At 43.9% G+C, this 121,896-nt stretch overlaps 5 protein-coding genes and 1 long non-coding RNA gene across 15 annotated transcripts; 4 read left to right on the top strand and 2 right to left on the bottom strand.

The window, feature by feature from the left end:
* Positions 1 to 16,716: 16,716 nt before the first annotated feature.
* On the top strand, positions 16,717 to 62,358 carry LOC149306326 (F-box/LRR-repeat protein 16-like). The gene is made up of 6 exons (XM_089540462.1): positions 16,717 to 17,322; positions 49,894 to 50,618; positions 52,907 to 53,415; positions 55,892 to 55,976; positions 56,252 to 56,315; positions 57,327 to 62,358. The coding sequence occupies exons 2-6, from the start codon at positions 49,908 to 49,910 to the stop codon at positions 57,473 to 57,475; spliced, it is 1,518 nt and encodes a 505-aa protein (XP_089396588.1). The 5' UTR covers positions 16,717 to 17,322; positions 49,894 to 49,907; the 3' UTR covers positions 57,476 to 62,358.
* On the bottom strand, positions 53,827 to 71,051 carry LOC149306327 (uncharacterized). 5 transcript variants are annotated; one of them, XR_016282498.1, is made up of 5 exons: positions 70,859 to 71,051; positions 66,648 to 68,037; positions 62,352 to 62,442; positions 61,496 to 61,623; positions 53,827 to 54,188 (listed from the first exon to the last, which is right to left on the bottom strand). It is a non-coding gene; the product is annotated as an uncharacterized LOC149306327 (long non-coding RNA). The 5 variants fall into 5 exon arrangements; XR_016282494.1 differs by having other exon boundaries at positions 53,827 to 54,192; positions 70,859 to 71,050; XR_016282495.1 differs by lacking the exon at positions 70,859 to 71,051 and adding an exon at positions 70,758 to 70,840 and having other exon boundaries at positions 53,827 to 54,192.
* On the top strand, positions 70,573 to 81,023 carry LOC149306328 (GATOR2 complex protein WDR24). Of its 2 annotated transcripts, none has more exons than XM_089540458.1 (10): positions 70,573 to 70,718; positions 72,619 to 73,493; positions 74,369 to 74,546; positions 74,810 to 75,491; positions 75,931 to 76,046; positions 77,056 to 77,177; positions 77,332 to 77,436; positions 77,519 to 77,856; positions 79,208 to 79,392; positions 80,458 to 81,023. In XM_089540458.1, exons 2-10 carry the CDS (start codon positions 73,013 to 73,015, stop codon positions 80,624 to 80,626), a joined length of 2,376 nt encoding a protein of 791 aa, XP_089396584.1. In that variant the 5' UTR covers positions 70,573 to 70,718; positions 72,619 to 73,012; the 3' UTR covers positions 80,627 to 81,023. The 2 variants fall into 2 exon arrangements, with proteins under 2 accessions (XP_089396584.1, XP_089396585.1); XM_089540459.1 differs by having other exon boundaries at positions 72,623 to 73,493.
* Positions 81,024 to 81,101: 78 nt separating this feature from the next.
* LOC149306329 (kelch-like protein 10) lies at positions 81,102 to 93,437 on the top strand. Of its 2 annotated transcripts, none has more exons than XM_089540461.1 (5): positions 81,102 to 81,199; positions 85,155 to 85,644; positions 87,028 to 87,645; positions 91,036 to 91,185; positions 92,554 to 93,437. In XM_089540461.1, exons 2-5 carry the CDS (start codon positions 85,225 to 85,227, stop codon positions 92,926 to 92,928), a joined length of 1,563 nt encoding a protein of 520 aa, XP_089396587.1. In that variant the 5' UTR covers positions 81,102 to 81,199; positions 85,155 to 85,224; the 3' UTR covers positions 92,929 to 93,437. The 2 variants fall into 2 exon arrangements, with proteins under 2 accessions (XP_089396587.1, XP_089396586.1); XM_089540460.1 differs by lacking the exon at positions 81,102 to 81,199 and adding an exon at positions 82,867 to 83,360.
* A 2,189-nt stretch (positions 93,438 to 95,626) lies between these two features.
* On the top strand, positions 95,627 to 106,097 carry LOC149306330 (jmjC domain-containing protein 8-like). Of its 3 annotated transcripts, none has more exons than XM_089540653.1 (9): positions 95,627 to 95,833; positions 97,173 to 97,265; positions 97,865 to 97,913; positions 99,457 to 99,553; positions 100,131 to 100,199; positions 100,658 to 100,777; positions 101,770 to 101,837; positions 102,355 to 102,489; positions 103,712 to 106,097. In XM_089540653.1, the coding sequence occupies exons 1-9, from the start codon at positions 95,742 to 95,744 to the stop codon at positions 103,790 to 103,792; spliced, it is 804 nt and encodes a 267-aa protein (XP_089396779.1). In that variant the 5' UTR covers positions 95,627 to 95,741; the 3' UTR covers positions 103,793 to 106,097. The 3 variants fall into 3 exon arrangements, with proteins under 3 accessions (XP_089396779.1, XP_089396780.1, XP_089396781.1); XM_089540654.1 differs by having other exon boundaries at positions 100,658 to 100,781; positions 103,712 to 103,793; XM_089540655.1 differs by lacking the exon at positions 100,658 to 100,777.
* An 806-nt stretch (positions 106,098 to 106,903) lies between these two features.
* Positions 106,904 to 120,459, bottom strand: LOC149306331 (E3 ubiquitin-protein ligase CHIP-like). Of its 2 annotated transcripts, none has more exons than XM_089540613.1 (7): positions 119,826 to 120,459; positions 115,087 to 115,285; positions 112,744 to 112,909; positions 112,016 to 112,136; positions 111,500 to 111,556; positions 110,704 to 110,820; positions 106,904 to 107,971 (listed from the first exon to the last, which is right to left on the bottom strand). In XM_089540613.1, exons 1-7 carry the CDS (start codon positions 120,087 to 120,089, stop codon positions 107,846 to 107,848), a joined length of 1,050 nt encoding a protein of 349 aa, XP_089396739.1. In that variant the 5' UTR covers positions 120,090 to 120,459; the 3' UTR covers positions 106,904 to 107,845. The 2 variants fall into 2 exon arrangements, with proteins under 2 accessions (XP_089396739.1, XP_089396740.1); XM_089540614.1 differs by having other exon boundaries at positions 112,046 to 112,136; positions 119,826 to 120,455.
* Positions 120,460 to 121,896: the final 1,437 nt, after the last annotated feature.

Consider the following 121,896-nt stretch of genomic DNA (forward strand, 5'->3'; position numbering starts at 1 on the left):
TTCGGCCTTCCCTCAATCCCGGTTGTGTTTGAACACACCACAATCCTCGGGTTTCAAAGGCAAGTACCAAAGTGAAGCCCAGATGTATCTGAGGAAGTAGACTTAAGTCTATGAAAGTTCGTGCTGCCAACTCCTTTCTTTCAGTTAGTCCCAAAAGTGCTACAAGATCTCTCTACAAAGTGAAGTACGGTTGGCCCTCCATATCTATGGATTTTTTTAATCCACGGATTCAACCATCCATGGTTTGAAAATCTTGGGGGGAAAACATATAAATTCCCTTGATTCTGTAAGAGAAACCATTTTACTAGGCCATCGAATTGAATGGGACTTGAGCATCCATGGATTTTAGTATTCACTTGGAGTCTTGGATCCAAACCCCAGCGGATACAGAGGGCCCACTGTAGTTCTTTTAGGCTGCAACTACGCTGCAGAATTAATGCGGTTTAACACTGCTTTAATTGCCATGCCTCAATGCTATGAAATCCATAGTTCATTGTGGTACCAGAGCTCTCCGACAGAGAAAAAAGTCATGCTAGATGCGAAGACTCTTTTAGGGAGGTCATGGGTATGAATTTGCAGGACTTAAGCAGAGCAGTGGAGGACAGGGAATCTTGGAGATGTCTCATCCACAGGGTTGCCATGAGTCGAGATCTACTCGACGGCGGCTCACAACAACAAACCCTGGCTCCTTTCAACCGGCCTTTCTCCCTGTCACTAGAAGCAGAAATAAACTGCTTGGCTTTGACATGGTGACAGGCTTGGGCTTATTCATCTCCAGCAAAGCATGGCCTAAACCTCCTACACATCTTTCTCCCCCGGCCCCTTCCACAACACCCAGCCCTTCCATGGAGTTGCCATGGAGAGGCGTTGTGCAAGCCGCACAAAGGCTCCATCTTTCCAGAAGCCGAAAGCGAGGTTGGCCAGCTTGGCCAGTGTGATGCAGCTGTGACCTGAGTGCACCCAGCCACTGCCAATTTGGCTCGCTTGGCCATTGGCTACTAAGCCTTTCCCCCCCACAAAGACATCAGGATGACCGAAAAGGTGGAAGGAAAAGATAGGATGTGTGGGAAGGATGGATAGGAAATGGGAGGGCAAAAGTGGCTACAGGTCAAAGGCTTCGAAGCCAAATCCTTCCCTTTTCCTAGGCTGTTAACTGGGTATGGGAGGAACCCTTCTGCTAGCCAAAGTCTCAGTACATCTTGGAAGTTTATCGCATACCTTTTTTTCACCATTATGGGAACATTATGGCCACGCGCAACTGGGAAAAAACAAATTTTATCGCACAGCAAATCATCCTCAAAAGGGTCCCATTCCGTCCCCCGGCGCAAAGCCATCCCCATTCAGTGCTGAGGAGTGCCATTTTCCTCGGTTGGAAGACTTCCGGCCAGAATATTTAACACACCTCAGCACTGAATGGGGATGGCTTGGTGCCGGGGGAAGGAATCTTTTGAAGACGATTTGCTGTATGATAAAATCCCTTTTTCCCGGTTGCGCATGGCCCCGAGAATCCCCTTCCAGTTCCCACACAAGGAAAAAAAGGTGTGTGATAAACTTCTTAGTCTCTTTCCCACTAGCTTTTAACTGCCCCTTAGGGTCACCATAAGTGACACACAACAACAAGACAATAAGGTAAATGCATACCTATGGCTTTGCCATCTATGCCCCTGCTTTTTTTCATCCTTTCTAATGAACAAGCTTTTGATGTACATATGTCAAAATAGCAATAATCTATAAGAACAGTGACCCTACTTCATATGGTGGAGGTTTCCTCCCCAAATTAGGAATGTATGCATCTGAGGTTAAGGTGAATGAGAACATAGTCTGAAGCCTCCAGCAGCCTCTTGGGGTTTTTTGACATATTTCTTTTTCAGCCTGAAACAAATGATCATGTAAGTAATAGGAAAAAGTATTGGTTGATCTACAAAACCTGTTTGTCCCATTTGTGGAAATGCAATAATGCAATAGAAGCAAACTTAAAGTGCCCTCTGATGGCCACAATGGAGAGTTACAAAACCCGTGAGAGTTAAAAATGGGGTTGTTATTAAGTGCTTTCAAGGGGTTTCTGACTTATGGACTGCATCCGCACTGCAGAAATAATCCAAATTGACGCCACTTTAACCTCCATGTCTCAGTGCTATGGAATTCTGGGTACTGTAATTGGAATTCTGGAATTCCTACCATTCTCAGAATACCAAAGCATTGAGCCATGGCAGTTAAAGTGGTGTCAAACCAGATTATTTCTGCAGTGCGGATGCAGCCATGGTGACCTTTTTGTAGGCAAGATTTATTCCAAGGAGATTTACCATTGGCTTCCTCTGAGGCTGAGAGAGTGTGACTTGCCCAAGATCACCTTCTAGATTTCCATGGCTGACCCTGGATTCCTAGTCCAACATTGAAACCAACACATAATAATAATAATAATAATAATAATAATAATAATAATAATACGCATTATAACTACAATTAAAGTAATGAACATTAGCTGTCCAGTGTGGTCTGAAAAATAAATATGGATACAGTATATTTTCCATAGAAAGGAGACTGTTTCATTAAATCTCTAATTGCCACCTTCCTGATCAAATTCATTTTCAATTAGTGCTTTGAAAATATTTTTTAAAGAGATGGGTGGTTGAATCACAGGTTTCTAACTTCGTTTTCTAGCTTTGCTTATTCTTTATGCCTTTCCCCACAATCAATGCTTAACAGATCTGAAACCTCAGTCTTTGATAAATCAATCAGCTATAGATTTCAGTTGATTAATCAGTGGGACTAATCAGTGTTGGCAGATTTTGATTAATGAGCTTGCAAATTAAAAATGGATTTGGTGCATTCCTAGAGGAACTTTGTTCTCATTCTGTGTTTCACTCTCTTACAAAACTACAGATCTCAAAATTCCAAAGCACTGAGCCGCAGCAGTTAAAGTGGTGTCAAACCGGATTATTTCTGCAGTGCGGAATGCAGCCAATGTCATGCACCAATCCCCAACTAAATGAGCAATTATCCTGATGCAGTTGCAATTTACCTGCCTTTTGTGATAAGAGTTTGAAGGTGGATTTGGGGGTTTTATTGGTTTTGTTATTGCCGTTTTGTATTTTTGTGTGTGGGGATCAGTCACTAATGGGATTTTTCAAATTCCTTCTGCATCTCCCTCCCTCTTCCAAAAAATAAAATAAACCTGCAGTGAAAAGCATTTGTCTTTTCTACATTAACAGATGTGACTACATAGAATCAGCAGAGGGCAGTAATACATCAAATATTGTAATATATATCAGGCGAGGAGATGCCATTTTCACCAGTTTTCTATTTTCATTTTCCAATTGACATGCGGTACAGTATTCCTTGAGAGCCAAGGTGACATAGTGGTTTGCGTGTTGGACTGCGACTCCAGAGACCAGGGTTCAAATCCTGGTTTGGTCGTGAAATTGACTGGGTGTCAATGGACAAGTCACACACTCTCAGCCTCAGGGGAAGGCAATGGCAAACCCACTCTTGCAAAACCATCTTGCAAAAAAACCCAAACCATGATAGGGCCTGCCATAAGTCATAAACGACCTGAAGGCACACAACAACAAGCAACAGTATTTCTTAACTGCTGAGCCTGCTCTGTCTTCCTTCTTTGTGTTTTTGGCATGTTTGTGTGTTTTGAAAGGGTCTGGGGTATTCCTTATTTCTGTAGTCTGGCAGCAGCCCGAGGCTGCATCTACATTGTGGAAATAATCCATCTTGACACCACTTTAACTGCCCTAGCACCATCCTACTGGACCCTGGGTTTAGTAGTTTGGTGAGGCAGGAAATCTTTGCAGAGAAGGTGAAAAGAAAACTACAGATCTCAGGATTTCATTGAATGGAGCTGCAGTCCTTGTAGAAATGTCAAACTGCATTGTTTATACAGTGCAGATGGATCCGTAGAATCCCAGAGTTGGAAAGGTTCTCAAAGACCATGTTGGTCTATAAACACACTGCAGAAATAATCCAGTTTGAGACCGCTTTAACTGCCCTGGCTCAAGGCTAGGGAATTCTGGGAAATGTAGTTTCGTAAGACATTGATCATCATTTGTGCAATTACTCTCCATTTTCATTTTATTTGCAGGATTTTTTAAATGGGCTTTAATCTCTCTTTAATGCCGAAATCAGCCCCAGTGTGATAAACTCCTATGACTCTGGAGACTAGGGTTCAATTCCCCATAGAAGCCTTTTGGGTGACTTTGGACAAGTCACACTTTTTAAGGTCATGGTCAGAAATGACTTGAAAGCACACCTGCACCATGTAAAAAGTGACATATAATATTGCTTGGCTCAAACCAAGTTCCCGGCTGAGAAAGTTCTCTCGCTGAAGCTCTCACTGATAACTTGGTGCAGCTGCTTCTTCGCCTCATCTCTGTTATCTTTGCCTCCCTCCCCATCCTTGTCGGTGGCAGCTCCTCTATAAATGGCAAATTCCCCTTTCGTGATGATCAGGAGGTATTTATGAACACGAGGCAAATGGATCTAATCTAGGCTTTCACCGCCCAAATGCTCGCTTCGCAGCCCCCAGGTGTGTAACGCACATTAACACATCCAATCTGTGCCCTGGCATACATGCAAAACAGCTCCTGCAGCGGGTAGCATTCTCAAATGCCTCGGGGAACCTGGCATCTCATGATCAGATGGCATGCCCAGCTTGCAGGCCTGGTGCAACATTTCGAGGACAAGGGGAACGGGGACTGTAAGCGGCAACGGGGGGCTGGTTTTTAACCCAATATTGGGAGTCTCAAATGAAGATTGCTCCTTCCACCCAAATCTAGATTTCAGAAATTATACTCATGTTACGGTTAGAGCTTGGAAAAGTTAAGTTTTGGGGATGACAACTCCCAAAATCCTGCAATGGCCATGTTGGCTGGAGGGCTCTAGGAGTTGTTTTCTAACTATCCTATCAATCCTCACATTTGTCCCTGCCAAATGGGGACATATACTGTAGTATATCAAGGTGATGCAATTGTTATTATTTTCAAGGCAACAAATTACTCTAGGGGATGTCATGATGGTTTTTCAAAGGGACTTTCAAAGCTTTATTTGTATGGATGCGATCTTTGTTATTCGATTGTATGTGTGTGTGTGTGTTTCTTCAAGCGTGCTGAATGAGAAATAATTGGAGAGGGCAAACATGTACTATGACAAACAGACATCTTTCACCACTTGAGGGAGCAGCTCTTCTAAAAGGTTACTAAAGAGATTGTCTAGGCAAACCAATGGGATCGTGATCATGCAAGGCTATGATGCCATCCTCCGAAGGCTGTTCAGGGTCACCGGGTAGGAATCTGGAATGAAGACTCCAGTGCCAAATCCTCCTCCAGCTCATCTTTTGCGTCAAGAGGTAGAGAGGTTGGGCCACCAGTAGCTCCCTGCTCCTGCTTCCATCCACCTAATGACTAATGCTTGCATATTCATAACACGCGTCACTGTGTCTTTGAGTCACAGCGCGCTCTGAATGAAATCGCACCCTTTCAATGAGGAGATAATGTTATTTTTCCATTTTTTCCCCCCTCCTAGGTTGGCGGTTCTTATAATAACCGTCTCCGTCAGAGAGATGTGCCATCTAATAGCTCTTCAATCCCCGGCTTTAAAAACAACATTAACAAAAGAATCATTGCAGAAAGAGCGGAAGAGTCAAGCTTCATCAAACACATCTCGTCTTTTGGCCCTAAAGATGTGCCACTTTGGCTGTCTCTTCTCGGCACCTTGAAAAGACAGGATGGAATTGATTTGGGTTCTCTGATGAATTGCCACCATTATTTTCATGTCTGCATCAACTCTCTGCTTAAGGTCCCTCTCCACTTGTGCTCAGACTGTATTCTAAGGGACAGTACATGCATCACTGCGGAAGAACAAATGTCGTTGTTGTGTGCCTTCAAGACCTGTGGCGACTCGAAAGTGAACCTATCAGGGGGTCTTCCTGGCAAGATCTGTTCAGATGGGGTTTGTCATTGCCATCTTCTGAGGCTGAGAGAGTGTGGCTTGCCCAAAGTCACCCAGTGGCTCCCATGGCCAACCGGGGATTCAAACCCTGGTCTCCAGAGTTGTAGTTCAGTGCTCAAACCTCTATTGAAAATGACAATAACATCCAAAATCCTCAAATCAGCGCTACCTTTCTCAGTGATCCCCAAACTCTGGTCCTCCAGGTGTTTTGGACTTCAGCTCCTGGAAGCCTGTTGGCCAATGGTCTGGGATTCTGGGAGCTGAAGTCCAAAACACTTGGAAGGTGGTCAGCGAGAGTCTGGGAATCACTGCTTCATTAGGTCAACCAAAATGCACAAAATACAGTGGGCCCTTGGTATCTGCTGGGGTTTGGTTCCAGGACCCCTCCATGGATATCAAAATCAGTGAATGCTCAAGTCCCATTATAGAGCCTGGCATTGTAAAATGGTGTCCCTACATAAAATAACAAAATCAACGTTGGCTTTTGGGAATTTATATATTTTTAGAATCTTTTCAAACTGTGAATAGTTGAATCTGCATATAAGGAATCCATGGATATGGAGGGCTGGCTGTACACATAATGCATTTTGGCTGGCCCAAGAGATTGTGGATTTTGGATGCCCATTTACTTTCCTGTACAGACAACACGGCTATCCCTGGAAATGTTTCCTATTGAAAATGTGAGCCCACATTCACTGAAAGCTTATTATTATTAGTCCTTCTACATACTTTTCCTGGCCCAAAGACCATAACTTAGGGTTAAAGACCGCTTACTTTATATGCAGACAGTCCTAGGTTCCAGTCCCAGGCATCACCAGTTATTGTTGGGCAAAATGTCCCTCTAAGATGTTATAAACTAATGATATGGCCGTAAATGGTGAGGAACACCAGGTGTCAACCCTTAGCTGTTAGTAATGTATATAACTAACAGGGTTGAAGAGAGGAGTTGGTATGGTGGATTGTAGCAGACAGTAGTCAGAGCTTCTGTTGTATATATATATATTTGTATATATTTTGCAACAGGAAGATCAAAGCCTCCAAGGATGTTGGAAGAAGTCATCGGTGGCTGTGCCTCGTGTCAGGTTGGTCAGTGCTTTATTGCCAAATACTGCATGCTGGGTTGTGCTTCTGCACTCTGCTGTGAGTTATTGTTGAGGTCAAGCACCTCTGTTTGGGCCTAGTTTGTGTTTGCTTTTGTCACTGCATACCTGCAGTACACAGAAGAGAGCCAACAGTTATATAAAGTTCACATAGAATTCAGAGAGATAGCTATGTTATATGCAAAGAGATCTACCAGAGAACTCTAGCGGTTCTCATCCTTCCTAATGCCTGGACTCTTTAATACAGTTCCTCATGTTGTTGTGACTCCCAACTATAAAATTGTGGTGTCTTAGTTCCTAAGACCATCAGAAAGGGTTGTTTGACCTCAAAAGGAGTTGTGACCCACAGGCTGAGAACCGCTGCTCTAATGCCTCACCAAACTGCAGTTGTCCCTCCACCTTTGTGGCTTTGACTTCTGCAGATTTCATTATTTGTGGGTTTGATTAGGAATCTCTAGGTCTTCCAGCGCAACCCTGCCAGACGTTGACCATAGAGTTGTGCTGAAGAACCTCGACGTTCCTAGAGAAAACACTTCTCTAGGCATTTGTAGGTCCTCCAGCATGGTTCTATGATCAACGTCTGGCAGAGGTTGAGCGCAGAGTTGCACTGGAGGACCTGGAGTACGAAACACCACAACAGCTAGTCATGACAAGTCTCTTTCATGGAGATTCCTAGAGACGTGTTCTCTCTAGTAAAAATAATAATGTGTTTTTATTTGGGGGTTTTCCACATTCACTAAGGTCCTTCACCCCTAAACCCAGAGAATGCAGAGGGACAGCTTTACAGAACCTAGGATTCTATAAGATGGACCCATAAGCAGTTGATGATGTACACAGCCAGCCCTCTATATCCATGCATTTTTTGATCCACAGATTCAAGCACTGTTTGAAAATATTTTAAGCAAACTTTCCTGTTGCTGTTTTATAGAATGGACCTTGTTTTACTATGGCATTGCATTTAGTGGGTCTTGAGCATCCACGGAGTTTGCAATTCATGGTGCGGTCCTGGAACTAAACCCCCAAAGGATACCAAGGGTCCACTGCATGCGTGAAAGAGACGTGACATAACTACCTTGTTGTGGCACTTCGCACTTCACATTTGGAGTACCTGGATGAGCTGTGTGTCATTTGCAGACTAGCTAAAAGCATAAACGATCCCACTGCTTTCCAGCAGAGTGTCGCTTTGTGTTGCAGCCAGTTCTGATCTTTACCGCCTCTGACATGCCAGCGCAATGTTTGACTGTAAGGCAAGAGAGACCTCTCATGTGCCGGCCTGTCTCCCACAGGCAGCTAGGATAGATGTTTATTTATATCCATCTCGCTTTCTATATATAAAGCAAGCGAGGGTGTTTCATAAATGAAAGAGAAAGAAAAGTTTCTAAAGGGTTCCGAAGGCTTGGCCATGGCCCACTTTTTGGGTAGGGTTTAAAGATACGGGGCTCATGATGCACTGAACAAAGGTCTGTGTTGGGGAGAAAAGGGCCTTTTGGAGCAGAGTGAACCCCAAAACTGATAAGTTTTCCTTCGGGAGGAAGAGGACTATCTTATTAATTGGTAGCATTTCTTTTCAGAGAGGTTCAAGTGTTGCACTCGGAGCGCATCTAAACTGTAGGAATAATGCAGTTTGGGGCCACTTTTGACTGCCGTGGCTTCATCCTACAGAGTCCTGGGGTTTGTAGTTTTGTGAGGCTCCAGCGTTCTTGGGCAGAGAAAGAAAACATGAGAAAGATATTTGGGGATAGATGTACTTAAAAGCGAGCCACGGCTTTCAATTTATGACTCGAAAGAACGAATGCCACCCCAAAGAGAAATACATAAATTATCCCTGGTTACAAATGAGCGTATAATATAGTTTGTGCAAAATGGAGCAAAGTAGTCCTTTATAATATGGAATTTGATTTATAGCTGAGGTTATTGATTTCTAATAAATTCAGTGTTAACATCATTAACATTAACTTTAGTTTCAATTTACTGTTCAGTGAGCGAGAGATGGTTCCTAGTTAATAACAAAGTTTGCCATAGCCTTCCGGTTTCAAAGCTCCTTTCGCGCTGCACAGTTACATCGCTGTGGTTCCACTTTAGCTGCCGTGGCTGTGTCCTATGGAATCCTGGGATTTGTAGTTCTGCGAGGTACTTAGGATTCACAGCTAGAAAGCCTTGTCATGCTCCCCTAAACAACAACACTAGACAACCTAAACAACCTCAAGCTGAGATTCTACGTATCCCACCCGAACTCAGGATTTTGTAGACTGGAGCCATGGCATTTAAAGCAGTATATAGTGTAGAGACCCAGGAGAAGTACTATGATATGTCGGATACTAGCAGTACCTCACACAGTACAATGATGGTTGCGTGTTTTGTTATGACTCCTGTTTGTTACCTTTGTTTGTGACGCTGGGCGTTTAAAAATGCGCCGTGAATGTGAGATCTCCTGTTCAGGTCTTGCAGATCCAAACCTGTGGCTTGCTTGATCAAGTTTATCCATCTGGAATGGGGCCTTCTTTTTCCATTGCCATAACCTAACACTTCCATTGATCATGTAGAAATGGGGTTTGGGCATCCAGGGAAAAGGAACAGGCCAAGTCACCAAGGGAATGTGAATAAAGCAAGTATAAAAAGTCCTAAGCGTGAGCGATTTTTTGCTCTCTGCAATGCTAGTTACATTTTTGCATGCCTTCCCAGATAGGCAGAATACACCCAGTTTTTCTGGAGGATGCTGGCGTCGTGCCACAGCTAATGCAGACGTTAAACATATTTGGTGGACTTGCCAAGCGGCTCGACAATATTGACACACCGCATTAGGACACATAAAAACAATTACAGAGTATGCGAAGTGAAAGAATCCGTTGCAAAATCTATAGAGAATGTAAGGCTAATGGCAGAGAGAAACTTCTCCGAGGCTGTTAATGGCCGAAACTGGATCTGGTCAAAGATGGGAAGGAAAGAAAATGCTGACCTTAGAGGAATGGATCAAGTGGAGTCATATATGTTCGGGTGGAAGAATGCAAACTAGGATCCGTTGGTAGATTTTGGGATGATTTTACAGAGGATCGACAAGGATTTGCGACTCCCAATAAAGTAACATTGCACTTTATAGGTTCATGTTATATATAGGGTCATTTGGAGTGCAAACGTTTCTTTCTTCCTTGCTATGGCATGTAAAGGAACTAGTTATCTTACTCTTAGCTCTGATCATTCAGTTGCTCATTACTTGTGAATACGACACAGAGAGTAATACAGTGGGCCCTTGGTATCTGCTGCAGTTTGGTTCCAAAATCCATGGATGCTCAAGTCCCATTAAATACAGCATAGTAAAATGGTGTGCCTTATATAAAATAGCTTTTTGGAATGTGTGTGTTATTAATAGGAAAATTAAACACACAAACTTACATATACACAACACACACAATAACCAAACCTGCAGGAGTAGCTATGTTGGCCATGTAATAAATTCAAATAAAAACCCACCAAACAGTGATCCCTATTATTGGCAAACCAAAATGCATCCAGGGAGCTTTGAAAGCTTACAACAAGTATATTGTGCATTTCACAATGTATATGTTGTGTGGATTCTAGAACAGATTAAGCCCAAACTCTCCAACATGGCATAGTAGTTTGAGTTTTGAACTAGGACTTTGGAGACCAGGGTTCAAATCCCTGCTCTGTCATGAAACTCACTGGGTGATCTTGGGCAAGTCATGCTCTCTCAGCCTCATAGGATGGCCATGGCAAACCTGAACATATCTTGCCAAGGAACCCCATGATCGGTTCATCCGGAGGACAATGCGCTTTTGTTGTGGATGGGAGAATTTATGGGTTATGATGTTTTACTTCATTTTAATGTTGTTTTAGTATGGTTAGCTGCTTCGATCTGCTTGGAGAGGTGGCTTATTATTATTATTATTATTATTATTATTATTATTATTACTGTATATACTCATGTATAAGTCTATCAATTTTAGTCAAAAAATTGACCCCAAAAACCTGGGTCGACTTATGCATGGGACAATGCAAGTACTGCACTTTAACTCATATATATATATATATATATATATATATATATATGGAACCATTCCTTTTTTCTGAATAGTGTGATAAAAGGCGAGAGCTTAGTCCATCCCTGGGAGGATCAAACAGTAGCATGGATCTCCTCTACTCTCTCATCCATCCAGCCTTTAATGTGAGCAGAAACAGTTATGCCTGCCAGAATTTCTTTGGCATCGTTCTCCTTGGCATCATCCTTTACATCCTTTGTCACGTGACCCTAGGTTTTACCCTCGACTTATCCATGGGTCATATCAAAATGCATCATTTTGGCCCCCAAACCTGCCCTTGACTTATATGAGGTCGACCTATAGTTGAGTATATAAAGTATTATTATCATCATCATCATCATCTTAGGGTTGCCATAAGTTGGAAATGATTTGAAGGCCCACCACCAGAATGATAACTCCCTGGAAGCCAGGATGACTAAACTGAGGTTGTTGTACTTTGGCCCCATCATGAGAAGGTATGAATCATTGCAAAAGGCAAGGATGCTGGGAAAGGCGGAGGGAGGTAGAAAGAGAGGAAGGCCGCATGCCAGATGGATAGACACTATTAGGGCAGTCATGGGCATGGATTTGCAGGAGCATTGGAGGACAGGAGGTCTTGGAGATGTCTCATCCGCAGGATCACCATGAGTTGACGTCGACTCAAGGGCAGCTAAGAACAACAACCCTGGCGTGAAGACCCCACTTGCTCAATGTGGGATTTTGCAAAAATGCATGAGTAAAGAGCAGACCCCAAATAATAAAACAAAACAAAAAGCTGGAGCATGCACGCTTTTCGCCTAACCAGCCTCTCCCCGCCCAGCAAAGCGCACTGCCTATTGATTTGCAGCAGGGCTAAAAATAACTTTAAATTCTCCATCCAGAGGGATGGGAGAGGGAGGGGGAAAATAATGCCTATATCCTATCGCTAGGACACCATGGTTACTCGGAGGCAGGCATTGCTAGGTGACACTGGTTGCCGTGGTGACAGCTGGGAGCCTGAGTCATCTGCAGTGCAGTCTATCTTGGGCCAAACAGGGATGGAGCTCCTGCAGGGAGATTCGCACCCGGCTCTGGTTGTGTTTCTTTCTGAGCAAGAGCTCAGAGGATGCTGGATTAGAGCCAAATGCAAATGGTGAAAGCCAATTGCCTGTCAAGATAAAATAAGCCTTAATGGCTGCATCTGCACTGCAGAATTAATGCAATTTGACACCGCTTCAATGGCCATGGCTATCAAACTGCTTTAATTCTGCAGTGCAGATGCAGCCAAGATCTGTCGGGTTGGCCTCAGATGACAATAGAGCTCTGTTTCTTAGCCTTGGCTATCATCCATCTATCATCTATCTATCCATCTATCATCTATCATCTATCCTTCCTTCCTTCCTTCCTTCCCTCCCTCCCTCCCTCCCTCCCTCCCTCCCTGAAGTGAAATTGAATAGTACTGAAATGTTGTAGTTGTGGTTGTTGTTGTGTGCCTTCAAGTCATTTGCCTTCTATGGCGGACCCTAAGGTCATGGGTTTTTCTTGGCAAAGTTTTGGCAAACTACAAATCCCAGGATCCCATAGCATGGAGCCATGGCAGTCGAAGTGAGGTCAAACTGCGTTAATTCTGCAATGTAGATGCCCCCTAAAATCCCTCATCATCATAACATTTCTATAACTAGCAATCTGGCTAGCAGGTGTTGAACTGACAATCCCCATCTCACTGCTGAGATAGATCTTTTTATTCAGGACATAGGGCAGGGCCTTTTTACCAGTGGCACCCAATTCTCCTTTAAAATGATCTCCTGCTCCTTTCCCTACTCTGTTTTAAGTGAATTGTACACACACACACAGAGAAATCTCTCTCCAAGTCTTTTATTAGGATTTTATATTGCTTTGCTGTTGGAATGTTTATGATATTTGTGCTATTTTTGAATGTACGTTTGGTCTGTTACAATGCCCTCTGTTGTTCACTGTGGGTCTGTTTATATTGTCATGAATAGTTGTCTACTTGGGCAATAAAACCAAAGCAGCTGTGCTCATCTAGCAGCGGAGAGGCTCCCATCTCTGAGAAAGTGTTAGAGAAACTATTTGAGGCAGCAACCTCAGCATGTCTATGCTCCATAGTTGCTATTTGCATGTTTTTCCTAAGAGAGGCCAACCCTTTCTAACTCTGGTGCAATTGCGTGATGCAAAACCTTTCTAACCCCAGTGCCACCAGGTGATGCCAACCCTTTCTGACCCTGGTAACACCAGGTGATGCCAACCCTTTCCATCCCTGATATCACCAGATGATGCCAACTCTTTCTAACCCTGGCACCACCAAGTGATGCTAACCCTTTCTAACCCTGGTACTACCGGGTGATGCCAACCCTTTCTAACCCTGGTGCCACCAGGTGATGCCAATCTTTGTACCCTGTTACCATTGGGTGATGCCAACCCTTTCTAATCCTGGTGCCACTGGTCAGTGCCAACCCTTCCTATCTGTACTGCCACCAGGTGATGCTAATCTTTGAACCCTGGTGCCACTGGGTAATGCCAACCCTTTCTATCACTGCTGACACTGGGTGATGCCAACCTTCTAATCCTGGTGCCACTGGGCAATGCCAACCCTTTCTATCTGTACTGCCACCAGGTGATGCCAATCTTTGAACCCTGGTGCCACTGGCTAATGCCAACCCTTTCTATCGCTGCTGCCACTGGGTGATGCCAACCTTCTAACCCTGGTGCCACTGTCACTCTGCCTGTGGTTGTATAGCCCCTTCCCCTCGAAATACCCCACCGGGGCGCGTGTGGCACATGTACGAAGGCCATGATGGAGCGGGTGCGAGAAGCCGTGTCATCTGTCGGGGAACACCGGAGCCTCCCTGCCACCAAAGACAAGGCAGCGAGGCAGAGGAAAGGTTCTTCCCAGCTGCCATTGGGATTGCATGGTCCCTGGAGCTTGGGATGTGAATGGCTGATGAAACACAGGCCTAGGCCTGCAGGGATGCTGTCTTCCTCCTTCGCCGCCTCCTGGATTATTTAAAAGGCAGGTCAGGTTTCTCAAGCTGGCAGGCGTGCAAAATGCTGAAGGGGGCTGCTTTGGTGGAAGGAGGTGAAGAAGAAGAGAGAGAGAGACTCCGGCTCTTAAAATAGAAGCAAGCCCTCCCTCTCTGCTTTGCTCTCCACTCTTCTTCATCTTCCCAAATATTAGCCTTTACTCTTCCTCTCTCCATCCTTTTTGCTTCCACTGGTTCAGCCACATCAAGATGCTTCCCTTTTTCAAAAATGTATTTTGCGTCGCCCTTTTTAGCATGCAGCGACTCAGCCGGATGGTGCGCATGGGCGTTCCAGTCGACGCATGGCAACCCCAGGAATTTCATGGGGTTTTCTCTAGCAAGGCATCCTCAGAGGTGGTTTGGCCGGGTCCTGCCTCTGAAACATAGGCTACAAGCAGCTGGCATTCTTGAGCAATCCTTCTGGGCTTGGGGAAGGGTCTTATTTTTGGACTGCCACTCCCAGAATCCCCCAGCCAGCTTGTCTTAACTGATGCCATGCATTTGTTAATTGTTGTTGTTCCCCGTCGTGATCCATGGGGAGAGGCGGGTAAGAAATAATAATAATAATAATAATAATAATAATAATAATAATAATAATAGTAATAATGCAACCTAGATTCATTCTGTGAAATGACTAGGGTGGATAAATAAATATATGGAGAAATATATATATCTTTCAGCCCTCCACTTTCAAACCATTCCTTCTCTTTTCTTTCTGATATCAGTAAATCAGCATTACACAATATACCCACTGATTCCCGCCACAAAATATCTTTTTGCAATTCAGCATACATTTTTGTGTTCCCGCTGTTGGAAGCGTTGCCAGGTTTTCAAAGTAAAGGACAGTCGAAGTTCATGATTTTGCAGCGCTGACCCTCAGGATGAAGATATTCACAAGTGTGTGTTCTAGCTATATACCAGACAAAATGTATTGATCTCACTTCACCTCGGCTGCATCTGCACTGCAGAAATAATGTGGTTTTGAGAACACTTTAAGTGCCGTGGCTCAATGCTATGGAGACCAGGAGGTGTCCTACCTTTCAGCCTTCTGTCCAGGAGGAAATCCATAACGTCCTCCATTTTGAGCATGGCTAGGAAACATTATATTTCTATGAATGTGTTCAATGCAGTTTTAAATCTGTACAGCATATTTTGCTGTTGAGTCTCTTCTGGCAGGTCATTCCACAATCTAAGGGCGGCTGATGAAAAAAGTCCTTTGGGTGACCATTGCCAACCTAATCCTGACTGAATGGAATAAATCGTGTCAACAAAACCCTACAACAGGATTGTGATAAATTGGAAGCTACCTGAAGGTATCTAACAAAGTAATAGGAGGTAGCACATACTACTTGCCCACAATGTGTCATGGTTGGTAGTGATGCCCATCATGGTAAAAACACAAATGGTTCATGTACGTAGATGTCTCTGGGTCTTCCCTTTTATTTCCAGGCATTTTCCCATGATGCCAAAGACTTATCTAGAAAAGGAGATATGCATTTTCTGTGGCGATAGGATTTTCTAGGCTACTTCACACTAATTTGCATGAAATTTTGGATCCTACCATTATTACCTGTTGTCTCCCCACAGAGAATGTACTTCAAAGAACTCACATTTTGAAAGTGCATATCTTCCTGACAAATATCGAGCTATTTATACACATGCACATATGCGCATATGCATATACACCTTCATTCAAAGTCCTCCCTGTATGCTTTGCTATTGCTAGAATGATACCTAGGGAGAGTTATAGAAGGAAAGCTGTTGCGTGTGCCTAAAGTGGCTGAGATGGGTAGCCAATGATGCAGATTTTGCTTTTAGTCCATTAGTATATTATTTTAGTGTTTTAGTATATTATAGTGTTGTGTTTAACTGTTTCGCTCTTGATGATATATTCTGATGTTTTGTCCTTTGGTGACAAGGGCGTTATAAATAAATGTTGTTGTTGTTGTTGTTATTGTTGCTGTTATTAATGCCAAATGCACCCAGGCCTGCAAAGGATCAGCAGGACTTGAAGGCGAGATTGGATTGAACCTCAAAAGTTACAACGTGTGGTAGAAACTTTGCCGCTGCTGGTAGTACCTTGGCCTTGCAAGTCTTTAGTTAGGATCGGAATGTAAATTGGTTTAAGTCCAGGCTGAACCCGCTTGTTGATTTGGCTATAAAAAGCCTCTCGACAGCCCTGTTATAAACCATACACGCTAATCCTCCATCCATCATCCTGGCTGCTTTTCTCTCTCCCTCTGGAAGGTTGCTTATGGACCCCATGCAATTCCTCTCTCCTTGCTTTCTCGGTGGCGCATACTGTCTATATATATGTGTGTGTGCATGCATCCCAACCCCCAAATTAAAAATAATCCCTGGCAAAAAATAATAATAAGGCAAGGCGGGGGGAAAGGGGGAGACCATCAGCTCCTGGTGTTTATCCGCACTGAATGGTTGTAATCTCTTTAGGATCTGAGGCTGGCGGAGGTAGGGGGAGCGGAGGCAAGATACGGGACTCACCGGCCTGCAGTCATGCATTATGGATAATAATGGCCGTGTCTCTTTAACTGGCTTGGCTCTACGACACTTGAGTGTACAAGCCAGCAAGCATGTGTGGATGTGTGTGTGTGTGCGAAGATAGGCAGGGAGGGAGGCACAGAGAGAGAGAGGGACCGAGAACCAGAGCCTGCATCTTTTATTTGCTGCTCTCAGGATAAGCATCCTCTTTGATGATTATTTTTTCTTGCACATTTTCCAAGGACAGCCTTTCCTCCTCTTCTGCAAAGCCATTCATCCTCTCCGGCTGGGATCCAGGGCTCCTCCGGCCTCCTTTCCAGAGTCTTCCTCAATTGATGCTTTATTTCTCAGAGCCACCGAACAGCAGCGGATGCTCTTGGTGTGCAATCTGGAGCAGGCGGACCAAAGAGCCGGAGAGCTGTGTGCGGCGCATGGGAGGGAAAGAGGAGGAGGAGAAAGGGGAAAAAATTTAGTATTGTTATTATTATTCTCCGGCTGAGATATTCCAAGGCTGGCATCAAGCTGGATTAGCAAACTGGGGAGCTCTGCGTGTGTCGGTGCGTGTGGCGCCTCCCCTGGTTCTGTTTACCCACCACATCAGGTATCCCTCCATCATTTCTGGCATCCCTCCATCTTTCAGATGCTCCTCTTGACATGAAAAGGCCGGCGGTGGGCACAGGAGGCATGGCATGAGCTAGGACAAGGTGGCTGGAGGTAAGCATGCTGGACATGTGGGTTTCATCCTTTCCAGTACAAAGATCCCCCACTCCATTTGCCTTTCTTCCCCAAAATCTCCATCCTTCTCCCCCAACACACACACACGCACCTGGGACCTTGCGCTCAGGTATTGATGCCTGTCGGAGGCATCCCACCCAGAGGGTTTTCTCGCATCTGCACCAAGGGAGGCTGAATGTGCTGTAATTACATCCCTTCTCAAGGAAGATCAGAGCATCGCCAAGCTGGTGTTACATAAGGACAAACCTCCTTGTCTCGCTGAACAGGGCTGGGTCTTTTTCTCTTGCTTTTGGGCTTTCTCCATCACACATTGCTTGGTAGGCTGGTGCTTGTTGTGTTTTTACATGGGGGAGCAAGCCAAAGGTCCCCCCACCCCCACCCCGCTCCTGTGTTTTTCCTCCTTCCTCCTTGTTTTGGTTTGCTGCATTGAATGGAAATTTTAGTGGCCAGGGAGTGAAGCTATCCAGTCGAGGGGGATGCGTTGTTGTCGTCCTATTTTAGAGGCGGCACTGCTGTGATACATGGGTTTTTTTAGGGGGATCTTTTGGTGATGCTACCTGATTCCCACCTGGGAAGGCCAAGAGGGACTTGAAATGTGTTGCCTGGTTGGAACAAAGATAGATCTTGAATTTGGAAAGGAGATGTGCCAGGTGAAAGGCAAATCTGCCCTTCACTGTTTGGATCTGGCATCTCTTGGATGGAGGGCCCTTGCCTGTGTAGTTTCTGTGCTTCTGTGCTGGATGAGGCCGCTCTCTCTGTGTCAAACCATTCTGGTTGTGGAGTCTTGTTTGTAGACCCTTCTTTGGCTGCAGTCTTAGGCCCACCGACTTGGGAGGTAGCATGGGTCGCTCCCAGCTTAGAAGTGGCCTGTGTCCGCTGGATGTTCCAGGCCTATCGTCATGATTTTGGGTTGCCAACTTTTTTTGCTAACCAGTCCCCTGTGCATTTCCTCCACTGCTACAATAACCTGGCATATAGGAATGTATGCCCAGCACAGAAATTGTGCAAAATGATCCAAAGAAGCCTCGCCTGTTTTGTTCTTGTAGAGTCAGGGTTGGGTGTTTTTGAAGTTGGCAACCTTATCATCAACACCACCCTCACCAAAAAAAGCATCCTTGATGTTTCTAGGATTAGTACATGTCAACAACCACAGAGGAAACAGGGCCAGTGTGTTTCAATAGGATGCTGGAGGGATATTTCTTTGGAAATGCAGTGGATTTTTTCCCCTGATGGAAACAGCAGAGCAGAACGGTGTTGTTTTGAAGACGTTTCCTCCGCAGGCTGTCAGTGGTTACTTCAGAGAGTAAAGATTGTGGCTAACCGGATGGAAGGCCCTCTGTTTACCATGAGATCTGCTTTTGCTTTGGTACTCTTTGTTGGTTTTCAGTTCTGCAGGCTCAAGCTTGCCAGGAACTTCCATACCATCCCTTTAAAGTAATTCTGGGACCATCAGGATGCTTAGCATCACCCTTAACAGGTGGGGTTGCCAACATTTTTACCAGTGTCTGCTCCTGTGTTTTTCCTAACAGCCGTATCAACATACATGAGCTAGCAAAGGAGTGAGTCTCCATGCCATGAAAATCTTCATCCAGCCACAAAAGGATTACGAACAGGCTGGATAAGTTGTTCCTGGTCAGTTGGCAACCCCACTGACTGTTAAGGATGCTCTGTATCTGTCCCAGATGCTGTGTTTTACAACTTGACTGTAGCCTACAAATGAATGGGGAGAAGCCTTCTCAAGGGTCATGTGTCAACCAACAATATTTCAGCATCCATTCAGCAACAAAAGATCCATCTGTAGCTGATGAAATAGGTCCTGTCATGGCAGTTTAGCTGCAATGTTTCCCAAGAGTAAGTGATACGATGAACAAATAGGTGATTATCTTCTTCGGTGCTTCACTTCTAAGTATGGATGGTCTTTGACTAGAAGCCATAGGTACTTTGTTTGTAATGTTATAACCTTATATCCAGATGTTTGGGAGCTGTTTGCAATGATTTTCAGTAGTAACCCAACAGAGAAGAAGACTTTTTGCACATGTTCAGAGAAACCTCTCATACCTATTTCTGTGTTCTGTCTTGGCATTAGAAATAAGTGCAAAGGATAAGACCACCTCCAGGTTCATAAATCTGAATAAGTTTTTTATTCTCCTATTGCAGATACAGTACAAGCTTTTCTTTTCCTCACAACCTTTCCTCTATCTCTTAGGGTGCATCTACACTATAAAAATGATGCAGTTTGACACCACTTAGCTCCATCCTACCACATCCTGTGATCTGTAGTTTTGTGAGTCACCAGCACTCTTTGGCAGAGGAGTCTAAAGACCTTGTAAAACTACAAATCCCTGGATTCCATAGGATGGAGCCTCAACTCTTAAAAGGGGTGTCAGACTCCATTATTCCTACAGGTTAGATGCACCCTTAGCTTCACAGACGGAAATTCATTCAAAACGATATGAGATCTTACTTAAGACCCAGGATAATAACGTGCCTAACATATGGACTAGCATTTTCCCAGCCTGCATCCCCAGATTTCAATGGACTCCAGTTCCCATCATCCCCCTCCAGCCTAGATTGCAGAGGATCAGAGTTTGTAGCAACATCTGGAAACTTATGGCTGGGGAAGTGTAGGCTAGGTTTTTATTCACTCAGTGCAACAACTGCCATGGCTCCATGCTATGGAATCCTGGGAGTTGCAGTTTGGTGAGACATTTAGTCTTCTCTGTCCGAGAGCTCTGGGGCCACAACAAACTATGAATCCCAAGGATTTGGAGCCAAGACAGTTAAAGCGGTGTCAAACTGCATTAATTCTGTAGTGTGGTGTGAGCCTCAAAGCAGGGAGTCAAGGAAGGGATTGCAAAAACAAGGCAGGTAATGGTACATATATGGTGATCCATTACCAGCTTCATACCTGGGTCACTACACAGTGAATACTTTTCTTGAGGATTACAAAGTGTGGTGCCATGGTTTTGATGTTTGACTTTGGAAGTCTGGGTTTCAGTCTCTTACTAAGGCCTGGAAAATGAATGGGTGACTTTGGGCAAGTTAACCTCAGTGGAAGATAATGGTAAATATTGGAATAAACCTGACCAAGCCTTTCTCATAAATCAGGGTTTATACGAAAGCACATAACAACAATATTACCATATGGATTGCAAGGTTCTGATATTTATGTTTAAATATCATTATATTAATATAATTGCCCCTCCAAATCTGTGGACTTGAGATCCATGGACTTAAAAATCTGCGGAGGGGCGACCGCCATTAACATCAATGGGGCGTGCGCTTATGGTGCGTGCTCCGCATGCATGTGCCCCATTCAGGCCTATGAGGCTTGAATGTACGCAAGTTTTGGAACTTGTGGAGGGGTCTAAAATGGATCCCTTGGGAGTTCCAAGGACCAACTGTAATTATATTATATTAAGTTAGCCATATTATATTATATTATATTATATTATATTATATTATATTATGGCCAACATACACTCACGTTTTGTAGTTTTGAAAGTGAATTTAAAGCAATGCACGCTATCAAAATGGTAGTCTGGGGCCCTGTGATGATCCATGGCTGTTGGTTCTTGCAGAGAAAGAAAAACCCAATTGCAACCAAAGGGCACAAATATGATCTTGGTTCTTGGCACACACTAAAGAGGGGAAAGTGCGGTTCTTCTATATCGCACATGGCTTAAGAAGCGTTGCATTATAGGGTTTTCATAAGAATTTTTTAATGCCAGCAGAACATGAGTTCACGAAATGCATTTAAAACTGCCCAAAGGGTATCTATCGGAACATAAGACCAGTTGGTGTCATGCCATGGTTTTAAAACTCCCATTTTCCTTGCCTGATTGGAGCAAAGGGACAATAAAATGGCTAACTTTCTGCAAGTGTTCTTTCTCTCTTAAGAGTTTCCTGCATTCACTCCATTCTCATACACCAATATGGAAAATATAATAGTCCCAACATGATTACAGCAAAACGGCGTATTTATTAGGCCTTGTTTAAGCCGAAGAGAGGCCTGATAGGTTAGAGAGTTTGATTTCTTTCTGTGAGCCACCTTTTGGGTCCCACTCTGGGAAAAGGTGGCCTATCAAATGGTTACTTTTAGGTCCTATAGAAATCAGCCAAATGTGTATTTTTCATTCAACATTGGTCTAGTTGGTATTTATGCCTTTTTTTAACATACCCAAGTCCATTTTGTGCGGCCTTTTGTGTTCATTTTTTCAAAAGGATGCATGGATAGATACGCGTTCTCGATGACCGATGCTCACTTTTAATAAATGTGTGTAGTAGTTTTTGTCCCCATATTTTTCAAATGTGTGGATATTATCGAACATTTTTTTCTTTTGTGTAATGCATCAGAAAGGTATGGCAGGCCGGTCACAACTTTGCGCTTGTTTCCATGTTTCATGGATTCAATGGAGGGTGGGAGAAGCTGGTTTAAATTGTCACAAGTGAAAGGAAATGGTGGGTCCTTGCGGTTAACATCCAGGAAGCTGTGTTTTTCTCCTTACATGACCTCAGCTGAGCCACCTAGGAGTTCGCGTTTTAATCTCTCAGGTTGAAAAGAATGCTTTTCAACATTTCGCAGATGGAAACCAAGACACGCATAACCAAGCAATACCCGCATGTGATCAAGACAGAAAAAGTTATTCATCATGAGGCATGGCACACAAAATAAGTGATGCTGCAGCGGTTTGCTTTTGCCTGACCCTCCTGGGAAAAGCAAGGTTCTTCCCCTCCTCGCCTCTATTCTCCCTTATGAGTCCCACTCCAGCTGTAACCACTAGCTACACTTGCTGTCTTATTAAGATTCTTATTAAGACTTAAATCTTGCTATTTGTGTCAAATAGACCCAAGGAATCAATGGGATTTACATAAATGTTGGCATTTGTTGCTGTGCGTCTTCAAGTCATTTCTGACTTATGGTGACCCTAAGGCAAACCTATTGAGGGGTTTTCTTGGCACGATTTATTCGAAGGAGGTTTGCCATTGCCTTCCCCTGAGGCTGAGAGAGTGTGACTTGCCCAGGGTCGTCCTGTGGGTTTCATGGCCAAACTGAGGATCGAACCCTGGTCTCCAGAGTCATACCTGGAGACTCAAACCACTATGCCATGCTGGCATATCTATGTTGGCACGCCTGCTTCTCAATGCTTCAGTGAGTCTGCTCTATTTGGAACTATGACATTTAAGACCTTCAGTACAAACCTAACAAACTCTCCCAGTATATGCTGGTTTAAGAGGTCGTCTTATGTATCCCTTTCTTTTACAACTTGCATCCATATAACTTGCATCCACCAAGATCTGTTTGGGGGGGGGGGGGCTTGCAATGAAAGTGAGCATGCAAGACAAAAACCCATAAAGTCTAAACACAGCATAAAGCTAGCAGCAGAGGAAACAAATACAATAAAAACTTTCAGCTGCTTCAGAAAAGTCACAGGCCTTAAAGCAGAGTAAATTAACCAGGAAAGAAATAGCGCTTAGGTTAATTCATTCCAAAGTTAATAAACCGAGAAATCAATAAATGCACAGATAAATATTAAATCCGCTCTCCCACTGCTTAAACTTCTTTTTTAGGGTGCTTTGCAAAATTTGTAGCAAGAGACAGCATGGTGCAGTGGTTTGAATGCTCGGTTAGGATTCCCTGGGTGATAAAGTCACACTCTCTCGGCCTCAAAACAAGGCAACGGCAAATCTCTCCTGAATGATCTTGCTGAGAAAAATCTCATGATGAATTCACCTTAGGGTTGCCATAATTCAGAAACAACCTGAAGGCACACGACGACGAAAAAAATGGTAGACGGTGGTGCGGGATTTGCACTGACTGCAATGCATTTTAAAACATACTGCTGTTTTCAGTTAACCTATTGGACAACTATCCCCTCCCCTATCTTAATTGAAAGAGGGAGAAAATGTGCTCCTCGGTTGCACTAAAACTCTCATCAGCCCTAGTCAGCGTAGCAATCCCATCAGTCTGGAGAACTACATTTTCTGATTCAATGAGAGGGGTGCATTTTCTCTGCAGTTCTTTGCTCTGGCAAAGCAGGCACTTGTGCCACAAGGTGTCATTAAAGGCCACTGGGAGGGCAGAGTACCATCGGTAAAGAGGATGTTCACTGAGCCACATCCTCAGCCTTGCTGCTTTTCAATGCAACAAGGCCACAAGGCAGCTCATATCTGTGTGTGTTTGCCTTAGGTATAAAATGGACCATTTAGTCACTTCTCTGCAGGTGCCCAGAAGGATGAGCAGCCTTTGGAGCTGGTTGACTCTTGCTTCTCAATATCAAGCTCCATTCAGGGTGTGCTGCCCATGTGTTGATGCCTCCTGATTTAGAATTGAACAGAATCATAAAGTTGGAAGAGACCCCAAAGGCTATCCAAGTGAACCCCATTCTGCCAGGCAGGAAGACAAAGCTCTCATAGGTCCATACAGTTGGAAGAGACCTCAAGGGCCATCCAGTCCAACCCCATGCAGCCATGCAGGAATCAAAGCACTCCTGACAGATGGCCATCCAGCCTCTGTTTAAAAACCTCCGTTGTAGGAGACTCCACCATTCTCCAAGGGAGCATCTTCCACTGTTGAACAGCTTTTACTGTCAGGAGGTTCTTCCTAATGTTTGGGTGGAATCTCTTTTCCTGTAGCTTGCATCCATTGCTTTGTGCCCTGGTTTCTGGAGCAGCAGCAAACAAACTTGCTCCATCCTCAATATGACACCCTTTCAAATATTGAAACCTGGCCATCATGTCACCTCTGAACCTTCTCTTCTCCAGGCTAAACGTCCCCAGTTCCCTAAGTCTCTCCTCATAAGGCATGGTTTCCAGACACTTCGTCATTTTGGTGGCCCTCCTCTGGACACGCTCCGGCTTCTCAACATCCTTTTTGAACTGTGATGCCCAGAACTCCATGTGTGGATAAATCCCCACTTGTGCATGTGACTACATATACACCCCAAGGGTTTTTACTACACTAGTAAAACAAATATCTGCACTGGGGTTTGTTTCCAAAAGCAAGCAAAAGCCAAACCAAAACTTCACTGTGCATACAGTGAACAGAGCAATTCAGGACCTTGGAGAGAGTTCCCTCCAGCAAGAAGCTGTGCTTAATTTGCACTGCAGGAATAATGCAATTGGACTCCACTTTAACTGGCATGGCTGAGTGCTATGGAATCCTGGGATTTGCAGTATTTTGTGGCATCAGCGCTCTCTGGCCAAGAAGGCTAAATACAGTGGGTCCTTGGTATCCGCTGGGGCTTGGTTCCAGGACTGTCTGTGGATACCGAAATCCGTGGATGCTCAGGTCCCATTACATGCAGAGCATAGTAAAACGGTACCCCTTGTATAAAATGGGGAAATCAACGTTTGCTTATTGGCCTTCGTATATTTTTAAAATACTCTCAAACTGTGGATGCTTGAATCCATAGATAAAAAGTCTGTGGATATGGAGGGCTCGCTGTAGCTCTCAAAACAACAAATCCTTGAATTGCATAGCACTGAGCTGAGCTTGATTCTGCCCAGAGAACATGAATACAGGACTCTTGCCCAGAAAATGGCATTTTCAGGGCAAAATACCCATACAAGTTTTATCATTATTATTTTTTTGTATATTTTGTGGGGTTTGGGGACTATTATTATTATTATTATTATTATTATTATTATTATTATTATGCTATATTTATACAGCGCTGTGGATTTGCACAATGAATGAGTCCCAAATTGCAAAGATTCTCACTACAGAGGATTCCTGGGATCGGCCTTTCAATCCATTGAAGTACAGTTGGCCCTCTCTTTACACAGGATCTCAATATCCACAGATGTTTTTTTTAATCCATGGATTTAAACATCCATGGCTCAAATATATATATATATATTTTCCAAAATGTTTGCCGTTTTATTTAAGCGAGGCCATGTTACTACACCATTGTATTTAATGGGGATTCAGCACCCATGGGTTTTGGTATCCTTTTGGCATTAAAGAGAGATTACAGCGCATTTTTAAAGCATCCCGCAAATAAAGCGAAAATGGTGAGTAACTGCGCAAATGATGATCACACGCAACGGCACAAAGAAAGTGATATCGGCAATGCGTTGTCGCTGAAATCCCGAAAGTAAAAAGATGTGTGTTAATGCTTCTTTGTGACCACTTTAATGGCGGGTTTTGTGTGACGCCGTGTGAAAGCGTTTCACGTAATTGTGCGGTTTTTGCAGAATATTCATGGGATAAGCTCCTACAACCTGACTATGGAGGTCCCATGTATGTTACCAAAAGGTCTATAGGGTTGGCAAGTTGTTGTTGTTGTTGTTGTTGTTGTTGTGTGCCTACAAATCATTTCTGAGTTATGATGAGCCAAAGGTGACCCTATAATGGGGTTTTCGGGGGCTGAGAGAGTGTGACTCGCCCAAGGTCACCCAAAGGGAAGTCGAAGGCTTTCATGTCCAGGATCCATAGTTTCTTGTGGGTTTTTCGGGCTATGTGGCCATGTTCTAGAAGAGTTTATTCCTGACGTTTTGATTTCCAGTGGCTTGTTTTAGGTGACAGTTCCCCAAATCCCTAACCTTTGGCCTTTCTGGCAGGGGTTCATGGCCACTATGGTTCAGCTGGAGGGTATTGGGATTCCGCCAAAGCTTCTCCTCCATCTTCTTCATGCTCTATTTGTTTACACTGCCACCGCCTCGATTCCCTTGATTTAGCTCCATGCGAACAGAACTGTCCAAAAATAGGTTATTGGCAGTTCAGAAGCAGCTGAGCAGCTGCAGTGTGTGGAAATGGCAGGTTGCAAACAGCATGGGGCTTTTGCATGCATGCGTATGCACCGACACTGAAGAACGGTGCCTTGGGGCTTCACACTGGGAATTTTGCTCAGGGAGACTCAGGAGAAGGGGTTGGATCCTAGAGATTCTCAGCCTTACACACTCATATTTTAAAAAATGACAACGCACACAAACACAGCATTCCCATAAGAGGGATATATACAAAGGGCAAAGTGGCTGAGGAGGGACTTGCACTCAAAGACAGAAACAACAAATTTGGAATCTGAATGTCTTGGTCTGCATCTGAACTGCAGACATGATGCTGTTTTGTCACCACTTTAAGCTGCCATGGCTCCATCCTCTGGGATCCTGGGATGTGTAGTTTGTTGTGGCACCAGAGCACTCTGACAGAGAAGGCTAAACATCTCACTGAGTTGTTTGCCAAGGTCCTATCAGGGAACTCCACCGTGCTGCAGAGGATTTGAGGGCTGCATCCACACTGCATAATTAAGGCAGTTTGACACCACTTTAACTGCCATGGCTCAGTGCTAGGGGATTCTGGCATTGGTAGCTGTTGTTGTTGTTGTTGTTGTTGTTGTGTGCCTTCAATTTGTTTCTGACTTGCGGCAACCCTAAGGCGAACCTAGCATGGTATGTTCTTTGCAAGTTTCATCAGCGGAGGTTTGCCATTGCCTTCCCCTGAGGCTGAGAGTATGTGACTTGCCCAAGGTTATCTAGTGGGCTTCATTTAGCCCTCTCTATCAGAGAGCTCTAGTGCCACAACAAGCTACAAATCCCAGGATCCCCTGGAAGGAAACCATGGCAGTTGAAATGGCATCAAACTGCATTATTTCTGCAGTGCAGGTGGTTCCTCCATGCTATTTAATAATAATAATAATAATAATAATAATAATAATAATAATAAGTTTTATTTTTAATCCCACTCTCCCCTAGGATCGAGGCGGGTTACAACAATAAAATACACAATAATATACATAAATTCATACAAAATAAAATTGCATAATCCCCTTAACCCAATGGTTAATGGTATGAGATGGCAAGCAACCCCACCATCTCACAAAGCAGGGGTCAGGGAACCCTCCAGTCGTCGTTGGACTGCAACTCCCATCAGCCCTCGCCCAAGCAACCACTCTTGAGTGCAACCAGGAATTGCAGCCCAACGCCATGTGCAAGCTTCACATTCCTGACATACGAGAGGGTTGTAGGCTGCGCTGGAAAAGAAACCATAGAGAGAAGTTGTACATTGCCCAGCTTTGTTAATGATGAACCCTGATGTCTGGGGTTGCACCAAGACTGACTTATGCATGGTCTTTATGATCTCAAGTCAGCCTGATGGAAAAGCAATACATTAAGTTCTTCAAAAGCAGCAGCCAGCCATTTGCAGTGGGAGAGGACTGAGGTTGCTTCTGCCGTTGTGGCCATGGCTCTGGAAAGATGTCAGCGAGGGTGAAAGCCAGGCCTCTGTACATAAAGACGCCTGCAGGGTGCTGACAGATAGCGTGTGCACTCTTGCGATAGAGTGGTCCCCATTAACCTCCAAAGGGCTCTTTTATTTGTGGAGGGAGTTCGGGTTCTGAGAGCTGGTGAATCCTTTATTCCATCGCTCCTTAGCAAGGGCTGGTTGGAGAATATACATCTGCAAAAAACATTTGCACTCTGCAGGATTCCTGATATAAAATGTCACGGCAGGGCATTTTAATCCCGCCGATACGTGGTTGAGAATAATGCAGTCTAGGATCCTCGGTGTCTATATTGGTTGTCATTGGCTCAGATCCTAAGTCACAGTTGTTGTTGCTGCCCTCAAGGCAACCTCAAGTCATGGAGACCCTGTGGATGAGACATCCCCAAGACCCTAAGACTCCCTAGAAGCTAAGACGACTAAATCAAGACTGTCATGCTTTGGCCATGTCATGAGAAGACATGACTCACTGGAAAAGATGGTCATGTTTAGTAAAGTGAAGGGTAGCAAGGAAAGAGGAAGATGCATTTCAGATGGATAGACTCGAATCAAAGAAGCAATGGCTGCTCTGAGTCTGTAAGGCCTAAGCAGGAGAGGGGTCTTGGAGATTTCCCATCCATAGGGTCACAAGAAGTCAAAGTCCTCTGGTGCATGACCCATACCCATACTTATAACGGATGTAAGTGTACTGCATATACTCATGTATAAGTCTAGAAATTTCAGTCAAAGAAATGACCCAAAAAACCAGAACTGACTCAATGTAAGTTCTTCTAGTGGGCCGAAGTCCTGGAACATTCTTCTTTCTTTTCTTACCAATGGCTTATTTGAATTTAAAATGCATTTCCCCCTTCCTTCCCATGCATAACATCCATATCTTTTTGGGATAGATCAGTAGCCATACCTATGCCTAAAAGCTGTTTAAAACGTTTAGAAATAAAATTAAAGATAAATGCTTGCATATTTTATGAGAAACATATATAAATTTAGAAGTGGTGGGTGGCTTCCGCATGCGGGTTGCTAGTCTGAGGAGCTCTAAAATAAGGAACGCATTATGAGACCAAGCGCACATGAATTGTTAAAGGGTACCAGAATATTAACTGTACTTGATTGGCATAATATACTGGCTTTGCATGTATTAAATATAAGTTGCAGTTTGCACTTAGTGTCATCTCACAAATCAATACATTTTGATAAATAAGGGACACTGCCATTTTAGGGAATCCCAGGGTTTGAAGCTTGGTGCAGCACTGGAGCGCTCTGAAAAATCCCAGGATTGCATGCAGCCATGCAATTTAAAGTGGAATCATTACACAAGAACTGCAAGCAGTCAGCCCTCTGTATCCACAGATTCTGCATCCACCGATTCACTCATCCTTGGGTTGAAAGTATTTCTCCCTCCCTTAAAAAGATCCAAAAAGCAATCCTTTATTTTGCCATTTTATATAACAGATACCATTTTACTGTTGTTGTTGTTGTTGTGTGGCTTCAAGTTGTTTCTGACTCATGGTGACCCTAAGGCGAACCTATCATGGGGTTTCCTTGGCAAGATTTGTTCAGAGGAGGTTTGCCATTGCCCTCCCCTGAGGCTGAGAGTATGTGACTTGCCCAAGGTCATCCAATAAGTTTCATGGCCGAGCTGGGAATCGAAACCCTGGTCCCCAGAGTCATAGTCTAATGCTCAAGCCACTACACATATAATGGGACCTGAGCATTCATGGATTTTGGTATCTGGAACTAAACCTCAGCGGATACCGAGGGTCCCTTGTAGAATGAAATGGCCCCTAGCCTAAAAGGCTCTAGGTGCACAAGTGACTATGCCTTTATCTTTCCCCTCCCAAAATTTGTTAGGAAACAACTTAGGAGGACCACATGTCCTCTTTTATGGAGGACAGCCCTGTTTTAATGATATATGAAGAAAATCATGGTAGGAATCTTACTGGCCTCTTATACAAGTGTATGTTCTTCTACTGAAGTGGCTGCATGTTGTTGTCCCTTGCAGAACAGCTACATTTGGTTCAAGATTGCAGAGCGATACTGGGCATGTAATGCATTAATGGGAGCCTGTGTGGCATAGTGGTTTGAGCATTGGACTAGGACTTTGGAGATCAGGGTTTGAATCCTAGCTCAGCCATGGAAACCCACTGGATGACCTTGGCCAAGTCACACTCTAAACCACAGAGGATGGCAACGGCAAATCTCTTCTGAAGAAATTTGCCTGATAGGTTCACCTTAGGATCGCCATAAGTTGGAAACGACTTGAAGGCACAACAACAACAACAACAACAATGCATTAATGCATCCTGCACCTTGCGTGTGGATTATATGCACATTTGGTTAGGCATTTGGTTGCATGTTGAGTGTCTTGGTTCAGATGCACAACATTCAGCGCAAAAGCTGCATAGCACAATGCTTGACTCTACATGCCAAGATTTACATGATTCTAGGATCTCAGCCCATATTAAACGTTGTATCTGCTTGTCTAAATTAGCACATGTGACTTTGTGTCAAACGGTGTTTTCTTTTGTCCCCTTTTTGGAGGATGATTTAGAAGTGGTCAGCCTAAACAAATCCAGCTGTCCATCCATAGAATCATAGAGTTGGAAGAGATGCCAAGGGCCATCCAGTCCAACCCCAGTCTGCCATGCAGGAACTCTCAATCAAAGCATCCTCTGTTTAAAGACTGTCAGGAAGTTCCTCCTAATATTGAGGTGGAATCCCTTTTCCTGTAGCTTGCATCCATTGTTCCGAGTCCTACTCTCTGGAGCTGCAGAAAACAAGTTTGCTCCATCCTCAATATGACATACCTTCAAATATTTAAAGAGAGCTATCATATCACCTCTGAACCTTCTCTTCTCCAGGCTAAGGCATGGTTTCCAAACCCATCACCATTTTGGTGGCCCTCCTTTGGACACAGTCCACTTTCTCAACATCCTTTTTGAATTGTGATGCCCGGAACTGTATGTGCAGATAAGTCCCCCTCTTGTGCATGCGACTTCAGATGCACCTTGCACCATGACAATATATCAGAATCGGATATGAGCTCCTGCTTTGTTCTCCAAACAGAATGCAACTGTGCATCCCAGACAGATACTTTGGGGCCAATCAAGCTGTCTATTGTGTGCGGCTGATTACTCGAATGGCGTCATAGCTTCATGTATGACACTTCCAATTACATCTTCATTCATATTTGAAAAGAGAAGTGATTGCCAGGGTTTGATGTTCATCTCCCTGCCAAAGAGATGTAGCTGTTTAGCTTGGGGAGGTGTTTGGAAAGAGGAGTCAGTCCCCCAGCTTCTCAAACACACAGTGCTCCTTATCATGGTTTTTCAGCAGTGTATGTGCGTTTATGTGTGCTTTCTTTGTTTTATCACAGCCCTGTTGTTCTGGCAAGGAAACCAATGACAGGTATTCTGAAATCTGTAAATGCTTTGCGTTTGCAGGTTGCATTGCCGAAGCTAAGAGGCGGTTTAACGGGGAGGGGAGAATTTGGTTTGCAAGAAGCGGTGTTCCCTCCTGCTCATTTTCAAAACTGTCCACATTTTGGCAAATGGAGAATGAGATTATTATTATACTTTATTTATATAGCGCTGATGCAAAGAGTCAATTAGAACAGGGGAATGTCTACACAGGCCATTTACATCAGTTTCGCCCCTGCTTTCTTGAGGCCTTGCATCTGAGCCTGGGAAAGATACCTTTTGGGACTGTTGTTGTTGTTGCTGTGTGCCTTCAAATCATTTCTGACTTATGGTAACCCTAAGGCAAACCTGTCACAGGGTTTTCTTGGCAAGATTTGCTCGGTGTGTGTGTGTGTGTGTGTGTGTGTGTGTGTTGCCATTGCTTTCCTATGAGGCTGAGAGAATGTGACTTGCCCCAAGGGCACCCACTGGGTTTCAATGGCCAAGTGAGGTTTTGAACACTGATCTCCAACACTCAAACCACTACATCCCTCTGGCTCTGTCACTCTCATAAGCTTCATTTAGAAGAGCCTTGAGTGATGGAAGTCTGCAGACATGTTAACTTCAGGAATTCACAGCTTGAATCCCCACTTGCGAAAGTTACTTTTGGGAAGGACTATTCCCAGAATGCCCTATGCCCCACCAAGCATGGGCATTGGCCAAGTGGGCATGCTGGCTGGAGGATCCTGGGAATTGGCAAGGCCTCAAGGGCTGCAGGACTGTTGCTGTGGGGATGGAGAATCCACTTTGGGCTTTATGACTGCAGCTCCTGGTCCTGCGCTGAGTTTTGCAGGATCTCTCCCTGTGAGGAACTCTACTGCGGAAAGATTTTCATCACGGTGGGTGACGGCTTGCAAAACTGATAGTGGATTCTCCACTCCTGCGGCAGAGGATCCACTTTCTGCCCTACCATGGTCACTAGCCTTGTATGTGATATATAAATTTCCAAAAGCAAACCTTGATTGTGCCATTTTATTTAAGGGACACCATTTTACTATGCCATTGCATTGAATGGGACTTGAACATCCATGGATTTTGGTATCCACAGGGGGGTCCTGCTGGAACCAAACCGCAGCGGATACCAGGGGCCCATAGTACAGAGAGTTTGTCAGACCAGAATTTGTGACTGGTTGTAAGTCTTGGGAGTTTCAGACCTCCCTCCTATCCCACCATCACCACTATCTTTTCATTGTGTCCTGGATTGATAGGAGGGAGAGAATGTGTGTCTGTATTCACTTACACTGCAACAACTGTGGTCTTTCCTCCCATCCCTCTGGCTCAGTGTGGCTCCAGCTAACACACTCTCACCTCTTTCTTCTAGACAGCTTTCCCTGGAGGTCTAGATTCATGGCCCATGCTGAGATCCATTATCTTATTTCTACGGTACTCTCTCTCTCTCTCTCTCTGTCCCCGAGAGGGACAAAAGCTATTCCAGGAATACAGGGCCAGTAGGAAATAATGGACATTGCATGGAAACAACTCCCCACCCCCTCTTGCTTTCTCTTTCACTGTCTTTCCCATCGTGATACAAACTGCATGCTCTTTGTTGAATATAGTCAGTAGGACAGGCTGTCTGGAGCCCAGTTCTCCACTGAAAGAAGACAGGGTTGGGGTGACCATCTTTAGGATATTTGGGGCTCAGCATGGATGCAAGATGGTTGAGGAGCAGGACAATGGCCAAACCTGGATCCTTGCAGGAGCAGACACCTCCGTTTTGTTATAGACCCCAGTGATAGCAGAAAGTAGACACACATACCCCTTTCACGCTGCACAGTTTCAGTGCAATACTCTGTTGTATTTGCCATTGTTCTCTCCAATGAAATTTTGGGATTTGCAGTTTAGGGGGTACTTAGTGTTCTCAGCCAGACAACTCCGGTGCCTCGCCAAACTACAGACACCAAGATTCCATAGGAAGCAGCCATGGCATTTCAAGTGGAATCATAGCCTGAGATTTGTACCATTTGAAAGGTGTCGATCACCAGGTCTTACACTATTGGGAAGTCGAAGGCTTTCATGGCCAACATCCATGGATTTTTGTGGGTTTGGGGGGCTCTGTGGCCATGTTCTAGAAGAGTTTATTCCTGACGTTTCACTGGCATCTGTGGCTGTTATCTTCATCTTTCTCTGAAGATGCCAGCCACAGATGCTGGTGAAACATCAGGAATAAACCCTTCTAGAACATGGCCACATAGCCCAAAAAACCCACAAAAACCTTACACTATTGTTTGGCATGCATTTTTGTTTTCCCATTATTTAACAACTGGAACAATAAGGCAGCTCATATGTCTTGGACCACCACAAATCCAAGCCGATTTGATCGCAATTGTCTACAGCCCTGACATCAAGGTTCGATTCCCCCCTCAAGCATAAAAACTCATTGGGTGACCTTGGGCAAGTCACACACTCTCAGCCTCAGGGGAAGGCAATGTTGTTGTTGTTGTTGTTGTTGTTTCTGTTGTTCTATGGACAATTGGTACTTAGGTTTGGGCTCTTTTTTTCCCAGTCATTTACTGTGCATAAGTAGGCAAAGTTATTTGTAACACACATAGGCCTGGGAAGATGTTGTATAGGCGCTCTACAGTTTTTCATCTTCTCCCTAGATTGCCGTGTCGCTGCAAAGAAATATTGTAGATTTTGTCCATTTAAAAGTGGATGCAATGCATCCCCACCCCAGAATAGATTTTTCCTTGCTGTTTCGATCCTTCAATTTGCGAAATAAGATTAGTCTATAAATAGCAACCAAAGAAAAACAGGCCTGGGGCTTTTCCTGAATGTATTTAATGGATTATGTGGAGGTAAGATGCTATTGTAATGGTGTCTGGCTGATGGAGCAACAAGAGCCCCTGACAATGGAGGAGAAGGACTTTCAAGGGAGATGAAGTGGTGCAAGGAACAAGGGCCCAGTTCATGAGGCTTTCCATATTCCTCAGGTCACTCTCCTCTGAACAAATCTTGCCAAGAAAACCTTGTGATAGCTTCGCCTTAGGGTCGCCATAAGTCAGAAACAACTTGATGGCACACAACAACAACAACAAGCATATAAATATGTGCTGTTGTTGTTAACCACCCTCGATTCAATCTTGACCCATGGCAACCGTGTGGATGAGACATCTCCAAGAACCCCTATCCTCCACTGCTCTGCTCAGGTCCTTAAATTCATACCTATGACCTCCTTTCCATCCATCTAGCATGCAGCCTTCCTCTCTTTCTACTTCCCTCTATCTTTCCCAGCATTATTGTCTTTTCCAATGATTTTTGCCTTTTCATGATGTATCCAAAGTACAACAGCCTCAGCTTTGTCATCTTGGCTTCCAGGGAGATTTCTGGCTTGATCTGCTCCAGGACCCATTTCTTTGTCTTTTTTGCCATCCATGGGATCCTCAATACCAGACCTGCACAACTTGGCAATAGGAAGGGGCCAACATTAAAATAGGTTAACTTCTTCAGGCCGCAGATAGGTTTTAATTAAATATTAATTACATAATTAATATTATTAAAATTAATTCCGTCCTCGTCTGCCTGGCCCTTTCCTCAAGAGAAAGCCAAGCAGTGGAGGAGCATTGCAAGTGTTCACCCATCCTCATTCTCCATCTTTCTTTCTCCTCAGGAGAAAGCCAAGCAGCGGAGGAGCCTTGTAGGACAAGCATTTGCCCATTCTCCTCCTCTGCTGTCCAGCCTCCTCCTCAGGAGAAAGCTGGATGGTGAAGGAGCCTTGCTTAGCAAGCATTTGCCTATCCTCCTCCTGCGCTGCCTGGCCTTCTCCTCAGGAGAAGGCCGAACAGCAGAGGAGCCTTGAAATCATTCCACATCCTTGCAGGCCACCCAAAATCCTCTGATGGGCCATATGCGGACCCCAGACCATACGCTGTGCAAGCCTGCTCAATACTCTTCTCTAGCATCACATCTCAAATGCATTAATTTTATAGTTTTTGGTGGTATTTTCCAGGCGGTGTGGCCATGTTCTAGAAGAGTTTCTTCCTGACGTTTCGCCAGCATTTGTGGCTGGCATCTGCAGAGAACACCCCACTCTCTTCCATGCCAGCATTCTCTAAAGATGCCAGTCACAGATGCTGGCGAAACGTCAGGAAGAAACTCTTTTAGAACAGGGCCACATAGCCCGAAAAACCCACAAAACACTATGGATGCCGGCCATGAAAGCCTTCGACTTCACATTGCATTTATTTTTTTCCTATCCATTTCCTTGACTGTCCAGCCCTCGCATCCATACACGGTAAAGTGAGGTGCAACAGAAGGAACCAGTGCCTTTTTGGGTTGTTGTTGTTGTTGTCCCCTGGCATATGTGTTCCAGGATCCTTTGCAACATAAAGAAACATCTCAATGCAGCCCAGCTGGCGGTAAGGCCCTAATGGAAGGAAGGCATGGCGAGGGATGAGATCATAGAGGCGCGCAAACATAGCCGCATGTTGCCTTTCCAGGAATGTGCCACGTTCCCAGCCTCCCAGTCGGTTCCAAGCACCTGAGAAGGTTCTTACCATTGAGACGGGTAATTCGTATCGATCTCCCAAAACTAAACAGCCCAAGCAGAGGTCAACTGGATGACATCAGCTTGCCGAGTGCTCATCCTCACCGTCGGTAAAAGGGATCCGAGGAGGTGCATTATTTATCAGAGGATGACTTTATCATTACCATATGCCTGGCATGGTTCAACACCCAAAGCCTGCTGAATGCTGAGCTGCGCAGCTAATTAAACCCCCAGGCGCCCAGCCAAAGGATTCAGTGAAGCCACTCTTTTTTCTCTGGCTTTTTCCTTTTTCTTTTCCTCTACTCGACAGTGTTATATATATTCCAAGGCTTCTCTTGCCTTGTGGGTTTGAAACAACCCCCTCCCTCCCCTCTTTCCTTTCCTTGAGAGCGACTTGAAGTGCTTGCATTAGCAAAAAAAGAAAAAAGGGAAAGGGAAAAGGAAAAAAGAAACACACACACAGCCTGAAATGCAGCCATGCAAAAGTTAACCCTTGGTATATTGCAAGCAGGGCTGTGTGCACCAGTCGGCAAATTTGGCACAATTGTACCAATTCCGTAAAATCGGCAAGTGCAGAGATCTTGTCGCACCTTTGGGACCAATGGAAAGAAAGACATTGGCAGTGTGAGCTTTCGTAGACTTCAGTCTACTTTCTCAGATGCATCCAAGGAAGTAGTCTACAGAGAGCTCATGTTGTCAACTTCTTTCGTTCAGTGAGGTCCAAAACACACTGCGGAAAGAATCCAGTTCAAGACCGCTTTAACTGCTCTGGCTCAGGGCTAGGGAACCCAGGGAATTGTAGTTGATAGTGGCACCAGAGCTCTCTGGCAGAGAAGGCTAAATGGCTCACAAAACTACAGATCTCAAAATTCCCTAGCATTGAGCCAGGGCAGTTAAAGCAGTCTCAAACTGGATTATTCCTGCAGTGTGTTTTGGATCCTATCTCAAGTTCTTAAATGGATTGACCAAAGCAAAGGTGAAGGACTTACAGCCCCTGGAAACTAATCTGGCCTGTGGAGGGTCTTGGTGGTTTTTTGTGGGTTTTTTCAGGCAATGTGACTGTGTTTTGGAAGAGTTTATTCCTGATGTTTCGCCAGCATCTATGGCTGGCATCTTCAGAGAATCAAACCCTGGTCTCAAGAGTTGTAGTCCAACACTCAAACCACTATGCAGTGCTGGCCCTCTAATGTTGTTGTTGTGTGCCTTCAAGTTGTATGATGACCCTAAGACGAACCTATCATGGGGCTTTCTTGGCAGGATTTGTCCAGAGGAGGTTTGCCATTGCCTTCCCCTGAGGCTGAAAGAGTGTGGCTTGCCCAATGTCACCCAGTGAGTTTGCATGTTTGAACCGGGATTCAAACCTTGGTCTCCAGAGTTGTAGTCCAATGCTCCAACTACTACGCCATGCTGGCTCTCTAATACTCTCCTTCATTGATCAGACATAAGAAGCAGGTAAATATTTGTGAAGAGTCTGGCTTCCCCATGTAGCTTTCGACACACTTGAGGAGTGGCAATGAGAGAGGATTTGCCTAGCAGCATTTGCCAAACACAGAGACAGCCGTTGTCACCGATGGTGGGTTTTTGTACTCAGGTCTCGAAATATCTTTCCGGTGTACAAATCAGGGATGGAGATTCCTCACATGAAATCTGCTTCTGTTAGGAAAGAGAAGGACAGAGAAACTGCAGAGAGTCGTGAGAGACGTAGGCCTGGCTTGGAAATATTGCAAGGAGAAACCAGTCTCTTTTGCATGCATAAAATAGAGCCACATCCTACTACCCCACCCCAGGATTGTGTGTGTGTGTGTGTGTGTGTGTGTGTATGTGCATTGCATTGTGCATTGAATTGCACAGGCAACTGGAAATATTTAGGTTCTTTACCTCCCAGACGGCATAAAAGCAGAGAGGAAAGTCGGAGAGTAAAATATGGTTCGGAATACCCCAGGGTCCTTTGAAAGCCAAAGAGCTTTTGTGTGCTTTGAAGAGAGGCAGCAGTTATTCCCACAGATCTTCTTTAGTTCATTTCTGTAGCCTCCAACCATTGAGAAAACAAGCTAAAATGGAGAGTGTGTGTGTTTGTGTGTGTATGTGTATGTATTCCCTCTAGTTTGCTGAACTATGCTCTCCATGGCACTGGAATGGCAGGTGAGTCTCTCTTGCTGAAATGTCATGCCACCACTTTCCCAAACTGAAAATCTATCACAAACGTCAGTGCAGCCTCCAAATGTGCTGGTCTACAAATCCCCCCAAAAGTGCTTCTTGGTTGGATTGGGTTCTAGAAAAGTGGCATGCAGGTGGCAGAGAAGGAATTTGCCAGCACCGATGATCTGCTAGTTGGAGAGGTTCCGCACTGTGGAAGTAATCCAGTTTGGCACCACTTTCGTTGCCACAGCTCAATGCTATGGAATTCTCTTAATGGGTAGCAAATGTATTCAAGAGGAATAGAAGAGAAGCATGTAAACTTAAACATATTAACGTATTAGCAAACATATTCAAGAGGAATAGAAGAGAAATATGTAAAGATGTAGAGAATATGTAAAGCATAGACATGTTCATATTTAAGATTTCTGTGCTGTAGAAGAAAGAACACCTCTCTTTTACATAACTTTATATCATTTAGGATTGTAATAAAAATATATGGTTGGAGATTGTTAGAAACTAAGTCGAGGTTAAGATGTTAAAGAGAAAATCAGTGTTTGAGCAACGAACTGTATGGAAGTTTACATGAAGAGATTTATTTGCTTTCAGTTTGTGTTACATTTTATTCTAATGAATGAATAGAAATAATGGAAAATGCTATGCAGTTCTAGGAATTGTCATCTGTTGTGGCACCAATTGACGGAGAAGGCTAAATGTCTCACAAAGGCCTGTTACAGACAGCCAAAATAAAGCTGCTTCGAGTCACAGTGGAGGTATGGTATTTCAATGATGCATGCGTCCTAAGAGTCCAGAAGCCACACCAAAGCCACGCTCCATGCATCATTGAAACACCATACCTCCACTGTGACTCGAAGCAGCTTTATTTTGGCTGTCTGTAACAGGCCAATATTAGCATCCCTAGAATCCCATAGCATTGAGCCATGGCACTTAACATGGCGTCAAACTGGATCTTTTCTGCAGTGTGGATGCAGACTGGGAGACATGGATTCGAATCCTCAGCCATGGAAACCCAGTGGATGACTAGGTCATATTGTCCTTATCCTCTGAATAAATCTTGCCAAGAAGCTCCTGTGATAGTATCACCATAATTAGGAGTCAGTTTAAATGCACATAACAACCAGGATGAAGCGGATGTTGTGGTGCTGCCAGGTTTTCCAAATAGCAATAAGAGACAGTTAAAAGTCACAACAGGCAGGAAGTCACTATTGACAGGTTTCTGTTCTACTTAACTATGAAACGCAAGTATTGATTTCACTTCACTTAGCCATGTATTTTTCTGCAAGACTGACACACCGTCCACGTTCATAAATTACACGATGCCACTTTTCTGCCTTTATGAAGGACCCACGCCCCAAAATACGAGAGATCTTGCAGCCCCTTTGAGACTAACCAAAAGAAAGAAGTTGGCAGCATGAGCTTTGGTAGACTTAAGTCTCCTTCCTCAGATGCATTGAGTGGAGTGGAAACCAGGGACAGACCTATATATATGCCATTGGTATATGAGAAGCTCAATTCAGATTCAAAATCCTTTGTGTATGGAAATGAAGTAGATCCACTAAATGCATCTGAGGAAGTAGACTAAAAAAAATACATGTTCAAGCTGTGGACAGTTGAATCCATGAATGGAGAATCTGTGGATACAGAGGACTGACTATATAATGTTGGAAAGATTTTATTTTACTCTGTTTTGTGTACAGCGCTTTAAATCTACAGCACTTTATAAATACAGTTTAATAATAATAATAATAATAATAATAATAATAATAATATAGGGCTGTGTGTTTGTTTCATAAGCAATAAAAACCCGAGCCAAAGGAAATCCATTTGGTTTCATTTTCATGCGTTGCTAAGATGACAAGTGTAAATCGTGGGATAAATCTGGTGCTTTGTCTGTATCCGTTCATCGCTTTTGAAGAAGTGTCTCCCTTTAGTCAATGAGAGCAGAGGTCCTCTCAACAGGTACTCAATGGCAGATGCCATTTACCAAATGGCACCCGCTATTTAAGCCAAGATTTCCAAATGCTAGAAATAGATCAGAAATATCTCTCCGCCGCGGTCAGAATGGCACACAGCTCTATTATTAGGAGTGTCACATATGAGAAAAATAGAAGCGCTGTTCACGGCTTAATTCTTACTAAGCCTAACCAGGTCTAGGGTCTAAACCTCAAACCTGGAATTTGGTTCTACATGTTTTAGTCCAGGAGTGGAGCACCTGTGATGTTCCAGATGTTGGCGCATCGTGCTTCGTTATTGTGTCAGACTGTCTTGGGCTTATGGCAATTTAAACCCAGCAACAGCCATGGGACCAGAGGGCCCTCCCAAGTCCATGAAACAGAGTGGCATCTATGGTGCCATTGCGCAGGTGTGCAATGGGGTCTTGGCATCCGTGGATAAAAAGTCTGTGGGTAAGGAGGGCTGACTGTGCAGCACTGTGTCTTTTAACTGTATGCCACTTTGAGTCCCAATTTTGGGAGAAAAGCAGGGTACAAATATAATAATAATAATAATAATAATAATAATAATAATAATAAATATTAAGTGTTGGATTATGGACGTCAACAATTAGAGATTACAACTGTACCTGGTTGTTGGGAAAGTCTATTGTTCCCCAGCTACTGTGAGGTTTGCAACTAAATACAGAGGGATAAGAGGCCTAAATATCCTTAAACATCAAATCCCATCTGATGGTGGAAGCCAAGAAGGGTCAGCCCTGGTTAGCACTTGGATTGGAGACCATCCACAAATACTGTTGCTGTAGGTTTTATTTCAGAGGAACTGGCAAAACCATCTCTGAGCATTCCTTGCCTACCAAAACCCCATGAAATTTATGGGATCTCCGTAAATTGACAGGTGACTTAAAGGCACACGCCTAGAGAGACACAAAGGTGGGATTAATATACCTGCATGCATAAATGGATGTGTTTGCTGTAAGAATATTTTTATGAATTATGTGACATTCTTTCTAAGAGTTGATTTCATGCTGCTGGTGATAAAGCCGGTGTCACTTCTATACAATTTTTGGTGCTCAGAAATGGAGATTAATTCACGTGGGAGAGGAATCTTGCACCTTTTGTTGCAAGCTCCTGTCAGTTTCATTTCTGTTGACATTGGCTCCTAGACCTGATGTCCTTTCTTTAAAGCTGGGTTTTGCCGAACATGAGTTTCTCCGCCGTCTGTTCGCTTAGTGCAGGAAACACCGTACCCGGCACATATCAAAGGAGGAGCCTTTTCAGCTCAGACTTCTAGGAAATGTAGTAATTGGATGTTTCCCTCGTCTTCTGGAAATGTTATTTACTGCCACACATCCCTGCAGCTCTGCTTCCTAGCTGGGCCTAGCAAGCTCCAGCGCTTGGCATCTTAATCTGTCTTGCCTTAATTCCAGATGCTCCATAAAGCGCTGTTAGTGTTCTCTTTTTTAATGCCTCCGGTCAATGGAACATATGAGACAAATTTATTATTATTATTATTATTATTATTATTATTATTATTATTTTCTCATCCATAAAGCCTTTAGTGTGCTGAAATTCTGTATGTTTTCTGGCACTGTTTTCCTTTGCTCCATCCTTTGCTATACACCCCTCTGTTTTAACCTTCAACTTATCCATGGGTCTTATCAATATCCATAATTTTGGTCCCAAAACCTGCCCTCGACTTATACATGCGGTTGACTTACAGTCGAATATATATGGTAATTTAGCAGCAAGGAGAGAGAGAGCAGAATCTGTTGAGTGCAAACCTTTTGCATTCAGTTTGCTGCAACTGACACAAGTTGCCAAGCAGAAAGGTGGGAAGAAGAGAAACCGGGACATTTTAAAAGCAGCTGAGAAAGTGGGACGGCAGAGGATTAATAGGGACTGTCCCTTCCAAATTGGGACGGTTGGAGGGTACTATCAAAGCTTCACTAAGGGCAAACCTTGCTTTTTTGGATGACAACTGAATCTCCCATCCAGGATTGCGATGCAGTGCCCTCCCATAGATACGCATAATAGAGAGCAATTGCAGGGTCAGCGTGCAGTTTTCCTAACATAGCTGCCATCTATCACCAGTCTTCGAGCTCTCATGCTGAGGACCGCATGATGTGCCTGCTGCCAGCACAACCGAGAGGTGTGGGTGGATGCGAGCCTGTAATTGGCACCTTTCTTTTGAAGTGAGAGCCCAAAGCTCTCGCTCTGGAGTGTGAAGATCTGTGCTAATAAGCCTGGTAGCAACGTAGGCACTCGGTTGGAAATTTGTGGAGCCCACGGCCTCTGAGATCAAAATGGGCCCAGAGACACGCACGCGTATGCACCCTGCAAATCCCCGCAATGAGATTTGGGATGGCTTTGGGCCGCACGCCTACGCTCAAGACGGAGGTGGTTGTTCAGGAGAAGTGATCTGCATATGAGATAGGCTGAAAGGGGGTGCTGGGAGCCCTTTGGGTGAGTAAACACAAAGTAAAATAGCATAAGCAATGAGGATGCATCTGTGGCGCTTAGGGGTGGCTAGGGAATCTGATATTTGCAAACACCCATATCCTACCCTCCAACTGTCTGGATTTGGCAGGGAGAGTCCCAATGAATCCTCTGTGGTTCCTTAGTTTAAAAGAATTTTTTCCTGCTTTTAAAATGTCCTACTTTCAATGTATTACCAAACGAACGACTTCCGGTGGAAACACTGGGGGCAAAATGTCCTCATTTCTCTCCCCACCTCCCACTTTCTCCCTTTGTCCTCTGCTTACTTCAGTGATAAGAATCATGGAATCCTAGAGTTGGAAGAGACCCCAAGGGCCATCCAGTACAACCCCATTCTGCCATGCAGGAATTCTCAATCGAAGCACGCCCCAACAGATGGCCATCCGGCCTCTGTTTAAAGACTTCCAAAGTAGGAGGCTTCACCATACTACAAGGGAGCGTGTTCCACAGTCGAACAGCTCTTGGTGTCAGGAAGTTCCTCCTAATGTTTTGGTGGAATCTCTTTTCCTCTAGCTTGCATCCATTGTTCCAGGTCCTGTTCTCTGGAGCAGCAGAAAACAAGCTCGCTCCATTCACAGTCTCTGCAAATTGATTTCAGAGTGGAAAACTAGTTTGCACTCTTTTCACTCAGCAGTAGGAGAGGAAAGAAAGAAAGCAGAGTTTTCCCTTCCCAGTAGGCTCTGGTAAAAGCAAACTGCTGTAGACTTTCCCATCTTGAGTGCTCTTCTTCATTAATAATTTTGGACATCTTGACCGCACTCTGGTGTCACTTAGCCATACGTGTCTGGTTGTCATTTTGGAAATGTTGGAAGGTGTGTAATATACAAACTAAATTGATCTGCTTGTCTGAGTCTAAAGTTAGCTTCAGAATGCTGTAGTGTTCTGGCACCAAAAAATTAGCCCAAATCTTGTTATCATACCCAGGTGAAAGATCTGGCAACTCTACTTCCCAGTCCTGTCCCCCACCTTGGCATCCTCTTCTAAAATAATAGGGGCAACGATATTGCCTCCATCACAGAGTTTATGTAAGGCTGTTTAAAGGCCCAGGAGCAGACCCAGTTAAAAGCAGGTAGCAAAGTTCACATCTGAGTCCCTTTGGAGACAGCAGCTGCACAGATTTCATGTGGCTTCCCCACTACCTACAGGAAAGGGGTTGAGATGTGGAGACATGGGAATTGGGCAGCCGAAAGACTGGGGAGGGCTTGTGGGTACAGTCCGCTGGGATCTTGGAAAGCTTCCCACTTAAGATGCCAGCCAGCGAGACAGAATCTGACTTGCTCATTTTGATTTACAATCTGTCCTTCTCGTCAACCACCTGGCTTGGGAGTTATCGCCATGCTCCATCTGCTGCAGGTCAGGCTAATTCCAGTGGCAGCCTCTTCCCTCCATGCACCCTGAGGCATCAAATAAAGCATAATGCACCACATCCCCCTACGCCAGGTGCTGCTATATTTGCCAGGCCAGGAGCATCCTTGGTCCTGGTGTTTCAGGGCCAAAATATAACCTGGGAAAGACGCAGACGTGATGTTACAAGGGGTAGTAACCATAATATGTTAACCCATCAACTAGGGGTTCCATCTTGCTTGCTGAAGAAGCCTGTGGTGCTTTGAAAGCTTGCAACAGGTATATTGTGGCATTTTCAATGGGCCAATAAAGGTATCAATGATGGGTTTTTGTTTGTAGGGGTTCACAGAGTATGTCATCCAAATAAAAACCATCAAATCTAACCAGGAGGAAAAGAGACATACGCACACCCTTTTCAAGACCATGCTCTCGCCTTGAGATTCCTTCTCTTTACCCTGAAAAAAGGAGAACAGGGGCCAGGATTTGAAACCTGAGGGTGTCTCTGTTGCAGCTTACAAGGTTGTTGTCATTGGTGGTGGTGTGTGCCCTCAAGTCGTTTCCGACTTACGGCTATCCTGGGGTTTTCTTGTCAAGATTTGTTTAGAGGAGGATTGTCATTGCGTTCCCCTGAGGTTGAGAGCATGTGATTTCCCTAAGGTCACCCAGTGGATTTCATGCCCAAACTGGGAATCTAACCCTGGTCTCTAGAGTCGTTAGTTCAATACACAAACCATTACACCACACTGGCTCTAGCTAGCAAGTAACTATCTGCAGATAACTGGTTGCTTGTCATGAATTCCTTTCCATCAGTATCTAAGGTATAACTAAGTTATAATATGATGGCACATTAACCAACACTAGGGCCTAAATACCCTAAAGGCACTAGCTCCCTTGGGCTATTACTAGCCTGACATACTGGGGCTTCTCAGGAGGATGGCACATTGAGAAGCCAGTTTGCAGGGGTACTTGAAGGATGCTCAGGCATGCTGACCATGGGGCTTACTCTCCTCTGTTTCTGGGCATCCTCTGTTTTCATGACTGTCTAATCCCAGTCTAGGGCCCTCTTTTATTCCACTGACTGCCCTGGTTCCATCCTTTGGACTCCTGGGATTTGAATTTTAGAGATGGGCATTTAGCATTCCAGCCAGTCCAGAATTTCACCAGACATTACAAGGAATCTCAGGGCAAGAATGCACTGGACACAAAGGTGTGTGCATATACATTTTTTACATATAACAGGCATCTGAGAAAGTAGGCTCAAGTGTATGGGAAGATCATGCTACCAACTTCTTTCTTTGCAAGCTGATTTTCTTCATATGTTAGACCTGGTTGTTGTTGTTGTTGTTGTTGTTGTTGTTGTTGTTATTATTCTTTGAATGCTGTACTCCAGGCAGCTAGGATTGATGGTTTATGGTCTCATGCTCAATGGTAAACTATGGTTTACTGTCTCGAGTATAATGACATTGCGCACCCTGTGCTATTGGTAGGTCTTGCTTTTAAAATGTTCCAGTTTTCTCTTTCTTCTTTTGTCCTCTGTCTACTTCAGTTGCTACAGCCTGAGTCCAAAGTGCAAAAGCAGCTTTCTTCAATTCACCTTGCAAGGGAGAGAGGAGAGGAGGGCTTGGGAACTTGCTTTTCCTAGTAGGCCGAAGCAAAAGCAAACTGTTGCACCCTCTCCAAGCTTGTGTATCCCTCATGAATTCCTTTTTGCCATCTTGACCATGCGCTAATGTTCCTTGGTCACCGTTTTCATGCTTGAAATGCTGGAGGATATGACTTTGTCTGTGAAATCTCAGGGCTCCAGATAGTCCTCAGCTAGCAATTCTACAAGAGGGAATAATACACTTTTGTTCACGTAGCATCACTTAGCATCTTTTAACCAGGCTCTGGTGTTTTGGCTACTACAGCCTGGAATTTGGGTTTGGGCGGGTTTTCAGCGGAGACTAGAGTACCCGCCATGCTGCCAAGAAGAAGAAAAAAGACAAAGCAACGATCCAGCATCTGTATTTCTTTTCCAACCCCAGCCAGCTGCTTCCTTGTGTCTTGACTGAAAGGAAGGCCTGCTGTGTCTGCTTTTGGGGGAAGAGGAAGCGTCGCCCGCTGCTTAGCGTGTGCTTGCATGTGTGGGGTTCTCCATGCCAGCTGGCTCCGCGCAGCCAGTCATCTGCATTGGCACGTGATCTGATGCAGCATCCAAGGAAGCCAGACAGCAGAGCCCAGCCTCCCTTCAATATGTCTGAGCCAACAAGTCTCTTGAGAGGCAGCCTCTCGCTTTGCGCTCTCGACAAGGTCGGGTCTGAATGCCCACGATGAATCCAAAGTGACATGTGGCCAGCTGGTGCTACTCAGGGCTGTCCTTTGGTATGGTGGAGTTCGTGGCCTGGCTGAAGGAAGGGCATCGGAGAAGCCATCAATAATTAGTGGGCATATTTATAAACCTGGGAGGAAAAACCCACTTCGGAAATGGATCGCGAGATGATCATAGAATCATAGAGTTGGAAGAGACCACAGTCCACTCCCTGCCATGCAGGAACTCACAGTCAAAGCATCCCCAACAGACGGCTATCCATCCTATGTTTAAAGACCTCCAAAGAAGGAGACTCCACCACCCTGCAAAGCAGCATCTTCCACTGTCAAAGAGCTCTTACTGTCAGGGAGTTCCTCCTAATGCTGAGGTGGAATCTCTTTTCCTATAGCTTGCATTCATTGTTCCAGGTCCTGTTCTCTGGAGCAGCAGAAAACAAGCTTGCTCTATCATCAATGTGACACTCCTTCAAATCCTTAAACAGGGATATCATATCACCTCTTAACTGTCTCTTCTCCAGGCTGAACATCCCCAGTTCCCTCAGCTTCTCCTCGTAGGGCATGGTTTCCAAACCCTTCACCATTTTGGTTGCCCTCCGCTGGATATGTTACGGCTAGCCAACATCCTTTTTGAACTGTGGTGCCCAGAACTGGACGCAGTATTCTAGGTGAGGCCTGACCAAAGCAGAATAGAGTGGCACTATTACTTCCCTTAATCTAGGCACTATAGAAATTGATGCAACCTAGAATCGAGCAGGGTATAAATACTGCAAGTAAATAAATACATAGAATCGCATTGGCCTTAGGGTCGCCATAAGTCAGAAATGACTCAAAGGCACGCAACAACAAGAACAAATTCTGAAAACAGTTTGCATTAGATAGCTATAGCTTTATTGATTGAGGAGCCCTTAAGATACAAGTGTGCACTTGTTTGTTTGTTTGTTCATTGATGGATGACCTCTGAATTCTTTGGACAGGCGTCCAGGACTGGAAGTGTATTTTACTGCACCTCTTGGTCAGTTCATAAATAATTTGGTTCCATAATGAAGTCGGCATCGGAGGACATTACAACCCAGAGCACACATGGTCTGGTCCAACCTTGCAGATGCGTTCCATGCTGTGGTGCAATCCATCACAGTGAATTCTCTGCTTGCGTTCTCACTAAAAACAACCCAGCCTCCAGACTCCTACATTCATTCATTATTCTCTTGGCCCAGGAAAAGCCTGCTGAAGGCCTGTGTTAAGCACCCTGCCAGGGATCCAAGCAAAAATTCATTCATAAACTAGTTAAATTACCAATGCCTTTGCGAATTCCGAATTCTCCATAGTTAAGGTTTGCTGCTGTTTCTTGCCTGGTTATTCACAGGATAATGGCACTTTAATCATTCTCTTTAATGCATTCGCTGATGATGCCAGCCACAAATGCTGGCGAAACGTCAGAATAAACCCTTCCAGGACATGGCCACATAGCCTGAAGAACCCACAAAAAACTATGGATCCTGGCCATGAAAACCTTCGACTTCACATTTAATACAGACTGCTTTTGCACTTTGAGTTCATTTTCTAGCAGTTGAAGAGAGCTGAGGACAAAGGGGGGATGATGGGGGGAGGAGAAATGGAAACGACTTGAAAGCCGCTCAAAAGTTGGGATGGCAGAGATTGAATCAGGACCGTCCCTACTGAACTGGGGCAGTTGCAAGGCATGCATTGCTGAGAGCAATACAATTGGCCCTCATTATCCACATATTTTTTTATCCACGGATTCAAGCATCCACAGCTTGAAAATATTCCCAAAAAGTATACTGTATACTCATGTATAAGTCTAGAAATTTAATTCAGAAATTGACCCCAAAAAACTGACTCGACTTATCCATGGGTGAATGTAAGTACTGTCTCTTAACTCTTATTTAAAAGAAGGAACCATCTCCCCATGAAAAGCCGGAGTATAATATGTGAAGCACTGCCCCCTTCTACTCTCTCATCCATCCAATCTTAAGAGAAAGCACATAGAGTTATGTCTGCTAGAATTGTATAGGTTCTTTGCTTTGCTTCATCCTTTGGATCCTTTGCTTTATGCCCCTAATTTTTACCCTCAACTTATCCATGGGTCATAGCAACATCCATAATTTTGTCCCCAAAACCTGCCCTCGACATATACATGAGGTTGACTTATAGTCGAGTATGTATGGTAAATTCCAAATAGCGAACCTTGATTTTTCCATTTTATGTAAGGGACACCATTTTACTATGCCATTGTATTTAATGGGATCCGAGCATCCACAGATTTTGTTATCCACAAGGGGGTCCAGGAACCAAACCCCAGTGTACCACCAAAGCTTAACTAAGGGCAGATCTTGACAAGGGATGCGGTCACACTGCAGAAATAAAGTAGTTTGACACCCCTTGATATTCCAGACTAACACAGCTCTCCCAATGGTCATGGCAGGGACATGCGGAGGAATGCAAGAGGAAAGAAGCCCATCATCCACGGCCGGACTATGCGCCTGCCACTGCTGATGCCAACTGTGAGTTCAGGTAGCCTGAGACAGAGGCGGAGGGGACTGGCTCTTTGCTCCCCATGGCACGCTTGGCAGCAGAGCACTGCTGGAAATACATTACGAGTTCAAGCGCATGAATATTTATAGGAGCATTTTTATTTTTAGGTTGCATCTGGGATCTGGCTTTTTTCTCCTCGATTTGAACTCGCCACAGGCGCCGGGAAGGGGGCCATCCTCTCCTCCACCGTTCTGCCCTCTTTGAGAAAGCTTGTTACCAAGGATCCATTTTCTTCTAGAAGACCAGCTTTTTAAGGCTGAAGGGTAATCCCCCCCCAACACTTTTGCAAGCTTCCCCTCCCCTGCACCTTTTTTGTGCAAGTCCCAGGATTAAACTGCCACTTTCGGTTGCTGTGGTTACTAAGGAAAGTTGTGTTAGCATGACAATAGCAGGATAAGAAAAATGCACCAGAGAGATATCACTAGAGAAAAATTGGCTTCCAATTCCAATGGGGGAAAGTGGTGGACTCAGATCTGGTGGAGAGGAGCCCTGGACAGTTATGTCACTTTTTGATTGATTGATTGATTGATTGATTGATTGATTGATGATTGATTGACTGCAGTTCCTACCATCTGGCACACTCAAGACGTGTTGGACTTCAATCCCATCATTGCAAGTGACTGTCTATGTTGTCTGGGAATGATGGAGTCGCAGTCCCACACACCTGGAGTTGTTAGAAAGGGGACTGATTCAATTGATTTGATTCATATCCCCATTGATTTGATTATTTTACTCCTTGCCCATTTGTCTCCCAATCTGCGGCTCAAAGCAGTTTGCAGCCTACGTTAAAACAAAAGAGCTAAAGCAAAGGGTGGTTTTTATGCGTGCCTTTTAACCTTTGTACATTTTAATGTAAATTTATGTTGGTTTTAGACCGTTTTCAATTTTTTAGTAATTTTTTTTAAAAGTGTTTTTATTGGTGAGCCACTTGGGTCACTTCTGAAAGAAAGGTGGCATACAAATGAAATAAATAATTGATTAAATATGTGGTACGAAAGTTTTGTAAAACTATTATAAACAATGGAAGATGATGATGATAGATAGATAGATAGATAGATAGATAGATAGATAGATAGATAGATAGATAGATAGATGGATGGGCAGATAGATGGGCAGATAGACAGACTGATTGAGTTTAAACATTTTGAAGCCATGTATGGTTGAATCTCTGGATAAAGAATCCATGGATATAGAGGGATAATTGGAAATAGAACACTGTAAGTAAATAGTTACTTTAAAGCTATAACTATAGTGGTAACTGTATTAGATCTTATAGCACCTTTGAGACTAACGGAAAGAAAGAAGTTGGCAGCATGAGCTTTCATAGACTTCAATGCATCTGAGGAAATAGACTAAAGTCTATGAAAGCTCATGCTGCCAACTTCGTTCTTTCCGATGGTCTCAAAGGTGCTACAAGATCTCCTCCCTACATACTGATTCCACAGACTAGCATGGCTATATCTTTGAATTCTGCTAACCTATTGGGGCTTGGAATAACCAACTGGTTTTTTTGGTGGGGGGAAGCAACTTCCCAAGCTCTGTCCCTGTCTCCTAATACGTTTCTCCCCTCTGTTCCAGAGTGACCCTGGAAGATGTCGAACCAGAGCAACGGTGATACCAAACCCCCATGTTTACCCCGGAATGGGCTAGTGAAACTCCCCGCTCAGGCCAATGGACTCGGCTCAGCCAGCATCACCAAAGGGACCCCAGCGATGAAAAACCGCCTGTGCCAGCCCTCTTCTGTGCCTGCCATCCTCAGCCCAGCCTTAGCCAACCACACCGAACTGCCCATCCCGAGCCTCGCCTCGCCCTTGACCTTGGCCACGCTGGCCGGCGTGCCATCTCCTTCCACCGCTGCCTTGGTGGGGCTGAACTCCAGCGAGGGCTCCCCGGCCAATGGAGAAGTCCTCTCCTCCTTGGAGGGCCTCTCCGGTTCCTACAGCGAAAGGCAACTGGCAGTAGACGAGAAGATCCTCAACCGCTTGTTCATGTACTTTTCGGCCTGCGAGAAGTGCGTCTTGGCCCAGGTGTGTAAGGCGTGGAGGAGGGTCTTGTACCAACCCAAGTTCTGGGTGGGCCTGACGCCGGTGTTGCACACCAAAGAGCTCTACAACGTTCTGCCCAGCGGAGACAAGGAGTTTGTCAACCTCCAGGGCTTTGCCATCCGGGGCTTTGATGGCTTCTGCCTCGTTGGGGTCTCGGACTTGGACATTTGCGAGTTCATTGATAACTATCCCCTCTCCAAGAAAGGAGTGAAGTCCATGAGCCTTAAAAGATCGACCATCACAGATGCAGGCCTTGAGGTAGGTCTTTTCCAACCTGAGCTGAGAGCCATCCTTGACTTGGTTGATGTGGTCATGATTGGTTGCTGTTTGTTGTCATGCACCTTCAAATTGTTTCTGGCTTATGGCTACCTTAAGGATAACCTATCATTGGGTTTTCTTGGCAAGATTTGTTCAGAGGAGGTTTGTCATTGTCTTCCCTTGAAGCTGAGAGAGTGTGGCTTGTCTAAGGGCGCCTAGTGGGTTTCTGTGTCTGAGCTGGGATTTGAACCCTGGTCTCCAGAGTCGTAGTCCAACATTCAAACCACTATGCCATGCTGGCTCTCTTAGTCATGACTGATGTACTTATTTATATTTCCAGACTTTCCAGCAGTCCCAGTTTGGTACGAAGCATCCCAGTTAATCCTCCACTCTCCCACATTTTCAGCTGTTTTTAAAATGTCCTGGTTTCTGTCTCTTCCTCCCTCTTTCCTTCAAGGGCTGCAAACTGAGTTCAAAGTGCTCAATTGCATGTGGTCATCATCCGTGCAATTACTCACCATTTCTGCTTCAGTTGCGAGATGCTTTAAATGTGCTTTAACCTCTCTTTAATGCCAAAATCAGCCCCAGTGTGATAAACTCCTAATGCATGATCTTTCTTCTTCTCTGCCTCACTCTTACAGTGAGGATATGCCCTAATCCATGATCTTGCTTGCAGTTAGATAGCATGCCCTAATGCATGATCTTTCTTCTTGTCGGCACACTCTTGCACACTGGAACAGGTTTGAAAGCCTATCCTTCTAGATGTATAGGTGGAAGTCCCTCCTGCTGAGATCAGTGGGGTTACTACTGTGTCATTGTGCGATGGATCACGACCTTCCACTGCCTTTCCCTCCTCTCTGGGAGGAAAGCGGAGACAAAGCCATCCTCCTGCCGTTCCATCTGGATCTCAGCAGTTGAGATCCAGTCTTTGCAAAGATTTAATTTAGCTTCAAGGAAACAGATGCTGAAGCGAAGGACCCCTTTGACAAAGGCGGCGGCGGTGGCTGAGAAGTGAACAGACCGCGAGGGGCAAAGGGCATGCAGATGGTTTCTATACCTTTTTGTCTCTCCTGGAGGGAACACAAGGCAGGCGCAGGTTGTGATGCTACTCATGGTTAACTCAAAGTCAGCTCTTTTGAACTCAGCATAGGGCCTGATGGGTTGACCAAAAATAAGGTACGGCGGCACCAGAAGAAGAGAACCAAGGCAGAGGGGTGGTTTTCAGAAAAAACTGCATACCTTAACTGAAAAATGCAGAGGCAATTTTTGAATTAGTTTAATTTAAATGGATCGGTTGTCCATTTCAGCAGACAGTGGAAGGCTATAGACAAGTTGACCTGTGCTTTGTCAATATTTATAACTGTTGATGGGTAATTTCAAAGCCACAGGCCTCTCTTTTCTTAGGGCTTTTCTTCTTTTGAACCAAAGCGAAGATTATGGTCTTAGGCTACTTTCACACCCCACAGTTATAGTCCTATGATTCTGCTTTAACTGTTGTCATTGCGTCCGGTAGAATCCTGGGATTTGTAGTTTAAGGGCGTTTAGAATGATCAGCCAGAGAGCTCTAGTGCCTCACTAGACCACAAACATCAGGATTTTGTAAGATGCAGCTGTGGCTGTTAAAGCGGAATCATAGCACTGTAATTGTGTAGTGTGAATGCCCATCCACACTCAGCACCAGGGCAGCAGACTGAGGCCACACAGCAGAATCGACGCAGTTTGATACCGCTTTAACTGTCATTGCTGCATCCAATGAAAATAAACACACTATCCCCTTTCTCCTGGCTTTCCTACCTCTGAGGTCCAAAACACACTGCAGAAATAATCCAGTTTGAGACTGCTTGAACTGCCCTGGCTCAGTGCTAGGGAATATTAGGAACTGTAGTTTATTGTGGCACCAGAGCAACCTGACAGAGAAGGTTCAATGTCTCACAAAGCTAAGTTCCTAGCTTGTGTGTTCTTCCCCATAGATGACTTTTGCTTTATGTTACTTGGCCACATCTGTCCTTGTTTCCATCTGCAAAATGCTGGAGGATATGATTGAATGACTCCATTGGGTATGACTGATAAACTCCATTGGAGTTTATCTCATGGGGGACAATTATATAAAGTATAAAGGACACTATTGAGGAGATCATGGGTATGGATTTACAGGAACTAAGCAGAGCAGTGGAGGACAGGGAGTCTTGGAGATGTCTCATCCACAGGGTTGCCATGCATCGAAATTGACTCAAGGGCAGTGAACAACAACAACAAAAATGACTGAATGTGTGTGTTCCCTTTTGCAGGTGATGCTGGAACAGATGCAAGGGGTCATGAGGCTGGAACTGTCCGGGTGCAATGACTTCACTGAAGCCGGCCTCTGGTCGAGCCTGAATGCTCGCATCACCTCCTTGAGCGTCAGTGACTGCATCAATGTGGCCGATGATGCCATCGCGGCCATCTCTCAGCTGCTCCCCAATCTGACTGAGCTGAACCTTCAGGCCTACCATGTGACAGATACGGCCCTGGCTTACTTCACTGCCAAGCAGGGTTACACCACCCACACCCTCCGCCTGAACTCCTGCTGGGAAATCACAAACCACGGGGTGGTCAACATGGTGCACAGCCTCCCCAACCTGAGTGTGCTCAGCCTCTCCGGCTGCTCCAAAGTGACTGATGACGGGGTGGAGCTGGTGGCGGAGAACCTCCGCAAGCTCCGGAGCTTGGACCTCTCCTGGTGCCCTCGGATCACGGACATGGCCCTCGAGTACATCGCCTGTGACCTGCACAAACTGGAGGAGCTGGTGCTTGATAGGTAGGTTGGAAACGGAGCCCCATGATAGTTTTCAGGAGAAATGGGATTGATGGTGGGAACTTGAGATGCTAGGAAACAGGTATACAGGAGAGGAGAAATGTTCCAGCAGTCTCTAGAACAGTGGTTCTCAACCTGTGGGTTGAAACCTCTTCCCTAAGACCATTGGAAAACACATATTTCCAATGGTCTTAAGGACCGAGACACCACAAATTTATGGTTGGGGGTCACCACAACATGAAAAACTGTATTAAAGGGTCGCGGCATTAGGAAGGTTGAGAACCACTGCTCTAGAAAGTCTGTGATGCCAAGTTCAGAGACAGTGTCGTTACGGCAGGGGCCATAGAGGCAAATTGAGAACCTTATTGCATGAGAAGAAAAAATAAGTACAGTACCACCCAAAATCCACAAAAACATGATACCTTTATTGGGCCAACCAAAATGCACATTATACAAGCTTTCAAAAGTCCACTGGCTTCTTCATCAGGCAAAGGTATTAAAAATCATACAGGAGAAAGAAAGCGGAGGGGAACTGATGTTAGTCATAGCCCTACATTTGTTCAAGATGTTGAGGTTGTTGTCATCATTTCGGATGGTATGGAAGGATATTCATGCAGATGGGCCCATCCTCCTCCTTCTGGCCATGTGAACTTTTCCCCAAATTCAGTTTGGCATCTAGAAATGCTTTCTCTTCTTCTCTATCATCAGTATTGCCAGTAAAACTATGATAATCCAACACTGCCTCCTTGTGACTTATCAAAGCATCAGCAGGGAATCTGTCTGGAGATAAAGAGGCATACATGTAACATGTCCAAACGCATCTGAGGAAGTAGACTGAAGTCTACAAAAGCTCCTGCTGCCAACTTTGTTCTTTCCGTTAATCTCAAAGGTGCTACAAGATCTCTCTCTACATACTGATTCAACAGACTAACATGGCTATATCTTTGAATGTCATAACTGTTTGCAAAGGGTATGGTTCTCCCGTGAATATCCTGGAAAAATCATGTAATTACATGAAACGATTTCACACAGCGTTGCACAAAACCTGCTATTAAAGTGGTCACAAAAAGAAGCATTAACACGCATCTTTTTACTTGGGGTTTCAGCGACAATGCATTTCCGATATCACTTTATTTGCGCAAGTGCGTGTGATAATCCCTCGTGCCATTTTTGCTTTATTTGTAGGATGCTTTCAATGCGTTTTAATCTCTCTTTAATGCCGAAATTAGCCCCAGTGTGATAAACAGGTATCTTGTGGTGGTGATGCTGCAGACACACAGTTCTGGGACATGCTCTCTCATTTTGACACTCCTCTCTCTCTCTCTCTCTCTCTCTCTCTCTTTGTGCCACCATCTTCCCTCTCTCACTCACTTTTTCTCTTTCTGTCTCTGCCATGCACACACAAAACCCACAAAAAAACTATGGATGCCGGCCATCAAATCCTTCGACTTCACATATTTCTAAATAGCTCACCAAACAAAATCCCAGGATTCCATAGGACATAGTTAGAATGGCATCAAAGCACTACAGATGTGTAACGTGGCTACCCACCGTCCCTTTCTTTGGGCTCCCCTTTTCCTCCTCTCTTTACACAGCATGTTAGTGCATAAGTACATTCTGACCTTTTATGGCATTGTATCTTATTGTATTTTAAACTTTTTAAATATTGTTATAAGGCGCCTCAATCTCATTGGAGAGGCAGGGTATAAATAAATTTATTATTATTATTATTATTATTATTATTATTATTATTTGAAGTCAAAGGCTTTCATGGCCAGCATCCATAGTTTTTTGTGGGGGGTTTTTTGGGGCTATGTGGCCATGTTCTAGAAGAGTTTATTCTGAAGATGCCAGCCACAGATGCTGGCGAAACGTCAGGAATAAACTCTTCTAGAACATGGCCACATAGCCCAAAAAACCCACAAAAATGTATTATTATTATTACACATTTTCTTTTGACCTATCTCACAAAGTTCTCATACACATGCTGTTTTCATATTGCTGTCTAGTTAAGCAAGGACTATATTTGCATACGCAGGAAAGGACAAGCTAATCGCACAATCCACATCTTCTGTTTGGCCTTTTCAGCTATGGCTTTATTACCCACAACCTTCGTCTTGCTATGGTCTTTTCTGCCTTTGTCCGCCTCAGAACCATCCACGGTTATTCCAAAAAGATATTAAATTCCAAAAAGCGAACCTTGATTTTGCTATTTTATACAAGAGACACCATTTCACTATGCCATTATGTTTGATGGGACTTGAGCATCCGTGGATTTTGGTATCCATGGGGGGGGGGGTCCTGGAACCAAACTCCAGTGGATACCAAGGGCCTACTGTATTGAAAAATGATCCGCACCGGGTATCAAATATACTAGCTCTGCCACTGTCTACCCTGATTGAAAAATTCCCTCTTTCTTCTCCCATTCACAGTTGAATATTTTCTGCTGACCGCTGTGATTTCTCCACCGTTCTTGCAGGTGTGTACGGATCACGGACACCGGACTCAGTTACCTGTCCACTATGTCATCCCTTAGGAACTTATATCTCCGCTGGTGCTGCCAGGTAGGTAATGGAGAGTCGGCTCATTCTTTGGGTGTTCGCTCTGATAGCAATAAAAAAGGCAAAAAAGGCAAGGCTGCATCTCCACTACAGAAATAAGGCCATTTAACACTACATTAACTGCCATGGCTCCATCCTACGGAATTCTGGGATTTGTCATTTGTTGTGATTCCAAAGAAGGCTAAAATATTGCTTATGACTACAAATCCTAGAATCCATCCATCCATTTACGAGCCATTCATTTTTGCTCACAGTGCTGCCTTCTCTGATCTTTACAGGTTCAAGATTTTGGCCTGAAGCATTTGCTGGGAATGAGAAGTTTACGCCTCCTCTCTCTTGCAGGTGAGAACGAAACATGGGAAACCTTTTCCCGAAAGTTAAAAGGTGTCATTTTTGTCGACTTTCTGTTCGATTTATTTTCACGTTATTATTTGGAAGAAACATCATCTGAAAAACATCCCGCATTTGCGGGGTTTTTTTCTTACTTTTAAATCCTGTTTCTGCCCGGGATTCGCCTAGTGTGATCAGGTCCTAAGTAAGTTGGCAGTATGGGCTTTTGGAGACTTAAGTCTACTTCCTCAGATGCATTTAATGTATCTGAGGAAGTAGATGCATCTACGAAAGCTCATGCTGCCAACTTCTTTCTTTAATAAGGGGCTGTACAGATGGGTGGCACGCAGGTGCCCCTGTACTGGCTGGATCGAGGCCGTGGCAACCGCACGCCGTGGCCCCAGTTCCACCTACGGACAGCAAAAAAGGAGCTGCAAAAAACTTGTCTACAAACACTCATGCTGCCAACTTCTTTCTTTACTTAGTCTCAAAGGTGCTACCAGAGTTCCCTACATGCTATGAACAAAGTTTTGCTTTTGGGAATATTTCAGAGTTCAGGATTCAGGATAAGGATGTCTAAGGAATTTATCAAACAAGGGGAATTGGAAGTATAATCCAATGGCAATCTGGACGCAATCATGGGGTTAGACGTGTGATAGACTACCACATGCAATTTCAGGCAATGGGAAGCTATTTTCAGGTAATGGGAAGTCAGTCCGAACGCAATCTTGGAGTTTCACGTTACTGTGTGATAGACTACCACATGCAATTTCAGGCAATGGCAAGCTATTTTCGGGCAATGGGAAGTCAGGTCGAGCGCAATTCGAATTCATATAAATTTGCTGAACTAGCGAATTCGCGTGAATGCATTTTGGCCCCACTTTCTTTTCTTTCGAAATTAAGAGAAATTCTTCCCGTGTGATAAACTCCTAAGTGATGCCTGTAGCGATGTCTAAGATTTTAGGCAACTGTATGAGAGGTGGCTTCTCACTCACTGGGTACTTTTTGCTTTTGCTTTTCCAGGCTGTCCTCTGCTGACCACCACTGGACTTTCAGGCCTTGTCCAGCTTCAAGACCTAGAAGAGCTGGAGTTGACTAACTGCCCTGGAGCCACTCCAGAGCTTTTCAAGTATTTCTCCCAGCACCTGCCCCGTTGCATGGTGATCGAGTAAGCAGCTCCCTGGAAGAATTTGACCAACGTCTGGAGCCAAGTCCTCCAATCCCAACCCAGCACTGACCAACCAATCAGAGTCATGGTTTTATTTATTCATTTAATATATATATAAATATATATATATATATAAATATAAATATATATATACTATATAGCTTTTCTTTTCCGGGAGAGAGGCTATGACTGAACCCACACACACATTCACAGAGAAAACAATGTAAAGTGCGATGAACAATGAACAAAGAACTAGATGATGACAACGCACTTGGTGGGTATGTCCACGTCCTGCAAGGACATGGCCACGGCAACATGGATGAATTCCCTCCTCAAGTTTGTAAATCCCTATGCCTCTGTCATCTCCCGTCTTCCTTGTAGTGATCTGTCCTGAAGTCTTAATTTTTGGAAAGAAACAAAAAAATGACGATGCTTAAAACACACAAAAAATAAGAACAAATGAAAGAAGTATAGACAAACGAACAAGAAACTGCAATGGCAGATTGGTGAGTTGGTGGGCATGCCATTGCCACCCAGTGCTGGATCAATGCGGTTTTCGCCCAGACGTTTCATGTCACGGTGGATAGAAGTTCGCCTGTTCCCCAACCCTAACCAGGGTGGGTTGTGAGGCAAGATTAAGGGGCAAGTCCTCTTGAAGGTTTTCCCAGGTACGGATCCTGTACGGTTGAGCCTGCTGTGGAAATGGTCGCCGTCGTTCATGTTTGAGGCGGAAAGTTACAGAGAAACGAGGAGAGCCCTCCTGAGAAAGGAGATGCATGGGATGAAGGATGGATGGAGCACCTCTGGATGCAAATAGGCTTTGCTTCTGAATTCCAGGAAACTGACGCTGCAGCAAAGTGTTCCTAAAGGGAAACAGTGGCGCAAAAAAGAATGCACAAGGAAATTGGTGGATGCTGCAAAAGAAATCCTTGAAGCTTGTCTTGGAGACGCTTGGGAGTTTGGGATCCTGAAAGTGAAGCGGATTGCCAGCTGGCGTTTGCATTCATCGGAAGAACAGACCAAGGAGAAAACTTTCCCAGGAAAATATAGGTTTAACACACTCACCTGAACAATCCTGGCTGACCTTTACGGTCGTGCGGTGATACCCGGCAGACAGTGTCTGCCTTCTTTTGTTTCCATTTTTTTTAAATTTGGTTTTAATTTTTAAATCCTTCTTTTGCTAACAAATAAGGTTTTTTTCTTCTCCCCCTTTCTCCTCTCTTCAGAACAAAACCGGCAGCCTTTGCATGCTAGCTTGCTTCTGTCTTGTTGTAAGGTAGACTCTGGGTCCTGCTTCGGCTGGGCAGGGATCCGGGTGGCAGTTTCAACCCCAGCTTGGCTTTGTCTGTCCCACTGTAAAACTGATGTGGCATTGTATTCCATCCATATTTCCATTGATCAAGACATGGGATTTTAGCTGATGGCGTCCTGCTCCTGCCCAGTGGAGATAGAGGCATCTTCTTCCTTACACTTCCTTTTCTCTAGCTGATTACAGACCAGTCATAACCTGCCCTCTCTTTCCTCAACCCTACCACCAGCAAGGGGCTCTGTGGTGTATATTCTCCTCTCATCCTCTATTGGGCCAAGAATATGGAGCAGTTCTTTGATTATACTTGGCTCGCTCCATGTCGCATGCGCTGAGTTGCTTCTACAAGCCCCTATTGTTGCAAAGGAGGTGGTCAACTCCAATACAGCTCAGCACCTAGGCGATCATTTTCTGCCTTCATCCACTAGCAAACATGGAGATGGACAGGACCTGGATGGGCACAGCCCATTGAGCTGTATCGAGGTGGAGTCAGGAAAACAGGGCATCTTGAGCCACTGCTTGCATGCTTTGGATGAGCAGCGCTTGCCCGCTGTCACACCTCGCTTTAGTGCCTGTGCATTTGGGGCCTCTAGGCTGCTTTAAAAGATAAAGGAAGAAGCCCTCTCGCCGGGTGTGGGAGGGTGTCCACCCATGCGGCGTTAAACACGCCCGCCTTTCTTCTTTCAAAGAATATGCCTGAGCACTGGGTGCCTTCTCTCCTTGAGTGGTAGAAATATCACTGCCTGTTTGCTGCCCTGTGCAAATAGACTTCCCTAGGAGTAAGTCCGATTGAATGCAGGGCCCTTACATCTAAGTCAATATGCTTAGAATGTATGGAAAACAATGACAACCATGCGCTGTGTCATGCTGACTTGTATAAGATGGGAGGGGGATCAGAAGAGAGTTTTCAGGGCCAAATATATTTTGGTGCCTTCCTGGCATCTTGTTGAACTTGGCAGGGGTAAGGGTAGCTGCCTTTCCTCTCCAAGGGTCTCCCAGGTGGTTCTCATCCCATTTCCTTGCTTTGTACAAGTGGAACAAGTACAGGAAGGCACATTTACAACATAGGGAAATTAATGCCATATTATTACATCCACTGGTATGAAGCATGGGAAAGGGGGGTTGCGGTTGTCACCAGACCTCAGGCCACATTGTCCCAAAGTCCTGCAAAAGGAGGGCCGTGTTTCCTTCTAGTGGGTTCGCCAGGTGCTCATAGAACCCCAGTGCCCAAAACAACTGCCTGAACCACCTATTGGTTTGATCCAGCCCCAAATGTTTTACTCTTTAACACTGTGCAGGTTTCCACTTCATGGGTGTTTTGGTGGCCTTCTCATTTTTTGTTACAGTTTGGGAAGGGGACTCAGCAGTATTTAACCTGCCCTGACATTGTACAGCAAGTCCCTGTAGCTCACCATTCCCCAGTATGGTCACTGTGTTGGGACTACAATTCCTGTCCTCCAGGTATGATGGCTGGGGATTACTGGAGCTCTTGTCCAACACATCTGGAGGAGACCAAGTTGGGGGAGGCTGCCTTAGCTCTTCCAGCAGTTAAGCCATCATCCCCAACACCAGCAAAATGAGACCACAGGCACTGTCCACCTTCTCCCTTTTGAGTCTTCCCAACATCACCGCTACCGCTCTCTGTCCAGGGCTTGATATAAGCCAAGCTTCAACACTGGTAATACATTTACATTGATATTATTTTTAGTAAAGAAGAATAGCATCCTCCCCATCGCTTCAGTCCCTGCTCCCCACTTGAACAGTACTCCAAACTATGGTCTTATTTACCTATGAAAAATATATATATCAAAAATACTATGAAACCATTTTAATGCATATATTTAAAAAGTAATTTTCTTTCCAAAATGATATAGAGCATAAGACGATCCATTCTGGATCAGGCCTATCTAGCCCAGCAGTCTTTCCACAAAAGGACGACCCTTGTCTATAGGAAACCCAGATGCTGGACATAAATGCAACAACAGCTCATGTTCTCTAGAAACTGGAGTTAAGAGGCATTCTTCCTCTAAAATTTAAGGGAATATATATCCATTGGGACTAGTAGCCACTGATAGCCCTCATCCTCGAAGGACTTACCTTTTTGTAAAGCAAGGATCACTAATTCCTGGGGTCATGCATTCCACAGTTTACTTATGTGAGGTGCAAGGAGTGCCTCTTTTTACCTCTCCTAAATCTCACACCTTTCAGCTTCAGCAGAAGACCCTCGTTGGGTTCCAGTATTACGAGAAAAACAAAAGATACCTCTCATCTAATCTCTTTAGGGAATGGCATGTACAGTAAATCAACCTTAGTTTGCTGGAGGTGAAATAATTCTACCAACGATTGAAAGAGTTGCTGTTTAGTATTGGAATTCTAGCTAAGTCATTCATCAAACTTTGGAAATGCTTCCTCCAGGGCTTCAGTTTTTGAGATTCGATAGCTTGAAGGCCAGTTGGAGGATGAAAGATTCTGGGAGTTTTGATCCCCTAAAGTAACATTACTAGGCTCTCGTCATTATGGGGGACTATTTAAATGAGTATTACCATGTTAGGTTTCATAATACTTCTTAGCATAATCCATCACTAGACCAGGAGTGCATATATCCAACATTTCCCAGATGAAAATCGCAGCTAAGGAACAAACAAGCGTGGTCAAGATTGCAAAATTAACAGTGAAGAAGCACACAAGCGAGGAGGGGCTGCAGCAGTTTGCTTTTACCTGAGTATCCTAGGAACAGTAATATCCTATTCCTCATGTCCTCTCTCTCCATCTGAGTTAAAACTACTCGGTTTTAAGGGCAAACTGCTTTTTCCACTTTGAATTCAGATTGCAGCTACGGAAGTAAGCTGAGGACAAGTGGGGAAAGTAAAATTGGGACAGTCTGGGAATGCGGATACAACTGTACAATTGAATCATATGTACATCATGTAGAAAGCAATGTGGTATAGACAGATGGCATCAAAACTTGTACACACACTGCTTTTTGGATGCTTCCATAATTCCAATCCGAGAATTTTAAATGACTGCAGCTTCCCTTAACTTGGATTGGAAGTCGATGGAGGATTCTTAAATGATTTTTCTAACAAGAAATTATAATAAATAATAATAAAATTATTTATATCCCGTCTCTCGCAACGGATTGAGGTGGGTTCTCTCAATTTAAACAACTGGTTGTCTCTTCAAAACCTTTTAAAAGTTATTTTAGATTCTGAATGTATTTTTGAATACATTCTAAATTCAGGTAATAAACAAGGCTTAATCATGCTCAGGGTAGACCCATTGATTTCATTGCTTAAATCTTACTCATTTGTAGTGGTTTCAGTGGGTCTCCTCTATACACAACCACACAAAGATCCAACCCATAGATAAAGTAAATATGAGTTCAATAGTAGAATCTAGGTGTCCAACAGATTCTCTAGTGCAGAAAACGGAGGGGCAAGTGTAGTGTATATTTTAAAAAGAAACCAAATAACCTCCAAGTGGGGTTCTTATAATACATAACTCTATTCTATAGTAATATGGTGGCATTAAGAATTGCATTTGCTCCGGTTAATAAAGGAAAAAACATGCATACCTGCAGATGCTCTATATGCATACCAGTCTCCAAGTGCTGAAGGACAGGTTTGATCCCGCATATATCAGTCCGAAATTAAACACATTTCTGTCTGTTGAGGAAAGGCGCCAAAGTGACTTACGGTTACAGAAAAACATAATAAATCAAGTGCTAGACTCTGTCTAAAATACATAATGACCTGCCTCCCATATTGCTTCAATATTATTATGGCTTAAGACTTCTGGGAACTGTTGTTTGGTAAGAGGCATACTATCAGTAAACGTGAGGCTAATATATGGCTAGTAGTCACAATTTAAATCTATTTTCTATGTTTTCTCTCCCCCCACCCAAAGCCATAGGTTGTTTTCTTGTCAATTATCACAATCATCATCATCATCATCATCATCATCATCATCATCATCTGTTCATGAAAACAATTTTAGGCAGCCATTACAGGAATTTCAGACACGCTGAAAAAGATTCCTGGCCAAGAAGAGTTGCTAAAGTAGTTTACACTGAGCTAGATGGATCTGACCACAATTAGGAATGAATGCATTACAAAGAAGTAATTAATTCCTTTGTGCAGCAACCAAGGCACAACAACCCAGTTAAACTACAATTGCGAGTAACCTTACTGCTGTTTGGATAGGCCTGTTCTTCAGTTACTTTTATAGTTCCAACAGGAAGGAATAGATCATTGCTTGGATGTGTTTTCTACAACAGGCCAGTGGCTTGCAGAATTTTTAAAAAAAGGTATCAAGAAGGAATAACTTAGTTACTTTTGAATAACGAATTATTTTTTAAATTCTTTTAAACTATCTAGTCTGAAGTCACTGTGAATCATAACAGCATTGAATTATTTTTGAAAAGTAACTTGTCAAGCTCTGGTTCTGAATGACGTTAGGCACCTTCCTCACCATGTTTGCAGCAAGGACTGCTGTGGATGAGGGTTAGGTCACAGACTTTGCATGCAAAAAGTGCTGTGTAAAGGGCCAGCTCCAGGTCTGAGAGACCCTGGGAGACAAGGTCATCTGCTATATATCCCTGCCATGTTGATAAGTAGCACTTTACAGCCGGCGTTTATAAATCCCTTATAACGTCCCCTATATAGCATTGTCCCAGGACATTTAGATTTAAAATATGGACTGGAAGCCAAGAGTGGGTACCAATACACTGACACTCCCTGCCAAAATTGCGGCTGCCCCAAAATGTCATGTGTTGATCCTTGAACCCATTCTTGGCACCTTCATGTTGGTCTAGGAAAGACCTCTGCTTCAAAACGGTGGAGAGCTGCTGCCAATGAAGGTGAGGCATGGAGGCTTAAAAGTTACTCTTTTTTCCAACTATAACACTTCCCAAACCCCCCAGCCATCATATCCAATGGTCTGGGAGCTGTAATCCAAAGAAGTCCCTTTCCCATGAGATGAACCAATGGTCTGTTGGGCAGCTTTCTATCTTCTATGGTGAGATTATTCCACAAAAGGGGCAGGTACATCGTATCACACTTTTCACCATCTCCACCCCATTTCTCCAAATCGGCTGTCACTAGAGACCCACAGGTTACTGTTGAGATGTGCGTAGGCCATAACGGTAGCCACAGGTGTTTGAAAATGCCTTTCTGTAAAAGCCCACATCAGAAACCTGATAGGACCCATGCTCATGCAGTTATGAACAAGGAGATATTGTAAAAAATCCCAACTTGATGTTAGGATCCAAAGAGCCGGAGAAGGGGAGGGAGGAACCGGTGTGGATCATTGTGCATGATGCGCTAGGGGGAAGACTCAACTTGTTTGTGAATCTTTTGCAAACAGGACCATCCATCCCAGCCAACCATCCTCCAAAAAACAAACAAACCCTATTGCTTGGGCAAAACGAACTGGCTCGGTTCGACCGCCGCACAGAGGCCTACTACTAAGCTTCTCCATCACCTAGCAGGACAAGAGCAACCGCGCAACCTGCCCTGGACTATCGGAGCTCCCACGGCACACGGCGGCCGACCAAACACATCCCACACCCATCGTTTTCTCAAGGATGTGCCTGGACGCCAGCTTCTTCATTTGTACGGGACTCACGGACAAAACTTGCTTTGACAACCACTTTTTTTACATTAGTACTTGAGTGCAAAGATTTTGTTGCCATAACATCTTTGTAAAGCTTTAAGCGGCCTATTTTTTTAGGATGACATTTGACAACCTCCTGCTCTTTCCGCCTGCCTTGCCTATCCTGCAGAACTGCATGATTGTTAGGGTTGGGTAAGTGTGGGAATCGGGGTGGGTTTCGGGGGGGCGGGAGGGAGGGAGGTCTTGCCTGTCGGGGGTCACAGATTGGGTTCCATGATTTAAAGTCCCTCCTTGAACTCTCCCGAAGCTTGATGGGAGAGAGGATTGGATTCAGTGATTCCCAAAGGGAAATGTATTTGAACATAGTATTCATTCGCTTCAGTTTTCTCAAAGGTTAGATCTCTGGAAAACTCTGCACATTGCCGAGACCGATGACGATGATGAGTTGAGTCTCCCTTATCCAGAACTCCAAAGTCTGAAATATTCCAAAATCCCAAATTGTCACATGGCTGGCTGAGATAGGGACAGATTTGCTTTCAATAGTTCAGTGTACGCAAAAATCAGTCTGCAAAGGGATCTTGTAGCACCTTTGAGACGAACTGAAAGAAAGAAGCTTGTTGCTTGCGGTTTCATAAACTTGAGTACATGCATCAAGTCTACAAAAAGCGCATGCTACCAACTTCTTTCTTTCATTGAGTCTCAGAAGTGCTGCAGGATCCTCCAGCGCAATGTTCAGAGTTTTCCATAGGCCACCTTTGAGACTATCACGAGGGAGAGGCAAGAAGGTTTGAGGTGGGGTGCAGAAGAAGAAGAAGCCATTGAGCAGAGAGTGCCTTCAGAAAGGGTGCATTTTTCCCCGCTGGAGCTTGGAGATGTCGCTTTTTCTTTTTTTAACTAGAACTCCCAGAATCCCCTGCCAGCACCATCAGCAACCACAAATGGCTATGGGATTCTGGGAGCTGTAGTCAAGGAAGTCATTTCCCCAAGTTCTAATATTTCTTTTTCTTTTTTCCTTATAAAAGATTGGGGTGCTGTCAAAATCGATTCTTGGACCAGATCTTTACAGAAATTTCCTTCTCTTGCTGGAGTCAAACATGAATATGGGTTGCAAGGGGACAGGGGTCACATTCCAAATAAGAAAATAAAGAGTAGATTTCCTAAATTTTTACATTTGCAAATGGCCACAGATAGCTGAAATAATATACTGTCATCATTGGTAGCATTGATGAAGGGCAAGGAAAAGGGGCAATGAGTGTAGTACAAATAGCCAAGATTTGGGTCAAGACGTCCTTGATCCACATCTCCATTTGCCATGGACTCACTCAATGGTCTCAGGCAGGTTACTCCCTCTCACCCTCAAACCACATCTTTACTACGGGGATACTACTACTAATAACACAGTGAGATGAACGTATGCAGTGCTTAGAGCATTCTAAGCCTTCAGGTTGTTCATGCGCTTCGAGAGGTTTATCGCATTCTTCCTGACCATCAATTCTCTCCCAGTCGTTTCCTGTTTAATTTTCATAGCTGTATCATTGCTAATATAATTCCCAAGACATTTTATTGTTCGTGTGGTGTGCCTTCAAGTTCTTTCTGACTTCAGGGGGATCCTAAGGCAAAGCAATCGTGGGCATTTCTTGACAAGGTTTGTTCAGAGGTTGACCATTGCCTATCTACCCAGTATTTAAAAATATGCTTATGTAGACTCAAGTCATCAGATGTCTTCAGATTCATCAGATCTCCAAATGCATCTGAGGAAGCAGACTGAAGTCTAGGAAAGCTCATGCTGCCAACGGCTTTCTTTGAGCGAGTCTCAAAAGTGCTACAAGATCTCTCTACATACTGTTAGGGAAGCAGTTAGGGAAGGGACTCTACCCAAAGTCACTGGACTAACAGATCTGAAAGTCAAACAGAACAAAGAAATAACTCTGGCCCTCACACCATTTTCCAGAGAGACGCAATCCCTCTAGTTAATATTGCATCAAGCCTATTAAAGGCATTATTAGTCTCTCTGCGGTGACATTGTTTTAATGCCACGTTTGTTACGGCCTTCATTGCCGCGGCAGTTTAAGGAGCGACCTTCAAGAAGTGCTAAAAATGCAAAGGACGCACGTGCAGTGTATTATTTCTTAAATAGTAAAATAGCCGAATTCAGAGGCAAAGTGGGAGCTTCCAGGGAGAAAGATGTTATGCTTTCTAGTAGTTTACATCAGAGGGAAAATATCAAAATGGTACCCTCTATTCAGACATTAATTACCATGAAGCAGAATCCATTGGGGCATTATTTTGGATTGAGCCAGGGCAGTTCAAGCAGTCTCAAACTGGATTATATCTGCAGTGTGTTCTGGACCAGACACTCCCAAATTCTCGACTGCATCTTCAAGGATGGGAGCTTTCTATCTCCATTGAATCACGCCATGTAAACAGGATCGAGGCAAATGGTCTGAAAGAGACAATAGAAAGAGGGAGGAATCAGATGGGAAAGAACTGAGTAAAAGAAGAGAAATGTGCTGAAGACTGGGGTATACAGTTGGCCACTTTCTGAGATGGTTGCAGCCTAGAAAAAAAGGCCATTATTCCCTCTTGTCCAATAAAATAACCAAATGGTTGGACAAGAGTCAGAGGATTAAAGCAGGAACAAGGTTTTATTTGGTTTGCAAATCAAAGGATGGCTAACATCGGAGTATTGTAACTCAGATCGGTCTTAGCAAAGAAATGACAGATTCTTAACCCTTTTTATAAATCGGGTTAATAATCCTAAATCATTACATTTAGAACGCAACAGATTTCAGCTTCTATACATTACAAATATCACAGAATAAGGTAATGCTAGCCACTATATTTGGATTCAACACATATCTTCTAACACACCTCAGACATATTAACCCAGAAAGGTACGGAAAAGGCAGAAAGCAGAACAGAATACATTCACAGAGAGAAATATTCCAACCTGTTATTCTTTGCAGAAATAGCATAATACAATCTCTTAACTGGCATCGGTTTCCTCACAAAGGAGATCGGAGTTTACCCTGTGAATATCCCAGGAATATGGCGAAATTACCAAAACGATTTCACACAAAGGTGACCATAAAGAAGCATTAACGCACATCTTTTTGCTTTAGGGATTTCAGGAACAATGCATTCCCGATATCACATTACTTGCGCCATTGTGTGCGATAATCATTCGCACAATTACCTGCTATTTCCGCTTTATTTGCGGGATGCTTTAAATGTGCTTTAATCTCTCTTCAATGCTGAAATTATCCCCAGTGTGATAAACTTAGACAAAAGCATTTTTTTTCTGCTACTCTCAGCTAAAGACGTCTTTTAGAGATAGCAATTCAATACTAAGAAATCAGGACTAACACAATAGCAATATCCTAAATTACTCATATTCTGGGATGTGGTCAATAGGGCTGACTCCATTTTCTGCAAGAGTTCCAACAATGTAATGTCTTGGTCCAAATTTCGACCACAATCCATCCGGAGCGTCTTTCGTGCCAGCCACGCAAATGTGAATTGCGCAGTGATTTCGCGATGCTTTGCACGGGAGACATCTCCGGTGGGTTGTGTTTTCTTGTCCCCGTAGCACCCCTGGTTTAAAAAGCGTCCACTGGTCCAAAGTATTAGTTTTAAAAACATTGAAGCTGTGATGTTTCAAATGAATATAAAAGGGGGAAAAGGGGGGGAGTGGGGAAGAATAAAATAAAGTTAAATCCTGAAAATCATTTTCTTACTGTACATACAAGCCTCCTTCTCCTGTATATTCTGAAGATATAACCTTATATTTGGTAAGTGTTTCTTGTGCTATTTTACCACGTGCTCTGTTTATAAAAATATATATTAAAAATTTAAAAATACCAAACAACTAGATATTATTATTATTTTCAAACCACCATCATAGTTTACTATTTAATATCTATCTGTCTATCTATCTATCTATCTATCTATCTATCTATCTATCTATCTTCAACAGTTTTTCTGCACCAGCTCCTGATATTCTGAGAACGGAGGGGAAATGTTAAGGGAAATGTCTACATTATTTCCTATCTGCTTTTTGTTCCAACCGGACCAACTTTCTTTCTGCCTTATTTTTATCTGGAATTTTATTTCCAGACCGCTTATTTGTTTAGTTGACGCCATCTCATAGTCCTAAAATAGCAAAGGAAATCCTAGGGGAGACAAGGAAGGAAGTTGGGATATATGCATGATAGAATATATCTACTAGAAAAGTATGGAAGAGTGATAATGATGAGTAATTTAAGTAAGAATAGATGGATGGTTAAGTAAGTGGAGGAAGGTTTGAGTAAGTGATGGAAGGTTTGAATAAGTGTGAAAGTAAGAAGAGGAGAGAGAAAGTGAAGGAATGGGTGAGAATGAACGTTTACATCTCATATACGTAACATGAAACCTACAGGTAAGTAAAATATTAATCTATATTGTCTCTCTCTGGCTTTTCTTCACGAACGAAGATTCAGGAATATTGATTACATATATCAGGACAAAAATATAGAATTCTCTCCTTCTTCATTACGTCTCCTTGTTCCTATATGAACTCTTCTATATTGATTTATTTATTGCCATCTTCTGATTTGATGTGGCAATTTAAAATACATTGTTCTTGCTGATTGACTTTATTTATATCACAACACCTCTTGCGACTTATGTCTATTACCCACTTACTATCATTTGTCTACAAGCATTTTACGTTACTTCTATATGTGCTATTCGGCATCTTTATTGGTGAGGGAATCAGAGGGCATGCTATCAAATTTGCAGATGACACCAAATGAGGGGGAGTAGCTAATACCCCCAGAGGAAAGGATCAAAATTCAAGAAGACCTGAATAGACTAGAAAGCTGGGCCAAAGCTAACAAAATGAAATTCAGAACAGAGAAATGTAAGGCACTGCACTTAGGATGGAAAAATGAAATGCACAGATATTGGATGGCAGATACATGGCTTAAGGAGGCTTATATGTGTGAAAGGGACCTAGGAGTCCAAGTAGACCATAAGTTGAACATTGAGTCAGCAGTGTGACGCAGCAGCTAAAAAGGCCAATGCAATTCTAGGCTGCATCAATAGAAGTATAGTGTCTAGATGAAGGGAAGTAACAGTGCCACTCTATTCTGCTTCGGTCAAGCCCCACTTGGAATAATATTGTGTCCAGTTCTGGGAACCACAATTCAAAAAGGATGTGGAGAAAATGAAGCCATGTGTCCAAAGGAAGGCGACTAAAATGGTGGTCTGGAAACCATGAAGCCTTATGAGGAGAGACTTAGGGAGCTGGGGATGTTTAGCCTGGGGAAGAGATGGTTCAGAGGTGATAAGAGGTAATGATAGCCCTGTTTTGGTCTTCCGCTACCAGAAGCCCCAGTTAGTTTGGCCAACAGTATGGAATTCTGGGAAATGAAGTCCAAAGGCAAACAAGCAATCAAATAAACAGTATGGAATTCTGGGAAATGAAGTCCAAAGGCAAACAAATAAACAGTATGGAATTCTGGGAAATGAAGTCCAAAGGCAAACAAATAAACAGTATGGAATTCTGGGAAATGAAGTCCAAAGGCAAACAAGCAATCAAATAAACAGTATGGAATTCTGGGAAATGAAGTCCAAAGGCAAACAAATAAACAGTATGGAATTCTGGGAAATGAAGTCCAAAGGCAAACAAATAAACAGTATGGAATTCTGGGAAATGAAGTCCAAAGGCAAACAAGCAATCAAATAAACAGTATGGAATTCTGGGAAATGAAGTCCAAAGGCAAACAAGCAAACAAATAAACAGTATGGAATTCTGGGAAATGAAGTCCAAAGGCAAACAAATAAACAGTATGGAATTCTGGGAAATGAAGTCCAAAATAAAATTATGGAATTCTGGGAACTGAAGTCCAAAAAAAAAGGAACAGTAAGAAATTCTGGGAACTAAAGTTTAAAAAAAAAGACAGTATGAAATTCTGAGAACTGAAGTCCCACTCAAAAGGAGCAAACGAGTATTAATTCTAGGAACTAAAGTCCTCCCAAAAGACAGTATGGAATTCTGGGAACTGAAGTCCAAAAAACCCCAATATGGGATGGAGGCCTAAAGTTTGGGGCCCAGAGGCCCCCTCAGGCAGCGCAATGGCGTCCTCTCCGGTCCCTGGAGGCTGAGGGGCCAATGGGGCGGAGCAGGGCAGGCCGAGAGGCGAGGGCGGAGCGGGGAAGGCCGGGGACGGAAGGGGCAGGCCAGCTGAGAGAGGACGGATGGCGGGTTTCGGCCGAGGAAGAGAGCGACGAGGGCCCGGTTCCGTCGCCCGAAAGCCCGGCTGCGGCTAGGCCTCAGACGCGTGAGGTGAGTGAGGCCTAACTTTTACCTCACGGACGGTTTTACCTCAACACGGCCTTTAATTCTGAGGGAGCTAGACTAGGCCTCAAGCCTCGCCGCGAGTGAAAGGGGAAGAGAGAGGAGGGACTGGGGTTGGTTTAATTAACTCTTATTCCGTTTTCATTCCGTTTTCTAAACGTGAGGGGCTTCTGTGCTTCGGGGGAACAGTTGTGTTTGTCGTTGCGCACTCGAGTCAAGTAGTTCCCGACTTAACGGGGACTCTTTTTTTTCAGCGGTCCCCAAACTACTGTTGGACTTCAGCTCCCAGAGTCCCAGGCTATTGGCCGACGCGGTTGAGGCTTCTGGGAGATGGAGTCCAAAGTCTCTTAAAGGGCACCGTTTGGGTACCACTGTTAAACGTCGCTATTCCACTTTAACTGCTCTGACTGCCTCCTCCTGTTACATTTTGGGTTTTGTAGTTCATTGAGGCCTCAGAGCTCGCTGGCTGAATGTGCTAAATGCCCCTTCCTGAACTACAAGTCCCAGGATGCAACAGGAGGCAGCCAGAGCAGTTAAAGTGGAAGAGCAATGTTTTAAGAGTGTATGTGATAATCTCTTTATTTAAAGGCGAGTTTATTTTAAATTATTTTAAATAAATAATAAATATTACACACACACACATATATATATAATATTTATTATTTATTTAAAACAATAAATAACACACACACATATATATATAATAGTTATTTTTATATAATATATATAATAGTTATTATTTATTTAAAACAATAAATAACATATATATATATAATATTTATTTTGTATAATACTGTATATATATATTTATTGTTTATTTAAAATAAATGACATATATATAATATTTATTTTTATATAATATATATATAATATTATTTATTTAAAATAATAAGTTATATATATATAATATTTATTTTTATATAATATATAATATTTATTATTTATTTAAAATAATACATTATATATATATATAATATGTATATATATTATTTATTTAAAATAATAAATTACATATATATATATATATATATATATAATTTTATATAATATATATATATATTATTTATTTAAAACAATAAATAACACACACATATATATAATAGTTATTTTTATATAATATATATAATATTTATTATTTATTTAAAACAATAAATAACATATATATAATATTTATTTTGTATAATATATCTATATATTGTTTATTTAAAATAATAAATAACACATATATAATATTTATTTTTATATAATATATATATATAATATTATTTATTTAAAATAATAAGTTATATATATAATATTTATTTTTATATAGTATATATAATATTTATTATTTATTTAAAATAATACATTACATATATATATAAAATATTTATTTTATATAATATATATATATATTTATTTAAAATAATAAATTACATATATATATATATATATATATATAATTTTATATAATATATATATACTGTATAATATTTATTATTTATTTAAAATAATAAATTACATATATATATATAATATTTATTTTTATATAATATATATATAAGAGCAGTGTTTTATGAGTGCAGTGTGATAATCTTATTGAAAGGCTGTATTATTTAAAATAATAAATTATATAAATATATAATGTATAATATAAATAATATTTATTTTAATATTATATATATTATTGCTTATTTCCAGGATTTATATCCCGCTGTTCTCCCACAGTGAGATTCAAGGCGGGTTACAATATATTTTAAAAAGACAAAGCTAAAACATTTGATTACAAAAGTTAAAAAATAATAATGATTACATACCACTAAACATAAAACATAGATTTAAAACTTTTATCCTCATCCATATTTTTCTCACTCCTTATATGCGTTGTGTTGCTGTGTTTCCTTCCCAGACAGTTCTGCCCTATGCCAGTTGGATTTCTCCAGTCAGAAGCTTTCTTGGAAGCAGAAAATCTTCACCCAATCTTTCCTTGAAGTAGAAGGAAATACCTTTGACATATCACTGAGAGGTTTCAATGGGAGATAACAAGGACTGCTGAATAAACTTTAGGTACAGATTTGAAGTGATTGCAATTGACTGTGTTAACAATAACATCTGTGCGATTAAGCGACAGCTTCTGCTTAGGTTAAGATGGCGCCCACATCTGCGCAGAGACTCCTCTGACATTCTGGATTGTAAGGATAAGCAGCCCACCGAATTTATTTTAGTTTTATAATGGTGTGTTTCAAGGTATAGTTGTAGGCACTCTTTCTCTGCGATCATAAGGAAATTTAGGGAAGGCAAGCATGGAGAAAATGGCTAGGGTGACCACTGCCCTTGGTGGCAATACCATTACTGGACGGACCATGTTCTGCCACCTGGATGCCCCTTCCAATGCCATTAGCGTATGTCGCGACGCAGCCCAGGTGGTCGTCGCTGGACGCAACATATTTAAGATCTACTCCATAGAAGAAGACCAGTTTGTAGAGAAGCTGAACTTGCGCGTGGGCCGCAAACCATCTCTGAACTTCAGCTGTGCTGACGTAGTATGGCATCAGATGGATGAGAACTTGCTGGCCACAGCAGCCACCAACGGCGTCGTCGTGACCTGGAACCTCGGCAAGCCGTCCCGGAACAAGCAGGACCAGCTCTTCACGGAACACAAGCGGACGGTCAACAAGGTGTGCTTCCATCCAACAGAAGTGTACATGCTTCTCAGTGGCTCCCAGGACGGCTACATGAAATGTTTTGACTTGCGCAAGAAAGATTCTGTGAGCACATTCTCAGGTAAGGTCTTGGTTCTTTGTGTGTCTGGCTCTTCTCATTTCAGCAACGGATCAGAACCATTGCCTTTCCTCCTAGACAAAAGGCTCTCTCTCTCTCTCTCACCACCTTTTTGCAAATGCCTTCATTCCTTCCACAGATTCAGGTTAACAGAATTAAGGCTAAAGCTGCTCTGAGAGCCTTTAGAACTGAAGGACAGGGTATAAATACTGTAAATAATAATGATAAAGTTAGGCTTTAATAAATAGTAAATCTCAGGAACAGAATGGTAATCAATTACCCAGTATATGTACAAAAATGGGTAAAATGAAAAGGATATCAATAGATAAAGACATGATACATGAACAAATTACAAATATATGAGATAGATCGAGCACTATAAAAGATGGCCAAGAAAAGACTGGGATTAAGGAAATACAACCGAAATGGGAAGCTCATGTAATGAACAATGTGTATTTTAAACTACATATGTATTGTAGGCATAACATAAATAAAGATATTAAAAAATAAAAGGGAAATGTAATTATTTTAAAGCTTCCACTTACTGGGCAGCAGTCACTCAGTATGGGAAGTCTGGTTTTCCAGAATGAATTGGGTGTGTGCATTCAGCCTATTTGTTACCCCATTGCTCTTCCTTGCTGTTGTAACTGCTAAACAAACAAGGGGATCTTGCAGCACCTTTTGAGACTGACTGAAGGAAAGACGTTTGTAGAATAAGCTAGGTCTACTTCATCTTTGGACACTAGGACGAGTTTACTTAGCATATTGTCTGAACTGGGATTTCTTGTCTGCTGTGCCTCTGATAAGCCAGAATTGCAGGCCAGCGTCTGCCAAATGTGAGACTTGCTGAACATGTTGCCTCTTGCCTCCTCCTTCAGGACAGTCAGAAAGTGTGCGCGATGTCCAGTTTAGCATACGGGATTACTTTACGTTTGCTGCAACTTTTGAGAATGGTAACGTTCAGCTGTGGGATATCCGCCGTCCAGACCGCTATGAAAGGATGTTCACAGCCCACAATGGTCCTGTATTCTGTTGTGACTGGCATCCAGAGGACAGGTATGGGCAGATGGTGTTGGTTACCCCCATCCCAAATTATTGTTCCTGGTCTTCGTGAATCCTTGTCTTGTCCCTTTCTTCTTTTGTTAACTGTCTTTGTCCTTCTTTCACCTTTGACTTGATAGACAAACAGTCCCTTGAAAATTAACCTTTTAAAAACTGACTACTCAGTTAAAGGTTTCTTGTGCAGTTTTTAATTTTTAAATCATTCTAGAAAACTGGTTTCTTGATCTTGAATTTTCTCTATGCTGCCTTTCCACTAGAGGTTGGTTGGCCACAGGGGGCCGAGATAAGATGGTGAAGGTCTGGGACATGAATACCAACCGGGCCAAAGAGATCTACTGTGTACAGACAATAGCTTCTGTGGCAAGGGTCAAGTGGAGGCCTGAATGCAAGCACCACATTGCCACATGCTCTATGATGGTGGACCACAACATCTACGTGTGGGACATACGCCGCCCTTTCATTCCCTCAGCCATGTTCGAAGAGCACAAAGATGTCACCACAGGGATTGTGTGGCGTCATCTCCATGATCCTTACTTCCTCCTGTCTGGCTCCAAGGATAGCACTCTTTACCAGCATATCTTCAAGGATGCTAGCCAGCCGATTGACCGGGCTAACCCTGAAGGGCTTTGCTATAGCCTCTTTGGGGACTTGGCTTTTGCTGCCAAAGAGAGCCTCATCTCCTCTGATTCTAATCGTAAACCTTATATTGGTGACCGACGACATCCTATTTTCTTCAAGCGCAAATTAGACCCCACAGAGCAGTTTGAATTCATCTCATCTTCCAGCGCCTTGAGTGTCTTCGAAGCAGAAACAGAGTGTGATGCTGGCAGCATGGACTGGTTTGTGCAGACTGCCAAACAGTATGTGCTGACAGGGAGACCGCTGGCAGAGTTGTGTGACCATAATGCCAAAGTAGCCAAGGAGCTCAAACGCAACCAGGTAAGGGCTGAAGCTGTTCAGCTACATGTCATGGACACACTCTTATACTGCAAAGAATTGGGGTGGGTAGGGATATTACCTTAAACTGGAGGAGTGTCACCACTATGCTGCCTTCTGATTGTAGAAGCTGATACTCTGGAAGTCTCTTCCTTTATGCCTGAAGAAGGCTGTGAGACTGAAGAGTATACACTCCATTGCCGACCATTACAAGCTCCCAATCTCATAACCTGGGATGGGGCTAGGAGGTTACTATCACATGAAGTGAAAGGCTTGTGTCTGGGCCCTCTGCTGTCTTGCAAGGACTTACAATGACTGTTTTATGATGGATGCTAACTCATGTGCTTTCTCCTTGTGTTGCATATGCTTCTGCTCCTTTTCCTTAGCTATAAAACATGTCTGCTGGTTGTTAACCCTTCCTCTTTTTTCTCTCTTTTGCCAGGTTGCTCAGACATGGACAATGCTCCGAGTTATTTACTCTAGCCCTAGTACAGTATCCACAGCAAACTTAAACCACAGTATAGGAAAGACTAGTTCCAGCCTTCCACTCATGAATAGGTAAAGTGGGGGAGCAGGGGACCATTTCATCATTTTTGAACTTGACATGGTTGTGAGTTGTGAAATATAATTTATACCAGCCCTCCCCTACCTGTTACCTCCCAAATGTTGACTGGTGATGATGGGAATTGTGGTCCAGCTCATATCTGGAGGTCATTAAGTTGTAGAAAGCTGATGTAAATGCAGTTGGTCTGACAGATAAACAGTATGGGAGGTTTTTATTTACACATGCTGGTGCCAAATGGATCAGAGAAGGTATTAATCTGGATAACAATCTGAAGTATCGAATTTCTGTTTTGTCTGCTTATGTGAGGGTGTGAGAGAGAATTAACAATTTTAATAAAGAAATAGACCAAATTTTGTAATGTCAGGTTTGTCTCTTTCAGAACTGGCAAATCAGTGTAGAATATGCATGCACTCATGTAGAGATGTCCATGATGGAGAGTAGGCATAAGGAATCTCTGCTTCAGCAATTGAATGAGAAAAGATGGCAAACCTGTCCAGAAGGAAGTGTTGGGTTGGGTTACTACTATAGGAGGGAGCTTGATCAAGAAGCATTGGCTTGATGAGTCTAGAGGGTAGATAATATGAATTGTAGAAATTTCTGGATTAGTTGAGGGTTTGTGTTTGTGTTTTTTTACATGTATTCAATTTACAGAGTTTCTTTAACCCCAAATGGTCTCTCCTTGCACTTTTTGAATTAGTTATTTTTTAAATCATGTTGCTGGAAATATGGGTATTTCCATTACAACAGAGATGTAAATCTTCTTTTAAAAACAAAAATTATTTTTGATAAATCCAAATACATTACTATTCTTCTTTTGATGTTCATATGTAATATAAGGTGGCTTTAGTAGCAGTGAGAAAAACCGAATTAAAAAGTATGTGGTACTGTTTATGTTTTCTTGGTCATAAGAAGTAGAGAGGTATGGCTGAGAGGAAGCTGAGAGCAGGGATACAGGCATCTGATTTTGCCAGGGACTGACACAGATCTTTGCTTTCCTCCCAGCTTTAACTTAAAAGATATTTCCTCTGGAATAGGCAGCGAGTCAAGGCTGGAGCGGAACAAGGGAGAGGGCCGCCCTGAAAATATCCTCATGGATTCTTCCTCTACTTTGATCAATAATGATGGTAAGGACAGGGATGGAGAAGGAGCACATAACTATACCTATAATCCTGCTTAGACAAGGTAGAACATGCATCCCTCCAAGCCTGCATGCTATTTACGAATTGATAAGAATTCTTTCACATTTCTATCTCTGTTTGCTTTTTATTTTCTGTCTAGAGAATGAAGAAACTGAAGGAAGTGACGTCCCCGCAGATTATCTTCTTGGGGATGTGGAAGGAGATGAAGATGACCTGTACATGATGGACCATGAAAATCCCCACAGTAAGTTTCTTCCTTGGGACTTTTGCTGAGTAGGATTGCTAGATCGTTCCCTGTGTTCTCATGGATCCCTGTACTTTTACAGCTGAGGAACAGGAGTACATCCTTCCTCAGGAGGGTTTTCCTTTGCGTCACGAGATTGTGGACAACCCCTCTGCACTGGACCACCTGCAGGACAAAGCAGACTCCCCCCACGTCAGTGGCAACGAGGCAGAGACTGTTTCCCTGACACCTGTGGAGTCTTTCTCCCTCATTTCCATCTCTCACTCCCTGTATGAGAACCGCCTGCCTGCCGACTTCTTCAGCCCCATTGTTCGCAACATGTTGCTCTTCTATGCTGAACAGGGGGATGTGCAAATGGCTGTGTCCGTGCTTATTGTATTGGGGGATCGCATCCGGAAGGAGATTGACGACCAGGCACAGGTACCTCTGTATTCTGTGATGCAGGTTCAGGGATACCAAACCCCACATCCCATGGGGGGGCAGCTGTCAATTCTGTTGCTTCTCTTAGCTATTGTTTATTCATCCGCCCTCTCCTCTGTGAGCAAGGACGTACTGCATGCTGATGCTCATTCATGTGCTGGATAAATTAGCAGATGATATTAGCCATGCAAGTAGGAGCAAATGAATGACCATTGACAACAGCAGTGACAGGGAGAAGGATGTGGGCCCCCACTGAGACCATTTTGTCCACAACCCCCAGAAGCCTGGAACTGTAATTGTGTGGTCTTGGCCCAAGGTGTGGAAGCAGATGTTCCTTGGAAAGGCTTTGGGGTGGGTATTAGGGGAGCAAATCTAAATACAAACAGTCCAGTCTCCCCCTTCAAGATGCCTTTCTCTGTGTATCCCTTGGCTAGGAACAGTCCTACCAGACTGCTAGCATGTTAGAGCCCAGCTTCCTTACTTTCTTTTCTCTCCCTCCATGAGAAAATGCAAGGTGGACAATGGGGAAACGTTGTACTCTAGCTTTTGCTTATTTTAGATATGACCTGCTTATAGAACATACACTTAAAAATGTGAGAAGTAGGAAAAATCTCAGACTTCTTGTGCCTTTCACTGGTTTTGAGCTTCAGTGCTTCTCAGGCTTTTTGATGTGGGAAACTGACAAATGTTCCCCCCAGTAACATATTTATGCCCATGTCTCAGGGACTGGCACTGATCTAGAGAGCATCACTTTGAGTTGAAATGATTTGTAGCACTCTGGTTGACAAATTCTCGGACAGCTTAACCAATCAGAAAGGTTTGGATATGATGGAAGATAAGTAAGAGGATGTTAGAACGAAGCAGATTCTTGGACATGTTCTTCAGTACACACAATGCCATTGCCTTACTGAAGCCATGCAGGTCTCGAGTTGGTCTGCATCTGCCTAGGACCCCTTTGTGTTCTGAATTCCTGTCCTTTACCTTGGGAAGCACTGTTTCTGCTAATGTTAATCCTTATAGCAAAATGACGTTTATACACCTGGTAGGCATTTTTAAGATGAAAACAAAGCCAGGACTAACTTAGGATTTGTTATCAACAGAGTAATGTACATAGAAGTGTAATGCTCAAATACATATGAATTTTGCAGTTCATTTTTCAACTGTATTAGAAGTTTCTCCTAGCCGTCAGTGCCTCTGTTGTTGTTGTTTTTAACTGTTTAAACAAAATGGCAGGATAACACATATTTCAGTAAATAAATAAATAGTGGAGGAAAATGAGGCCCAAAAGAAGGATTACAAGAGATCTTTGGAAGCTTGTATGAAACTATGTGCCTGTCTTAAATTCCAACAGGAACATTGGTACACCTCCTATATTGACCTGCTCCAGCGATTCCAGCTATGGAACATTTCCAATGAAGTCATCAAACTAAGTACTTGCAGAGCCATCAACTGCCTCAACCAGGCCTCCACTACCCTGCATATTAACTGCAGCAACTGCAAACGGCCTATGAGCAACAAGGGATGGATCTGTGACAGGTGAGACATGCATGAAGAGTTTGTGACATACTGGAAAATCATAAACACATGAAATCACTTATTCTGAGACAGTCATCTGGTGCTTCTAGCATTCCAGTATTGTCGATTGACAGTGGCTCTTTCACTACAGGCAGAGATCTGTACTAACCTTGGTACCCAAGGCTATTTTAAAACAGAGGTTGAATCCATCTGGAACCCATGTATGATCCCTTAGGCGAGCAATGCTTTGCATAGGCATTTCTTGATAAATCTTCCCTTAGTTGTAATACTTTTGCTGTTATAAGTTGCATGTTCACAGCAGCTTGACTGGATGACATGAAATCATAAAGCCGGAAGAGAATAAAAACATAGACATTTTACCTCTTTGCTGCACAGCAGCCTATTCAGTGATTAGTCTCCATCCGAAAATAAACCCATGGAATTAGTCTAGGCTGCAATATGCCATGTTATATAAGAGCCTGTAAAAAGAATAAGACATCTCCAAACTCAAGCAGCTTGCAGTGATTGCTGTAGTATAACGAATGTTATAATTTAGCATGATTATGATCTGCCAGGTGCTTGATGACAGTAAGAAGGCAGCTAAAATGTGTTTCCTCTTGATGGGTTTCCATCTGTCCATGGGTGGTGTGCTCTGTGGATCACTGTCGTGCATGCCTGATCTTGAAAGTATCTTTTTCAAATAGCCACCTGATCTATTTCTGTGGCGAACATATTACATCCAAAGTCTAACTGCAACCTGATTTAATGCTTAATTTCAGCAGGGCATGCTCCGATGGCTAGAAAGACTGCATCTCTCGCATGAGAAGCTCAGGTGGTTCTTTGCATACCATTTTAATCTCATTTTAGCACATCCTGTGAAGTAGGTTAGGCTGAGATACAGGAACTGGCCCATGATTGCCCAATGTTCAATCATGGATGAATGAGGAGTCTTACTTCTCCTAGTCTAACTGGCTCTTTGAGGCACACATTGATTTGTTCGCATATTTATCTGAGTTGCATTTGACAGGTAAAATAGCCTCTTCTATTTTTTTCCTCCTGTTGATTTTACTCTCTCGTCTCTCACAGATGTCGACAGTGTGCCAGCATGTGTGCTGTGTGTCACCACGTGGTGAAAGGCCTGTTTGTGTGGTGCCAGGGCTGCAGTCATGGTGGCCATCTGCAGCACATCATGAAATGGCTGGAGAGCAGCTCCCATTGCCCAGCAGGATGTGGACACCTTTGTGAATACACCTGAAGCAAATGGAGCGTGTTGTCTGCTGGAAAGCAAAACTTGTTTCAGTGGCAGCATAGAATGGGAACTGAAACTGTGTTTGTGGGAGGCATTAGAGCTCACCATTGTCAATGTGCTGAACAACTGCATGCGAGAGTTTGGTGCTTCAGATGCTAAGAAGGGGAAGGCATCTTCAATGCTTCGTGAAAGACAGTGAAACTTCTGATTCTCAGGTGATTTTTCTGGAAAGTTTCACCTGGTCACAGTCTTCTATTTATTTTTTTACTGCTGTGTAAACAGTTTTTGTTAACCACATTTCTACACAAACCTGCTTCTTAGTAAGTCAAGAGAGTAGCAGGGAGCTTTCACCAATTTTTATACTGAATTAAAAGTGCAGAATAAACTTTACTGATTGCTGTAACCATTTGAGGACTCTGTGCTTGGTAGGAAACTGATATTTAAAAAAGCCTTGTGAGAGTTCCCAAAGACAGCCATAACAAGCCTCTGCAGATGAAAAAAGACGATTGTGCAGTGCAATCCTATTATTGCTGCTGCTTACAAGCAAATCCTACTATATTCAGTGGAATATACTCCCAGGTAAGTGTGCATAGAAATTCAGTCTTCTTAGTATTAAGGCAAAGGATAGATAAAGAGCCCAGTTAACAATGACTTTGGTTTACTAAAGTCCCACAATTTTTTGCTTTGTTTTTTTATTTTACTGCAACAAAAGCAGTTAAAAGGATTTGTCCATCTTCAAACTAATACAATTTTCAGCTGGCCAACATATGCATTGGCTTGTTGAATCACATTCTTGGTCATCTTATCCTCAGTGAATAAGTCTAATAATTGTTCTTTTATCATTTTTCCATTCCTTGAATCACTTTCAGTCTCATAGGTTAATCATATTCTGTTTGCTCAGCCTTTCTCAGCTGTCTCGCCATTTAAAAAGATTTTTTAGCACTTAATGAAATCAGATAGCTTGTTGACAGAGGGAAATTTGTATCTGAACAGAGAAGACTGTTATAGAGACAAGTACCTAGAATAATATGAACTGTGTTGAAATCACACTGCTCCGTAGCCAACAACTGCTCATAAATGAAGATAAATACATCTTTTTAGCTGCCAGAATCTGAATTTCCTGAAAGAGGTGAAGTGCAATAATCCAAGATCAGATGGGATCTGGTACTAACCATTAAAATACATTTTAAAACTTAAATAAAAAATAAATAGTTGTAGGGAAAATAAGATCTTTACCAGTCACTGAAAATACATCAAAGGAGAAAGTAGGTGAGGCTTGCCCTTTTTCTAGTCGTCATATGCCCTTTCTGCAATGCTAGGAACACCTGGGTGAGGGTTTGCATATGTCCTCAGTGTCAGGAGAATGTCACAGAGAAATACATGAGTTAAAAAGTTACACTAGTCACAAGTCATGAAGAGTTTTAAAAGTCAAGAGAAGATTAAAAGTGAATTTTCTTATAAGCTAAATAAAGCAACAAACCAGTCCACCTGAGATAAAATGAATGCCAAGTTAAACCACATAGTCCCCCCCCCCCCAAAGTCTTTGGTATTGTTATTCTTTTGATGTCATATTGCAACATTTAGCCTTCTGTACTAAAAGATCACACTCATAGATTCAGTTTATCAAGACACATGTCCCTTAATTCTGTCTCAGTACTGCTTGTCTATCTGGTTACACCTGCTTCATATGTATGCTACTCTTCTAATAGTTTTTTGTGGGGTTTTGGGGCACAGATGCTGGTGAAACATCAGAAGTAAATTCTTCCAAAACACAGCCACATAGCCCGAAAACCCCACAAAAAAATATGGATTCTGGCTGTGAAAGCCTTCAACTTCACACTACTCTTCTAAGTTCATTGTCTGTACCCCATCCTTAGAAGTTGTGAAGATAAAACATCTATTGGGTGAAAATTTAATCATAAATTAAGTTGATAATAGACAATATACAGGTTTGGTTAGGTTATTTTCCCAGTCTACAAAAGTACTGTATCCTATACAGCATCACTACATCAATGCTCCTAATTATGACTATTACACAGGAGGAAATTATAGGAGTATTTTCCCAGAAAACTGTCAGTGTTCAATGAGTATAATGTCCTTGTATTTGTGTTCTTATAAGGCTGAGTACAAGGCAATTATCACATAGAGCCTTACCGTCCCCGAAACTTGGTGTGATAGCCAATCGCACTTGCCTCCCGTGATTTAACCTGTGTGATAATCACCCAAGTTAGAGAAATCGCAGAAAAGTATATCCTGGTCGTTTGGCTTGAGATGTCTAAATCTAGCCCACTGTGACGAAGAGGCCCTCTGTTCATGAATGAAATTGAATTTAAATCCCACAGGAAAGGATATCCAAACCTTGAGTTCTGAGTCTGCTGTGAGCTGGGCCATTGCGCTTTGGAGGATAGCCAAGGTTCTAGAACCAGGTCATGTCAGGGGTCTCATTATGGGAGAGTTCTGGAACCCCTGAACCAATCACACCCTTTTTCCAAGAGGAGGGTTAAGTGGAAGGCCTGGCAGCTGTCTGCTGCCTCCCCCCCACCTTGAAAAAAATGGATGACGCCTCTGCTTCGGCAGGGTATTCCCACCGCCACATGGAGAGGAAGATGAGTGCCATGGCTTGTACGGTCTTCAATGAACTTCGACTGGAAGGGAAGCTCTGTGACGTGATCATCAAGGTTAACGGGTGCGAGTTCAATGCCCACAAGAACATCCTCTGTAGCTGTAGCTCCTATTTTAGGTCAGTACTTTTTAAAATGCCCAAGAGGCAGCTGGGTCTCTGGTCAAACTCCCAGAAATAAGTCAACTTTAGGGCTCATTTTACAAAAGTCTTAAAAGGTGCAACTCAGGTTCCTTCCTGTCTTTCTCTAATCTCAGTTGTGAAGAAGTTATAACAGTACATTACTGGGGCTAATAGCCAGTTGGTTTAGTTAGCTGCTCATCTAGCTTTTAAATAAATGATCCTATTACCAAAGCCACATTACAGGTGCCTAAACAAAAGCTAAAAGAAAGAGCTCTTGTTGTATGGTCCTCATATAGTATTTTTTTCTTTCAGGCCTATTTCGTGAAGAATGAATCAGCTAGTCCTAAAATATAAATGAGCGTGTCCTTAACTAAGAGTTCCACCAAATTAAAGCTTCAGACTAAGATGATATCAGATGGCACCAGCCAAAAGCATGGTCTCAGAGTCTGAGTCTTCTATCAAAACCTAGTAAGACACAGAAAAGTAGGAGGTGCAGGACAAGAGAGCAGGCATGGAAGTAACAGGGCTGGGGAACTTTGGGCCTTCCAGATGTTTTGGCCAATGAGCCCCAACATAGCCAGTGGTGAAGGATAATGTGATCAACAGTTCCAGCAACATCTAGAGGGCACAAGATGCTTGCCCACAAGTTGCTTCCGATTCTATAGAATAGGAAGAAAGCAGAAACTGTAGCTGTCCTTTGAGACTGGCTGCGTTCTTATTTTATTGTTCAGAGAATATTCATCCCAATGGAAAGATCTTTTAGAATCACGCAACCTATTAAGAAGTAGGATTTATCAGGCTCGGCCCCACATGGAAAGAATATAGTAGTACGCTTCCAAATCATTACTGACCTACAGAATTCACAAGCTCATCATAATGTCTGTGGAGCAAAACTAGTTAGTTCTTTGACACTAACTCTGAGATAACCGTTTCCAGCAAGCTCCATTTTTGCATGCATGCCTCTTTTAATCATATTCTAACATACCAAAAGAATGGGCTCCTTCTAATCTTCATGATATAAAAAAGTAGGGAGGGGCTGAGCATTTCTAAATGTCACAGACTGCTGGCATAAGCACAAGTCCATGGGTTAGAGCCATACCAGATACTTATTAATATCCCTTCCAACATATCCTTTTGAGTTACTGCACATCTGAACCATAGCAAGCTTGTCTGACAATAAATATTGGTTGCAGTACTGTAAGCAAAGTAACGGTGTGGAAGTGAACATACTGTACATGATTGCCTTGATCCATATTATATCTATGGAGGTTGCTGTGTTGGCCATGCAGCAAAATATAACAAAGAATGTTGTGGTGATAACTTTATGAGACCAGTCAAACGTGCAAAAGTTCATTAAGCCTGGATGTTAAAAGTCACTTCACAACGAAGGCATGATTCCTTGCCTAATGAAGTAGCCTATGAGCTCCAGAATTCTGTGTAATTTATCTTGCACCTTTTGCTTGGCCTCATAAAAGTATCACCACAATGTGGTTTTAGATCCATCAAGTTCAACATGAGCGGTATTTCCAGTGCTTTACGATCACAATGGAAATTCTGTCATTTCCAAAGCTGCATTTCTGTGCTAAAAGTGTTGCTCAGTTTTTTATGGGTGGTTCATCATTTAACTGCTACTACTTGGATAGTATATAATATGATGCTGGGTGCCATTATGAATGTCAAGTAAGTGAACATTATAATAAGCTTAGCAAACCCAACAGCATCCTATCGAAGGACAAGACTCCCAATAGGTAACAAAAGACCAATGAGAAATAGTTGTGTTCTTTTTTTCAGAGCTTTGTTTACCAGTAGCTGGAACAACTCAGAGAAGAGAGTATATAATATCCCTGGCATTACCCCAGATATGATGAAGCTCATTATTGAATATGCCTACACAAGGACAGTGCCCATCACCGTGGACAATGTAGAGAGGCTTCTTGTCGCTGCCGACCAATTTAACGTGATGGGTATTGTCAGGGCTTGTTCCGACTTCATGAAATGCCAGCTGTGCCTGGAGAATTGTATTGGCATCTGCAAATTCACAGAGTACTACTACTGCCCTGATTTGCGACAGGCAGCCTACATGTTCATCCTCCACAACTTTGAGGAGATGGTGAAAGCGTCTACCGAATTCCTGGAGCTCTCAGTCAATGAGTTTAAAGACATCATTGAAAAGGACGAACTCAATGTGAAACAGGAAGACGCCGTCTTTGAAGCCATACTCAAATGGATTGCCCACGATCCTCCCAACAGAAAGCAGCACATGGCAGTCCTGCTCCCAAAGGTTAGCCCGTTTAAAAACATTTTGTGGGTTGTGCCCCTGTCCACCCTGTTTCCAGTGATTTGCTTCCAGATATGCAGCACAGGCTGAAATTTCCCAACCAGTCTTCAGTGGTGCTGTCTTAATGTCAAAGCAACCCCATTGATCAATCTACCTCCATCACTGTCTGTTCTGATTGACAGTAGCTCTCCAACAAAGCATCTCCTATTCCTGAGTTGCTGTTTTTTCTGGTGTTCTAGGCATCTACAGATTCTGCATTCATACATTCAACCAACCATGGCTTATTAATTCCAAAAGCAAACCTTGATTTTGCCATTTTATATAAGGGACTCCATTTTACTGCACCATTGTATACAATGGGACTTGAGCATCCACAGATTTTGGTATCCATGGACAGTCCTGGAACCAAACCCCAATGGATACCAAGGGATGGGGTGGGGTGTAACACCATGAGTTACCACACTGGATGACGCCAACCCTAGTCTGGATTGACTCCAATCCTACTCTGATACTGATCAGAATAGACATTACTGAGCTCAGTGGCAAATGCTTTAACTGGGTACTTAATCTAGATGTCAGAATCATCCAGTAGTTTTCACCTGCTGAGACAAGGGATAGGTGGGCGAGGGTGCCCAGTCACCAGCTTGGAGGTCCTCATGGTTTCCAAAGCATCAGATGAACAAACATGAATAGTTGCTGGGCTGGCAGCTGTACTTACAACTTGAGCAGTAGCTGGATTATTGCTCTCCAGCTTCCTCTAGCAATAGGTGTGGCATAGTGGTTTGAGTGTTGCAATGACTCTAGAGACCAGGGTTGAATTCTCAGCTTGACCATGAAACCCACTGTGTGACCATGGGCAAGTCACATGCTCTCAGCCTCAAGGGAAGGCAAGGGCAAAGAAATTCCCAAAATAGCCTTAGAGTTGCTATAAGTCCGAAATGACTTGCACACCACAGCAGCAACTAGAGATTCCACAACTGGTCTCAGAACTGAATTTGGGTAGGTTCCAGTTAATATGTTATGGAACATAATGTGGTTTTGATAATGGTACTATCCTCTGCATTACACTGTTTTTAGAGCTGTGATCCCTTTCTGTTCCTAGAGCCATTTCCTCATATTAGGCAGACTTTTCTATTATCACATTTGTCAAGTACAGCTGTGCCAAGCTTTAGTCATGCTGTTCGTTTTCATGAGAAGATGGATACTGCTTCATCCAATAGCTCCTATTGTGCCATGACTACTGAGGCTGATTGCAGTCACTGCAAGCAGACTGCTAGTGCGATAATAGGTCTGTCTCACAAAATTGATGCTAGCATGTTTCTTGGTCTCCGCCTGTTTCTCTATAAATATGATCCACAGTCCCATTTGTGTTCCTTTCTTTTTCAGGTCCGCCTGGCCTTGATGCATGCTGAATATTTTATGAACAATGTCAAAATGCATGACTATGTGAAAGATAGCGAGGAGTGCAAGCCCATTGTTATTGATGCCCTGAAAGCCATGTATGACCTTAACATGAATGGCCCTTCAAGCTCTGACTTCACCAACCCGCTGACAAGACCCCGTCTGCCCTATGCCATTTTGTTTGCCATTGGTGGCTGGAGTGGGGGGAGCCCAACCAATGCCATCGAAACATACGATGCCCGTGCGGACCGCTGGGTGAATGTGACGTGCCAACAGGAGAGTCCCCGGGCATATCACGGTGCTGCCTACTTAAAGGGCTATGTCTACATCATAGGGGGGTTTGATAGTGTGGACTACTTCAACAGCGTCAAGCGATTTGAGCCCGTCAAAAAGACGTGGCACCAGGTTGCGCCCATGCACTCGAGACGCTGTTACGTTAGTGTCACCGTCCTTGATAACTTCATCTATGCCATGGGTGGCTTTGATGGCTATGTGCGTCTCAACACAGCTGAGAGATATGAGCCTGAAACCAACCAGTGGACCCTGATAGCCCCCATGCATGAGCAGAGGAGTGACGCAAGCGCCACAACACTTTATGGCAAGGTAACAGTGATGAAACACATCGTAGTGTATATAAAATTGCCAGCTGCTGTGTCTACCTGGTTGCAAGGTCTCATTCAGTTTTAGAGGGTTGTCTCTTTTTCCAACGCTCCAGTAAAAGAAGTGAAATCTGAAGGCGGTTTTCCCCTAGTCTGATGACCTCCAGATTTGCTGGTCTAAAAACACAGTAATTTTTTATCAGCCCTTCTAGCTAGCGGTGCGAATCCAACACATCTGGAGGGAGCAAAGAAGGAGAAGGCTGTTTTATTCTGCCCTCTTGCTTCTATGTCTTTATCATGTTTTCTGTAGGGTTCATCCCCACAGATTATTCTACAGTGCAGCTGGACAGCATTTTGTGCAGTAGTAACATAAAATTGCACTAGGAAATAGGTTCCTCACCACCATCACCATTCAAAAGCAAGGCAAGGGATAAAATTTCTGCTTTTAGTAACTCAGGAGTACAGTACCCAAAGGACCTCACCTACATGAACCTTCCCAGTCAATAATACTAGCTCGGGATTTCTTGCTTTGTGCCTGCCTGCCAAATTCAGACTTTTATTTAGACTTTTTATAGGTACCATAGGAATGACCTCCCAGAAGGGTTCCCTGGTGCCGTGTTTATTTTATTATCGACGCCAGTTAAAATGTCTTTATTTCCAGGGCATTGTCCTGCTGCACATATTTTATATTGAATTTTAAAGATTTTTCGGTTGTGCTGGTAATGTTGCTTCTCACTGAGATAATTTGCTTCGTTTAATTGCTTTATTGACCGCAAGTTATACTTTACGTTGCTCGCATTGGCTTTTTGTGAGCCTCTCGAGAAGGTTTGTTGACTGAAGTCTTGTGGGTATTTCAAGGCTAGAGTCCAGTTCATCAAATGTCATAAGACTCTTGGTTGCTTTTGCTGCAAGAGCCTAACACACTGAGCCTAACCTCTAGAAATTGTTCAAATACGTCAGCTTTGTAGATAAGACCACATAAGTTACTAGTTTGCTGAAAGATAGTAGAGGAGAGGCTGAGAGAGCCATTCTTCTTAAAACGACCCACTGCATTTGTGTTCTAGGTGCGGAGGAGGCAGCTTTCTTCCTCATACAGGCCTGTTACAGACTGCCAAAATAAAGCTGCTTCGGGTCTCTTTGGAGGTATGCTGTTTAAATGATGCATGTATCCTAAGAATCCAGAAGCTGCACCAAAGCTGCCCTCCAGTGCTTAGGAATGGAGTGTGGCTTTGGCACGACCTCCGGACTCGTAAGACCCATGCATTATTTAAATAGCATACCTCCAAAGAGACCCGAAGCAGCTTTATTTTGGCAGTCTGTAACAGGCCATAGATTTTTTGGTTTCTGTACTTGAAGCAGAGAGGGGGAGAGTAATGGCTGTGTCCACCTTCCACCAACCAGGACATGAATCTTTAGGTGGCTGTGTCATCAGTTTCTTTTCAGGACTGGTAATTCCTGAATACATCCCTGTCACACAGGCCTGCGTTCTTTCTGGCATGCTTAGCCAGATACTGCCCACTACTTGTGTGTAGCAATGTATTAGCTGCAATGTGACCCACTACTACTAGGAGAAAGTAAAGATATAAATTTTAAAAAAAATTAGGGGTTTTTGGACCGCAACGCCCAGAATCTCCTGGGTAGCATAATTGCTGGCATTTTCCACCCAAATGTGGAAACTTTTTCCAATGCTGCCTGCTAGATAGTTGACCGACACATTAGCTAGGAAGCAAACACAGGGAATTTATTCATTTCCCTGGCGGGCCACCATGTGTTACTGCTTATACATTGTACAGGCCTGATGTAGGAATATAAGTGACAATGGGTTATCCAGCCAGCTGTTTCAATAGGAAAAACACCATTTAATCCCTTTAACACTGTTTTGGTGTATCCAAAGGGACCCTGTAGCACAGTGATGGTGAACCTTTTAGATGCCGAGTGCCCAAACTGCAACCCAAAACCCACTTATTTATTGCAAAGTGCCATATCCCTCTGGCTTTCTAGTAACAAACTCTGGCAAACTCTGTGCTGGGGTGACAGCACATGTGCCCACAGAGAGGGCTCTGAGTGCCACCTCTGGCAAGAGTGCCAGAGGTTCACCATCACTGCTATAGCACCTTTGAGACTAACTGCAAGAAAGAAGTTGGTAGCATGAGCTTTCATAGATGTTAGCCTACATGCATCGAGGAATTAGGCTCAAGTCTACGAAAGCTCATGCTACCAGCTTCTTTCTTTCAGTTAATCTCAAAGATGCTACAAGATCCCTTTGCATACTCATTTCCCAGACTAACACAGCTATGTCTTTGACATCAACTAGGTGTGTACAGTTTGGGAGCCAATGTGGTACTCTGTTGTTTAAAGAACTGAGCAAGGGTTGGGAGAACAAGTTCCAAGTCCCTACTGAGGCATGATGCTCATTGAGTGACCTTGGTCTTTGGCCCAGCCAATTTTGCTGGGCCAAATTCAATTACAAAGATAATGGGGATTCCAAGGACATTATGACAACAGGTTTGAACTCTTCAAAGAAAGGCTGGGATAAAAATGGAGGATATGGTTCCTTAGTATCTGCTGGGGTTTAGTTCCAGGACCCCCCCCCCCATGGGTACCAAAATCCATGCATACTTGAATCCCATTATATACAGTGATGTAGTAAAATGGTATCCCTTATATAAAATGGCAAAACCAGTGTTTGTTTTAGAGAATTTAAAACTGTAATTCATATTGCAGACTTATAACCTTTGTTTTTACAGGATCTTGGGAACCATAATTCTGTTAAGGGCTTGGGGTGGGTCTAGAAAACATGACAGAAAATTCAGCATCTTCACAAACAACAGTCCCCAGAAAAATGCAGGAATAGTTAACGTTGGCTGTAAAACAGAACCCAGAGTACACATTGTGGAAATACTGTTAGTAAGCCAGCCAAAAGATACTCACTTTTGAACCCCACTGGCTTCTTTATCAGGCAAAGGTTATAGAAATCATGCAGGGGCAAAAGGCTTGTGTTAAGAGTCACAGGTATTCATCTTGGTTGAAGTGTTTACTTAAGGTGATCTTGAGGGAGGGTTGATGCAGATAGAAAGGTTAAGCCACCATTGCCATGAAGTGGTTGGCAACAAAGGTAGGAAAAGAAAGGCAACCAAAATGTATTTCACCACTGGCAACATCACTGCTTGAAAAATGGCTGTGTCTGACGGAGAAATACATGGGTCTCTAACACTCTTAACACTTTCACTCCCCACACCATGATTAATTTAAACTCTTTTCATGATTCCTTAGAAGACAGTTAAAATGGTGCCACTTTGGGTAGTCGGAGGCCTAAACTCTGGGCAGTGTTTTCACGATAAGCCTGCAACATTTTAACACTGTACTTCCTTTTTCTTTTATTGCCTAAAAAAAGGTCTATATCTGCGGCGGATTCAATGGGAACGAGTGCCTCTTTACAGCTGAAGTGTACGACGCCAAGATGGATCAGTGGAGCTTGATCGCACCCATGAGAAGCAGGCGGAGTGGCATCGGTGTGATAGCATATGGAGAACACGTCTACGCAGTAAGGCCAGGGTCCTTTTGTGTCTGCAGTTAAAGGACAGCCCACAGCACCCTTTTTGCAGTAAAGATATTGGGACAGTACTCTCTCCCTTTGATTTGTCCAAACAGAGATCATTCTTTGTTTGCCCATTGCTCTCTTGCTCTTTCTTTCTCTTGCTCTCTCTTTCTCCATCAGCCTTTTCTCTCTTCTTCACTCTCCTAGCAGGCTGCAAGGGCAGGTTGCTCATGCAGAGGCCTGAACTAATAATTTTCAGAGCGCTTCTGAAATAAGATTGAGGACTTGATGTTGCTACCCAAATACAATCTCTTGGTAATTCATACAGCAATCCTTTATTGGAAGTTAATATTATTATCTCATAGGATGGTTAAGCAGCTCCTTAGAATTCATACTGAAAAGAAATTAAAACTGGGAACATCACCTTCCAACAGTGGAGTCAGATATCTTACATCTTTCCAGGCTGAGTTTGATGGAAATGAATGTAGCAGTACACATACTTGTCGATGTACTCTCAGGTCTTCATGGCATCAATTCTTCCTTTCTCTGGTCATTGGCACCAAAGGCACCGTCCTTCCTGTACCAAATAGTGGGGAAAGTGAGAGTGTGGCGAGGGTGAAGCCTCTGTTGCTTTGGTCCTGGTCCAGATTAAATCCTGTACCACAAGAGTAGGAATCAGGCAGCCCTATGAATCTTGTTGGATCACATGATTCCCACCTCATGCTATTGAACAATGATTCAGACCAAAACATAGCAAAGCTTAATGCTGTTCCCTCACCGTAGCCAATGGCAAGGAAAGCTAGGAGTTGTAGTCCAACAACATCTAAACATTATTACCACCTCTGCTTTAGCTGCTGCTGTTCCTTACACAGTCCGCCCTTGGTATCTGCTGGGTGCATTTCATGCTCAAGTCCCATTAAATTCAGTGGCATAATAAAATGGTGTCCCTTATATAAAATGTCAAAATCAAGGTTTTGTCATTTTATATAAGGGATACCATTTTATTATGCCACTGAATTTAATGGCATTAAATCCTTGGATGCAGAATCTGTAGATGCAAAGGGCTGACTAAAGATGAATGTTATGCCCAACTATATGTTTAAATGTAGCATGTAAAGTCCAAGAGACCTGGCCATATGAACTTGACATGTACTCTAGAACATGCATCATACTCCTTTGCAAAGCACAGGAAAACTGCGGTAATCACAGGTCCCCCTTAGAAAGCTTTCCTTGAGAACTCTGGAAAATTGCTGTTGTTGTGTGTGTTCATATACAGGGGGTGGAACAGTATCTCCCCAATCTCTGTAGGTCTATGGTCTAACTGTGTAAAACAGCTTGCTCCTAAATAAGTCTGTGGTGTTTTGCTCTCTACAGGTGGGTGGATTTGACGGGGCCAACCGCCTTCGAAGTGCGGAAGCATACAACCCAGTAGCCAACACCTGGCGAACAATCCCGACCATGTTCAACCCTCGGAGCAACTTTGGCATCGAAGTGGTGGACGACCTGCTCTTTGTGGTGGGTGGTTTCAACGGCTTCACGACAACGTTCAACGTAGAGTGTTACGACGAGAAGACGGACGAGTGGTACGACGCCCACGACATGAGTATCTACCGCAGTGCCCTGAGCTGTTGTGTGGTGCCGGGGCTTCCCAACGTTGGGGAGTATGCTGCCAGGCGGGACAACTACATAGGGCCATCCCAGAGAGATGAGGTCAAGTACTCCTCATCCACAAGCACACTACCTGTGTGAAAAGCTCTCCTTGACTAATAAAGCCCTCTAAGCAAGAACTATACGCACAGCTGGATTCACCTTTTCTTCCCTACCCCCCAAAAATATACAAATGGGGCTAGTCCTCATAGACGAGCCAAAAGCATACCTCCCTCCCTGGCCCAGGATCTTAACAACCCAATTCATTTATCCTGTAGAGAGTCATAGAGCTGGAGAGATTCAGAGGATGCTGAGAACATTGGCAGGATTGAGAGAAGAGCTGCAGAGGGGAAACTATAGGGTTCTGCCATGTCTGCTCCTATTGCTTTGGCACAAAAGAAATAGGGGAGGATTCTTGAGGGATTCAGAAATAAAAGACCAGAATGCCATGGCTATTGTTCGAGGGGGAAATGTTGCTTGTAAACCATCCTTGCTTTGATGCTCCTAAGGATACAGCGACCCTTCCATTCTGTCTGACGAAGAGCCCTTTGTAAGTCGAAAGCGTGCATATTCCTGCACCAACAGAAGTTGATCCAATAAAACCCATTCACACAGACTATCCATTTTTCCATTGCTTATTGTCTGGAATAGACTAGCAGCGACAGGCCGAACTAAACCAGAAAAGGCTTCCATAGATGTGTTACAGCTATTAAGTAGTCTTACGCCAGAAAGGAAGAAAAAAAGGAAAGAAATGCCATTGTTTGTGATTTTGGATCTGAGTACTTAACAAAAAAAGTGTGTTGGGACTTCAAAACCCAGAAGCAATAAAACCTCAGAGGTTGGGGCATGATGACAAGGGCATCATTTACAAATGCAGATTCCTCAGTAGATGTCTTATGTGTGTTCATGCAAGTGAGCGGAGGGGTGTGGGAGGCTTCATGCGTTTTAGGTTTTCCCTCCATTCATTTTGGCTGATAGAGATGAGAGTCGCAAGATGCAAATGGAAAGGAAAGTAGGGTTTTTTGCGGGTTTTTCAGGCTATATGGCCATGTACAAGAGTTCATTCTTGACATTTCGCCAGCTTCTGTGGCTGGCATCTTCAGGGAATCTTCTTTGGCATCTTCTGAAGGTGCCAGCCACAGATGCTGGCAAAACGTCAGGAATAAACTCTTCCAGAACATGGCCCCATTGCCCGAAAAACCCACAAAAAACCAACACTGCCCTTCATAATGTTCCCTTTTCTCTATGGCCCATGGGTGCAAAAAGCCAGGGCAGTGTTCAAATGGCCTAAATGGCTTAAGAGGCAAGCGATTGGCAGTTGCTGGCTTTACGTTTTCTGGTAGGAAGATGCCCATTGAAGGTCTCAGGAAGAAGCCCTTCTCATCAGGGTCAAACTATAAATCCCAGGGGGCTAGGCACTATCCTTTTAGGACAAGTGGGCACATAGTTGCAGGTACAGGAGAGGCAAAATCTTTTCAAGGCTTCTCAAATCTCGTCCTCAGGTTTCTATCGCAGTAACTTGAAAAAGTGTTTGAGCGCTTAGAAATAGTTTTAGCAGATTCTAATGTATTCAGGGGGGAAAAGAGTGACGATTTGTCACTCGAGGATGTTCTTTGTCGCACTCCCTGAAATTCAATCTCACAGGTTTTGTGTGTGTGTGTGTGTGTATGTTGTGTGCTTTCTTTCCTGTAGTTTCTGACCTAATCCCACCATAAACCAAGGATCTGTTTTAATATTGCAATAGTTTAATTCTGTTTTGAGGGTTGCTTTTGTAAGTTTTTGGTCAGACTGTGCTTTTGAGAACTGTAAGCTGCTTCGAGTCCCAGTTTTGTTGGGGAAAGCGGGATACAAATGATGATAATACAATATTAAAATAGATTGCTATTAATAATATTATTATTAATAGTAATAATTTGTATCCCACTGTTCCCAAAAACTCGGACCCAGAGCGGCTCCCAGTATTAAAATAATAGTACAAATTAAAAGGATACGAAAGCGATACATTAAAATACAATGAAGTTATTTCAATATTAAAATAGACTGCTTGTAATAATAATAATAATAATAATAATAATAATAATAATTTATTTGTATTCCACTCATTTCCCAAAAACAGACCCAGAGAGTGTATCATGTATCACTTATGTATGCTTTAATTGTACTAATAGTACAATTAAAGCATACATAAGTGATACATGAAAATACAATTAAATTATTACAATATAAAATACATTTCTCATAATAGTAATTTATATGTATCTCACTCTTCCCAAAAACTGGGACCTGGAGCGGCTCACAATATTAAAAGAATAGTACAAAGTAAAAAGATACGAAAGTGATACATTAAAGCAGAATTAAATGATTGCAATACTAAAATAGATTGCTAATAATAATTAATAGATAATAATTAATTATATATAATAATAATTAATAATATTTATCATATATCATACTTTTAATTATTATATATAATAATAATTAATAATATAATTATTATTGTGGAGCCTTTGACTCCACAATAATAATATAATGATGATTCATCCTTTGCTCTTCCTGAACTGCTTCCAAAAGAGCTCCACTGCGCCCCCTGCTGTACAAAGGCGGCAGCGGCAGGAACGAGTCGCTCCCTAAGAGACATTCCAGCAGCGATATAGTATGACTGAAGACTCTATGGTTTCTTCCCTGGTTCCTAGAGCGCCCTACCGGAAATAGAAACGCGTAGCCGGCCGGAAGGCAAGCGATATTGTGTAGTGTTACCTCGCCGGCGGTTCCGTCGAGTACCAGAGCCGTGAAAGATTGGTTCCGGGTTCCAAGAGTTCCTGCCATGAGGAAGTCCTCCCTCTTCCTCCTTCCCTGCAGCTCTCTAAGCAGGTCGAAGCCGTCCCTTGGCTGGGAGATGCCTGAGGCTTAGGGCCATGCCCTGCAGACCCTTCCTCCTCCTCCTGCTCCTGGCATCCCTCCTCCTGCTCCCTGCAGAGCGGCTGCTGCTGGAAAAGGATGGAGGATGGTGAGTAGAGCAGACAGAAATATCAAGGGAAGGGGTAATGTGGGTGTTCTTGAGATCTGCCTGGACTGCATCCCCCATCATCCACACAAGGGGCATAAAGGGAGCTGGAAAGGGATGGAAGATGGTGAGTAGAGCAGCCAAGAATATCAGGGAAAAGGGGGAAATGTGGGACTTCTCCAGATCTTCCTGGACTGTATCTCCCATCATCCACATGGAGGACATAAAGGGAGCTGGTACTGCTGGAAAAGGATAGAAGATAGTAAGCGGGGAAGGGGGAAATGTGGGACTTCTCCAGATCTACCTGGACTATATCTCCCATCATCCACATTGGGGGCATCAAGGGAGTTGGGGGCTGCTGGAAAAGGATGGAGGATGCTGAGTAGAGCAGCCAAAAAGAATCAGGGAAAGGGGAAATGTGGGACTTCTCCAGACCTACCTGGACTGTATCTCCCATCATCCACATATTTGATAGAACCAGTGGCAAGAAGATGGTGTTGAAACAGGGTGGCCAGATGCCCTCCGGCCATAAAGGCAATCCTATCCTGGGGTTTTCTTGGCAAGGTTTGCTCAGGGGAGGCTTGCCAGTGCCTTCCCCTGAAAATGAGAGTATGAGACTTTTCCCCAAAGCCTTCCAATGGGGCTTTGTGGCAGAGAAGGTATCAAACCCTGGTCTCCAGAGAGATCTTGTAGCACCTTTGAGACTCACAGAAATAAAGAAGTCGGCAGCATGAGGTTTCATAGACTTCAAGTCTACTTTCTCAGATGCATATAGACTGAAGTCTAGGAAAGCTCATGCTGCCAACTTCTTTCTTTCCGTTAGTCTCAAAGGTGCTACAAGATCCCTCTAATACAGTTCCCGCTATAGTTATGTCTTTACAGTAACTATTTACTTATGGTGTTCTATTTTCAGTTGGCCCTCGATATCTATGGACCCATAGATTCAACCATCCATTGCTTGGCAATGTTTAAAGTCCATCTATCTATCTATCTATCTATCTATCTATCTATCTATCTATCTATCATCATTCATCCATCCATCCATCCATCCATCCATCCATCCATCCATCCATCGTATCTATCTGCTGATCTATCTATCTATCTATCTATCTATCTATCTATCTATCTATCATCTATCTATCTATCATCTATCTCTATCTGCCAATCTATCTATCTATCTACAGATTAACACGGCTATATCTTTGAACCCTGGTCTTCCAGAGTTGGAGTCCAACACTCAAACCCCATAGCTCCCTGTAAATAATGTTTCAAACTAACAAGCCAGCAGCCGTTGGGTCACTCTGACTTATGTGTCTTCCCTCTTTTCTCTTGGCTGCCTCAGGCTGACAAGCAGACATGCTGCCCTTATGGAAGAAGAGACCTGCACCGTGGAGCGAAGGGATGCCAGTTTAACCTACGCCCAGTTCATTCAACAGTAAGTTGGCAGGGAAAGGCCTGCACTTGCTGGTCCTTGTTGCCACCAGAAGGCAACAGGTGTGAGTTTAAATGAAAAGCTGGTTCCAGGAGGGAAAGAAGAGCCGAGTAATCTCAGAGCTCAGCATCCTTACGCCAGATGCACAGCGTCACTGCAGTCACTGTCATCTGTTTCTTCTTTATTAAGTCATTTCTTTTTATTAAGGGTGGGTGATGTGCACCTTTTCGTGTGGTGTGGAACTGCGACTCCTAGCTAGCGTAGCTAGTCATAAGGAACCTTGGGAGGGTTAGGTCCAAAACACACTGCAGAAATAACCCAGTTTGAGACCACTTGAACTGCCCTGGCTCAGTGCTAGGGAATCCTAGGAACTGTAATCAATTGTGGCCCCAGAGCTCTCTGACAGAGAAGGCAAAATGTCTCACCAAACTACAGCTCCCAGAATTCTCTAGCCTTGAGCCAGGACAGTTAAGGCAGTCTCACACTGGATTATTTCTGGAGTGTGTTTTGGACCTTAATCCAACAACTGTGTGACCAACAAACATTGTCAAAGTTCTTGATGGTTGTTATTTGTGACCCTGTCAATTTCTTCATTTTTCCAGGTATGCTTTTTCTCGGCCGGTTATACTTCAGGGGATAACAGACAACTCAGTGAGTTAATACCGTTTTCATGGTCTTGATTGCATTTTAAGGAATCCTGGGATTTGTAGTTGGTGAGATACTTAGAATTCTCTGCTTCTGTGATCTAATTCTCTGTGCTTTTGTGCTTGGGAACTATATAGTTCCCAAGGTATATTGAGAAAAGGGACTGAGCGTTAATCTCGGGTAAATTGGGGCCTGAGGACTATACTGTATATCCCAATGGCATCTGATTCCCCCATCTGATCCTGGAAGCTAAGCAGGGTCAGCTCTGGTTAGTACTTTGATGGGATACTGCAGGTGCTGAAGGCGTTATTTCAGAGGAAGGAATTGGCAAAACTGCCTCAGAGTATTCCTTTCCTGTGAAATTCAGCAAGTTGCCATAAGTCTACAGGCAACTTGAAGGCACATACAAATCTTGGAAACTATATTTCCCTATGCTCTGACTCACTGTCCTTAACTACAGCATTACAGCTCACTAGTAGGGAATTCTAAGTACCTCACCAAACTGCAAATGACTGGATTCTTTTGGCTGGAGCTGTGATATCAAACTGTGTCAAATTCATATCAAGCTGTGTGAATATACTCCAAACATATATAGATGAACTACTGTATTCCACTCTGGGGAATACTCCTCCAATATGCATTTTGCATCTACAATTATGTCTCTTTTTAAATGCAGATCAAGAACTTACCTGTTTCTGTAAGCCTTCCCTGTGCATCCTGTCATACTTTTATGGACAACCTCGTCCTAAATGTTGTATTTTAATGTGGTGCACTGTGCATACTAGCTTGCATTCTGTTAGTATGATATACATGGGGTCAGTTATTCACCGTAGCAGAACAGATGCATTCTGTTGTAAAGTGAAGTGAAAATAAGTGAAATGAATAATTCTGCTGACAGTGGCGGGATTAGAGTAACACAACATGGCTGCCATGTTGCACAATGGCAGCCAGTCATCAACGTGTGTTGTGCAGAATTACTACAGTATTTGCATGGCGGTTGCTTAATGCTGGTGCAATGTATCTCCGCATGTGGTTATTCATGGATGTTGGATTGTTGCCAGTGCATGTTTTATCGGTGTGCAAGACTTTGCCACCCTGCTATTAGAGTAGTTTTATAAATATTACTAATTGCATAAATAATATTTGGGAGCAAGTGGGCATTTCCATATGCAAGGCCCTGGCTCTTCTTTGAAACTAAATTATCCACTCACTCCAGTGGATAAAGAAGGGTTATCTGGTTCCAAAACCTGTTAACCGAAAAGTATACTCTTTCCTTCCCCTAGTGCTGTTTAATTCAGTCTTTTTCTTATAGGATCAGAAGATTGCAGATTGTTTCATAATCAGGATGAGTTTGGGAGTAAAAGTGGTTTGGGGTTGTTTTTCTGCATCAGGGATGGAGTTGGTTTGGCTTCCCAGGTGTCATGGGCTGCAATCCCTTTTGCAATTGCCATTTTGGTTAGGGGGCATGGAAGTTGCAATCCAACAATCATTAGAGGGGCATATGTTCCCCTCCCCTGTTCTCCATCTCTGTGCCCTTCTGTGCCCACAGGAGTTCCAGTCTCAGTGTACTAAGGAGAGGCTGTTGGCTAAGTTCGGAGACTATCCCATCCGGCTCAGCACTGCCAATACCTACTCTTACCGTAAAGGTGAGGATAGTGTGGTCACAGGATATTTTTCTAAGTGGGGATCAGGATGGGATGGATGGTGGATGATGGACAGTGAAAGTTACACACAGCTTACAGTAAAGTTACACACAGGCACAAGGCACTGGCTGGCATTTCTTCCACAAGCGGCAGGGTTCCTTATGTGCCATCCTGTCTGCACCGCTAGCTGTGTGCACCTGAGACTAAAACATGCGACAAACACATTGCGTCTGAAGCAGTTTTTAAAACACTTTTCAAACAAATTTTTAAGACCATAAAAGTGACTGCCTTCATAGACCTCACCCTTTTATGTCATTCTCTGATCCAGTCAATTTAGTGGTGAAATTGCCTGGAAGAGAAGCAGTTTTTTAGTCAATTTTGCTGTTCTGTTCAGAAGAGTGGGAAGAGGGAGATGGACAAAGATAGGAGCTAACTGCGTGAGGCAGTCTGCTCTCCTGGAGGTGAAAAATGGCCAAACTTGTGAAGAAGGACAGCTAGAGATGCTGCACGGTTTCTGAGGGAGGTGCAAGGGCTGATCTTGTGCTCTCTTTTCACACGATCTGGACTTTCCTTGTTGCAGTTGACCTCCCTTTCCAGGAATATGTGGATCAGCTGCTGGAGCCACAGGACCTGAACTCACTGGGAAGTGGTGAGTAGAGTACCTAGATTCCCCTATACAGAAAAGCTTTTTTTCCCTAGAAAAGGAATATTGCTGATCCTGGAAGCCTCCAGGAGCTGCAATTCTCCTTTAAAAAAAGTGTAGGTGACATTTGTCTTGTTTCACCCCCTAAAATGTTTTTACAGAACCAGAGGTGGGGGTTTTAGTTTCATAGAGGCAGTGCAGGCTGCAGTCGGTCTGGGAGGGTAGGAATTGTCTCCTGGATCCCTAGAATTTGCTCACCCTGCTTTTCATTCTACCTATCCTCTCAGAAGGATGGCTGTGTTTTCCAAACAGCAACATGGGACAGCCCTCTCTGTTGGCAGACAGAAAAGCAGATGACAGAGAATTAATCAGGACTCTCCCTGCCAAATCAAGAGAGTTGGAGGGTTTCCATTCTTTCTGTCTGCTATGGAATGACTACCCAATCTTTGTTTCTTTTCCTACAGAAACATTCTATTTCTTTGGGGACAACAACTTCACAGAATGGGGTCCCCTCTTCCAAAACTATACACCTCCACCTTTTCAGATCCCGGGCACCACTGGAGCATACAGTTTTGGGATTGCTGGTCAGTAAGTAGGGCTAGAAAGGGATGGGTGAGTGAGTGGCAGGCACTTCGGATGTCTTTTCTGTGGCTTTTTTGCTGGATGCCGGGCATTCTCCCCTCTCTCCTGGCCACTAAATAGGAGTAGGGGTGCCTCCCAGTACTGAGAAGCTGTCTTCCCCAGGAGATGGCCCAGTAGAACTGCATTGGTGGAGCTTTACACTTTACACTCTGCCAAAGCAGTGCTGGATTTGGTCTATGACTACCATCTTGGGTACAGCTTGCTTTTATTCAGAGCATCTGAAAAAGACAGGAGCCAAAATGTCCTGCCATAATATTTAAGTGCTTCTCTTAAATTAGTTGTGCATGCAGTCTGTATGTATACATATATTCTGCATTGGTCAGACCTCAACTTGAATACTGTGTTCAGTTCTGGGCACCACAATTCAAGAAGGAGTAGCTGGAGTGTATCCAGAGGAGGACAACCAAAATGGTGAAAGGTCTGGAAACCATGCCTTATGAGGAGAAACTTAGGGAGGTGGGAATGTTTAGCCTGGAGAACAGAAGAGAAGAGAATGATATGATAGCCCTGTTTAAGTATTTGAAGGGATGACATGTTGAGGAGGGAGCAAGCTTGTTTTCTGCTGCTCCAGAGACTAAGACCTGGAGCAATGGATGAAAGCTACAGGAAAATAGATTCCACCTAAACATTAGGAGGAAGGTTTTGATGGTTAGAGTTGTTCGACAGTAGAACACACTTCCTCATAGTGTTGTGGAATCTCCTTCTTTGGAAGTTTTTAAGCAGAGTCTGGTTGGCCATTTGTCAGGAGTGCTTTGATTGTGTATTCCTGCATGGCAGAAAGGGGTTGGATTGGATGGCCTTTGTGGTCTCTTCCAGCTCTATGATTCTATGGAAAATAAGTGTGTGTGTTTCTTGCCTAAACCTTTGCAATGGAGTTGATTTTGTGGTGATGATACTACACCTAAGGGATGTCATGTTTCTTTATTTTCCGCAGGATCTGGATCAGGTGTGCCATTTCATTGGCATGGCCCCGGTTTCTCAGAGGTTATCTTTGGCAGGAAGGTTAGTGACATAGACAGAACTATGGTCAAACAATCAGTTTCTTTTAGATCAACAGAGTTGCCCAGAATGACAGATGTAATTCAGGTAGATGGCTGTTGATTCCTCTTTTTTCGGACTAGTGTCCAGATTTTTGGCACTGTTGCCCAAAATGGAACTTGTCCAAACTCTGTGAGCTCCTGCATGCATATATGGAGTCAGGATGGCTACAGACAGTGGTAAAGGACTGTGAGTTTCACAGTCCAACGACAGCTAGAGGTCCACCTGTTTCTCACCCCTACACTAAATCACTTGGTTCTTCCCAGAGCTGGTTTTCAGCTGTCTCTTTTTTACTCCTCTCTGGTTGGTGGAGCTTCAAGTTCTAGTAGAAAACAAAGTGACCCCTATATCCCTGGAGTCTGCTTTTCCCCACCCTTTAGTCTGCATTGCACTCTCAGGGGAGATGCTTCCTTACAGGGGTGCAGAAAAGATTTAGGTTGATTCTGGCCGAAGCTCCACTCCTTTCTCTCTGTATCCACAGCGCTGGTTTCTGTATCCACCAGAGAAGATGCCAGAGTTCCACCCAAACAGAACAACTCTGTCCTGGTTGCTGGATACTTACCCTTTCCTGCCACCATGGGAGAGGCCCATTGAATGCACCATTCGCCCTGGAGAGGTAAGTTGTTATCACATTGGTAGCACTCCACTCTGCTTGTCCTTATTTATCCATCCAGCGTAACAGCCAAGTCCCATCCCAACACACTAGTTGTGGCCAGATGCAAAATAGAGGCAAAATTGGTGAGTAGTTTCTGTATTTTCTGCAGTAGCAGCATCTCAGTTATGGAATTCACCAACCCATTGTGTGGCTGCTTCATTTTTATTCTCCTTATGACAGTGAAACCCACATTATTCTGGTGGACAGGACAGGACAGGACAGGACAGGACAAGATAGGATAGGACAGGATAGGAGAGCCCCAGGCTGGGGAAGGCTACATTGAATGGTGGTGATGGTTCCTACCCCCTGAAATTGGTGGCATTAACCACATTTTGTGTGTTTCCCCCACCTCTCCCCACTCCAAAAAAAACCCTTCCAAATCTTCTTAAAGCCCATTCTAGCTGGAAGGAGAGATTATACGCTCTACAGCGGACAGCAAACATTTCCCAATGAAATTCTCAGCAGGCTGCTTAGCAAGCATCCCCCCTTGCTGTTTGAGGCTGCTTTTTCCTTCTTTCAATGTGTCCGCAACCATTTCAGCTGATGCCACTCAATGCTGCCTGCCCTACTTAGACTCAGTAAGTACTGGGTAAGGGGGAAAGAGACTCTTTGGAGATACTCAGCAGTAGAGGAGCGCCCCGACTCCAAGCAGATAGTTCAGGCTGTGCAGTTTCCTTGCAGAAGTCTTCATCTGCAAAATCCTGCTGTCTTTAAGGAGTGCATTTCTGCAGTGTAAAACAGGACACAGGCATTTCAAAGCTTATTTTATACAATCAGGAGGAACAGAACACGCTATTGGTTTTTTGAGATGTTGAATTCCAAACTTTGCTGATATTTGGGGAAGTTTCAGAAGGTGCTGAAGGGGGCTGAGCAGGATTCTCTGAGCCGATGGTAAGCATTGGTACCTTGTACAATTCCTGGAATCTTGGCCAGCCTTCCATTGTAACTGTCTTTGACTTGCCTTTGACTCATGGCAGCCCCACAAATGAGATACCTCCAAGCGTCCTGTCCTCAACTGCTCTGCTCAGGTCTTGCAGGTTAGTGGTAGTGGAAGGATTAGTGGAAAACCTCACAGCCTTACCATTAGCCATGCTATGGGGCCTCTAAGAATTGAAGAACAAAGCATCTGTAGCACTCCACATTCATCATTCAATTTTTTCCCTCTGACTTACCATTTCCACAGGTCCTGTACTTCCCAGACCGCTGGTGGCATGCTACCCTCAATTTGAACACTAGTGTCTTCATCTCTACATTCCTTGGTTAGCAGATCCAGATGATCACATCCTGGGATTCCTGCCATTCCTCCTGCTGTTTTGTATGAAGAAACCCTGTTTCTTTGCTGCAAATGGATATTTGACACTGGCCAAGGAACCACAGGACTATCAACCATCTCTGATACGGCATGTAACATAGGACAAGGAGATGGTGGGCAGATAGTCTGGTGCTTATTGGGATTCAAAGTGGTCTAGGACCTGCTCTAACTAGGAAGTTCTTCATATCAGAGCTTGGCAACATTACCTTTTTTGACTACAGATCCCCAAATCCCCCAGTCAACATAGCCACTGGGAGCCGGGGAGACGTAGTGCAAAAAATATCCCTGCCAAGCTCTTATGTTCTTAAGCAACATACAGAATCTCTTAGCTCTGATCAGTTGCTGCTTACCTGAAAATAATCTGATGGTACACTCAGAAACAATGATAAAGGATGCCGGGAATGGCAGTCCAGCCACACATTGTTCATGAGACAACAAAATGACAGCCTTCAGTTTGGTATTGGAAGTTCTGGACCAAGTGCTGTTGCTCTGCTGGAGGCCTATGTAGCTCAATTATTTTCTGAACCTCCACACACCCGGCCTAATTTGCCTCTGCTTTAACTAAATCCTAAAATCAGCCCCTCATTCATTTTCTCCTTTCTTCGCTTCCAGATCTTTGGGAGGCGCTTTCTTCTGTCAGTGCTGCCATGGAGAGGTTTCTATTTATGGGACCCTTGAACTCTAAAAGACAAATGCCCATCCGCTTCAGGGGGAGATTTGAGAACTGGGTCAAGAAAGCTGCTTTCTTGCAAAATTGCCTGTTCGGTTAAGGCCAAGCTTTAGCAGGCTAAATCTCTTAATACCTCTGCACTTTGCTTGCTATTTTTTTGAGAACCAGGACAGATCTGACAGCAGATCTGTGGGTCTGCCAGTCTTCTAAATGGTGGGGATATTGCAGTTTGTAGGAGAGATGCAGGATGCTCAGCATTTCCCTTCCAAATGACACTTTTCCTGCATTCTCATCTTAGTACTTGTTTGTTGTTGTTCTCGGAGCTGCAAGAAGGAAGGAGTTAAGACTACCCTGCTTTTCAGGTATTTAGTAAAGCCTGGGGCCCTAAACCAGTGGGATCACACACATATACACAGCTGCTGATTCACCCCAGCCCTGTCTTCCAAAGGGGCATTACTACAGAGAAACAAATACAGAACGAAACATTTCTGTCCCCGTAAAGCCCAGTAAATCCACCCTTCAGGAAATTTTATAATCATAGGTCTCCTGGCAAGGAAAGAAACACCATTACTTCTGTGGATGACCTAGTTGAAAATTAGAGAATCTCTTGCTTGGGGTGGAATTAAATAGCCTGTTTACACATCCTCACCTTTAATTAAGGCATGACATTGCAACATCTTGTTTTCCTTCAGGGTTGCCAACTTTTTCAAGATGCCCTGCTCCTGTGTCTTTATCGTCCTATGCTGCTGCAATTTTAACTAGCAAAGTTCTTTTTCTTTCATTTCTAGATGCCATACTGATGGTCTGACATCTAAATTTCATACAAAAATAGTATCTTACCTTTTTGTCCAAGGTACTAACTAGTATTTATGTATCTTCTCTGTACAAATAGTGACCTATTTCATATTTTCTATATACATTCCTCTCCTTTCTTGTCCTGAACCTCACATTCCATGTTGGGTTTTGTTGCCTTAAGGCTGGGCTGTTTGGGATGTGTGAGAAGAACAGAAAGGATCCCTTCAAACAGGGAGAGTGGTCCTTCAGGTGTTTCTGGACTCAAAACTCCCATCACTACTGGCCAGCCTAGGCAATGAAGTATGATGGGAGTTGTAGTCAACAAATATGAGGAGCCACAGATTCCCAGAGCTTGGGACAACATTCCAAAAGTAGGAGGATAGCGCTCTCATTTGTCTCTTTCAGATTAAACTGGAATTGTGGACACTACTCATTTTTAAATGGGTAGCTGCAGTTTAAACTGGAAAAGAGGGGAGCCAGGGCAATCCGTGTGCTGTGCTAAGTGGAACATTTGCCATCAGGTGGGAACTGTGTCCCCATTCTAGAAAAGAACAGCTCTAATTTGAATCTCCTTTCCTATCTGACTTCTCCGATATATAATTCAGTTGTACTTACTTGCTTTTACTGGTGCAAAAGTGAGGAAGGGAGAGCATTAGGGAACAAGGTCCAAAAAGGAGCTGTGTTGAACACAGGAGCCTGCCCCGCACCAAGGTACATTCTCATCTTTTTGTCATAACCTAATGGGCATTGTTGGTCACTCTTTACTTACTGTTTGTATTAAAATATTTGTCATAAGCCTAAACTGTTGTGAAGTAGCTGATGTTACAAAAAGCATATAAGCTTGTTAAGCCAAGGTGGGCAAGGAAAAATAAGGCAAGAAAGGGTTGGGTGCTATGAGGTTGTGGTTTGCCTGGGAGCGCTTCACTAAAGGCACACTGAAAAAAGCCCTGCTCCTTCACCCTGATTTCTGTATATAGATTGTTTGTTCGCCAGTAAGGAAAGGGCACTTGAACCATGCTCAGAGGTACTTTTACCAGGGACTTCCCCGCTCCCTTTTCCAAAGAGATGTGGTTGGATGGGAATGCTGTGCAGAGTTAAAAATGGAGAGACCAAACAATGCCGGCAAAATCCCTCCTCCAACAGCCACCCACGCGTTTTGCTGTGTAGCCTTGATGCTATTAACAAATGCTTTCCCTGAGTGTGGATTGTTATAAAGCCACAATGACATGAGCCATGCACAAGAGGGAAGTGTCAGTGCATTTAGGAGTGCCCCGTAACTAAAGACTGCCCCCAACAAGAAGTAAGCAACATGCTACATGGGCATAGAATACAGACTGTTGGGGGAGGAAGAACAAAATACTTGTGAAAATGGGGCCTTGGAACAGGAGCACGTTTTGTTTCACCCTCAGTTTGTAAGAACATCAACAGTAACAACACACTCATGGACCTAATGCAGAAAGACTTTAAATCCTAACCCACATCCACAATGTGCTGCGAGTCTCAATTCACAACATACCCCACATAAGGCAAAGATTTTTTTAAAATGTCCTGGTGCATGAGAACAATATACACAATCAATGAAAATTCAAAACATAGTGTTGTTATTTAAGGGGAAACTTTTAATTAAAAGCAACCAAAAAAAAAAGAAAAATAAGAATGTCCTTTGAATGGTTTAATGGATAAAACAACTACCTGAAAGGAGGTAAAGGGGCTCCGTTTTGCCCGATGCACACAAACAGGTGAACTGCTTATCCTGAAGAAGCTCAAATTCCAGTCAACATGTGTAGAATAATGTGCCCACTTCCCCCGAGGCCCCCCCCCAAATAAGTGGCTATGTATTTACAAAGAAAAACAGATGAAGGAGAAAAGAAAAAGGGAAAAAAACACCACCCAGCTATCCTGAACAAATGAAAATGGAGAGAGAAAACAAAAACTTTGTACAAACAGAGAGCAGGCAAGAAACAACATCTCAAAGCCAAGCCAGGGACGGCTGAGGTGGGGGCGAAGGATCCGGCTTTTCTGGCATTTTGCTCACTACAGAGGCCAGGCCCTCCATCAGCAGCATAGTTATGGAAGGAAGGTGGGTGCCAAGGGGAATGAAGTGATCTGTGCTGAGGGGCGGGCATGGGCTGGGCATGGGAGGAATGTCCTTCATGTGCCACCATGGGTTCCTTGGAGGCTCTCAGGCCTCCCTCTTCATCTGGATTCTTTAATGTCTGCCCTCCTCCTCTGCCATTTTGAGGCCAGGGCCCAGGCCTGTCTTATAAAGCCCCGCATGGAAGCTGACCAAGAAAAGGAGCCAAGGAAAGGCTAAGGCAGGGGGCCAACCGACCCTTGCTTGGCAGAGCCAATGAAACCCCAGACATCCAGAGCGGGAAGAGGAGGGACAGACAGACAGTAAGGCATGGTGCTGGCCCAGCTTGTCCGGAGAGCAGTCTGTAGTAGTCTGCAGGGTGCCTTCGCTGTCATGGCTAGGAACGCTACGAAGCCGCAGCCGAGCAGACCTGGCCTTTCCCCCCACCCTGCCTCCCCATTGGTCATCAGTAATCTTCTACCCAGCCATTTTCAGATATGAACGCATCTATCACCTCTTTCATGGCAAGGTTGGGGATCAGCTGGTCTTGGGTCAATGGGCTTCGCGTCACTGGGTCAAAGTGGCCGACACGCTGCAAGAGAAACAGAAAAGAACAGGAAGATGAGGGCAAGAATCAGTCTGATGAAGAACCTACAGGCTAAGGAAGGAGAAAACAACTATAGTCATGCAGAGGCTTTTTTCCCCTTCAATACTTTTATGATGGTTTCTCCACAGTTCTTTTCCAGGCTTCCACATCTCTAGCTGCAGACCCCAATGCTGATTTATGGCCCCCAACTGCAAACCCCAGACTAGCCTTTTTCTAGCAGAAAGATTAAAGTGCCTCTAATGGAAGCTGCCAGGAGCAGCAGTTCAATTTTTAAACAGCTTGCACTCTGCGCGTTCCCCCATAGTGTTTCACGTCAAACTATATATCCATTTTTCAAATACTTCCAGCCACTTGAAGTTTGGTTTCCCCGCATCCACCCCATTTTTGGGAGTCTATGCATCCTCTGCCAAAGTGTCTCGGGGCAGAAAAATAGCACTCTCCTGACCCACAGACAATCCTACACCCCAGCATGATAAAGTTTCAATCTGGTCAGGTTGCTTCCACCTTCAAGAGAAGCTAACCATATTATCCTCTGACTCCCAGGCAATTTTAGTGTGCATGGACAGAACAAACCTAGAACACACACTTTTGAGAGATTGTGTGCTACAAAAATAATTCAACAAACCAAATTCTTAGTGAAAAGGGCCTCAAGCCATCACGATTTCTATGCACTAAAAACAGTTTGATTTGTACAGTGGAACCTCGCCATACGCGGGGGATCCGTTCCGGATCCCACCGCATATGGCGATTTCCGCCTATGCTCGAGCCCCATTGTAAACAATGGGGCTCGTGCATGGCGGCGCGGAGGTGCGCGGGGTGCAATGGGCGCGCGTGGGGCACAACAGGCGTGCGCACCCATTCAACTGAATGGGACGCGCCGCCCCTTCCACCCCGCGCGCACGCAGCGGCTTGAGCGCGTATGCTCAAGGCCGCGTATGGCGTGCCCGCCTATGGCGAGGTTCCACTGTACTGTATTTGCAGAAATATAGGTTTTCTTGAGATAGGAAACACTTGGTGGCAAAGACCCAGCATGGCAGCCTCCCTCAATCCAAGGGTCTCCAGATGGGTTGGACTTACAACTCTCACCAGTCCCCAACCAGCACAGCCACAATTGGCAGATACCAGGCTGGGAAGGGGTAGGATGGAGGACCAAGGCATTTGGCCTGGCATGAGGCATCTCAGGTCGAAGAACTAGAGATGCTCACTGTCCAAAAGCAGCATATCCCAACACCATTAAGAGTGGGCCAGCAATCCAGAGAAGGTTTTGACAAAGTGCAGTTTAGCAGATGTAGCGGGACTGCAATTCGCATCAGACACAGTATGCACACTCAGTCAGGGAAGGGAATGGGAGTATCTGTGGCAGCAATGGGCAAACTGCATACCCTGTAACCCACTTTTGTGGCCCTGAAACCCCCTATCAAAATGTTACAATGCTTTTCAGCAGGGGTTTCAGGCACTTTTTGCCCCCAAACCACACAGGAACTGCCACAACAAACGAAAACACTCAAAAATATCCCCACAACAAGCACCTTCTAGCCCAAATAGCTTCATTTTCCTCTGCAGTCCCTCTCAAAATGGTGTCAGGTAGTGCTGCAATGCCACTCCCTGTTGCCATTTTGAGAGACTGCAGAGGAACAGGGAAGCATTTGGGCTTACTCTGAGAGGAGTGTGGCTCACAGTAGGGCTGGGGGGAAATGGTCCAGGGCCCCCACCCAGCTATGCAGCCCTTATGTAGGTCATGTGTTCTCCACTTCTGGTCCAAATAGGCCAATCCTTCAACTGACTAACAAAAAAGTTACTTTCTTTTAACTACAACTCCCCCCCTCAAACTTGCAGGTTATTTGTCCCTGAGAAAAGACTTCAAAGAAAAAAAAACAGACTACGTAGATAAAGTTTGAATCTTTTTTTTTTAATCAATAGAATATTGGCTGGGGAAGTCCTACATGATGCATTAATTCAGATCTGCAGTCTTGGCATTTATTCTTCAAGCCTTTTAAGGCAGCCTTAGAAACATATGGGTGATGACCGGCACGTGTCGGGCATCAAGATGAACTGCACTGGGAGACTACATAATTTATATAAATGGAGGTCTATTTTGCCCCTTCCATAAGAAGCATAATAAATTATGAGGGGAAGCCAGTAAAAGGCAACAGAGAGCAGTGAAGGAGGAAAGAGTAGACTCAAAGAAGCAAAGACCTCTGCCGCTTGGTCCACCAAGAGTCAGAAGCTGTGCTTAAAAATTCAAGTTTTAAAATCTCCAAGCGAGATCCCAAAACCTTTAAGGTTAAGGAGGTAAGTGAAAGAGGGGAGAAAACAGCATTTTAACATTTTCAGCAATAAATGGTCTAGTTGGAGTTCACACTAAAGGAGGCACCCCTTCATCACTGTGTGTGAGTGAAATGCAATTTTAGAAAACCTCTGTAAAACAATGCAGATACCTCCAGTTTCTCTCATTTTGCATAAATGAGGCTTAAATCCAAATGTTACGTCCCTACTGCAAAATACCTGGGGCCTTAGATTTCCATGGCCAAGAGGAGATTTGAACACTGGTCTCCAGAGTCACATTCCAATGCTCAAACCATTACACCATGCTGGCTTGTGTTTACTGTACCTTTCTAAATCTCCTAGGAATTCTGGGTATTTTAGATCAAAGAAGTAATATCGCCAACCTTTGTCACACTATTGCAGCCCACCAAAATAGCTGGAACACCTCTTACCTGGAGATGTTCTTCTATGTCCTTCCGGTCGTAGGTAATCCCGCTGGGTGTGATACAGGGCTCCCGCATCAGTTCAAAGCTGATCTTTCCACATAGGTAATCAGGGATGTCCCGTTTCTAACCCAAAGGAGGGAAAGGAGAGTTCAGAGATTTAGCCCAAGCAAGCAAGATTCTAATGCAACTTCTCCTTATTATAAGAGCGGGCGATGTTTGTCTATGATCCACCCCTGGCAATGGTGGCTAGGACTGCTGGCGCTTATTGATTTTATAATTTCTTTCAATATTCCAAATTATAGTATCGTGAGATTTCAGTGTGGCAAATAAATACATCACATCAATCTTAAAGAATTTTGAACAAATTAAAGATTTAACAAAGCAAGATAGAAGAGTTTAAAAGCAAATAAAACAATTTCATAATTATAGGAGTTTTAAAGAATCCACTTGTGCTGGTTCAGGCAAAACTGTAAGAATCTAAAGGCTTTTGATAAAAAGCTATGCTTTACCTTGGTGCCAGAATGAAGCTAGCATAAGCCTCAATCAAGCCTCTAAAGCAACACTCTTCCACAACACTCTAAAGATGAGGAGCTACCACTGAAAAGGCCCTGTCTCAGGTCACTAGTTGTCTTACCCCAAAAAGGAAGGGGTCAAAATAGAACATCTAGATCCAGGCAAATAAAGATGTCAGTAAGTAAACTTCAGAATGGCTTAGCTCCATACCGTATAAGGACTTTAAAAAACCAAATGCACCACATAAATTTTGCCTAGGAACTTGACTGCAGCTCAAGTGTACCCTCACCTTCCGCTTTTCATCCACCTGGGAAAACAGTTCGTCCATGTCTGCTAGATATTTTTCCTGAAACAGAAAGAGAGCATTTAGCAAAGCATGCCACTTCCAGATGTGGAGGACTACAGTTCTCATAATTCCCAGCCAGCAGGGCACTAGGGTGGAAAAGACTGTCTTAACAGGAGGGGGAAAAGGCCCAGCACAGAATGGAAATAGAACAGTAAGGATAAAGCCAACCTCCCAATAAGCTAAAACTAAGAAGAATTCCTTGGGTAATCAACATAAGCAAAGAGTGTGCCCTGTAGCTGGCCTCTAGTTCCCATCATCCTTCACCATAGTCTGTGCTGGCTATATGTGTGGTGGGAACTGCAGCCCTACAACATCTGGAGGACCACAACTGAAACCATCCCAGAGGTCTGAACTCAAAGGTGGGCCACCTGTGAGCCTCCAGAAGCTGTTAAACTACTAGGCCTGCTGGAGCTGATGGGCAATAGTGTCCGGTAACTTCTGCCTAAATAAGGGGCTAACCTGGGACAAAAAGGTACAACTGGTCCTCACATGTTTGGCTTCGATGTTGGCCAGCTGTGCCCGGCTTCGGTTTTCCTCCATGTTCTCATCTTCCTGTGCCCGTCGGCATTCATCTAACTCCCTGCAAGAGAAGCAGAAACAACAACAAAGCCATTAGAAGCAGACCAAAGGTTGGTGGAAGGACTATGGCTTGGCAAGACAGCACCTGCTTTCTACTGCCAAAGATCCTAGGTTTTTTGAGGTACATGGGATAGCCCAGCACCTGCGACCCTGGCCATGCAAGATAGCCAATACCGACTTAGCCAGACAAACAGACAGACATGGTGCATGGCAGCATCCTACCTGCCAAGGAGAGCTTGGAAATGATATTTTACTGGACTACAACTCCCAGAATCCCTGAACCATGCTGCCTTGGAGGTTCTAGGAGCTGTAGAAAAGTAACTTCCCCAGGTTCTGAGTTAACAACAGCATATAGTTGGTGAACTCCACCCTGTCTACTCACAGCTGGTTTGTGGAATAATATTAGGCAGTCATCTTTGGGGTTCAGTTCAATATACTGCTTTGGAGCTATCAAGCCCTGAGCCTAAATTAAGGATCTCATCCAATTGTTCACTGTGAGGTGCACCCAGTTCAGCAAGTTTGAAGTTAACAACATTTCCCCACACTATGAGGGTTTGTTTTTTTAATTTTGTGTTTATTAACCCTTCCCTACTACAGACACCCCATACCTTTCTTTCTCCGCCATGATAAGTTTGGTGAGATAGGAGTGCAACTCGTTTTCCTGGTTAATCCGCTTCTCTTCAATGTTGTTCCAACGCTTCTTCTTGGCGATCCTTAGAGCACTTGGAATGTCATCCCCAAAGTTCAGGCGTTGCTCTTTGGCTAAGTTGTAGGCTGAGAGGTAGGAGAGCGTGGGGCACAGACACAAGCAGCGTCAAAGAACTGAGATCGGAATTCCAGTCTGTACACAAGGCCCTCCCATGTACACAATTATAGAGCTATATTTTCATTTTAACTACTGTGGCCATCTCCTATGGGATCCTGGGTTAGTAGTTTGGTGACGCACTACGGTTCTCTGGCTGTGAATTTTAAATACCCCTCCCTAAACTGACAATCCCAGCACTCCAAAGAATGGAACCATGACAGTCCAAGTGGAATGATAGTGCTATAACTGTTTATAGTTATACTGTATGAGACATTTTAACTGTGTCGTGCAAAAGGAGTCCATATTCAAGAGACAAGCTGAAGCTTGGCCGGGGCCACAGAATAGTCAAACTTTGGGAACCTAACTTGGGTTATGAGGACCCTCTAAATACATGTGAACACATGCATGCCATCATTATTCAGCACAGATTCCAGGCAGTAGATCAGCATTCAAGGCAGCACACAAAACACCTGGCACTCCAATTATTTTGGCCAACAACTCCAGAATCCCTCATCTATGGCCATGCCAGTGGGGCTGATGGGAGGTGTGGTCCTAAACATCTGGAGAGCTACAAATCCTTCTCCCCTGATATAGTACCAGTGCATGGAAAAGTTACTTTTGGGGACTACAGTTCCCACAGTTCCCCAGCCAACATGCCCATGCTGGCTGGGGATTTTGGTAACTGAAGTCCAAACGTATTTTCCCCCAAGCCCTGTCCTATCTGTTTAAGAAGCTGCTGCAGCACTCCAGAAACTACTATGGTGCTAAGTGAATAAGAAAAATGATACAAAGACTAAAAAGCCAAAGTCTGAGCCCTCAAGCAGCCACAAACTCAACTTGTTTCACCAAACAATTCAAAAAGCTTTGGAAGAAAACTTTTTCAAAATCAACAAGGACTTTTTTCAAAATTAGAAGCTGAGTTGGGATTCCTGGGCAACAGCCTCCTCTCAGATCTTATGTAAGAATGGAATGTGGCAGAACCAGAAGACTTCCCAAAGCAAGGTGAGGGAACATGTTAAGATTGCAAATGCTCAGAGCTAGTTCAATTGTGACAGGAAACCACAGGTCCCCACAGTGGGATTAAGGATGCATCACTCTCTTCTCTTCCTGCGTGGCTACAAGGAGGAGAGCAGAAACTTCCACTTTTAAATATAGCACCGTTCCTTGTTATGCTTGAACTGGAGGAACGTCCGCTTGTTTAAAACTGGTATAAGCCACAATGCAAAACCACACATTTATCCTGGATTGTTCCCACAAACTATTTAATTAAATCAGAGTACCTGCATTTGACTGCAGGAGGGATCAGATGGGTCCTATTTTGTGGACACTGGGTAGGAAAAGGTAGCCTGGGCCTTTTCCTACACAAGAGCTTGGGTCCTTTCCAAAACCAAAAGGTTGGTTCCAACTATGATGGATGTGCACGTATGTGTATACAGCATGTGACAAAGAGACAAAAATAGAGGCCTCATCTGGCCAGGAATAATAATAATAATAATAATAATAATAATAATAATAATAATAATAATAATAGATTTCCAGAAGGATCAAGAAGGAGAAGCACAAGGCTGGGCAATTTACAACAGCAGTGACCTTTAAAGGCTGCAGCCCAGAATTCCTCTCCAGATAAGGATACTTGGCTAATTCTTCCCTAAATAAAGACACTCAGGTAATTTCTCCCCAGATCAGGACCCATGTCTATGGTATATTCCTCCCTAGAGAATTATACCTGTCTAACGCTAGAATCTCCACCTACGCGTAACTGTTTCATACTCACAAATGGTAGACTTTTGTAGTGTGATAGACCCCAGATACAGAAATGGGGAGGAAGTCTATATATGCCAGGACAGCAACATGACAAACAAAACCAATGCAACAAAGCATTGAACTGTATCTGCACTGCAGAATTAATGCAATTTGACAGCACTTTAACTTCCATGGCTGCATCCTATGGAACCTGGGATATGCTGTCAGCTCTCTGACAGAGAAGACTAAATATCTCACAAAACTACAAATCCCAGAGTTTCATAGCACTGAGCCATGGCCATTAAAGTGGTGTCAAACTGCATTATTTCTGTATTGCAGTCACAGCCTTGGTATCCCATATGTGACTCCAGGAAGGGAATGCCATAGGGTCCTCCCAGCTCACCTCTCTGAAGGTTAGCGATGGCCTCGTCGTAGTTCTCCATCTCCATCTGGCATTGGCCCAGAAAGAAGTGGGCCTTTACTGACTGGCTGTCCAGCTCCAGGGCATGCTTACAGTCGGCCAAGGCCTTGTCATGTTGCTGCATCTTCAGGTAACATAAGGCCCGATTGGTGTAGTAGACTGCCACTAAAGGATTCCGATTCTGAAAGGAAATGAGAATGAAAGGCTGACCCATTAGCCAGAAGGCTCAAGTGAGAAGAATAACATGTGTCATTGTTGTGTGCCTTCAAGTCATTTCCGACTTATGGCAACCGTAATGTAATAATGTTTAATTATCACACCCTTTCCACTTAAGGTTGGAACATCAAATATATATATAAAATCAACAACGGGCAATAAAACACAGCAATATAAAATGCTAAAATACTAAAATAATATGCTAATGGACTAAAACAAAGGTGACCCTATTACAGGGTTTTCTGGGGCTGGGATTGTGCGACTGGTCCAAGGTTACCCAGTGGGTTTCCATGGCCAAGTAGGGAATTGAACCCTGATCTCCAGGGTCAGAATTGGATGCTCAAACCATTATACCATGCCGGTTGTCAAATGTGCCATCAGATATACTTAAGACTTCCATTTCACTGAGGTGCATCAAAGGAAAAGGGGCCCAAATACCCTAAAGGCACCAGATCCTGTCTGATCTTGGAAGCAAAGCAGGGTCATGCCTGGTCAGAACTTGGATGGGAGACTACAAACCAAAAGGTAGGAGTGGGATAGGCGAAGAGTGATAAATGTCCAACTCTACCATCTGAATCAGGCTTCTAAACAACTATTCTCTTGCAAATGAACGTTCTCTCCAAGCTATCAAGCAGGATATGCTGCAAGCAAAAGGAGAAATTATTCTCTTTCTTACACATATATACATACACACAGAGAGAGCCTATGAATGCCTCAATAGTAAATGAAAGCTAAATGTAGGTACTGACCTACTAAAACAATTTTACGGATGAGCTATTAACACTTGTGGCCTAAATTGTAAGGCATGCCCAATGACCATTACATCTCCTAAAGAGGTAAGAAGAAACTACAAAAATGAACATGCAAACAGAGGTAAAAACAGCCAAATAGCACCATCCGAAAGGTGAGCAATCCAGAGGAACATAGGGCTCTCCAGTGCAGTTTGGACACACTGCTGGAGAGGCAACCAGTTTGCAGAAAATGCTCCCTTTTGCAACACAAGCGGCTTAATGGCTCTGGAGAATCAACTGGACTCAGCTAAATGAGAGGCTGGCAGGCAGGGATGAGAGATTATTCTAGATCTAACAGGAAAAGGACCAAAGTCTGCCTTTTGTCCTTCCAACCCTGACCAAGTAGTGTTCAGGGAAGGACGGCCTCTGTTCCAACTCCAGAGCTTCCATGTGGTGATCCAGCCCTCAAAAGTGTAATTTAACAATCTGGCTCCATAATGAAGTCAGACAGAGTAAGATGGGGATCCCTGTCAAATCAAGCATCCTAGAAAAAGAGATATTATTATAGCAGACAAACTCCCCCACGGCTGTTTTGACCGAAAGTATCCTATTCCCATTCTCTTCTTTCACAGCTCTCTATGCCTCTTTTAAGGTATATTTTGTTCTGACACACAAGTGAAACAGGTAGGTGCCACAATCCGGAAAAAAGATATATTTGGACTATCAGTCTTAGAATCCTCTGGCTGGCGGGGGATACTGGGAATTGTGAAGTCGAAGGCTTTTGCGGCCAGCATCCATAGTTTTTTGTGGGTTTTTCAGGCTATGAGGCCATGTTTTAGAAGAGTTTAATCCTGACGTTTCGCCAGCGGCTGTGGCTGGCATCTTCAGAGAATGCTGGCATAGAAGAGAGTGGGGGGTATGTATACTTTTGGTTAAGAGGAAGTGATTTGCACATTGATCTGTCTGTCTGTCTGTTGTGGAATGACAAACAACTATAAAAACACTGGGAATTTTAACCAAAAAGCAATTATTTTGACTATAAATTAAAACAAGTTCAGGCAGAGACTTGTGGGAAGTGGGCAGATCCAGCCCACCGGCCATCTCCTGTTACATATTAAGTTTGCAGATGGGGAGGGAGAGAAGAAGAGGCAGGGGCTGCTCCATCATCCTTAGTCCCAGCAGCGGATCAAAAGCTCTCCATCTATTCCAAATCCCACTGCCCTGGCTGCCAGGGGAGAGAATCATAGAATCAGAGTTGGAAGAGACCCCAAGAGCCATCCAGTCCAACCCCATTCTGCCATGCAGGAAATCACAATCAGAGCATCCCCAAGAGATTGCCATCCAGCCTCTGTTTAAAGACCTCCAAAGAAGAAGACTCCACAATCTTCCAAGGCAGCGTCTTCCACTGCTGAACAGCTCTTACTGTCAGGACATTCCTCCTAATGTTTAGGCGGAATCTCTTTTCTTGCAGTTTGCAACCATTGCCCTGTGTCCGATTCGCCGAGAGGAGAACAAACATCACAGCTCCATGTCTAGGCAGAGTAGCAGATGAAAGGCCCTCCCTCCATCCCTCTACCAAGAAATCAGTATTCAGAAATATACTGCTCCTGAACACTGAAGCTTCGTCTGGCCCTATGCGCATGACTACTCCACTAACTCCTACCTCCCCGCCCGGAAGATGCTCTGACCGTAAAGCCGAGGAGGAGCGAGTGATTTGTGCCCATTCCTGATCTGCCGGCAGAAGGTTACGCCACCTCTTCATCCAGGAGTGTGCCAAGATCTGCCTTTTGTGCTTCTTGTCTTGGGGAACTTGGGGTGGCTCTGGTTAATTGGAAGGAGCATTCCTGGCTCCACAGAGGTGAGTCACATCCGATCCTCAGCACAGGCATCTTTAATCTGCCCCCAGGTCCCTTGGAAGAGGCAAGTTAAGAGTCTAGACAAGGGAGGATGGCGCTCAGCCATGCCCCTTAAGGAGGGGAGACATCTTACCTACCCACCCAGTGCTACAGAGCCCAAATAGGCCAGCAGCATGGGGCAAACTGTTGGGCTGAGACCTGACAGGCTAACGCCAGGAAGACAAGCCTTCAGCAGATTCGGAAAAGCTTTATTCAGTAAGCAGTAGATCGCAGTACTCCCCAAGGGTGTCCAGGTCCCCTTTCTCCTGGGCTCCTTTTGGTGTCGTTGTTGTTGTTGCTGTTGTTGTGTGCCTTTGCGTCGTTTCAGACTTATGCAGGATTGGAGAGTAGAAGTAAGGGTCTCAGAGCAGATTACAGATAGTCATTCAGATGGTTCCCTGCCCTCTGGCTTACAATCTAAAAAGACATGACACTTATGGTGACACTTATGGGGTTTTCTTGGCAAGTGTCTTCAGAAGGGGTTTGCCATTGCCTTCCTCTGAGGCTGAGAGAGTGCGCCTTGCCAAAGGTCACCCAGTGGGTTCACAGGACTGAGCCAAGATCCAAACCCTGGCTTCCAGAGTCCTAGTCCAATGTTCAAACCACTATACCATGCTGCCTTCCTCAGCAGGGTTTTTAATATGTAACTGCGCCAGAGAGAGGGGTTTAAATGTTGTATGCTGCACTGCGGGTTTCAATTGGTCTCCTATTCTGTGCCGCCTTGGGTGCCACTCTGGGAAAAAGGTGGCATATAAATAAATATAAGCTAAAATAAACAGTTGCTCATCTCTTCCTTTTCTGACCTATGTTGCCCACCAATTGCCACCCTCCAGGACTGCAATTCCCATCAGACCCACACAAAGCGAACTGTGAGGGACAATACGAGTCCAACATCTGGAGGGCCAACAAGTTTTCAATCCAAAGCCAATGCAGTCTGCCCACACTCCCTTCCAAGCCAAGCTGGCCTCTTCCTCCTCCGCATTATTGCTCTCACAATCCAAGGCTGCCCAAACTCTGGCTGACCAAAGGCTTCTGGCCTGCGACTCCTATCATCCCCCAGCGCAGTCAATGAGCAGGGATAATGGGAGAACAAGCACGCCAAGAAACAAGCCCACAAGCTGCCCACTCCTGTCCCGATCCGAGGCCAGACTGTTTGCCAGTGTGCATGCCCTGCCTGTGCTCAAGAGTGGCACTCTGCCCATGCTCATGGACACATTCTGCCCGTGCTCAAGGGGTCACTTTGCCCATATTCAGGGAGCACACCACCTGTGCTTAGTGGCACTCTGCCCATGCTCAGATGGGCACTATATTAAGGGAAAGGATGGGTCTCTGAGCATGGGTAGAGTGCCTCCCTGCTTGAAGAGGCACACTGCCCATGCTCCAGGGCCCATCCTGCCCATATTCAGGGGCATACTCTACATCTGCTCAGGGATGTGCTCTGCCCATGCTCAGAGGGTCACTATGCCTGTGCTTCCGGGGGGGGGAGGGAGGCACTCCCTGCTCAAAGAGCCACTTTGCTCATGCTCAGGAGCCACACTCTGCCCCATATTCAGTCTGTGCCCCATGCCATGCTAAGGAGGGCACTCCCTGCCTAAAGGGGCACTCTGCCCACGCTCAGGGGGCCACTATGTGTTCCATGCTCAGGGGGTCACTCTGCCTGTGCTTAGGGGGACACTCCCTGCCCAAAGGGGCACTCTGCCCACGCTCAGGGGGCCACTGTGTGCCTGTGCCCAGGGGGCACTCTGCCTGTGCTTAGGGAGACACTCCCTGTCCAAAGGGGCACTCTGCCCACGCTCAGGGGGCCACTGTGTGCCTGTGCCCAAAGGGGCACTCTGCCCATGCTCAGGGGCGCCCTGGCTCTCCCCAAAGGCAAACTCACGATGGCTCTTCCGTAGCAGGCGGCGGCCTCCGGGTACTTGCGTCCGACGAAGAGCCGGTTGCCCTGCTCCTTGTACTCCTGGGCGCTGCGGCTCTTCTCGGGGCTGCCTCCTCCGCCTCCTCCTCCGCCGCCGCCGCCGCCGCTCAGGCCTCCTCCGACCAGCCCGCCTCCCACCAGCCCTCCGCCGCCTCCGATCCCGGTCAGCCCCGCGCCTCCTCCTGCTTCCTTCTCCTTCTCCTTCTCCTTCTCCTTCTCGCCCTTCATGCCGCCCAGGCAGAAGCAACCCCCGCAGCAGCCTCCGCCGTCCCGCCCGGAGGAGCCCGGCGGGCACCGCTCTCCCCGGCCTCGACGCACCGCCACAGCCCGCCTCCGGACAGGCCTCCTCCTCCGGAGACGACGGCGGCGGCGGAGAAGAAGAGCCCCGGACGAGGAAGAGCAGCAGCAGGAGGAGGAGCGACCCAAAGGGAAGGCCGCCCGCCTCAGCCCTCAATGGCGGCCTGGGTTCCCCTTCACGCACGCAGAGGCCTGCCTCTCTCCCTCAGCCGCGATGATGACAGTACTGCTTTCGGACTCCAGCTCCCAGAGGCCCGCGCCATTCGCCAACGCGGCCGAGGCTTCTGGGAGATGAAGTCCAAAGGCGCTTAAAGGCCACCATTTGCAGACCATTGAACTGTAAGGGGCAGTGAGTCCCCCAAACTGTTCCTTTTAAGGGGATTTTGGACTCCAGCTCCCAGAATCCCACTCCATTGGCCAACATGGCCGAGGCTTCTGGGAAATGAGGTCCAAAGAAAGCTCTTAAAAGGCCATTGAACTAACTGTTCCAGTTGAAGGGGATTTTGGACTCCAGCTCCCAGAATCCCACTCCATTGGCCCACAGACAGACAGACAGACAGACAGACATATATATATATATATATATATATATACACATACATACATATATATACATATATATATATATATACTTCTGAGATATAGATATATACACACACATGCATACATAAACAAATACATACATACTTTTGCTCTGTGTGTGTGTGTGTATATATATATATACACACACACATATATAATATAGTTTTGTATATATACACATATACATACACATGCATCTATATAATATACAGTGATATATACATACATATATATATATATATATATATGCTTCTGAGATATAGATATATACACACACATGCATACATAAACACAAATACATACATGCTTTTGCTCTGTGTGTGTGTGTATATATATATATATATATACTTCTAATATATGTGTATATGTGTGTGTGTGTGTATGTGTATACTTCTAATATATATATATACACACACACACACACACATATATAATATAGTTTTGTATATATACACGTATACATACACATGCATCTATATAATATACACACAGTCATATATATATATATATATATATATACGCACACACATGCGCCGATATAATATAAAATTATATACACAGTTATATATATGATATATATAATTTTATTGGTGACTTGAATGTCAGTGTTAGGGGCCTTGAGGACAGTTCCCATCATCCCCAGACGATGCAGAAGGCGGGGGACGCCTCAAAGAAAGCCAGCCTTTCTGCGCCCTGGAGCCCTTCAAAACGCTTTGGAATGGAATTCCCATCATCCTCTTTCCCTCAGGGGCGTTGGCGGCGTTTTCCCAGGGGATGATGGGAATTGTAGTGCAAAAGGGGGCTCTACTGCTGCTGCCTTGTTCGCCGCCGCCCTCTGGTGGCGCCCTTTGCGCACTGCAGGCTTCATGACTCATGTACGCAATGCTTCTCTCGGGCGCCCTCCTGTGGCTCAAGTGGCGCACTTCGGCCCCTTGACGCTTATGATCATGATGGTGATTCTTCCCTGTCCTGGGGCGCCCTCTGGTGGCGGAAAGGGAGCGTTGCAGCCATTCTCAGGCTCCAAGGGGCTCAGGATTCCTGGCTCCTGGGTTTGGGAGACTCAGGGCTGCTGGCATCTTTGGGTCCATATTTACAACAACAATAACAGTAATAATAATGAGTCAGGGGAGCCAAAGGCTTTGGTCCTGGGCATCCT

This window comes from Sceloporus occidentalis, unplaced genomic scaffold (genome assembly GCF_023333645.1).
Source record: "Sceloporus occidentalis isolate IW3139 unplaced genomic scaffold, rSceOcc1.0.p SCAF_10, whole genome shotgun sequence".
Lineage (NCBI taxonomy): Eukaryota > Metazoa > Chordata > Lepidosauria > Squamata > Phrynosomatidae > Sceloporus > Sceloporus occidentalis.

Excerpts from the sequence above, each read along its gene's own strand:
- LOC149306328 (XM_089540458.1), top strand. The coding sequence starts at position 73,013 with ATGGAGAAAATGGCTAGGGTGACCACTGCCCTTGGTGGCAATACCATT. Across the intron at positions 74,547-74,809 it reads GACTGGCATCCAGAGGACAG|AGGTTGGTTGGCCACAGGGG; the intron begins GTATGGGCAGAT and ends CCTTTCCACTAG. Across the intron at positions 76,047-77,055 it reads AGCCTTCCACTCATGAATAG|CTTTAACTTAAAAGATATTT; the intron begins GTAAAGTGGGGG and ends CTTTCCTCCCAG.
- LOC149306326 (XM_089540462.1), top strand. The coding sequence starts at position 49,908 with ATGTCGAACCAGAGCAACGGTGATACCAAACCCCCATGTTTACCCCGG. Across the intron at positions 55,977-56,251 it reads ATCTCCGCTGGTGCTGCCAG|GTTCAAGATTTTGGCCTGAA; the intron begins GTAGGTAATGGA and ends TGATCTTTACAG. Across the intron at positions 56,316-57,326 it reads ACGCCTCCTCTCTCTTGCAG|GCTGTCCTCTGCTGACCACC; the intron begins GTGAGAACGAAA and ends TTGCTTTTCCAG.
- LOC149306330 (XM_089540653.1), top strand. The coding sequence starts at position 95,742 with ATGCCCTGCAGACCCTTCCTCCTCCTCCTGCTCCTGGCATCCCTCCTC. Across the intron at positions 97,266-97,864 it reads TACGCCCAGTTCATTCAACA|GTATGCTTTTTCTCGGCCGG; the intron begins GTAAGTTGGCAG and ends TCATTTTTCCAG. Across the intron at positions 102,490-103,711 it reads GCACCATTCGCCCTGGAGAG|GTCCTGTACTTCCCAGACCG; the intron begins GTAAGTTGTTAT and ends CCATTTCCACAG.
- LOC149306331 (XM_089540613.1), bottom strand. The coding sequence starts at position 120,089 with ATGAAGGGCGAGAAGGAGAAGGAGAAGGAGAAGGAGAAGGAAGCAGGA. Across the intron at positions 111,557-112,015 it reads GTTGTACCTTTTTGTCCCAG|GAAAAATATCTAGCAGACAT; the intron begins GTTAGCCCCTTA and ends TTTCTGTTTCAG. Across the intron at positions 107,972-110,703 it reads ACATAGAAGAACATCTCCAG|CGTGTCGGCCACTTTGACCC; the intron begins GTAAGAGGTGTT and ends TTTCTCTTGCAG.
- LOC149306329 (XM_089540460.1), top strand. The coding sequence starts at position 83,173 with ATGGATGACGCCTCTGCTTCGGCAGGGTATTCCCACCGCCACATGGAG. Across the intron at positions 83,361-85,154 it reads AGCTGTAGCTCCTATTTTAG|AGCTTTGTTTACCAGTAGCT; the intron begins GTCAGTACTTTT and ends TCTTTTTTTCAG. Across the intron at positions 85,645-87,027 it reads TGGCAGTCCTGCTCCCAAAG|GTCCGCCTGGCCTTGATGCA; the intron begins GTTAGCCCGTTT and ends TTTCTTTTTCAG.